Raw genomic sequence first — 144,179 nt, 5'->3', positions numbered from 1 at the left:
AACGGCCATAACACGGAAATGCTCTCCAGAAATGAAACATCGCCGACATGGAAACTCGACGGAAACTCACAGAAAAGGCAACAGAGGGAAAAGCTGCAAACAACTCAACATAGAGAATTGTATTGTTCAGAAACATTTATTCTATTTATCTTTATGCGTTCTAGATATATTTTCGGAAATATAAACTATATTGAATGTGTGTGTGTGAATGATCCCAAGGGTTCTCGCGGAAGATCAGCGATGGGTGCTTCGATCATAAGCATCCAGCATTTATAGCTGAGCGAGGACCCAATCCGGTCAATTTGTCCTGTAATTACGTGATTATTATTTATTCTTTTTTGATTACTTTGTTGTGCGTTTTTTCTCTTATTCCAAATTGTGTTGTAGTGGTAATAAGATTAAATGCTACTTTATTTTGTTTTATATTATTTTTTACGCATTATAAGCAAACGAGCAAGCGGCCACCTAAATCCGCCGAAATGGCGAAGCGACCGCTGTCCACAGATATCCTCGATTGCTGATTCATTAACTTAGGCAACTTATTTTAGGCATAAACTCATTTCCAGATGGGTGGATCATAAAAAACATCTTCAACGGTTTGAGACTTTAATTCGTAACGGAGAGGAATGGTTTAAAATCGTTTTATTGCTCATTAAGTTTTAAAATCTTCTGAATTTTGCGATTGACCATTAACTAATCTGCTGCAAAATGACAAGGATAATTAAAAAAGAGAATCACTTAAAACTTCTACTAAAGAACTCATAATCATAATGCCAGTGTGACATGTAGTGTCTATAGGTGAAAAATCGCTACGGATAATAACATAAGTATTGAAGTGTAAGAATTAATCGATAGTGATTAGTAACATTACGACAATTTCGGGGTGATTTTGAGGACTATCCCCCGACCTGGCGGTGGCATGTCGTGACGTCATTGTTGGCACTCCGTTGCTCGGCAGCCATTGATTGTGGGGTGGCAACCCTTCGACAAGTTGCAACCTGAGTTATGTAAAGTCCAATATAGTTCGTCTTTGGATTACAATTTTAATTTTATGACCTTACTTGACGATTAATAAATTTCTCGATAGATTTAAAGTAAGCTTAGGGCCTGTCCCACCGCTGGCGTGATTTTTAAGCTATTTGAGTCTCTATCAGCCAGTGGCAAGACAGGCCAATAGTCTTCTATTCTATCTTTACTATTACGAGTATTATAAAAAAGATTTGGATTTTTGTATGTATTGAAATAACTCAAAAACTACTGCTAACAAAAAAATTCTTCACCATTATAAAGCTACGTTATCTCTGACTAACATAGGCTTTTTTTGAATTCCAGGTAGACGAAGTCGCGAGCAACAGCTAGTAAATATCATATAAGCAAACTTTGTCAACGAAAACAATAAAATTGTAGCTACAATTTTCCAATCTGTTAACCCTCATACAATTAAATTTGTACCCTTAATATCTATGTTTTTAAAGATATTGTTCTTACATCAAACCAATAAAAGAACAGAAACAGAAGTAGAATAATAAACTAGAAGTATCACAGCAACCACAATTGAATCCAGAGGCAGAGCCACACTACTATATAAAATGGGAGCACAAATTATTTCCTCCCAATCGGGCCACAAAACAGTTAATGGCCAACCCCCGATTTAATGCTCTGTCCGCTTCCAGAACTCGACAACGTTTTAGTACCGCACTGTACTTACATTACAAAAAACAATTCTACTACTGTTACTTGCATTTATTACCAATATTTTATGAAAAAAACTTTTTTACTTTATTAGTATATAGCCTTTCTTACTTCTTAAAGCGATAATTAGGATGTTTGTAGCCGCTAAACGGTTTTCGATAAAATTTGGCACAAAAAATAGTCTGAAAGAACACATAGGCTATTTATTTTTCTGTTTTAAATTGCACGAGTACGGAGTCGAGAGCGAAAGCTAGTCTTTAAGTAAAGAAAAGGACAGGGAACATATTCATTTAAACGTATTCATTTATTTATTTTAAATACAATATCGTCTTCTTTTTTCTTCATAAAGCCAGTAAAAGGCTGTTTTGTAATCCCTAATCACTGCCAACTAGATTGTTAACCTGCATTGAATATAAATCGTAAAACAAATGGTAAACAATAAAATAGTACAAGCAATTAATTAGGGCTGGCACAAGGCAGATATTACAAAACCGAGTGCGTACCGATATGTCGTCGCGTGCGTCAGTAAATCTCCCATCCGGCCCGCGCCCAGTCCACAAACACGGACAAACCGCACGCCCGGCAATTATCATTAAATCACACAACACAAATACATACATTCAATTATCTATACAGTTAATAAAATTGGAGTGTCTATATGTTTGTGAAATTTTGTTCACGACGTATTTGAATTGCTAATCTGATCCGTTTTTAGATTTTTTTGGATTACTCCCAACCGTCACCCCTCTCTGTCCCCATGTAAGAATAAAAAGTTTCATCCGTCCCACTTTTAAGGCCCACCATCACCAATAAAGTGACAGATCGAACCGTTATGAAAAAAAATAAGCTCCAATTGTCCCCTCGACGCAAAAGGTAGGACGGATGAATCTTTTTATTTTCATCTGTCTCCACGTGGGGACAGAGCGGGGCGACGGTTGGGAATAATCCATTTTTTTCTATCTTAGTCTGAGTTATCTCCGAATCAATTGAGCCGATTTTGATGGGACTTTGTCTACATAGTAGCTGACGAAGCGGGGCATGTTATAAGCTAGTTCTAACATGAATAAATTTAATTATAAACATTATAAAACATATACTTATGTTCCTTCGTACATTAGTATGAGCAATAAATTATGGACATTGGATTCATTATTATTTCTAAAAAAAAACAAAAGTCAACATCGATGACACTGAAAGAAAGAAAGAAATAAATATTAGTTTAGTTAAGTTCAAAGTCAACCTTTATTCAAGTAATTTAAATGAACAATGATTTTCCGATTTCATTGCAAAGTAGTAGTTGAGTTAAGAAAGCCTGAAACGTGCTACTAATCTAGAATTACCTCAGCTATACCTAGTCTTAATCTAGCAAGCGTTATCTTAGTTCTTCATTGCACGCGGACTGTTGGCTTACTGTGAAATATCGGTACAAGTTGGCTTTAATATGTTTGCTACAAATTGGCTTAAAATGTATCATTCGGTACAACTTGGCTTACATCATTCGGTAGCTTAGATATAACTCAGTTTACTCCTGAGATACCAGCGTAGATAAATTGCACAGAATTAAGTTAAAATCTTAACATTTCGGACAACACAAGTAAGAAATCAGTTATTCTAAGTACAGACATTAATATGTGGCAAATTTCGAAACTTGGATGAATTAATTCTATTAATTTATCCAAGTTGATCCATCCATTCTATTCCGCTTGTAAACACCCATTTGTCTCCGTTTCTACTGCTAAAATATTGTTATAAAACATATTGATATCTACGTATTTCTATGGATAAAAATGAAACGTGTTTCTGCTGGTTATGTATGGACAATGGAATAAGTGTTCTAAATAATGATGTGGTTGTCTTTTCATTTTTTTAATTTTAATGTCCACCTCGTTTTAGTAAGTAGAGCAACATTCAAATGCATTTATTTAACAATTTAAAATGTATATGAATAAACAACGATTTTATTAGTGTATAATTTGTGCTCGTTCTCGTACAAAATAATCAGGTATGTGAAACAAAACCAGGTCTAGATAAGGTTACAAGCTAAGCTACGTTACACCGTGAAGATAAACCGCTTTGCACCGACCACCTGCATTTGCATCGATAAAACTTTTACGGTTTAATCGAATGGGAAATAGAATTCTATTAAAACACTAGTTGCTAGTGTTATACCAATTTGACAATTATCAAAAGATGTTAAGGAAAAGAAACAAACAGGAATTTTTAATAGAACAATTATAAATTTCGTGAAAAAAATACCGTAAGTACTTTAAAAGTAACAATTTTGTTAAGAACGCAGCCATAAAATGTTTTAAATGGAACGCTGCCATTTTTAAAAGCAATACCATTATTTAGTCTGCGGAAAAAAGCGCGGGAAGTCTATTTGCTACCAAAAGGCATCAAAGTTGGCCGAAATTCAAATCAATACTTTAAAACGATGAATTTTTACCACAAAACATTTGGCACGTGTTTACATTTCAATTTTACTATCGTATCGAGTTGGGAACGGCAAATTAAAATGTTTTATTTAAATAATTCACGCACACCTACAACTGTTTGTTTGAAGACCGAAAAAAATACCATATAATAGCCGGTTTATTTGCTTATTTGAGTATTTGCGCTGATAAAATATTATTGAAATGAAGCATTTTTTTCTTTTAACAATACTCAAATATTGTAAAAATGGCGACGTATTTAATACTGTACATTTATTAAAAATAACACACTTTTTTAAAATGAGTTAAATCGTTCCAATTGCAATCTTGGAACTCTATCATCTGTTTCCAAATTCAATAATAGCGTGCCTCAAAACTAAACCATCGCACAACTGTTTCGTCTCACTTTGATAGTATGAGCTTATATGGAAATGGGCACACTATTCGATTTTTAATTGTGCAACTAAACAGTTGAATGGGCTACAAAATAATCGACGATCGCACAATAGTTGTCCGTAGTTTAATCAAAGGTGTGCCGCCCTAAGAATTATACAGGCAATTATTCTTTAGTCCTCAATTGTTTTGACAGAAAAAAGACGTTAATTTACACTCTTTAATTTTAAAATAATTGTAAAAGGAACCACACAAAGTAATAAACGTTGTCCCTTTGAGTTGCATTTTATCCGGTGCGGCTAGGGGGAGGGAAGTCGGTCAGTGCAATTAGCGAGTATTATGATGTCCCGGTTTATTGCTTTAGTGCATGTACTCCATTATACACCGCCGCTGATTACTGGTTTCATTGCGAGCAAATATTTACAAAATAAACGGATGAATGGATTCAATTCTATGGATTATTCAGTTGTTGAAGCTTTTTCATTAATATAATCGGAATTAATTGTAAGAGAATTTCTATTTGAATAAATAACATTTTTTACAATTACTTTAAAGTAACCTTAAACACCAATACAGTGTCAAAGCTGTCAAGGTCATATCTTGTAATACTTCTTTCCCTTTAATTGCCTAAAGGTAAAAATTTTCAATAGATGGCTCTGATATTCATCATGTTTTGATACTTTGGCCAAACAAATTCGATAGATGGCTCTGACATTACGTTTTCATACTATGAGACATTAGTAATGTTACGAGAAAGTAGAATTAAAAAAGTTACTATATCACTAGCTATTGCCCGCGACTTCGTCCACGCAATATTAACATAAAAAAGTAGCCTATAAAATGCCCGTCTATGTCTGCTACCCTTCAGTCAAAGTTCGGTCAAAATCGGCTCAGCCATTTCGGAGATTGCCCGGAACAAACGCGGCTTGCGGACAGACAAACACACAGACAGACAAGAATTTTTAAATGCAATTTTCGTTATCAGCAACGCAAATTTACCATCTTCCCGGAATCTGGAATTATTCTTTGAATATTACAAACAGACTCTCCAATTTTATTATATGTATAGATTACCGTATTGGAAACGCAATCTCGTAGCCGCGACCACTGATAAGCAAGTCGTTGTATCGCAAACAATTCAACGGAACAAGCAACCTGCCTCTCTGAACATTTGTAGAGCAGAAATATTTCGGAACAATAGAATATTCTCTTTCAATATAAAATAATTCCTTATTGAATTTCTTTAGCAATTCATAACTTGAAATATAAGAAAAAAGTAAGAAGAGAAACATTGTATGACCCTTTATATCTCTGGCATTTACACAACGCAATGAAAAGAAAAATCAGCCATATTATTTTACTCCTTACTAATATTATAAATACAAACATTTAGATGGATGTCTGTTAGAACTTATCTCCAGAAAAAAAATTGACACCGACGCTGAGCATAGTCTGAACGACAACATTGGCTACTTCTAAAGTTTTTTTTTTAATTTCGCGCGGAGTCACGGTAATGGCGCGCATGTGGTCATCAAACGTCTTATATTTTTACTGATGTAAGTGTAGTATATTTCAAATTAAACATAGATAAGTGACAATCAATCAGGAAGTCCACTAGAGCGGAAGAGGTCACCAATCAAACTCGGTCAAGATTAAACCAGTCATCAATTCCTCTAAAATCAATTAAAACACGACCTAAATTCCTCATAGTATTAGGTTCAAAATCTAAATGTAGGTCATACGCACCGCTGACATGAGTTTAACGCCGAGTGTGCATTAAAACCTAAGTGCTTGCAATGCATTTCCATTTAAATTGTACATGACAATTAAGCTGAATTTATACCGGCTCTATTTTAAATGTAAGTGGCCTGGGAACTAGGAACGTCCAATAAACCTAGATTTGAAACAGCACTACATTAGATCTGTAGCGGCCAGTATCATACTAATTAAACTATTAAAATCACTACGCGTAATCTATGACACACCTTACACAAAACAATATTTAACCTTCCTACTATTACACGAAAGAATTAAAAAAAACACGAGTTATCAAACTGGCACAAAACAAGAACTGAAAAAAAATGGTTTATTTTTTTAATTAATAGACAAAAAACTTCCATTTCCAAACATCGTAAATAATTAATGAGAAAAAAAACGAAACCGTATTTCAAACTGGCACAAAATAATAGCGTTTCGATATAAAAAAAGGAAATGTCAAAAAAGGGCAAATACTACGAATATTTCCTAATATCTTTCCATAACTGGCTAATGAGAAACCGGAAAAGCTTTGATGATTTGGCGTATCACGCTGTCTGTGATTTCATAAAAATTGATCTATAACATTATGAAATAACATTTGATTCGATTTATTTTCCAACCCACTCAAGACTAGTTATATATTTATTTCGATTCGGGTCCCAAAAAGATTTTCTTGTGATAGCATGACTTAGTTAAATTGTTTTTCTATACGCATCAATTCTACTGATTGTCACATGATATGTGCGCCACTTGTAAATATTAAAATAGTAAAATACAATGCTTGTTGAGTTGAAATTTATTTTAAAAAAGGTTAAAGTAGACGCCTTAAATATCTGGGGAGCATTTATGCTTACAAAAGACCAGCGCCCAAGATGTGGCAACCCGATATGCCCTTCGCCGAGAGAAAGGCGGACGCCACATAAGGCTCTTTGAGATCCACGGTAACGCTCATATTTTTTATTTTATAATGCATTTTAGTCCAAGATCCGGTTGATATCTGAACAAGTCTTCAAGTTGTTCTATAAATTATACGACATCAAATAATATAGTTCAAGCAAATTCATATAATAAGGGAATCCAATTCGTTATTTAAAATATCTTATTTTAAATTTATTTGGCTCTATCACTGAGATCGTTCACTAAAAACCGGATATTTATGCTCGAACACCTTGAACTTTAAAGAAACAGAATATAGTATCTATCAGCTCGTTATGTAAAATATAAAGGTTATCGTACTTTACCAAGGAGTTCACTGGTTTTTTAAATCGAATATATCTTCTACAGCTACCAATACACTCTATTAAGAATATCCTAGCTTTCACCCGCTACTTCGTCCGCGTGGGAATAAAAAAAACTGAGTAGCCTATGAGTTCTTAAAGACTATCCTCTAAGTCTATGCCAAATTTTATAAAAATCTGTTCAGCAGTTTAGGCTACAAACTCTAACAAACATCTATCTAAACTTTCGCATTTATAATATTAGTATGTGTTAGGTTAGAACGTTCAAAGATGCTAGTAAAATCCTTTTTTCTTAATTATATCTGTATCTTTATATACCTAACACCAAATAAACGGTAAATAACCTTCTTTGATATTAAAGAAATCAGTATTATAATTAAATTCAGTGTCCAAGATAATTAATGATATTGCGTTGATATACGACGTTTCTAGAACACAGCTGCATCTAATGTCTTGTTAATCATGTCAAATTACCCAATTATGTCATAATAGATAATTATTATTCAATAATAATGTAATAAATCCTAATAATAATGAAGATAACCAAAATATTGTCTATTTTTAGACCAAAATTGTGCCACTTCTAAAGTTTGTAATCTTTTTCTAACCTATTTGATATGTATATTTTTTTTCGTAGCGAGGCCTGAGTCAAATTGCCACAAAAGACACGTCTGGTTATACATAACACGATTTTGTACACTTTTAACTATATAAATGAGGATTTAAAATAACGTAATAAGTATAATTTCTGCAAGAAAATGTTTTCGTTTTAGTAAATACAGATTTAATTTCTGTAAATGAGCTAAAAAGCTGAAAATGTTAATGAACGTTTCCACAATATTACTAAAGTAATAAAACCTGCGAAACCACTATTAAATAATAAAACTAGAGTCTAATGACCGGCAACTTAAAGATAAAAGAACGTTTCATTACGAGTAATTTAAAATTAAGTAAGATCTAGGAGTGAGGCTCACAAATCGGCATCTCGGCCAACAAGAATTACCGGTCCGCCATCTTACTACAACCACAATGCTCTATAAAAAATACAAGAGCTCCTATCGAGGTCATCGACCTCACTGTGGTTTGAAGCACAGTTTAACGGCGATGGGTTTATTGTAGACTAGCTTTCGCCTGTGGCTTCTTTCCTAACTTTATAACACTACTAGCCTTCGACTTCTTCCACGCGCAATTAAAGCTTGATTAGTAGCCTATATGTGATTCCAGGTTAATTTCTTTCTCAATGCTATATTTCATTGAGAGCGCTATGTTTATGCTGCAAAATCTTACAAATATTCATCCATCCATTCATCCATGTAAACTTAAATGTTATTAAGATATTTAATAAGTATGATGTATTAAACGACACAACCCTTAGTATTCAATTAAGATTTTGTAATGAAGTAAACTAAATATTTAAAATTTATAAAGAAAGGGTTTTGAGGTTATGTTATCTCGACGCGTTACCGGCCGTTTGAAACGTAATTTTTTAGACTCTATACCAACTAGAATTACTATTGTCATTTGCAAATTGTTTTGGCAATGAGACACATAGGGAATACAAAAAAGCAATGCATATTTGACCAACTTATACGTGGGAATACGTTTCTAACCTAAAATGATGCAACATCCTTGAGGATATGTAAACAATGAACTATTTACATACCAATTTGTACATAATACATTTATGTACCGTTATTATCATAATTTCATCGAATGAAGTCACGACAAGACTTTAAACGAAACAGGCGGGTTCTTTAAGCCTGAAGGTGAATTATGGGTAAGGAAAATGCTTAGGACATATGAAATACATCATCTCAATGTTGTTGGTACCTTTGTCTTGTCCATACATATAATATAGATTCAGTCGTCTTTAGAAAGGGGACACAATTTGACTAAACTGTCTCACTACTGGTGTGCGATTGTCGATTGTTTCGCTGCCAATTCAAATGCTTATCACAACTAAAAATCGAGTAATGTGCGCACCTCCATATAAGGTCATAGGAATCAAAGCGAGACTACAGTTGTGCGACAGTTTAGTCAAAGGAATGCGCGTGATCTTAGTGTTATAAAAGAGCCATCGGTTCAAGAAACTTGTACATTAGAGCTACACTTAGATTTTAAGTGACCATCTAAAAGGAGTTTAAGTAAGTGTTCCTTTTTTAAGCAAAATACAAGTAGATATCACTAGACCTAGTACTAGGACATGTTCTTATAGGATGCCTTTCATACAGGGTGTTACGATTCTTTGTTCGACGTCACCACAACGCGGGCGGAGTAACAAAACATAGTGCACTCGACTGCCCCAGTTTCCTGTCAGCTACCGTTACACAGCCCGCTATGTGCTGAACCATAAAACTGTAGGGCACTTACATCGGTGAAACATTGTACATACTTGTTACAATACGTAATGATACAAACAAAATTGATAAATCCCATAACACGCTATGCTGAAATTACATTTAGGCTACAGAAATAAATTGAAAATGTCGTAAATGTACCGTCAGCTTCATAAATACGTACACATTTATAAAACTTAAAAAATTTAGGACATAAGTCAGAAAAATATTTCTGAACGTATTCGTTAATCTTACTAATATTATAAATGCGAAAGTTTAGATAGATGGATGAATGGAAGGATGTTTGTTAGAGTTTGTAGCCTAAACGGCTGAACAGATTTAAATGAAATTTGGCATAGACGTAAAGATGTAAGGAACACATAGGCTACTCACTTTTATTTTTTTTATTCCACGCGGATGGAGTCGCGGGTGAAGGCTATTTGACATTTATAATTGACAGTATATGGATAGATAAGTGCATACATAGTTTTGAGTCCCAACACGTACACAATATGTATTCTAAAAAAGTCGGTTACTGGTACACGCCAAATTACTTTTTATTATTTTTAGGTCATTTGAGCAACTCATTGGTTCATAATTTTTGTATTGCCAAAATTTCCGTTGTTTGCTCTCATTGAAAGGATTTTTTTTTCTGTAAGTGCAGCATCGAGAAGGTTCCTGACTGTACATGAGTATTCTATTCTAGCCTTACTTTAGGCGTCAGTCGGTAGTAAGTGGAAAAATTCTTAAACTTGTTCCCTCCGATACTGCGAACTGTAATAGATTAGCACAACAAAAACACCGGTTAGCGAAAAACTTCGGCCACTTTATTTCTCTTTTCAAATCCGAGTTTCTACAGCAAAAACTGTTAGAAGATGTTGAGGTTTTTATGTTGTTAATTAAGATTTCTTGTATTTTTTAAACGAAGGTGAGTTGTGGTTAATAGAAATTTAAATAAAAATAATATTTTCTTGTGCAAAACCAACGGACAGAATATAATTTACTTTAGAAACACATCTATACTGATAATATAAAGAGGAAGATTTTGTATTTTTGTATGTATTGAAATAACTCAAAAATTAATGGGTCGATTTCAAAAATTCATTCACCATTAAAAACCTACGTTATCAGCGAGTAATATAGGCTACATTTTTATGTTTTTTTTTTTAATATCACGCGTGCGAAGTCCCTAACAGTCATCAATATGAAAAGAATAGTGAAATTGAGATATGAATATAACGAAATTTTAATTTTTATTAAATGTTATTCGAAGTCGAACATCAATAATATTGAATTGACCTTTTTAATATTTTAAGAGGTAATGTAATCAGCCAGGGCGACGTAATGCCGACCCAATTGTGATCGTACATCACTCTTGACTCTACGTGATTGACATCTACGAGTATTGACTATAATAACTGGTTCTTACCAATGACGTAATTTGATAGACATACTAAACGATTTTAATAACAAATGCATTTTTTTTATCTATTCTAACCAAAGCCTAAAAAAGACAATACTTTAGTAACGACAGGAATTGATCCCATGATTAGATTTGTAGCCTTAAATTAAGCTATTGGCGCTTTTGTTAACTATGAATTGAAGCATAAGAGCACACCTTTGAACAACTATCGCACAACCGTTGTACGATTGTCGATTGTTTCACAGCCAATTCAACTGTTTATTTACATAACTAAAGATCGAGTGTTCGCACCTCCATATAAGCTGATTGGAATCAGACCGACGAAACGGTTGTGCGATAGTTTAGTTTCAGTGCTCACGCTCTTACCATAGATAATAAAAATTTACGCATTTAATGTTTTTATTTTGTTTTGTACAACTGTAACATCTAAAACTTAAACTACTTTTCTTACGTAACAGAAGTCAAAAGGGAAAAAGTCAAAGAATTCACTAAGAACATAACCATTCAAGTTAAAAACTCTTGCAAGTGTTGAGTTAAAATTGCCCCTAAAATTAGCCTTTCACGGCCCCAAGACGTTCTGTTGAGTTCGTCTTTATAGCTGTTTCACAAGTCATTAATGCCCTGTTTGTTTTACTTTCTTGAAACTGAGAGGGTCTATTATTCTTCCGAAATGCCGGCATCCGTCTGTGCCTAATCTTGATTGTTTAGGCGCCGACTCCCCCCTACCTGTCTAGTTTTTTTTTGTTTAATTTTAACACGAATAAAGCCAATGGAATGCCAGTTTTTAATTTTCGAATTAATTTTAAAGCAGCGATAAAGTTGTTACTTGTATTACAAATTGTATTAGGCATATAAGAAATCTGCACATAATTTGTTTTCGTTATAAACTAGAGGAGATATAGGTCCAGAAGACCTTGTGTCAATTTTTGGAATAAAACATCTTAGAGAAAAGTATGTATAATGTAAAATCCCTTTTCCACTGGAGATTCTACCCGATTGAAAAGCGGTCTTAGCATCAGAGCGACCGGGATTTATGGCAAGAATAAATAAATGTTAAACGTGCGGCTGAAGCTAAATATTGGTGAAATCCTTTTAAAATCAATTGACAATTCACATCACATAAAGCTAGATAAAAGCGTTACTCCACTGACGAAAAACTTGTATCAAAACATTATTTTTTCTTCGTTTCTTCATCGAGAATGAATGAGATGAGAATATGTTTTCATACAAGTTTAATAACAGTGACAACACGAGGTAAAATCGTTGTTCTGTAATTCTTTGTTCGTAACTTTCACTCGAAATCACAATCGCTTTTTACATAGCGTTTGTTATGCGTAGTTTTTGTTGTAAGAGCACGTAACTTAGTAATAGTACTTTTGAGTTATGTCTAAGTATGAACGAAATAAGAGAAACAGTTTTTTTGTCAATTTCGTTACTAACGGTCTTTGATGATTACGAACACTTTGTCAAAATAACTACCAATACATTTTGTTACATTATTTTACCTTACAATAAATAAAAAAACATCGAATCATTCGAATTTGAATGACCTTCTGTGTCGTTAACATTGTAACTTTAACATAAATAACTTTTGCTGGATAAGACTACGTTTTAGCCATCCAGCCTTAAATATCTCTATAATCATAGAAGGCTATAGAACCCAACTTTAGTCCCCTTTCCTTCCCTCCCTTTTTCTTATAAGAAAAGGATGGGAAGAAAATGTGGATTTTACGGTGGAGGAGACGTATAGGAAAGCAAAATAATAAAGCAAACTATATTTCAACAAGCGTACTAACGTAACAATAAAATTGAATCTGTAATCCGTTGGTATAAAACGCGGAATGCTCCGCCATTTGCAATCTCGCGCTGCTAAGAAATGGTGCTCTGAAAAAGATTCACGAGGTTTTGGCGCCAACAGCCGCCTGATTGTATAATCATCCGAGGTATTCCCACAAGTTCCTGTCATGTATTTATTACAACACGAAATACATTTGGTAAATTATTTTGCAACAAAAGCAGCGGTTTTTGCGTTCATTTGAATATCTTGGGTGATATTTGTTCTTACTTCCTTGGGTGGAGGTTTAAAATTTACAGTTCTTGACACAGAACCCCGAGAATGTAATAAAACGTACAAGAGACTTGATTTAAAAGAAAACTGTAATATAAAATATTTTGTTTAGTAGATGTTAGGTCTTCAAATAATTTTGTATGTAGATCTCACATTACGAGTATAATGTACAAAAAATGTTCAATAAATGTGATACAATTTTGCTTATAAAAGGCAATAATTTGTGGGAAAGAATTTATTGTTATAAAAAGGATATTTAAATTCCTATAACGTCTCACAATTCGTTTTAACCTCAAAGAGTTCGTTCCACAGCGATATTATCTTGGGTTATACTTTCAATATACGTGATCTTGGCCGCCTATGACACCGTGAGGGCGGGATATTCTTCTTTAGAAACGCCCAGCCGTCACTCGATTAATATAACATCAATAGTATTGTTATAACTCTCTTTGTTATATTAATCAGATATTGATAATAAAAATAGTTAAATCTGAAATAAGCTTCTCCTTTTTTTTTTTACTAAAACTTCATCACGCAATCAAATCGTTCTATCGCAAATAATGAGATAATTTTAAAACGACAATAAAAAGATATATTAAAAACGAAATTATTTACATACATTCACAAATAAACCAAGCTAGATTAAGTAAACTTCAAAAGAGGAACATTAAATGTCGGATATCTCAAACTTGAGAAGTAAAGTGAATCGTTCAGAATCCCGAGAATGCAAATGCGGTTCCGTACAATAAAAGAGCACTCGAAAAAGTTCCCGGCTTCGAAAACTTGCGCGATAAGCTCTGGCTTGACGCGACCATGTCCACCTAAATGTCTTATTTAATTCTTTTTACTTAAATAAGAACGAAATAAATACCAGACGACAGAAATCACACAGATAAAAAATGTGAGAATTTTTTTTTTCAACGACGAGTTTATTTTAAGTTGTTTTCCGTGGGATACAGTCGAAATAAAATACGCGAATCAACAAATAAGATCCCGAGTAAAAAAACTGTAGTGTATTATTTCTTATTCTATGACAATTAAATTATCTGTCTTGATATTAAAAAAAAACTACCTTTGATAGTGTGAAAATATATAGCCTAATGCGTGTCGTAATTGTAGGGCTTTTTATTGAACAAAAAATTATTCAATAATATGCTATAACTGCTGACATACTACGCCACGAAGTAGTGTGTGTTAACGCTTTATTATATTCTTCATTCGAATTATTTTGAAGTTTGCAACATTATCTACTTTTCATCGAGGTTATTGGCGAGATATGATAAGAGATAAGTCCTTATGCGTGTTTAAAACGCGTTGATAAAACATATTTGTAATTTTAACTATTAGTTAGATTTTTATTTCAAAGGTTTTATATTGAATTATAATTAACATTTGATACTCGTAAAAAACTAATATAAATGTTCTAGAAGTATTATTTTAAAGACATAAAATGATACTAAACTTATAGTTAATAGTAACATTTTTAGTATGCTTCTAATTTTAAATTTCACAGTAAAGAATTTAAAATCATATTTCCTTTCAAACGTTACGTTTATTTCATAAAATGTAACCGTTCGTAAATATAGTGTAGTCGGCAGTGGGAGTACAAAAGTGAATCTGTCCATGCGACACGACAGTAAAATATGCATGTCGCAATTCATTTGTTAGACTCGACTTGTTCGATTGAAATTCAAGCGCCATTTTGGATTATTCGAGAACATTTTACGTAAATTCATTGATGGTACCTTTGCTAAATCAACTGTAATAGCCTAATACAAGCCGTTACTAGTCGTATTTATTTAAATTTATAATTATATATTTCTATTTATTTATTGTTAAACTAGCTTTCGCCCGCGACTTCGTACGTGTGGGATAAAAATAAAAAAAAGTGTGTAGCCTATGTGTCCTTCCAGACTACCCTCTACGTCTATGCCAAATTTCATCAAGATCCGTTCAGCCGTTTAGGCTACAAACTTTAACAAACATCCATCCATCTAAACTTTCGCATTTATAATATTAAGTAAGAAGTAAGATTAATAATCCTCTGGCTCCAATTACTTTAATTACCGACATTTTTTTAAAATCTTAACACGAAGTTTTATACATGTATTATACATTTATTTATTATTTAAATGTCCATTATTTAAATTTATCCTTTCGCAGTCAGACAAGAAGTATCTGAAATACCTACTATGAAGTACAAGACAAATTTTCTTTGTAAAATAATGCAAGGATTGTAAGAAATCCTTATTCAAGGAATAATCTCGGACTTATTCCGGACATTTCGTCGACTTGCAATTGCCACGTTCCACGGAATGATATCGTGGAATACCCTTTCGCAGGACAGGCACGGACGGGGGTTGAGAGGGGGTGAATTACGATAATATACAATTGAGATTTACTTTATATCTGAAAATGTTACAAATTATTTTACTTGAAGCAAAGCGATCATTGGAATGTGACTTTAGTTCGACTATTAATAAGACTAAAATAAAGTATTGTTTCTAATTGCTAAATTTGCTTTAAAATGGCTTTATTCTAATAAAATATTAATAGTCAATCTTACCTTAACATTATAAATGCAATACAGATGGATGGATGTTTGTTAGGGTTTGTAGCCTAAACTGCTGAACGGATCTCGATAAAATTTAGCATAGATATAGAGGGTAGTCCGGAAGAACACATAGGCTACTTAATTTTGTTTTTTTTTTTTTAATTTCACGAGGACAGAGTCGCGGAGAAAACTAATCTATACTATTATAATAAAGCGTAAACACACACTTCTTTGTTGCCTAAGATGTCAGCAATTACAGCATATTTGTGAATAATTCTTTTTTTTAATAAAAAGTCCTACAATTACGTCACGGTTTAGGCTATATATTTTCACGCAATTAAACGTAGGGGGTAAATATTTTGGATATAAACCCTAATGTGGGAAAGAGACCATAAGTTGCTGGCAACATCAAGGAAGCAAGATTGTCGAGGATTGTCATGTCATGTCATTTTGACATTTGCTATTGATATTTGACAAACGTAAACAATAAAATAAAATTTTCATATTTTCATGCGGATGAAGCCGCACGGAAACAGCTAGTAATTCTATACAAATCAATAACCAAGTAACAAACAATGTAATCAACAGTTACACTAAAAAGATAATAAACCAAGCTAAAGAACGATTTCTATTTGAAAAACTTCCATAATTAATCAAAACTTCAAGCTTATTAACAAAGATTAAACAATTAATATTAATCTAGAGAGACCGTTAGTTAGGGCAGCTGTGTAGTCTCCTAAGATCTAAAGATCATTAGCTTTCACGAGATCTGACTACATAATGACGTCTGCAGTCTGCCTTATCATAGAGTATACAGACTGCATGTATTATGCTACTAATTTAAGAAGATAAGGATGTCGTTAGCAGAGTTTATGCATAACAGAAAATCCACTTTTGGTAGGTAATCAAGAAATGCGCCGCTGAAATACTTCTTAAAAGTCATTCTTCTATTTGTCAAAGACTTAGATGACAGATGATTATACCTTTTAATATATCTATTTACTGAAATAATGAAAGAAAAGTAAAATCAACTCAATTTACAGTAAAAAATAATTATTTTAACAGATATTTAGTAAGTTTTATATTTTCGTGGACATAATGAGTCGTATACATTACGTTTTGTGAAATATATTTACTGAATAAAATTTGTAACAAGGTTCATGAGGGCAATTAATTAGCAAGCATGTTAGTGTATGGCAGTGTTATATTATGACGTAAATGAGGTAAGAGAGGTAAAGAAAATACGGGGAAACTGTTCTAAAGCGAATACAATATTAAAATACTTATTATATTTTTAAAAGCTATTATAAATTGTACTTGAATTTTTGCCAAGTATTAGTATAAAATTAATGTATTTCTAATCGATTTAAAATCGATTGATACATAAGATTCTTGCCATCACTAAATTTACCACTCTTTAATTATCTGTTTGCTTAAAACTGAAACTGTCACATGAAGACGAAATCTCAGTTTTTTTAGTTTAAGAAAAACGCATTACAACCAAAACACTTGAAACATTCATGTAACGAAAAGCATACCAGAGTGTGTAATGTGTACACAAGTACACAAGTACACATTACACACTCCGGTACACACGCTTGAATTTAAATACTATTCGACCACTTAGCGGAGGTGTTTCACGAAAGAGCAGTTAACAAAGCTGTGGAACGTTTAAGAAAACAAAAGGTAAGCGCGGAGCGAGACCTCGCGTTAGGAATTCTATACACGGACATCCAGCAGTCGGCGACTAAATCTAGATCTGACCCATCGTGACACATTAAAACTCCTTGGCAAAACAGACTAAATACATTACCTACAGTCACTCCAACGAATTCTCCAGTAAGAAATACTGCAAGTGCAGGTTAAAGATGTCGCTGTCAACTACTTGAAGCTCCGTGTACAGCTGCCCTTAGTGAAACGTTTATTTTAATGAGCGTTCAGAACGCAGCGTTTCGCAAACTGTGCAAGAGCCCCTGACACGGTTCAACGTCTTACGTTGCAATTCATAAAATTTTATAATGCAAGTAAAATTTAACTATAAAAATTACATCTTCTGTCTAGACTAGATCATACTGTTGTTTTCATTTTCAGTATTAATTTTTACTATGAAGATTTTAATCAAAATGATGGAGAACCACTTAACAGATGACAGTCAAATAACAAAGTTTTCTATTCATTGATAAATTGTAGATAATAATAAACAATTTACAGCCGAATTGAGAACCTACTTTTTACATAAAATAAAATATATTTAAAACTGCATAAAACAGGAATATTTATTCATTTAGTAATAAATCGCATATTAGTTCCTTAAACGAAATTAAAGACAGCATATAAATAATATTATACATAAACATACGTAAGTATTACAATAGAGTACATATCGCAATGAGAGCATTCCAACAGTACAGGGGAACAGTGGCCTATTTCTAAGACATTGTGCGCGAAGAAAGAAAACTCGCTCATTTTTGTTGCTCGGAAACCGACACTGTGTGGGTTTAAACAGCTTTTGTCTTATATCTCATCAAAACACAAAGAATAGCCTTTGATATATGGCGAGTGTAATAGATATTAATTTTATCAAAATGTTACTAATTTTCGATAAAAATTTACACATTTTACCTACTTTGTAAGGGCCCGAGGTTCCGTGGCCATTGCGCGCCGATCTTTTTGATTTAACTTTATTCTTTAGACATTACATACATTTCGGACGTCTTAGTTTTTTCTACTTAGTTCTATATTTCGTTCAGGTAAGTGTTTCATGTTTTCTTCTAAACATACGGTGGTCCTTCGAGCCGGGCCTAAAGAGAAAAGTAGTCTACCTCCTACAAAAGCTAAGTTATGTAATGAACATTCCACTCAGGTGTCTGAACTGACTTTGTAATTCGAACGAAAAATAAAAAGTAAAAAAAAAACTTAATTAAAACTAAGAGACCCCACGCAAAAGTCATTATCATAAAGGTTCATTAACACTTGAAAACTAATTAGGCACGAGCTAGCGCTTTGGATTCAGTCTAGTTTTCTAGTTAATAATGCCCTAAGAATAGTTCCATTGGTCTTTTTAGTAAAAATATAGTTAACTATTATTAGAGATGATTTTATTTGTATTAACTTAAACACTCAGAGCTACTGATCCGAATGGCGTGATTTTCCAATACGTAAAATGACATTGACAGCTGTCAAATAGGGCAGTCTATGCCGATGTTCTAGCGTTGTCCGATTTTCTTAACAGTAAACAGAAAATAATAATCTTACTAATATTATAAATGTGAAAGTTTAGATGGATGGATGTTTGTTAGAGTTTGTACCCTAAACTGCTGAGCGGATTTCGATGAAATTTGGCATACATGTAGAGGATAGTCTGCAAGGACACATACTCACTTTTGTTTTTGTTTTATTGCACGCGGAAGGAGTCGGGGGCGAAAGCTACCTATAAAAGACGCGACATTTTCTTGTTTGTTAATATATGAATAAACATTAACCTTTAAATAATAAAACTTGCGTATAAAAATCGGCACCTTTCCGTAAACTTTCAAAGCCTACAAACCCTCAGTGAATACATTAATATAAACGAAATTTAACGAGCTTTTAAATTATTAATCTTTAGTAAACAAAACGTTTACCATAAAATAAGTCTGTTGAACAGTACTTTGGGTATTTTAAAATTATAACCAGCGTACCTTTCAAATACCTTATAAAATGTTGTACACCTTTAGTATATTTAAGACGAAAACAAGTTACTTGTTTAACTTGATTTTGTCAAGTCAGCCATATAAGTAATATAAACGACTAATTTATAAAAACACACAGATATTAAAAAGGACGATTATATGGATTTTATCATTTAATTAAATTTGCATTTTAGTGACAGCTATCGGCGAAATCATTATTTCTTGACACTGGCTCAATCCGCTGAGGGAGAGCCATAAACAAGAAATAGAATAGAATATAAATCATTATTTATTATCTACATATTTTGTACTGAGCGTATTCTGAATTAACTTCAAGTCTATTATTAAATAATAGTTATAATTTAAAAAAAAAAAAAACAAATATCTATGTCGCAAATTATATAGGTGTCAGGGGTAGCAAACCTTATGGTTATATTAATACGAAACGCAGTGAATGTGTCAATATCCAAGCTAAATATTTATAAAGGACACAACATATACGTAATAAAAACCAAAAACCCTGTGGGCAATGTGGCGCAGGCCATCTACAGCATCGATTTACCCTGGCTCCATGATTGAAATTCTGTTGACAGGCCCCGGCGTGTCGTTGAATGTGCCCAAAATGTTTGCGACCCCTGATTTCATATTCAAATTTCAAAATTTCGTTCGTTCAACGCTTTGCGATTGACTCATTAGATGCCTTGTTTTGTCGGGTTCAAAATTCAAATATAACTTTGTTATAGATTATTTAAAACTAGCTTTCTTCCGCGACTCCGTCTGCGTGGAATTAAAACAAACAAAAGTGAGTAGCCTATGTGTTCTTCCAGACTATCCTCTACATCTATACCAAATTTCATCGAAATCCGTTCAACCTTAGGCTACAAACTCTAACAAACATTCATCCATTTAAACTTTCGCATTTATAATATTAAGTATAGTATGAAGTATGATAAGATATATTTATTTTACTATTATCGTGTAAATCTTAAGACAAAGATATCTGGGAGAAAAATGAATTTATTTACATTTAGCTGTATACAAATTTCTTTCAAATGGTTACACAATTGCGAAGTTACAATAATACTCGTATAAGTTACTAAATAAAAAATCTATATTACATCAAATGACACAAAGTATAAAGCGTGATTATTTACGATTTGCCAAATCGTTCATTCATTTACAAAAAACAAACTTTCCCAATAAATACCTGTTCAAGTAACATTTCTTAATTAAATTTCCGCTTGACTTTTCATACATAAAAGGAAACTCCAAGCAACGCACAATAAGATTTTATAATTCAGTTAGTAGCAACTTTATCCAATACAATTAACGATGTTTAATTCATTGGAAACGATTTCCAACTACGAGTTATCTCTTTGTCTCAAGTTTATTAGGGATTGAAGTTTGAGTGCCAGTCGTGCTTGGGATATCTATATCTATAACTATGTTACTTGGGATATCGATAACTATGTTAAATATGCTCACGTATTTTACATAGAGTAGTTAGTGAACAGATGTGCAAATTTAAATTTAGCATCCGAACAATGGCGTCGAAAAAAAGGCGTGTTCAACATTGTACATATATATCCATACCATCAGTAAGTCACGTATAAAAATTAAAATCATATTTTTTAAATTATCAAACTTCATACTAATATTTTAAATGCGAAAGTTTAGATGGATGGATGGAAGTATTAGATTTCGTAGCCTAGACAGCTGAACGGATTTCGATGGAATTTGATATGTAGAGGATAGTCTGGAAGAACACATATGCTACTTTTGTTTTTTAAATTCCACAAGGACAGTCGCGGGCGAAAGCTAGTATCAAATCAGTTAAACCTTCAACTAATCAAAGTTTAAAGCGTCAACTATTCGTTTGTACAAAACTTTTAATTGAAACTATTGAGTGAATATTCACTGAATATATAATTCACGAAAGACATAAAAGGACCACAACCATTTGAAGATAATGGTGATGCCCCAAAATTATCCCTCCTAAACCCTTTTAATTTTAAATGCGACCCACCCGAGTACTTTACAAATAGAATTTCGAATTGGTTCATTGTGGTCACGAAAGTCATCCTAATATCAAAGATACACGCAAACATTCATTAAATATATACTAACACTAGCTTGCGCCCACTACGTACGCGTGGAACTAAAAAAACTAAGTAGCCTGTGTTCTTCCAGACTGCTCTACATCTATGCCAAATTTCATCGTGATCCGTTCAGCCGTTTATGCTACAAACTCTAATAAACAAACATCCATTTACCTAAACTTTCGCATTTATAATATTAGTATGATTTTCCCGCCACTTTCTAACAGTTATTAACAATGTTTTTATTCTCAAAATAAAACAAAAACTAATCAACTAGATAACAAAAGTAAAACAGCTTTCTACAACAAAAAACGAATTCATTGAAGCGTATTTTCTCTGCGTGCGGTCATTAGAAACTTATCAAATTCGGTCAACAATAAAAAAATATCTACAGTGAAAATAACTCGAACCTTAATCTACCAAATTACATCGCGTCAAGACAAAAAACTTCCTTCAATTCACTATTTTCAACTCTAACACAAACCATAAACAAAACTGTTTTTAATAGTAGACAAGATCGTATTTTTTAAATACATAACATTTTTTTTATAATTATATTTTATACTAGCTTTTGTCCGCGACTCCATACGCGAGATATTTTAAAAACATAATAAAGAAATGAAAAATATAGCCTATGTTACAGATGAATTACCTTTCTTACAGTGAAAGAATTTTTAAAATTGGCCCCGTAGTTTTTAAGCTTATTCATTACTATGTAACAAACGATTTTTTTTCTCTTTATAACACTAGTATAGACAAGGGTAAAACATAAACTGTCAATTAAATAGATAACACACGTATTAAGACGAACATAAATAAAACTAAGTCATAAAGGTCTTTAACCTGCTTGTAACGGAACGAACCGTTATTTCCCGTACAATCAATATGGCGGCGTAAAAAGTTTCGCGCGCAAAGATTACACGAACATCCTTGGTATTACCAACCCATTATCAGTTACATCTACTGTTAAGTTTTTGTGTACAATATACATTATACGGTCACGTAATACTACATAAAGGTAGTAATTTTAAAAGGCCTCACGAAAATTAGCTACGCTTACTATGAACAAGTAATAATAATTCGCAAAATGTAAATCTATACTATTAGAATAAGGCGTAAACACACATTTTTTTTTTGCCTAAGATGTCATCAATTACAGCATATTTTTTAATATATTCTTTAATAAAAAGCCCTACACTTACGTCTCGCTTTAGGCTATATAATTTCATGCCATCAAACTTAGGTGGTAAAGATTTTGGATAAAAACCCTAATGTGGGAAAGAGACCATAAGTTACTGCCAACACCAAAGAAGCACGGTTGCCATCGTCATGTCATTTTACATTTGCAATTGATAACTTGTCACATGTAAACAATAAAGTAAAATTTTCACAATTTCTGTACCTGCTGTGTTTAGTCTTGCAATATATTTTTAAATATTCTTAAAGATAGTTCTTGAATTATTCAAATTTTCATGAGACAATATTGTAGGTATTATTTTCTTACTCGAATAGTCGATGACAAAACAGGACATAGTGAGTGTAGCCGTTTTTATACCATACTCAACTTACTAATACATAAATGCGAAAGTTTAAATGGAAGGATGTGTGTTAGTGTGTAGCCTAAACGGCTGAACGGATTGCGATGAAATTTGGTACAGATGTAGAAGATAGTCTGGAAGAACACACAAGTTACTCAGTATTGATTTTTTTAAAACCACGCGGACGGAGTCGCGTGCGAAAACTAGTTTAGTTACATATGTACTTCGTTTTTTAATTGCGAAATTTACATAAATATTTACTAAAATGTATGTTAATTACAAATATAGAGCAGAGATCAATATCAGGGCCATTCATGCATTTTACACACTCCGGAAACAATAGTTAAAAAACTGTAAAGTTCTCTATTGTTGATTTTTCATTGAAAAGTGAAAATAGCGAATGTTACTCTATATTTTTTTAAGCTAACGTTCATTCGAATTTCAAACGAATACTGAAAAAAACATTCATTGAAAATCGGATTTGATTTTCACTAAAAGTATAGGAATATTAAATGAAATTCTAAAAATTAAGAACTGCACGAATTTAGAAGTACGCGAATGCGAAAAATTAATTATGTGCTCGTTCAAAAAAAAATACAATTTTTATTAGAAAAATAGTTTTTGGTTACCTTTTAATATGAAATAGATATTAATTACTTTAGAAACGAAATAAAGAGAGAGAGAGAAGATAAAATATTATTTAGGGTTTCTTCCAATACTCCACTTATGATATTTTTATATTTTGTTTTTACGTTTATTCTTTAACTCCCTAGGACCCGTAAGCTACGATACTTGTCTCAAGACAATAGACACAAAGAAGTCGGTCAAAAATACTCATAACTAATAGAGGCTTGTCTATTAGTTTCATATAAACAAGCGTGATTCAACCATATTGTTAGAACATTGTTTGTATTCGACTCATTTGGATGCGGTTTAATTTGCAAACATGCGTTCTCTTCGTGTCAACTAGATTGGCAGATGTTTTCCTATTTGTAAATATTATATCTATTGTAATTATGGCAATGATTTCATTTGTTACTAAGCTTCAGGATTGTATGAAACCCAGAGAAAATGACTATCGATTAATGATATCGATATTGGAATCGATAACATGCGTATAGGATTAAATAAAGAGCACTTGAATTATCTAATGCTATTGTTAGTTCCATACTTCCTTTTCAGACTTCTCACTAGGTTTAGCAAATCAACTGTTTGTGTAGATGGCAGCAATTACTCTTTAGCTTATTACCATTTTGCTGGACCTTTGGCTATACTATCACAAACTTGTGCGACTGTCGATTGTTTCGCAGCCCAATCAACAGTTAAGTTGCACAACTAAAGAGTAGTGTGCACAACTGCATATAACCTCCTAGGAATCAAAACGAGACTAAACAGTTGTGCGATAGTTTAGTTTTAGTTGCACGCTCTAATTGTTAAAGAATTGATTACCAAGGGTCTATAAATGGTAATTATGGTATGCAAGTTAGGAGAGAATTATTTTATATCATCACATCATCATCACCAGCTCACTATACGTCCCCACCGAGGGGCTCGGAGCCTACCCTATTACGGGGTGACTAGGCCATAGTCAACCACGCTGGCCAAGTGCGGGTTGGTTGACTTCACACATATCTTTGAATTTCTTCGCCGATATGTGCAGGTTGCATCACGATGTTTTCCTTCACCGTAAGAACGTCGGATAAATTATGTACATATGAAAATTCGAAAAATCGAAAATCACATTGGTACATGGCGGGATTCGAACCCAAGACCTGTAGATTACAAGTCAAGTGTTCAAACCACTGAGCCACCGACGCTCACTCATTATTTTATATGACAATCAGAATTATGTGGTGGAGTATACTAATACGAGTACAAGTAAGCCTAGGAATATGGAAGTATTGAGTGAAAGGTATTGAATATAAGGGAGTGACAACTAAAAGGTCGTATGATAGATCAAGATAACGAAAATCTGATGAGTAGCCCTCACTTAATAAAGTGTAAAGACTAGATAATGATTGAATATAGAAAACAGGCAATATAATAGTTGAGACCTATTCATCATCATCATCAACTTGCCCTTATCCCTTATGGAGGGTCGGCACAGTATGTGCTGCTCTTCCATACATCTCTATCAGACGTCATATCTGAATCCACTCCTTTCTTAAGCATATCCTCTTTCACATAATCCATCCATGCTTTATTCGGTTTTCCTCTTCCTTTGTAGAGATACCTATAGTTGAGACCTGCTGTATTCATTATTTATTTCAATACATTAGTAAGCCCGCGGTGATATGGAAGTTTGTTACAAACGAAACTTATTTAATTTGAGGCCCTTGTGAACTCAATTCGTTCGGAAAATTGCGCCCCCAAGTAGGGGGTGGGGGTGAAAATAATTTAAGTTTCAACGTTTCGTCAACGACACTTCCCTGTCAGAAATGTTGACAGAAGTTTTGCCTTTAACGTCCTCAAAGTTCCTTCGGAGAGCTCTGGGTTTTTTAATCGTTAAATTCGCCGAATTCGTCAACAATTAACAGACTCTGGAAAGGATATCCGACGTTATTTAAATTTGAGAGAACGTTTCAGGGACAAATTTAATTAAATGATATTTTAAGAGTAAATTAGTAAATCGAATTTGTACTCAAAATAAATTCCAGTGATTGCTATGGATTTAAAATTATTACTTGATTAAGATAAAATACATTTTGTTTCTTCTCGTCTTTAATCGTATAACTTTTTAATATCAGTTTTTTATTCGTATCATAAAGATATTATAAACTTTAGACCATAACATTTTGAAAGATCAAAGAATTTAGATAAATACATACTTAAAACTTGATTATTTTAACTTTTTTTAAAACGATTAAATTGTAGACTACATTTTGGTTCCAATATTAAACCTCTATCGTGTACAAGCGTCGACGTATCGAAAATTAATCCGCTAAATGGACGACATATATTATATGCAGAGTGCGAGACCAAAATGAATTAACAGAATATTCAATTACGTATAAGCCGGAATATCAAACGCTCCCCAATTCAAGTTATCGATAACCAAATGCAATAATTTCCATAATACTGTGATATATTTTACAAAATATATTTGCTGCATTCAAAACACTATGCCATAATCAACATTAAAATATGGAATAAAAAAATAAAAACGAGTAGCCTTTGTGTACTTTCAGAGTATCCTTTTTTTATTTTTTTTATTTATTTTTACAGGGGGCTTTGTCGCGAAACGACGTTAACGCCCCATAAGTCTAACTCTCAAAACCTCAGTTGTCCAACTGTTTTCTCAATCAAATGTCGGCCAACTTAAACACCATCCCGGCCTCGTCCGTAGACGGGTAAGCCAGGATAGTGTTATCCTAAACATCTATACCTTTCATCGAACGATATCAAAATCCGTTCAGTCGTTTAGGCTACGAACTCTTAACAAACATCCATCCATCTAAACTTTCGCACTTATAATATTAGTATGATTTGTTCAAAAACATAATTAACGTATCCAAAGAAAAAAATTAACTGTTTACAAACAATTCGTTATCATAATCATATGCCACTGTAATTCACATGTACATCCATTATAGATATAAAATAACATCATAGCGTAACAGGAAATATGCATCATCACAGATTATAAATAAATATTACGATAATAGTCTCCAATTGTAAAGTATAGAACAAAGGAACGAACGTGTTTAAAGAACTAAAAGTGCTGGCCAAAAAGTTTTAAATAAAAAAGAAATCAAACCTCAACATCCGGCAGATGACATAAAACATTCCCGAACGCGAGAACAATTCGCTCTCAATCCAAGACTTAAGTTCGACTCACTGAATTAAAATGAAAAGAGTAGGTGGTACGTATTTCCTCCATTAGCGACGAATGACGTCATAACTCTAGACTGCGATAGAATGGAATCTAAAAAGAAGACAATCAACGTGTCGTTGACAGATGATTCAAAATGGCGGCCATTGCCACTGTGGTAACGGAAGATAAGATTATTTTGAGGTTATACTTTAACAAACCTTGAATCGAGGTTGAAACTCTGTGGGTGGTTAATTCTTAATTTAACGTGTATTGATGCTTACCGTATTTCCTTTCAATGGCACATTCGATACAGGTTTTTTGTAGGTTAATAGCTGTAATTACCTGAAAAACAAGATAAAGTAAATGAGTGCACGATACATTTTTATATTACTTATTGGATAATTAATGAAATTATTATTTTTTAAATAACGCACAATTTCTAATATGTGTCAAAGAAAATCCCATACTAAAATAAATCACTTTCTAAATATAGTTGATACACTTAATTCACTTTGAATTCGTATCCACGAATATTAGATCCGCCTACAATAACTCGTGTAGCCTAATTAACCCAAAAAAATTAAATGTTCGTGGAAAAATTAAGACATTTCTGTTAATTCGGCATTGCATTACGTTCCACTAAGCAAGTTTCATCTAAACACTAATAACTGTAACATTTAAAATTAACAATTTAAAACCATTAAGAGTGTCGAAACAATTATCTACAATAAAACAAAAATACAGAAAAAAAACAACTTCGATATGTTCATATAAACAACTAGCTGATGCTCGAGACTTAAACTAAATTAAAAATAAAATAAAAACTACGGCTTATTTTACTCACAGATAAATTATTTGTAACGGTGAAAGAATTTTTAAAATCGTCCCAATAGTTTTTGAGTTATTTCAAAACATACAAAAATACAAATCTTTCCTCTTTATAATACTTATATATATAAACAATAAATTAATGTAACTACTTTTTTAACAGGTTCTATGCTTCTAAAGTTCATTTTCAGCTGCATTGATAAATTAATAATCAGCTCTCGCCACAAGCGTCTTTGAAAGCGAACGGCATAATTTGAGAAGACCTCTTTCCAGCCAGTTTATTTTATTACAAACTTTAATTAAAACTATCAATAAATAATGGTAATTCTATCATAGTCTTTATAAATTAATAACATAGAGTAAATATTTTCAGACAGACCTTTTTCCACTTGTATAGTCACGACCCATATTGTTTATGTAGATTAATCAGAGAACCTTGTAATTAAAATTCACAAAGTTTTCACAGCATTGAAATATATCCAATAATTAACCTCATTTTGTACCATAATTATCTTCTGAAATGTCACTGAAGATTACATTTCAGGGTGCTGTGAAATTAATTGTTTAAATATGTCGAAGTTTCGTTGAAAGTTCGTTTTTATGCTTTCTTTATTTTTGACAATAATCTTGACAACATTATAAATAACCAATAAAATGTAGTTTTAGTAATATGTACTTACTTATACTTTATTTATATGTACTTAGCATTTTAAATTTTCAGCTGTTTGCTGTGTTTAATTCTTAGAAACGACGCACTTTTGACTAAACAAACGCACAACTGTTTCACGATTGTCTACTGTTTCGCAGCCAATTCAACTGTTTAGTTGCAAACCTAAAAATCGAGTAGTGTCCGCATCATATAAGCTCATAGGAATCAAAGCGCGACTAAACAGTTAGACGATAGTTTATTGTGCAACGCTTAGTTAATGAAATACTTCTTTAATGCATTTTTCATTACGTTGTCTTAAAACATTTATTCCCGCAGTGTGTCATCACCAGCTCACTATACGTCCCCACCGAGGGGCTCGGAGCCTACCCTAATATGGGGTGACTAGGCCTTAGTCAACCACGCTGGCCAAGTGCGGGTTGGTTGACTTCACACATATCTTTGAATTTCTTCGCCGATATGTAAAGGTTGCATCACGATGTTTTCCTTCACCGTAAGAACGTCGGGTAAATTATGTATATATGAAAATTCTAAAAATCGAAAATCACATTGGTACATGGCGGGATTCGAACCCAAGACCTGTAGATTACAAGTCAAGTGTTCAAACCACTGAGCCACCGACTCTCCTCCCGCAGTGTATTAGACGTCAATAGACGAGACGGCATTTTTGAATCCAATTATATTTCTGAAAATCCGTCGAGACATCAAAAACAGACGATTAAGCTTCAAATCCGAGTGCTTTAGTTTTTATATTTCTCCCAATAGGGTAACCATGATTTATACCAGAACAATCTACATTTCAACTTTTTTTTATTTATATGACAAATTATAACACGCAATAAAAAATTAATACAACATCAATACAGTAAGAGTATTAAACTGTTCTTAGCACAATAATACTTGAGTCTGAACTGTATCTTGGTATTTACATGCAAGGTATTTATTTTTAGTCTTCCAATTAGTCTAAGAAAACTAATATTGTCCTTAAAAAAATAGGACTTTTACAAAACGCCTACTAAAGAGATTGATTGGAACGATTTTGCTTATTTTTATATCTCTTTGTGGTTAGTAGAAAAAGCAAGGTACTACAGCAGTTAAACAGGTCACCCTAGTCCTAACAGCAACTCCGTGGAGATCTTTTATTCATGATAATTAATTGCTTGGCGCTTAATTAAATTGAGGAGACGTCACGTCACTAACTCCAAGACAGACTTTAATGTAAACACAGTCTTTTTTCAAATTTCAACGCGTCAACGACATTTTTTTGTGCTTTCGATCTTTGTTGTGGTTCAATTTGTTACAGTAATTTACATAATTTTATATTCGCAAAAAGATCTTAGTAATATTATTAATGCGAATTTAAAAGGATAGATGGAGATGTGGTATCGTAACTCCAAAAAGGCTTAACACACCTGAATGATCTGTCTATGCATTTGCAATGCAAACTTTAATTTTTTTTATTACGGTTTGGCGAAGTCGTTTACAAAAGTTAGTATTACATAAACATTATCACATTCGAAATTCGAAAAAAAACTAAACATGAAAGCGTCCTTTTGTTGAAAAAGGTAAATTAATTCGAGGGCTTAAATAACAATATAGAAGACACTAAAAACGAATCAAAATTAATTTCCTAAGAAACGAGTATTTCGTGGCTTTGTGTATGGCAACACCAAATTAATGAAGCAACAATCCGCTGTAATAAAATGTAATCCTATACCTTATTAGGCAACGGGATGGTGACAATAAATCTGCACGCCAGTGTTGGGATGAGTAAAGATTAAACCACGGCGGAGGTTAGGATGTCGTCAAATTAAGCTGTGTTGCCATATTTGTTGCGTTAGGGTGCCTTAATAGGCGGTAAAGTTTTGCGGAGCCCGACTTACCTCGCAAATGAGGCCGCGAGGAAGTTAATGTCGACATGTAGAAATCATCTTTACGTATTACATTCTTAATCTTATTTACGTTAAATAACAGCGCCTTATAAAACTTAAACAGACCTTTTTTGACAAGACCATGGTTATTGAATTATTTCTACGCGTAAACTTGCGAAATACGATTTAGACTATATAAAAGAGTATTTATGCTGAAAGCAGTGTTGATACATGTTATTATTTGTTGTTAATATTTGTTAAATATGCAACCACGTTAATGCCAATAACATCAATCAGAAACACGTGAATAACTAGTCTAACTAAATTTTTTACAATAAAAGAGTTACATTACGTCTTTTTTATAAAATCAAAGGTCTAAAAATCTCGTATTCACAGCGTTTTAATTACGCTTTACTGTATTTACATAACTAAATATTTCTAGCATTAAAATTAACTAGAGCTAACAAAATACACGCTTTACCAACAATGGAAGACCTAGAAAAACAAACTAGACCGTAACCAGTTGGGTTAATTGTTTAGAGAAGTGTAGTTAGTTGGATTATAAAAATGTTTATTTTAAAAACATTTTCAATAAAAAAACATATCCTGTTATTTCCTTTATTTAGAAGTATTGGTTATAATAATAATAAACATTACATATTTAATTATACATTTTAAAACAAATCTGATGGAGGGAAAAAATGTTACAAGCAAAAACCACGAAAAAATATATTCATACATACATATATTATAACGTGTTAGTCATCTATACTGTATATTGTAACCTTGATTGTACACATTTGGCATTTACTTTTGACATATGGCACATATTCTCACAAAATCAGCAAATTATATCTAGTTAAGTGTTACCACAATTAAGCAATCAAAATGTCTAATTAACCTACACACACCTGATGGTGTTTGTTGTGTGTTGCACACCTTATTGAAACAAGGATTTTCTTTTTTCGTTTACAAACTTTAATATATTATAATCCTCGAATTAAATTAATAGTTAATCTCGTAAACGGGCCGCGAAGCGTGAATTTCATTATTATCGCATTAAAAATGCAAACCTAAAATTCCCAGCTCTTTGTCTAATTAAAACGGATATTTGCACCGACTTTCGTTCCACGTTGCAAAGGGATCCTTTGTGAGTGCTCCGCTATGAAATAGGTACGTCTACTAGAAAATTATCGTAATACCGCTAATGTAATTAGTGCCAGTGATGCCGCTGGGCTCAGTAACCCCTGGTTGAGTAAGATCCAACGACATATAGAAACATTTAGTGGAATGTATAAATATTTGAGTTATTTATAACATAAAGGAGACCTTGGAAATTATTGTAATCGAAACAAACATCGGTATACTCTTTAGTACACTCTTTAATATTAAATTCTTTAATTTTGTAACCTAAATATATCGCACAATGTATTTAGCAAATGTCATCAGCCCATACGTCTCCACTAAGAGGTAGAAGCCTTCCTTAAGTTGATAATTAAATTTTAGATCTTATTTATATTTCTTAGCTGATACAGATAGAATAAAATTATCAACTGTCTCGTGTAAGAAACTCTTAATTATTTTATTTCAAAAGAAAACCACAAACAAAAAGAGCGACTCATTTTTCCATAAAGGTTATATTCAAAAAGAGTAACACTAAAAGCCGTGAATTCCATCCGCTAACGAACACATCCCTAGAGACCGTCGCCTGCATTCCACTCCGGGTTTCAACCCGGGACTGTTCATTTAAATTACAACTAAAAATTTTGCCTAAAACCAGACGCTGCGTGAAACATTGGGCCAGCCCTAATATTGTTTTCTTTACTGGCGGCTCCATTCATCATAGACGCGCTAGTGCACAATATAGGGTTGCCACATGAGATTTAAAAAATATTTTAAAAAGTTAAAGCAATTTTACTTGATATGTCTGTGACTGTCGATGACTCATGACCTGTTGCCTCTCAAGTTTTTAATAGCGTCAGAAAGAGATAGTTATATACTTACTAAAATTAAACTAAACTAATTTAAGTAAGATATTCTACAGACGTATTTTAATAACGTTAAATTTCACATAACTCATCTGGTGATTTACAAATAACCTAAATTAATACAACCCTAAAAGTCACACGTACGTGCTGGCAGCTTCCCAAAAAACCTAAAACATTGGCCGCGTTGATAACAAAGAGCTTTTAAAAAACAACCAGAGAGCCTACTCTCAGTAGAATTTGGCTGAAACTGACGCCAAGTTACGCTTTTAAATACTGAACAAAATATGACGGGATTTTATACGTAAGCAACGCATCTTATAGAACTGCTGCACTCAATAGCGATCACTCACTTAAGGAATCCCTCAGTGCAGATAATACACTAACACATACTTTATATTTAAAAAAATATATAAAAACTACTATTTTTACCCAATCATTTATTTATTTTCGGTTAGCGCCAACCCTACGCTCTATCCAGAATGGATGGAGTCCGTCCTGTCACTAATTACTTTAAACCCGGCTACACCATTCGTCTTGCACCTCCACTATAACTGTTATCACTATTTTGTTGCGAAATAAACAAACTTTAAAGTAGAATATAGTTCCAGAACTTTCAAACATTTCATATTGAATTACGTTCTTGTACAAAAACCCGCACAAAAACAATTACCAAGTATGTGAGCACACAAAATAGTACAGAAAATTCTTTACCAAAAAATGTATTTTTAATCTACAAAAACGTCCCAAAAATCATATTAATCCATACGTAAAACTAACATCGGCAGAATTCAATAAAGGCACGAAACGAAGTCAATTATTTCAATCAGTAAGCAGAAAGCCAACGCGCGACGTGCGGAGAGGCTTTAGAAAATATGCTCGAATAACCACAGACGGACAGACTGCCAATCAAGCTTATATTAAGATGTTTTAGTCCTCCAATCGATTTTTTCGAAACGACGCGTCGTACTTTAGGAATAATTTCTATGATTTTGTGGAAAATAATCTTTTAATAACAATTTTTGAGCAAAAACCACTGTCACTGTAGGTTTTGAAATAGCAATGCTCGTTTATAAACACGCTAGCTTTAGCCCGCGACGTCTGCACGGAATTTACAAAAAAAAACTTAGTAATTGGTTAATGTTCTTCCAGACTGTGTTACATCTGTGACAAAGGGAGATCCGTTAAATCGTTTAAGAAATACAGTAATCATCTAAACAAACTAGCAAAATAGCAATGAATTGGATATTTTTTCGATAATGAAAATTAGGCAAGAAAGCTGAGCGTTTATCAAGACAATATTGTAAGGGCCTGTCGTACCACTGGCTGATAGATGATCAGATAGTTTAAAAATGACGTAACTGTCAGATAAGGCAACAAAATCTCTTCCATCACATATTCTACACGTTCGATTGTTATCAGACAATTTACAATTTGGTGGAACAGGCCCTTATTTAAAATCATTAACAAAATGATGTTAACATATTCAGCAAATTCCACTGAAACATATTTTAATTTAGTTAATTCTACTTTAATTAATGAAGCAACAGTTGATAATTAACAACTTACTGTTAATTTAGTTACAGCAAGCTTGAAAATCTCGACAGTCGAAAGACAAATCTCATTATGCCGATTTCGCAGAATAAAGGCCACCTTTAATTTCTAGACGAATTTCCAACTTACGTGATTGTATAATTTAATTTGAATTTTACGTACAATATTAAAACAGTGGTAGAGCCCGCGTTAACATCTTCGCACGAATTGGCCGTACAGAAAACAGGCGTGAAGTGGAAGCAATTCCGCGTTTGGTGTGATGAGTGTGGTGCCGGAGGCCTAATTTTAGTCCGTTCACTTGCCACCCTTTTCTTAAGAGGAAAGGATGGGAAGGAAAAGTGGATTTGACGGTGGAGTAGACGCATAAGAAGGGGAAATGTCATCTTTATGTGCGTCTCCTCCTCCGTCAATTATGGGCAGCGGTCGCTTTCCATTTCGGTGGATTCAGGTGGCCGCTTGCTAGTTTGCCACCTTATGTTATAAAAAAAAGTATAAGGCTGTAACTAATTGGAAACTGATTTATAAAATATTTTTGATTAATTATAACTCTGATAGGATCTTGTTTTTCCGTTCATTTAATTGGAATTGTAAGCCATCTTGCGAAACATAATTACTGGATTTAAAAACAATCTAACCTGAGCCTTGAATATTATTCTTGTTTTAGGAAAGATTGGTTGAAATCCGGGGAGATTATAATTAGAATTTCCGTATTAACCCAACTGGGACAGAAAAAGCTGTTCTGCAATTTCAACAATACTTTCAATTTTATTCCGCTATTAGCTTTCGCTCGTGACTTCGTCCGCGTGGAATTAAAAAAACAAAAGTGAGTAGCTTATGTGTTCTTCCAAACTATCCTCTACATTTATACCAAATTTCTTCGAAATCCATTCAGCCGTTTGGACTAAAAACTCTACCAAACATCCATCCATCCATCTAAATATCTCGCATTTATATTAGTACTAGCTTTCTCCCGCGACTCCGTCCGCGTCGAATTTAAAAAGAAAAGTGAGTAGCCTATATGTTTTCTAGACTATTCTCTATATCTATGCCAAATTTTATCAAGATTCGTTCAGCAGTTTAGACTACAAATTCTAACAAACATCCATCCATCTAAACTTTCGCATTTATATTACTATGAAGTAGGATGTAATTTGTAGCAGGAACCTTTACTAACTTCCGATTAAGTTCTCGGATGAACCGCGTTAATCTTGTACTAATTAAAATGATGTAACACTGTATATTGGCGGGAAAAAAACGCGCGAAAACAGTTCATTGACATAACAATAGATTTTCCCACGAACGCAGACTTGTCTCATAGAAAGCGATTGTTTAAATGTTTGCGTGTTGTAGATGTTCCGCCTACTACTGACAGTAATTACTTATGTAATATTAAGTTATACGACAGACAGACATGAAACCTTCGTAAACTATACTATTGGTTAGATCCTTTGTTACAGAACATTAAAAATTTTGAAGAAAGTTACAATGGTAAGTTAATGCGACCTAAATGTGTTTCTGTTGTGTTGTGTTGTGCCGTGTTTTGTCAGAGCGTTTAAATAGCAGATTATAAATTTTTACGATTAAAATTACGTTTATTTTATAGATGAACAAATTCCGTTACCATGTAAATGAATTCCGCGCGGTTTCAAACATCAAGCAAATGTTTGTCCGCGAATATTTCTAGAACTGTTAAAACTTCACCATCCGTTTAAAACGTGTTCGCAATGTTTCTAACAACCTTCCGGCAGCGGTTAAACCAGTGGTTAATTAAAATTTTGTAAAATATTATCTGTAGAAAAGTTTTTTTTTTGTTTTAGGAGATTTTAAATTTAAATTGTTACACCATTGCTATATACCATACAGATGTAATGGTTCATGTTTCCTAATATAATCTTACTAGCTGTTTCCGTGCGACTTCATCCGCGTAAAATTATGAAAATTTATTATGTTTATATGTGTCAAATTATCAATTGCAAATGTCAAAATGACATGACATGATGACGAACCATGGCAACCTTGATGTTGGCAGCAACTTATGGTCTCTTTCCCACATTAGGGTTTTTTGTGCTTTAGATTATTTATGTATAGGTAATATCTATGGTTATCCTTTACAAGTATTCGAAATATTACAATAAATGGCATACTTATTTATTTATTTTGCAAAAAAAATATTTTTACCAAACATTTGATCGAGGTTTTGAAAGTACAGTCGATATAAAAAGTCTATTTCTGTTCAATAAATCAGTATTTTTTTACAAACATTATAAAAGCAAACCAACATTATTTACTTAATTCACCATATCACTTTTAAACTTCACACATTAACCATAGATAGTAAATTCGGTAATTTATGCGAACAGAAACGAAATAACCCAGTTAAACTTTACGGTTCGGCGGTCTGTGGCAGTTTTACTTTTTTTAATATGCCACTTGAAACGGGTCTTTGCAATCACGCAACCTGTTGCAAACACAAGTGGTCAGGGTTCCGTATTAAGTAACTTAAGATTTTCCGAGTGACTGTAGTTTGAAATTTGATTGGCAAAATTAAGGAATCAACAATAAGAGTAAGAGTACATCTTATATCTAGTAAGTATTCTCTACTTGAGAGTATTCATCAAAATAACCAATGAAACTGCTAAATTTTGCTGTCCGCTTTAGACCGAGACTTCAACGGCATTTATTACGTTCCGTTTTTCAAATTATTGTATGAAAAATAATTGTTGTCTAAAATTCCATCATGGGTGTTCAAATTAAAAGCATAAACCACTAAAGAAACACGACTGTCTTTATCATCATCATATTTTTATGATATTAATAAAACAGAAGCATCGTTAAAAGTTTTTACGGTCAATAAAATCTACACTATTTTAAAACAGAAAGTTATTTCCATGTAATAAGAATAAACTTCAATAAAGATACGAGTACATACAGAAATAGTTAAAATCAATACTTTGTCTGGACATTTGAGTAGTAGTTATAACTATTCATAAAATTAGTCTATGCTTTCTCAATTTATTGTTAAAAACCTTACATTTCTATTATTCTTGTCACGCTATGCCCACATAACCTAAATAATAAAAGATACCTCCGAAGTTACGCGCTTGAATCTTTCCAACGACTTTAATAGCATCGTAACATTATACATATTATATACTCGTCAGACGCTATAAACTATCCTATCCTATAGGGTGTCCAGCATTTTTTTCTGTTTAAGACATTTACGGAAGAAAAAAATCTTTGCTTGGTTACAGAATTAATAAGTTACTACGATTTTTCGCTTTATAATAATTTAAACGATAGGAAAAAATTTTAACGTGTTTTTTTTTAAATACCTTTCATCTGCGAGATAAGGGGTCGTGGACTTTAACATTTATAAACGAATATTTCTAAATAATAACAAAATACTTTAAGGTTTTATTTTATGCGACTTTAAGGTAGAACAAATCAGTTTACATAAAATTTAAAACGTGGTATCCCCAGCCTAGAAACAAGGATTCTAAATAAAACTGGTCCAAACCGGTCGGGGGCACGCGGCCATAGACTCGTTCGTAGTATCCTAGCACATTCGGAAAATGCGGCGTCGAGGGCCTTTTGAAAGTAAATTATACTTCATATTGAAAGAAAACAAAAGTAAAGCGACTATACAATTTAATTTTTTTTTCTTTTTTATCTGTTACATCCTCTAAAATGTATATGAGTACGATAAGTTGCCTTTGTCTTTTGTTCCATATTTGAAATGTTTCTTACAACTGTCAAAGTTTTAGATTAAATTCAAATTAAAAACATGTTTGTGCTAATAAAAATCTCCGATTCCTTTTAACTATTCCGTATCAAGAATTAACGTATTCCAACGTAACCGACGCAGTGCAATAAAAAGTAACACAGAAACGTTTGAAAACGTATTGAAAACAAACCTCGAAAGCAATTCAAGTAGAAACACTGTTTGATTCACACACTGAAGATTCACTTTGATGTAAAAGTCAAAGACTTGATAGATGTAATTAAATAATCTATAAATAAAGTGGTTCATCAATTCTAATGAAACAAATACACAGACTTATTAATATTGTAAATGCAAAAGTTTAGATGGATGTATGTTTGTTAAAGTTTGTAGCCTAAACTGCTGAACGGATTTTGATGATATTTAGCATAGACGCAGAGGATAATCTGGAAGAACACATATTTAGGCTAATTTTCACACTTCACACACATCACTTTTGTTTTTTTTTTCCTAATTCCACGCGTACGGAGTCGCGGGCAAAAGCTAGTTACACATATCTAGCAGAAAGGAAAAGTTTTAGTAGATTGTAAAATTTGGCTTAAGTCTGCTCCGCAATAATTTAAACTGCTTTAGCCGATTTGAAGCTGTCTATATAAGGTATCACGTCATCAAAACCAGTATAATATTAGGTACACTGAAAAACGCTAGAACCTTGTCAACGATTTTTGGGATCGTCAAATTAATACGATATTAGAAACAAAAGATTATTTTCAGATGGGTATATACCCTAAAGTGAAATGTCAAAAGATATTTTTTCTTGCACCTTCTATTTATCTTTTATCAAGTACCCGCTTTAATTTAAGTTAAAGTTATTGATTAAAATTTTATGTTTGAAAAATATTAAGTAAAAAGAATTATCAAATTGGAAATAAAAAAACGTATTTAAAATCTTTACCCGGTGACTCAGCTTCTCAAGCAAACAGTTTTGTCTACGGAATGTTAAGTTAAATAATAATTTAAAAGTCATAACACCTCTTCGAAAAGAACAAAAAAATCTTTAAACGTAACTTAAGCTAAAAAAAAAATCATAAAAATAAGTTCAGTTTTAACATAGATTTTGTAAAATAAAAAAAATGTAAAGTAATAACTTAATATTACTTAAAAAGACAGTAGTGAAAATTCGCCATTATAACAAAAGATTCATGTTGGTTCTAATACGAATATTATAATAAACACACAAGTTATAGATAAACGAATATATGATAATTTGATAACAAAAGAGTTTGTATCAAACATACCTGGATTTGATTATAGAGTTTCGAAAGTAGATAGTGAGTCACTACTTGTTTGTCGCACTTAAATGTACACAAAAGTTTATTTTGAACTTAATATAATAGTGTTATATGGTTGAACGCGGTAAGCACTCGCCCACGCCACACCTCGTACACTTTCAAAACCGGTTCCAACTGTTCAACGTAAAAGTAGTCTCGAGCCGAGAGCAACAGCGAAACATACTCCCTCTCTGAGCGCTGCAGTTGAACTGAGGCGGTGTGAAAAAAACCGGTATCGTGTTGCCAGATAACTTTACACTTACTCCACAGTTAAAATACACGGACGCATACAAAAAACAATATTAATAAAAAAGAAAAAATATAAAATATCGAGTAAGCTGATGTAAACTTAATTAAATATTATCTTTGTAACTGGTTATTACTTCTTTCTATGTTTGTTTAAGCAATTTTATTTTAACTCTTCTATAAGAGTATTGTTTAGTAAATATTTTGTAAATTTAGATATTAAAAAATTTTCAATTGGTTTAAACTTAAAGGAAATTCAAAATAATTTTGCCTGAAATGTTGGTGTTTTTGAAATGTAGCAACACAGTCAAGCAACTTTCATTGTGGTTTCGTCAATCTTCGGCTAACTTCGGAATTGTTCATGAGTTGCGCTTCAGTTTACAAGTTTAAATTTAACGTACTATGTAGAAAATAAAAGTGGAAATTAACTTTTGATTATAATTCCAATGAAAACCTATGAATTTTTGGTAAACCAACAAAATAGTTCCTAACAATAAAAATCACATAAATGGGGCTGTGTAGTGTTGTTTTACATTTAAGTTTCAACTAAGTACAGTTTTACATTTCTTTAACATTGATTTTTTATCTCTTTATTTATTTAATTTCATATATTAAGTTGTTCATTTACGGATTAACCTCGTAAGTTGAAAACAAGTTTAATCTCTTTTTAACTTTAAATCCTTTGCTACTTATGAAGCTTTATTTTTCACAACTTCTGGTTGCGGGAGATAATCACAGAATTAGTCTTGGGTAGTACACGTACGATGTACTAAAAAATAATGTTACTCGGCACTGTACTAAAAGTAACGTTACCGAACGGCTTCTGTTAATCGGACATTTAGTACTTTTAGTACACTACACGATATCGGTGTTCGCCTTTTTGTCAGATTGAAGCATCCACCTTCGATAATGAGAATCAAAAGTGGATAAAATTATTCATAACTAAATTTATTTTCGCTAATAACATATGTTTGACCCTGCTTAAAATTTGATGTGAAGTAATATATAACCCTCGTTATATTCTATTCATGTATTGTGTTTTCACAAATCTGAAGTACTAAAGGTACTAAAAGTGTGTACTAGTACGTTTTCCCAATTGTACTAGTACGGTGCGCACTTGCAGATGTCCGATTAAGCCCAAGACTACACAGAATGGTTTTATAGGATTTTACGCTCAAAATATTAGAAACATTGTCGCTAGCCGATGCTTTGCGGGAGCAGGCCGATATCCATTGGGGGTTAGTAGTGAAAATACTTTTTTATTATGTATTCCATGATTAGGAAGCATACAACGATATACTAGTACTTAATAAATTACGGTATTTTGCTTATTATAATCGTAATCATAATCTCCGATGTTTTAGTAAAGGTAGCACTTATGTATAAATCGACTTTGACCGAACGATACACAAAAGAGGCCAGCAAAGAAAGTAGTGCATCGGCCGCCTTTCATTCCTCGCTAATTGTGGACAAACAATGCAGGATTGTTTCTTGAATTTCTAATAAATTACGACTTTCCCATACAATTGAATATTCAATGTATCATTTGTAAGAAATTATGGCAACACCAACATTGTACCTTTGTACATGTTATGTACAACCTATCGAAATACTAACTTTAATTAACTAGGTAACTTACTAATGCTGGGTTGCTGAAGTTTCCATTTATTTTATCTCTAGCTGTTGCTCACGACTTCGTCTACGTGAAATATAAATATATAGCCTATGTTACTCAGAGGTACCGTAGCTTTCTAATGGTGAAAGAATTTTTGATATCGGCCCATGGTTTTTGAGTTTTTGATTTCAACACATACAGAAATACAAATCTTTCCTCTTTATAATATTAGTATAGAAGTATACATTAGTATAGATATAGATTACCTAATAATTCATTAGTGTTAGGTTTAAACTAAATTGCAAAAGAGTAAAACTCAAGTTACGTAGTTTGGAAACGCATTTAAAGAACTGGGATATTAGCCATAAGCAGGTCGTCTATGTCTCAATTTATAAGAAAAGTAAAAGGTTTTTTTTAAAAAAAAAGGGTTATTTTATTGTTACCTGACTGATTGGAGCTAGAAAACAGAGCAAGATGAACTAACTTTAGCGAGTGAGATGTTGTTTGATTTGTATTCTTTCACGAAAAATAAGTACGGAATTTTTGATTCCCCTCATTTCTTTTAGAAAAATTATTGTTAGTTGTATTACGATTGACACGCTCCCCTGTGGCAGATCATCCCTAAGGGTTTACAGGCACGTGTCTAGGGCACAAGATAAGGGGCGCGTCCTCGAGAAGCTAAAATGCCGACCTGTCCTGTACCATGAAAAAAGAACCTTTTGGTCGTCAAAGGGGCGTCGTCTTTATCTACAGGCTAATAAACTGGTAATAATGAACCAATTATTATTATGTAAGAGCTTTTATTATTATTTTTAAGACCGTTCACAGATAATTTTACTGCGTATTACGTTTATGAACATCTTCCAAAAGTCTTGAACATCATCTCTAATGATAATTTAAAATATGGTAACCCCATGCGTGTTTTTTAATCTATGTTTAACAATGACGTTTATTGACATGGCCGGAAAAAACCCGCGAAAATCTCAACTACTTCGTGCGAACGTAATAAAATGAAAGGAAAATGTGCAACGGTTAAGTGCTTTGTTCCCATCATTGTGAAGAGCACGAATAGAAGCGAAACGCCATTAACGAAAGTACTCGATTATGTCTTGCACTTGCAATCCGTAACCATTCATGAGGAGGATTTACAATCGATGCAAGAACAATAACTGTGTGAAATATTAGAAGAATTACTTATTATATCCCTTGAAACATACAGCATTGCTTATGAAGATGTAACTAACTATATTTAGCTTGAATTGCGCAGTCATATTGCGTTGACTGCTGGTAACTCTGATACTGATTAGGACTACCGACACAATGGCTATGGAATCTCAACTTGGTTACTGAATTAAAATTGCGAGAACTCTACACTAAGGGCCACATTAACTAGTCATTAAGTTTTAGCATATTTCCTAGCTACCGTAAGAAATGTACGTTACTTTACTATGATATTTGTACAACTAAGCAAACACGTGAGCGGGGCCCGTGGCAACTAAATAAAGTTCTTTCAACTCCGCCCTGCACTAAATTGTTTTTCTTCGTAAGTTTTGCAATAATATAGGTATGCTAGTGGCCTAGATATTGAAGAATGTTTGTTGACGGTAATCTATATCTAGTTATACTTTTATACTAATACTAGCTGTTTCTCGCGACTTCTCCTGCATTAAATTAAAAAAGAAGTAGTAAAAATATACCCTATGTTCTCAGTGGTAACATAGCTTTTTAATGGTTCAAAAATTTTTTGAAATCGGTCCAGTAGTTTTTAAGTTATTCCAATACATATAAAAATACAAATCTTTCCTCTTTACAATATAAGTATAGATTATAAAGAGAAAAGATTTGGTTTTTTGTATGTATTGAAATAACTCAAAAAGGTAAATTATCTGTCAGTAACAGATTATATTTTTATCGCGGGCGAAGCCGCGAGCAACACTTAGTAGGTAATAATGACGTAGTTACATTACCATTTATTTTATGTTTATTTTATTGCAATAAGGATTTTTAGAGCACTAGGGGATATAATAGAGAAGAGTTCTAGGCCTTTAAGCCATTTTTAGGTTATTTTTTAATACTTTAGTCAAATAAATTAAAAATAAAACACTTAGCTCTCTGCAACACAATTCTTGAATAATAAAGAGAAACTTTCACCTGCCTTGAAGTGATTGACGTATGGTAAAAGCAATAAACTGAAGCGATATATTAGTTGTTACCGATTATTCGATAAATGTAACGTTTGAGGTTTAAAATTCTATGAGAATTCCTGGGTAAGTTACCCAGGAATTCTCAAAGAAAATTATTTTAACAGTGTACTTTATCTGGCCAGAATCAATGTTTTTAATTTATGACAGCGTAACAAAAACACTATGAATCGGTTTTTTATATTTTATCTAGGGTCAACCCTGCAGCGGGTCGCTTAATACTCGAACAGTGCCCTTTAAGGAATTCATCTTTTTCTTCTTCGACTTTAGTTAATAATATTTATGTATACCTAATATAACTATGGCCAATTTTTTTTTAAATTTAAACCGCCTCTAATCTTGTACCACATCAGAAAATAAATTGTTCACTGCATTGTTATGCGATTATTCTAAACTCTAGGGTACGCAGACTTTCAGTTATACTAAACGCTAGTTTGAATTCTGAGTCATGTCCATAATAAATTCTATTACGTACGCAATTTTAATATAAAGCAGCTTTATTTTACTGGCTTAATAAGACGCGCAAACTTGAATGCAAGTCAAATAATGTTGAATTTGTGATTTGAATACAAAAACTATTCTTAGGAGATCTGTATTGGCCAATCTCTAAATATTTTTCCAAGTTTTAGGGAGCTGGCAGGACAAGCTTTAGTTTTACATTTTTTACCATCACCAGCTCACTATACGTCCCCACCGAGGGAGCTGCATAGTCAAGCTGGCCAAATGCGGGTTGGTTGACTTCACACACATCTTTGAATTTCTTCGCTGCTATATGCAGGTTGCATCACGTTTTCGTTTCGTAAAAAAAAAATAATTAAGCGTATTACGAAAAAATTAAAACATCACTTCATTAAACTGGGCCTACGTGATTCTGTTATATCGAAATAGTTCAATGTAATTTTTTACCTGTTCTTTGGTAAAAACTAACATCATTGTCCAATCACGTGCGACCCAAAATATCTTCACAATTTCGTTTACCCCGTGCTGTGATCAGATACGAGGTATTTTTTGTTCCCTAACTGTGATAGTGGGCAAGGTTTTTCCTGTTTTATTGCGGGATGAATTTTATATAATGAATATTCAAAACAGATTTCGGGACGTGATCTTTATTTTCATGTACTTAAAATGAAAAGCTTTAAAAATTTCTTTCAAATTAAACTTGACAGTTTTGCAACGTGAGATCTTTTTATACAAATTATTATGTAGACATACATATGTATAGTTATTCAATAATGTGGTAAGCTACGCAATAGAAGACCAGTCACACGACATTATCATGGTATTGAACGGATATGACTGCTAATGGAAATTAACCATGCTTCCTGTCATTCGCGTAATATTCTCATGAAATGTACTGCAATAATGCATTGAAAATTCAGTTCATAATTTCTTGTACAAGATTATACCTAACGCGATACGCTTTGCTACTGACCATGGTATGCACTGCGCTATGCAAAATCGTGTGTTAAAAAGTATAAAGTTTTTAATAAAAGTTTACGTTATTGAGTTTAGTGTATTAATAAACAAGGATATAAGCAAAAACATTTTCATATTCAGTATTCCTCACGTAATAAAATGCTAACCCATATTCATTCTACTTTTTTAATGTAATCGTTATAATTTTATATTCTTGATTGTATTATGTAGTTAAAGAATAGTATTAGCATTGAGAAAAATATCATCCAATTTTAAAAGTCATTATTTAAAAAGATTTTAAAATGGCATTTCAAGTTTGTAAACGATTTTAAAAAAATTAGCTTGCAACATTCAACAGCCAAAATTGAAAGTTGTCAATGTCACTGTCACCTGTATTTAAGGTACATTTTGATTAAAAACTATCAACAATCCAGTTTAATTAAATAAAATTTTAACCAATCAGAATAACATTTAGTTCTATCTACATTACAGTGCATTTATTACATTGGTTTAACGCAAATGAATGGAATGCGTGGAAGTTTTATATTTAAAATGTTGTTAAAAACGTAGTGAAATGATTATGTTTTGTGAATTCTAAGTGTCGTCTAATTACTTTTTCTAGTTTGAAACGTAAAGGATAGAATGTGTTAGTAGAAAGTGAAACATATAATTATTTGAGATAAAATCGCTACACAATACAGCCTTTCTAAGAGTAATGTTGTAAATTGCGTAGGTAAGTTTCACAAACAAATACTAAGATTAATTAAAATGTAAATTTTTGGAACATTTCCATGATTCTTATTTGAAAATATTTAAAGTGGTTCTAAAAAAAGTGGCAGTGAATTTATATCGCTTTTCTTAGATGTTACATTACTTGGTAATAAACCTGGGAACCTCCGCTTTTAATGTAGCAAAATGAAATTATCAATTTCCAGAAAACAATGGATAAAGCTAACACTGCATCATTGCGCAGCATGGCTCCTCACTGGAGCCTTGCTGGAGATAAGCAGCTTCTCAACATCTTACAAGATATTCATCAGGTAAAATAGATTTACTGAAACTAAATAAAACCTGACACACAAAAGGGTATGTAAATATGATCTCATAAATAGTGGTTTGTATTTATGTCAACTTCTTTGCGAACTCCTGGACCTATACAGTTTAACTGATTTGCAAAGAGTATTGTCATTCAATTTCTATTTTTTTTCTTAAAGAGAGATGTAAATATGAATACTCGTAAAACCTTAGTGCAAGAGAATATAAACAAGAAGAGAGTAAGTTCAAGTGATGTGTAATAGAGATGTATGGAAGATTATCTGCTGTGAAGACTAGGTAAAAGGACAAGTCGAGGATTGTCATAGTATTTCTGTCTGTCATTGTTAAATGTTATATAATTTATTAACTGAGTTACAATTTGCAGAAAATAATGTCTCGATGTCAAGAAACAAATACAAAATTGGAGGAAATGACGAATGCACTTGATGGCGCTAATATTGATCTACAGAATGTCAACAACAAGTAAATATTTTCATTTTACCAAATACATTTAACATTTATTATGTATTTTAGAAGAAAAACATAATGTTTTTATTACAACATTCTATCAATAAGGAATTTGTGTGTTTTTAATGTATAGTTATTAATATTAATTCTTAACTAAATAGTAATATTATTAATTATTAGTTATAATTGGACAGGTTTATGGCCCTGAGCAATAGTCAGTTTATTGAAAGTAGAGTTTACGAAGATGAAATAATTGTTACTAATGAGGATATCAAAAGTAAGGTGAGAAATATCTTTTAAATACTACGTACAAACACTATTAATATGTATAAACGAGCTGTTGCCCGCAAATTTTGTTAGCGTGGAATTAAAAAAAATCGTCTATGACATTCCTGCGTGCATCTACATTTTACCAGCTACCTTCCAATTAAAATCCCGTCCAAATGGGTCCATCCGTTCCAGACATAGTGGTCTGGTCATTTTGACAGTGCGAAATACAAAAAAGTAGCCTATAATATGCCCGACCATGTCAGCTACCCTTCAGTAAAAAGCGGGTAGAAATCGGCCCAGCTGTTTTGGAGATTACAGAACAAACGCGGCTTGCGACCAGACAGGCAGAAAAAAAAAATTTAATTCGATTTACGTTATCATCAACGCAAATGTATCTTCTCGAAATCTGAAATTTTTCCTTTGATATTACAAACAGACACTCCAATTTTATTATATGTATAGATAATATAACTATGAAACTGTCTTCATTTTAAAACTGCCATTTTATGAAACAACAGCATCTGTATACCTTTAATATCTTCTAGATGTTACAATATAAATGCCTGATTGTTTTATAGCCGCAAACTACAAAGGACCCAGAGTCGGAAATGTCAAACTTAAAACAAAGTCTAAAGACATTGGAGTCAATGCACAAGTGTGTCAGAATACTGAACAGTGAGAGTGATTCTGACACAGATGATGATGATGGAAGGTATGTGATACAAGAATATTACTGTACTTATATTGTAAATGCAAAGTTTGTATAGATGTTTGTTAGAGTTTGAAACCTAAACTGCAGAATGGATCTCAATGAAATTTGGCATACATAATGCAGTCTGGAAGAATGCATAGGTTACTTTCTTTTGTTTTTGTTTTTAGTGAGGTGAAAATTAATTATAATAATTGCTTGTGGAGGGTAAATTTAACAGTGGTAGAGCCCGCTTTAACATCTTCGCACAAATGGGTGTAATAACCGGTGTAATAACACAACAGACAGAAAACAGGCGTGAAGTGGAAGCAATGCCGCGTTTCGTCTGATGAATGTGTTGCCATAGGCCTAATTTTAGTCCCTTTCCCTTTCCACCCTTTTCTTAAGAGGAAAGGATGGGTAGGAATAGTAGATTTGACGGTGGAGGACACGCATAGGAAGGGGAAATGTCCTCTTTATGTGCGTCTCCTCCGTCAATTAAGGGTAGGCAACGCAACTGCAATTGCGGATGCTCATGGGCAGCGGTCGCTTACTTAATATTATAAAAAAAATGAGTACACAGTTAGCTATAGCCTGGTCAATCTTTAGTGTAGGCTCAAAGGCCCTTAGCGGAGTTATATGGAACTGATTGTTAACCTCTTTTCAGAATGGTATTCAAACCAAAGGATTTATATTTGCATAGACCTTTGCCTCATATCATAGGATCTGAGGCGTGGAAGAGAAAATGGCATGCTGGTAAGTCAGTTTATGACTACCTACATAATCAATTTATTGTAAGATTCTATGAAATTAAGTATCTGTCCCACCTAAGTGGTGGGACAGATCCTTAATCTATAAAACGGTATTAAAAACCATGTAATAATATAATATTATGAAGAAGGAATATTTGTAAATTTGTATATATTGAAATTACTCAAAAACTACTGAGCCGATTTCATGAATTCTTTCACCATTAAAAAGTTACGTTTTTTATTATTTTTTTAATTTCACGCGGGCACGAATTCACGAGCAACAATTATTATTACACATAATAAATTTAGCATTTGCCCCCTCGACACTCGAGGATATTTATTTCCAACCCATCTAAAAGTGTACGTTGATTTTCTAACAAATAGGCTGAAAACTTGTCCCATCTGTGGTAAATTTATGGCGCGTTGCTAGTCTTCATTCTAAGTTACAAACAAAGAATGTAAGATTGTTTCTTATTCTACAGGTCTGATAGCAGAAGACAGTGACAGCGATAGTTCCACATCTAAAGCGTGCGAGGCTCAGCCAGACCAGTACTCGCAGTCGGAATCTGATTCCGATGTACCAACAGACAGACTGAATATACCACAGAGAACGGTAATATAGAGAATATAGCTAAATGTACCCTTTATAGAGTATTTTGGCTAAATTACTCAGTGCTTGACCAAATTACTAGCCTAAAATGAACTGCGCATAACATAATTTACTATAACTAAACGTAATTTTTTAATTTTGAACACGAGGTTTTCTTTAACATATATAAGGGTCCATTCACATAGACCGAGTCCGAGATTTTTTTAATTTGTTATGCCTAAAAACCTTACAATTTTTTTAATTCTACGTGTTATAACATACTAGCTGTTCCCTTGCGGCTTCATTCGCATGAAATTATAAATTTATTGTTTAAATGTGTCAAATTATCAATTGCTAATGTCAAAATGACATGACATGATGACAAACCATAGCAACCTTGCTTCCTAGATGTTGGCAGCAACTAATGGTCTCTTTCCCACATTAGGCTTTATATCAAAAATGTTTACCCCCTAAGTTTAATGGCGTGAAAACATAGCCTAAAGCGTGACGTAAGTGTAGGGCCTTTTATTAAAAGAAGAATTTTTTATTTTTATTAAAAGAGATCTTAGGGAACAAAGAAGTGTGTGTTTACGCTTTATTATAATAGTATAGATTTAGATAATTTTAATGATCATTCCTTATAGATATCATCAAGTAGTAGTATGGTGGAGTCAGAGCGCAGCGGCCCGCCGCCAGTCAGTCAAGCGAACATCGCGGCTGAGTTAGCAAGAAAATTAGGGGGAAACTTACCTGAGGTACACATAACATATATCTTACTAATATTTAATAATTGCTTGCGCACACGATTCCATTTTTTTTATAACATAAGATGGCAAACGATCAAGCGGTCACCTGAATCCGCCAAAATGGCGAAGCGACCGCTGCCCATAGACACCCGCAATTGCAGATGCGTTGCCTACCCTTATCCGACAGAGGAGACGCACATAAAGAGTATATCTCCCCTTCCTGTGTATCTCCTCCTCCGTCAAATCCACTTCCTCTTCCCATCCTCTCCTTATAAGAAAATGAGTGGTAAAGAGAAAGGGATTTAAATTAGGCCTCCGGCACCACACTCATCAGACGAAACACGGAATTGCTTGCATTTGACGCCTGTCTTCTGTGTGGTCGTGGAATTACTGGGGGCGTGCCGGTCCTGCAGTGCTAAGATGTTAAAGCGGGCACTACCACTGTTAAAAAATCCTATGTGTTTTACCAGACTGTATTCTACATCTATGACAAATTTTATCAAAATTCGTTTAGCTGTTTAGACTATAAAATCTAACAAACATCTATCCATCTAAACTTTCGCATTTATAATATTAAGATGTGAAAGTATGGATGGATAGTTGGTTGAAGGTATATCCGGAACGGCTTTGCAAATTTTGATTAAATTTGGCACATTTATAGAGCATAGTCTGGAATAACACATAGATTAATTGTTTTTAGATCCGCGCGTACGAAGACATGGGTAAAAACTAGTTATATATTTATTCTTTACTTAAGTAGATTAAGTAAATAGAACTGTAGGTAGGCTATTGTAATATAATAAAACCATGTATTTTCAGATCCCAGTGAGAACGATGGAACCGGAATTAATAAAACCACAGCCAATTCCAGCTCACGTTTATAAACCACAAAAACCTCCAACTTGTAAGTAATATCCCTAATCTTGCGTTTATATTTAAAATTAAATGCTTTATTAAAATAGTCACATAGACTAGTTTTTATTTATAGATCGATTAAAATATCTGTGAATTAGTGGCGCTAGTATCGTCAATGCAGTCACCTGGTTGGTTAACGCTATTTTGATCCGTTGAAATTTAAAAGTAACGGTTATTACCAATTTTCGTTAATTATTAAAGAAGGTGACCAGGCTGTAGATAATTTTTCTTTTTAAATCGTTCAAGTCAAATCTTTTAAACATGTTTCTTTTTCCATAATTATGGAAAAAAAAAAGAAAAAAATTTATATATTTTTAGACAACTTATTTAATTGATACTGTCTCTTTAAACTCAGAGCAACACTTTTCCGGACTTAGCATGCGCGCCAATATCCATCCTTCTAGTGACATTGACAGCTGTCAGCTAGGGACGTGACGTTTATGACGATAATCTAGAGTTGCGCCAACTCTACAGCACGGTACTAATTTGTTCTTAACAATATGCATATAAAACAATAGAAAAAAAAGGAACTCATTAATGTAATAAGGATTAGGCAACAAAAAAAAAAGAATAAAAGATATAAACTGCGCAAAAAGAGTACGACCAAGAGTCCGTTGATGTTGAATAAAAAAAAACATATTTATTTGTTTTTTTTCCCCAGCTACAATATTCTTCGACGAACCTCCTCCTCTGGATGATACTTACCAATCAGATGGAGATGATTCCAACGATGAAGATGACATATTTGCGGAGTTACACCAAAATAAACCAACTGTCGGTACAAGTAAAGATCAAAGTCAATTAAACGAAGATTTATTTGGTGACCTAAACAATTCTAGTAGTAAAGATGATGATTTATTTAACACTGAACAAGAAACTATTAAACAGAATGTGGAGGAACCTGAACGTGTTAAAGATAAGGTAATTTATACCTTATTTTGTGCAACATAAGGTCTGGAATGTCAAACATAATTCTTATTTCCTTTTACAGAAACCAATCGGCGGAATCTCAGTTTTTGGATCTCTTAAAGGTACCGAAAGTATTGGAGCTTCGATTTTACAACGTAACCGAAAAACTTATAGTTCAGATGAAAGCGATGAAGAAATGTTCAAAAATAATCAAAAACCCACACAAGTTAAACATACTGAAAATGTACCATCAGAAAAGCCAGAAACAGCAATAAAGAAATCGAAAAATGAGATACAAGATGTAATACAGAAACCAGAGACTAACGAAAAGAAACCTGAAAGAGACATCTTGGAAGATATATTCAGTAAAAATAAGCCTAGTCAAATTAAAAACATAACGACAAAAACAAAAAAAGAAACAATACCAAAAGAAAATAAAGACCTTTTTAGTGACAACCTTTTCGATGATATTGATGATATTTTTTCAGACAATATTAAAGTACCTATTAAAGAAGCTGATAAAAATCTAAAATCAATATTTGACGATGATGATGATCTATTTGCTAATGTAACAGTTGCCAGTGAAACAACAAATGCATCTAAAAACACTAGTTATGAAGCAAAACAATTATTTGATAGTGACAATGATGATTTGTTTTCTGATATTCCTATAAAATCTAATATCGAACCTTCTATAAGTAAAGTTACAATAAATAATGCAATTAAAGATAAGAAAAACGTTACAAGTATTTTTGGTGATGATAGCGATGATGATATATTTTCTAAAGTTCAAAAAGACGTAGTTAATAATAAACAAACCATACAAACAAATAGTATAGAAAACAAAGAATTACTATTAAGTGAAGATGATGATAATAATAATCTATTTTCTCCCACATTACTTACAAATAAAAAAGATACACCGCCTATTTATAATCTGCCAGAAAATAAATCTTCAGAAAAAGTAGAAGCTGGTGAAATTAAAAATAATACAGCCCATAACAATCTTGCCAGTAATCATAATGTATTCCTGACTCCCCAATCTACACAACAAACAACAGAACAAAGTCCAGCGTTATTTGATGATGACGAAATTAATGATTTGTTCAAGAACAACCAGAAAAAAGAAAACAATGTTTTAGATAGAGAATCCAATACAACCAATGAAATTAAAGAAAACAAAGACATCTTAGAGGAATTAGATGATACCATTATACCTGAAGTTATTGATATAAGTGAAGATATTAAAGTAGATAATATATATTCTCAGTGTCAAGAAGTAATAGATCCCCCAGAAATAGATAATGATCCCCCGTCTAAGAATGATCTAGAAAGTTATGCAAAGGACTCTGCAAGTGTAAAGGTCGAAAGTGATAGTGATTTATTCGCTACTAAAATGGAAAATACACCTCTGCCGTCATTACCAACACGACAGTCTCCCGAATCTGATGTTTTCAACGATATGTTCACCGATGTGCCTCCAGAATTCGAAAAACCGAAAGAACCTAAAAAGAGTAAAAACATCAACGCGCTATTTGACGATGATTCCGACGACGAGGCGTTATTTTTCAAAAAAGATGATGTGATTTCCGATGAAAAACCTGACGTAAATTCCTTGATTAAAGATGATAATTTATTTAGGATATTTAGTGATGAACCTCCAGCTATCGATATAGATTTTCCACCAGAACCTAGAAATGAAATCAATGAACCAGAGTTATTCAAACAACTTGAATCTGAAATTCCTGTTTTATGCAACCAACAAACAACAATAGACGATGAATTAGAAACAAGTGCTTACAAAGATAAAGTAATTGATGTAGAAGTGAATGACGATATTGACAGTCCTAGAAAATCTATTGGAAAACTTAAACCTATGAGTTTTAATATCAATGTCAATACGTTATTACCAGGTGCTTCGCCAAAGAAGTCAAAACCTATCGAAGAAACTGACGGATCAGTGGTATCTGTTCCAGATGGTGACAAACAAACTGACATAGATGAACCAACACTTGTAAAATCCGTCAGTTTTGAAGGTGACGCGGATTCAGAGCTTCTTAACAATAAACTTTCTAAAGAACGAGCTAAAATTCAAGTAAAAAGACGACCATCAACTAGAAGAGCTAGACGTGAGGCGGTTAAGAAATCTGGAATCGATTTCGGTAGTACAGATTCAACGGACAACTCTAGTTCAATAGATAGTCCAAAAAGTACAACTAAAACAGTCGATATATCAAATAAAACTATTGAAAAAAGTACAGAAAGAGATGTTAAATCTAAAATTGTATATATTTTAAACGACGAAGACATTTTTACCAACGTCAAGACGGACAAAGTCCCTGATATTGCAAGTACTCAAAATTCTAATGAAATTTTCAAACAACCGGTTAATAATACTGCAGTTCTTGATAATGATGATATATTTAAACAAATACAGTCTTCCAAAATAGAAACTACTTCAAATGCATCCTTAACTAAAGAGAACAGACAACATAACATTGAAAAAGAAACTGTTAATTCTTCCGTAAAAACAGATAACTTCCAAAAAACAAAAAATAAAGCGTCAATATTTGATGATATGAGTGATGAGGAAAGTGAGTTATTTTGCAATAAAAAACCAGTTGTTACGAATACTAAAAATATATTCGGATCTGATAGTGATGAAGAGCTTTTTGGGAACAATAGTAAGAAACCTGTAGAGTCTGTAGTAAAGAAAACGAATATTAAAGTGGAAGTAAAAAAGTCGCTTTTTGATGACGACAGCGGAGATGATCTCTTTGGCGGCGGAAAAAGTACAGGTAAAATTTAATTTATTTTTAGACACTGACAAAAAAGTCAATTGAAATATTTTTAAATGTAAATTACCTAAGACTTTTTAAGATAATTATTGATTTAATTATTACTATATTCGTAAATATTTCAAATCTATCTTTCGCCCGCGAGTCCGTCCTCGTGGTATTAAAAAAAAAACAAAAGTGAGTAGCCTATGTGTTCTTCCAGACTTTGTTCTATGTCTATACCAAATTTCATTGAAATCCGTACAGTCGTTAGGCTACAAACTCTATCAAACATCCATCCATGTAAAATAATTAAATTAAAAAAAAATACTGAAACCGATAAATATATATGATTTTCAGGACCAAGTTTATCAAAAAAACCTAAAGAAGTCAAATCAACGAAAACAGAAACTGTAGTTAAAGATCCTTTATCAATGCTTTCTGATGATTAATTAATTTTAAAAGAATTACTAGAACAAAATAAATAGCAAACTTAAACTAGCCGCCGACTCGTCCGGAGATTTCATTTCCATTTGTTGTATGAAACATGTTAACTTAGGTTATATTTACTACTTAAGCGAATTAATGCAGGCATGTTGTAGTGCCAAGAATTATAAAAAAAATAAGTTAAAACGTCTATTGTTGAAATTTATCTATTTTTAAGAAATAAAAGCATCTATTATAAACTTAAGTGCAATTGTCAATCATTCCAATATAACAATGAGATTTATAAATATATTTTATATAAAAAAGAATATTTTATTGTAAATAAATGCTAAGGCGCTTGTTGATTCTAAACAGTATGGGGCAAATTGGCTTTAATCTTTTATAATAGATTTAAATTACATTTTATTATAAACAATAAACAAAAACAATTCTAAAATTTATTGCTTGCAAATTTTTTAAGGATCTCAACTTTCTTATTTTAACACTGAACTGTCAAAAAAATAAACTAAATGCGGTCAATTTATTTACTAAACTAGTATTCTCTTTATTTTTAACTATTTACGGCTTCTTCAGACTTTTTCATACATCAATATATGTACTTGTTATATAATGAAATATATGAAACGACTGCAGACTTCGGATATAACATATTAAACATAAAAAAGTACAATGATAGACAATAAATGCTATTCTTATGCAATCAATTTTTAAATTTAACAATTCCTACTTTTATGATAAGAGTATTATTAATTTCTTACCAACCAATATTTAATCTGTACATGTGTGTTATAAAGATTGTTCCAGAAACTGTAAAGCCAGTTACACACCTTTAGTTTTAACTGTATAGTACAGTACACATGTACGATTTAACTACACATAATACTGAAGGTGTGTAGTGGAGTTTAATAAAATGTTATAATTTAAGGTTAGTTTCCACTGATGTCGAGTTTTTCAATGATAATGATATTTTTGTATAAATTCAATAAGTGGAAACAAACGAATAAAATGCAAGGTTTTTAGTAATATTTTTTGGTCAATTTACAAGAATGCGCGTTTTTTCCAGTCTTAGACGCTTTCAAAGTGAACCAAATTTCTGTACAATTATTTATCATGTCGTAATTCAAATGTTTTTTATTTATACCCATATCTATTTTCCAATTCCCCAACTCATGAACTGCGATACTGTTATTGTTTTATTATGTGATTGTTATTAACAGAATTTACTACGTAAAGTGCCTGTATTTATATTATAATGCTGTATGGTTTTGTTGATAATAAACGATGCTTATTGCTCCATGATTGTTTCTTTTAATCTCCTTTTTATTAAAATCATCCAACATACAAGTATAAAGATTGGCAAGTTGTGCCAAGCTACATAGTTACATAGGTCTCTAACTACGTAACGTCAGACTAAATGCTGTGATCTAACTCCGTGACGTTTAGCAAAGTAGGGATGTTGACCGATTTGGCGTCAACGAAATGAAACAGTTGATTTGCTTCTTTCCTCTTGTTGATTTTGTTGAAGTTGACATGAAAACTCTTTTATGAAAAAAGAAGAAAAAACATATACATTGACACTTGTAAAGTGACGTGAAAAAATTAATTAAGAAAAAATGTAATATGTCATAAATATCTGTCGTGAAGTATAATATAATTAAATAAACTGTGTTATATATCTCTGCTTTCAATATTTTAATTATATTAGATTTTAACAACTAGTTAATCATACATAAAAAAAAGTTTAATTAAAACTGGAATTCAAAAATATATTATTTCAGTACAGATCGTAATCCTGAGGATTATACATTAAATTGTTTATACATTAACTTGTTTCATATGATACGTTGGCCTCCTATTACAAATAAATAAATAATAAAAGTGATATCCAAAACAGATTGCGTAAGAATAAGTCGATCGAATTTTCTAATTCGTTAAATTCATTGTTGATTAAAAAAACTCACCGGTTGAAGGGTGTTCCACTGTGAATTCAACTAGTTCATAGAATCAACGCTTCGAGGCCCATCTCTAAACGTCAGTTGATTTTCGAAAAACCATACGTTGTCGCGAGTTTTTCGTTTATAAATTTTTAATTTCGTATCATACCTAGTGGGTTAATTTTAAACGTTATAGAATAACTAATAAAATGAAAACTAACAACAAAAAGAAAACTAAGAAACAAAAATCCAAGAAAAGGCCCATTGAAAAGAATAAAAAAGAACGTATTCTTGTCATAGCACAGGAATTCAAATTCGCTAAATTTCTCTCGTCTAACGAGAAGAAAACACGAGATCGTGTATTGAAAGCGCTAAAAAAATGGATACTTAATTGCTTCGAGAAAGGATACGGTATGTAAATAATTCATACTTTGTGTTGATGCAGAAAACATGTGGGGTTGTCAAACATAACCTCTAAAACAAAACTTGGGGAACTGTCACAAAACCTCATTGTAATCTAAACTTGCGTTAAATATTATTTATGTGTTTAAAATTTAAATAAGAGACAAGGCATAACCTAAAACTATTGTATAAAAACGGCAACTCAAACAATAACACTTTATAAATTGCAGATTTCAAAGAGGATGACTTCTTCAGAGTGTGGAAGGGCTTGTTCTATGCTGTATGGATGTCGGACAAGCCGTTAATACAGGTAAAGCCCACATTTATCTCAAAGCATTGCCCAAGGTGAAAAAACTAAAAAAAAACAAAAGTAATTGTCAAAGTAACAGAAAAGTAACTAATAAAGTTATTATTGATTTGATAATCGTAATAATCAGCGCTATTTTAATCCCTGCTGGATTATATGCCTCCCCCGTAATCACAAAACATTTGTTTGATTTTGAAAAGAATAAGATATGTTTTCAACATAATATAACACATCAAAAATTAACATGTGGTATATTTATTTTACAGGAAGAACTATGCGACAATATAGCCGGGATATTAGATCTGTTCCCGCCAGAACAGATAAAGAATGCGCTGCTCATGACCAAGGCTGGCTTCAAAATGTTAGCCACTGGATGGTATGGAATTGACCAACATAGAATTGATAAATTTATGATGGTAAGATTTAAAAAAGTTACAATTTCTCTCATTTGATTTGGCATATTCAGAATAAGTGTGCTCTTCAGTTAATGTACACTTGGAGAAACCGGCAGTGTTCCACCTTAAGCTACAAATTAGTTTACAAGCCTTAGTTTACAAAAACCCTTAAAAATCAATACAATACAGATTTTAAATATGTCTGTATGAATAAAAGTCAGTCAGGCAAAGTTAGTTTCATTTTATTATAACACCTTTGTTTGCACCACCTGCTGCTATTTAATTAGTTATTAGTAGGAAAAGGTGGAATTTACGTTACCAAAAAAAAAATTAATTTTTCCTGTAATGGGACACAGCGAGTTTCTTCAACTGTACCTTATGTACCATGCTTATATTATAAATGCTTAGATATCTGTTTTTCAATGGATCTTGCTGAAATTTGACACAGATATACAACATAGTCTGGTAGACTGTATGTACAAATTATATTGGGGGCTATGAAAGGCAATGTGCCGATGACAAGCCACTGAAACATTTATTTAAACCTGAGACATATTTTAAAAAATATTTTATAATTCCAGCTGGTGCGTAGATATTTGCGTGGCAGTTTACGCTGCCTTCTACGTTGCAACTGGAGCATAGATAGTTGCAATTTGTACAGTGAAATGTTATCTGCAGATGATGGTATTTAATTTGATAAAACTCATTAATCTTTCTTTTGGTAGCGAGTGTATTTTGTTTTATAATTATGTTTGTTACAGGTTTATTAGCGATTCAAACACCATCATATGCTCGGAATGCGTTATCTATTATACTGCACTTCACCGATTGTTTCCTCGAAGAATTGGCTAAAGTAATTGTCTTTTAATCTTAATCCTGAAAGCTGCTTGCTTATATCATATAGATCAACAGCAATATCAAAGGTTTGCTTGGGTTCTTCGGAGAGCTGTGTTGGCTGGAGTAATCCATGTCCTGTTCTCACGCAAAATACACGCTAGAGGTGGAATTGCGGAAACCGTTGCCCCCTTTTTTTTAATAATATAAGGTGGCAAACGAAGAAGTGGCCACCTGAATCTACCAAAATGGAAAGTGACCACTGCCCATAAACATCCACAACTGTAGATGCGTTACCTACCCTTAATTGACGGAGTAGGAGACGCACATAAAGAGGACATTTCCCCTTCCTATTACTATGTCATATAGTAACATTATTGTATTTGTAGGTATCACAAGGTAAGATCCCCGATGAGAGTTTAGTATGCTTGCTGCGGCCGTACTTCCGGCTGGTGTGCGCCGGCGAGGCGGCGGCGGCGAACGCTGCGCGTGCCCTCCTCACCGCCTTACTGCGACAGTCGGACCTCGGCCTGCAGTACTCGGCGAAGGAACAAGCTTGGCAACAGGTATGTAACCTGCTCCCTTTTTCTTTTTAATCTTTGACATGATTTAAAAAAAATATATGTGTATGGGTTTTTTGTGCCATAAAAACAACTGAACTAGCTATCGCTCGCGACTCCGTCTGCGTGGTATACAAAAAAACTAAAGTAAGTAGCCTATGTATTTTTCGAGACTATGCTCTACATCTGTGCCAAATTTCATCCAAATACGTTTAGCCGTTTATGCTACAAACTCTAACAAACATCCATCCATCCAAACTTTCACATTTATAATATTAGTAAGATATGTATGTTATATGAAATGATTGTAATGGTTAATGATTTCCCTTTCTCTATTTTATTTTTATTTTATCTTGTGGCTGTTTTAATTGTACTTTTAATTTGCATTAGGGTATGTTACTAAGTTTGTTTATGTATAACATGGTTTATGGTATTATGGTTAAATATAAATTTGTTTTGTCAATAGATGGGTTGTCCGGCAGGCGGGCCGGATGCGTTGGAGATGGTGATCGATGAAGATGATGAGGATAATGATGAAAATGACGATGATGATAAATCTGAAAAGTAAGACATACATTATTATTTTAAAATATTAGGACTACCATTATACGGTGAAAACGTACCAACACAGTTCAGTGTTAAAATTGTATTTCCATTGACACACCTGTACCCATCCACAATTCGTTGCCTACCTTTAAACGAAAGAAGAGACGCACATAAAGACGATATTTCCCCTTCCTATGCGTCTCCTCTGCAGTCAAATCCAATTATCCTCCCCATCCTTTCCTTATAAGAGGGTGGTAAGAGAAAACGACTTTAATTGAGCCTCCGGCACCACACTCGTCAGACGAAACGCGGAATTGCTCCCACTTTACGCCTGTCTTCTGTGTGGTCGTGTTATTTCACCGGGCAAACCGGCCCATTCGTGCGAAGATAATAAAGCAGGCTCTACCACTGTATAAACTATGTAACTACTTATTATCTTTAATATGTCATACTGTCTAGAATAGTGAAATGACCACTACCATATTTGTATCTATAATTTTTATACACATATCAGTTTATTGGCCTTTTTCGTGTATACTCATCTTGAAAACGCCATTTTGACAATAAGGGAGTGACAGCTATACCGGTGAATGTAGATTTTTTATAATTTCAAAATTCCATATCGGCAAAAAAATAGCTTATATAGTTTTGTTTTATTTTCATAATCGGTAATTTGTATTTACTGTTAACTTTAAAAACGGGCGCCTGCTAGCGGACTGAGGTATTGACTTAACAAATATTATATTCCAGAGCCCCAGTGTTGGACCCTCGCGCGGGCAAAGTGGACGTGGAGCTGCCGCTGCTGGGAGTGCCGGGCGCGCTGCTGGCGGCGGAGCTGCGCCGGCTGGCCGACACCCTCTGCCGTACATCTAAAGCATATAAAAGAGCTAAAACATGCATAGAACGGTAAATGTACAATCACGGAAATACGCCGTGTAGAACTCATAGAAAAATGCAATCCGTTTTAAAAAATAATTTAGAATTAAATTGCAAACAATATAAAAAGAAATGTCACTAGTCACTTCTTCGAATTAATTAAAACGCTGCGACCTTTTGGTTGTTCAATGTCTCAATGTGCACAAAATGTTGAAATTACTAGCTTTTAAGGTGGAACACAGACATATTCCCCAACAGTACTTTAAAACTATGTTAAAAATTATTAAAGAACGTTTTCTGTCAATTTATTTAGATTTTGTATGACGAATCATACTAAGCGACTCCTTTAACAACCCAAAACTAAAAACAACATTTAAGTATGTCTTTATGATGAACTATACTTAGGGCCTGTCCCATCACTCACTGATAATGGCTCAGATAGCTTAAAATAACGTCACTGTCAGATAAGGGAACAAAAAGCAATATTTCCATCATCTTACACATTAGATTGTTATCAGACAATTGACAATTTGATGGGACAGGCCCTTAAACTCCAAATTCTTGGAATGTTAACTTCTGTAGTTTGTCCTCTACGAGAATAAATGATTAATGATTAGTATTCATTATTCTTTGTATATTTCAAGTTTCGAGCAACTAAGCAACAATGTGTACCCGCTGCGAATCAAAGACACGGATTTTATGGAGGATGTGGAGGATGCTGCGCTGCCTGAACTCTCGGAGGCAGCTGAGCAATTAAAAGACTTGGAGAAAAGACTTGTCACCTCCGCTGATGAACTGGCACTACGAGGTAAGGAGTAAATATAGAAAAAAATCTTTCGTTTAACATTTTTTAGTTATAATTTCGAATAAAGATTTTTAACGTCCTTTATTTATTTTTATTTATTTATTCACTAAATAAATGAAATAATTATTTCATTTTATCAAACATTCACAAGAACACCCACATGTTGAATAAACATAAAAAACGTACATAATATGTTACAAATGTTACAGATACATACTGACTTTTAAGACATCAAATTCACTATATTTATAATCCAAAAGTTTATACAATTTATTGACTACTAAATTTTTATTTTTATCTTATTATATACAAAATACCTTCTTTTAGTATGAACAGTACATTTTTTATGTTGAATTATTTCATTAATGTGTTACTTTCCTTTTCAGGTTTGAGTCGTAAACATCGAAAACGTCTCTTAGCAAAAAGTCGCGCTGGACTGAGTATAGTCGAGGATGTAAAATCAGTCGAAGAGCCAGTGGAGGCTACTGTAAGTTGTATTCAACAATAATAAAATATGTCTGTATTAAATTTATTCTCGAATTTTTCATGTTAAACACGAGCTGTTTGCAATTAAGAAATACTAAAAAAAGCATAGCCTATTGATCTTTGATAACGTATCTTTTTAATGGTGAAATATTTTTTCAAATCAGCCCAATTCTTTTTGATTTATAGCAAATCTATCCTCTTTATTATATTAGTAAAGATGTAAAATAACTGACTAATGGAAGTTTTTTGTTATTCTTATGTTTTAAAAACATAACATTTACAGAATGGAGATTGGAATATAGAAGAAACAAAGTCCGATTATAAAGAAAAGAAAGAAAATAACACATTAAATAAAAAACCTGCAAATAAAAAGAGGCCAAACAAGAAGCGAAAACTGGAAGAGCAAAAAGTAGAAAATGTCAAGAAAACGAAAATTGACAAAAAAGAACAACAAGCACAAAAGCCATCTGATACGAAAAAGGGGGTAATAAAACTTAATGGAGCTGTCAAAGAGAAACAAAAACTAAGAAGAGATAATAAGAAAATAGAACCTAATAAAGAGAAAAGTAAAGACAAGACGCAAGTAGCTGTAGTAAAGAAAAAAGATAATTTAATTAATAAGGAAAATAGTAAAAATGCAAAAACAACAGACAAAAAAGACAAGAAAAATACAGAAACGCAAAAAGTAATAGAAAAGCCTCCATCGAAACCTACAAAAGCAACATTAGTAGTAAACAAAGTAAAAAACAACAAAACTAAAATATCACCGAAAGGTGCAAAATCAATCAACGCGAAACTATCATTAAATACTCCGAAGAAAGTTAAATTTGTTTTAAAAAATAACGGAGCCCAAGCACCTGTGGATTATTACAAAAGTGTAAGACAGAGTCCGAACATACCTTTTGACAGCAGCAAGCAGCCGACAAAAACTAACCTCAAACCTTCAACACCGTCACCCATCAATCCATTCTTTAAAAAGAAATTAAGATTAACAAAAGTATGAAATTAAGATGACATGAAAGTGGAACATGACAGTTATTGCTCAAATAAAAGCTGTTGGACCAATTGTCTTATGGGAAAACCCAAATGGATTTTGGCTGAATGGTCTAACGGGAAACAAAGTATAGTTGACTGTCAAATTGCGTCAGTTTTCACGGCAGAAGCATTATGAAAGAAAAAATAACCAATTTAACTTTTTTGTCCAATTGTAGACAATGTCAATAATATTTGAACAATGTGGTTCCTAGTTATTTCATTTTTAATGTTCTAAGCTTTTAGTCCGAGATTTGTTTTAGCTAAAATATTTCAAATAAATATGAAATGTAAATGTTTGCTAATACTATTAAAAATACCAAACTAAGAAATTAGTTGAATTTAAATTATTAATATGGTAGTTTTGCTAGATTAGAATAATCAAGTATTTTATATTATCATTGAGTTAATGTATTTTCATCGAAATATTTTTATTAAGCTTCCATCCAAAGGCAGTGTAACAATGCAATTTGTAATGTTCATGTTCTAATGCTTCTGAAGTAAGTTCTATTGAGATAGAATAACATTTAAATGTAGCAAATAATGTTTGTTTTCCTGTCACATTACGTGTTATTACAGTTTTAGCTGAATTGTTATAAAGTTAAAGTTTTGTAATAAATCTAAATAATTACTCAGTGTTTTATTTCACTCAAATCTTGTGTCCGGTTCTCATATTACTATTGTTACGTCAATCAATTGTGCGGTCAATCAGCTCTTCAGTAAACACAATATGTCTCGTACATTATATAGGTAACAGACATTTTTAAATTATTGTTCCCTTAATCTGTGACTCAAAACCTATTCTGAAATATTTATTTCTTAATAATATAAAGAAATCATGAATTTAAGGGCTAAAAAATATGAAAATGCTTTATAGTTCCAGAGTTTTAAATTTTTTTTTGGGGACTGCCTCCCGTGGTAGATGAAAACAAATAACTTTAAAGAATACAGAACACATCAAAAATAGTTAAAAAGCAAACAATACGGATACGGATATTGTAAATATTTAGTCTATGGGTTAGATAGATGGCGATAGCTGTTTTGTTAACAAATATTCCATGACTGGCCCCTCTTTTTCTACGTATTGTACTCTGTGGTGGAATTTGAAACGCCGGCACGTTTGTTATTGTTTGAAATGAAATTTACATATTTCTAGAACCTTCAAAATATTGTAATAAGCACCATCTGAAGTTGAGTAGTTAAGTTCTACCTGATGTTCATTTAGTGTAAGTTAGTACGAGAAAAATGTGTGTCAGCAACCGATAACGTTAGTTTTTTTTTGTGATTTTGGGTATCGGACACCAGGTAGCGCTAGTGTGATGTGAAAAATGTTTCTAATGAAGTGTCAAATACGCTTCCTCTATACATTACCTTAATCTCTGAAAGGTAAAGATAAATAAAACGACCATTTTATAACCGTGTATATAATGTATGGTACTATGCATCCATTCGCTTCAGCGCTATATTTACAACTACTATGTTACAGGTGGTCTTTCCTTACATTTAGATCTCAGGAACAAAATCTGACCATAAAATCTTTTACTATATAATCCCCACATTAATAAATTCATGACTTGTCGCTAACATTCTATAACACAATTGCAATGTAAAAAAATAAACTAATTTCAAGAGTCTATGGTCATTTTAATTCCGGTGTGGCAACACTACTTCAAAAAAATGTAGAACGACCACAATTTATTATGCAATTTACAAGATTTTACATCGTGCGCACGATTCCGCGAACAATTCTATCACATGTCATTATTTACAACTTCGTTTGTAGCAAATATACAAGACAGCAATGTATTTACTACAACGCAAACGGCTCTGTAAATATTCTATGCTTGACATTAGGCCCGTAAAGGAAAATTTACATTTATCGTCTACAGCAACTTGCTCGAGTAACCTCGCTCAGTCGTGGCCCGAATTCTAACCTCTAACAAACAACATACATATAAATTCATTTCTCTTAAGCGTATAAATGAAGGTATTAGAGTAATTTTTGTTTGAACAACACTATTATTGCTAGAACAATCTCCACTAAAAAGATTTACCAATATTCTTTTACTTAAAAGTTATGATATGAGATCTAAAATATTTTGTGCATTTAACACGTGGAAACAATAATTTAAAAATATCTTTAATAAGACTGGAATTCGCTTTGAAAAAATATTTTTATATATTTTAAGGTTTGTGATGTTGACTTGTGATGCAAAAAATAATCGGTCAATATTCTCGTATAATGCAGATTGTCCTAGAACCTAGTAACACATATCTACTCTACACATTGCATGCTATAATATATATATATATATACTTATTTTCTCAACAATATATCTCTTTCACTCTAACACAACGTAAGACACACATCAAATGAAAAGAGTTACAACTACAGATTTTAAAATAAGAGACATAACTCTTTCCGTCAAATGGGTCATCTTTTTTACAATGCGACGGGATCACAATAATTATGGCCACGGATAATCTTCAAACTAATACTTTATTGTATAACCATAGACTATAAATGAATTCAACGACAATCTTGTAACTGGGTTTTAATTGTGATACTCATTACTCATGCTGTCTCTGTTTTTCTATAGAGTATGAGCGAGATGACTATATATGTCACTGCACTCGATATCACGTGACGCGAGTTGAGATTTCCATCTCTGTCACACTTCTGGTTCCCTTATACTTTTATTTTATTGTAAAACACAAAGATATGTAATCACACATTACATTGTACAATTCATTAATTTAGACATTTTCTACTGAATAACAAATTCATTAACATTCGACTCTAAAATTAAATCTACTTATATTACATTGCCATTTTTTATTGTAAAGTGTTAAACACATTTTATATAGGAATACTAACATTATTCAAGTAGGACTTCCCGGCAATGATATTTACTGCGACATATTCCAGTTCTATCCTCCATTCGCACGGGCGCTTTTTTAACGCGCGCTAAAAAAACGTTAAGAACTAAGGCATTTTCATGTACATTCATATGGCAGCGATTTTAAAACGCTACGGTTTTTCATCGTGTAGTATTGCATTTTAAGCACTGGATGAACGAAATTTGAGTGATTTTAAAGCGTTCGTCGCTCGAGAACCAATGCCGAGTTTTAACGCGGCGTTAAAAAAGCGCTCGTGCGAATTCGTTATTAGCATTCATTTAATAAACCATGTCACTATTTTAGGCCTTTCTTTCCAATAAAAGTAATATAAATAATTTAATGGAAGAATCATTTGTACGTTTCTTTTTATCTACTAGCAACAATCGATATAAATCATTTTGGATGTTTTAAATTAAAACCTTTTTACATCAAGTATTTACAATTAATTTACCAAACAATACTAAATAAATTGTAAATACTCGAACAGCCTTACAAATAAGTGCGGTATAAAGTTGAACTTAGGAAACTAAGTACAATCAAATATTAGTACAAATTTTGCTTATACTCAGTTTATTCCTAAGTTTAACTTCATACCGCGTTTATTTGTAAAGCTGGAAGAGTTTATAAAAATGTTACATCAAATCTATTGTCGATCTAGGTCAAAGTATATAAGGAACAATTTATTTGTAAATATTTTAAGCTCTAACGCATTGTATTATGGCACCTAAACAAACTAATATATCAATGCAAAAATATATAAAATATGGTTTCCATACATTACCCATACATATGTACAATAAATGCTAAAAATGAGCTTATTTACTCCATATTATATACTATATCTATATGGTATAGTCCGACAAATACATTTGGCCCGGTGAGATGCGCTGCTGTATTCATAGTGACATAAATGACAAACTATGACTAGGATTTTATGACGTCGGCAGGGGTAGGGCGACGTCATATAGTTTGTTACCCACCAGATCAAATATATCGGACTAAATTTAGTTTTTATTAACTATTGGCACTGCACAGATAATCTACAAGGAAAATACTTTACTCAGAGCCGATAACTAACCCTTATTTACTACTGGACAAAATATTTATATATTGTGTTTATTCAATGTGAGTTATATAGGACATATTTTCATCTCTTTCTTTCAAAAAGAATGAAAGTGACAGAAACACGTTTCGAAACAAGTTTTGACAATGGAAACGTAGATATGCAAGCTAACTGGACGACGTTAGAAGAAACTACTAAATACTTTTATATGGAAGATGTACAATTTTAAGCACAACAGTCAAGTTAAAAATTTAGAAGTAAAATAGTTAACATAATTATGGAATGTTTGTACATTTCCCAACTTAAAACCTATATACTACCCATGCGTGAACTTACAGAGATTTTATTTCAAATCTGACGTCATCAAACTGGGTGTCATGTTTTTGTACACGAGTAGTATATATGTCACCGACAGATTATGAATTTTGTCAGACAATATAATAACTAGGCTCGACTTACACATTTCTGTTGACAATTAAAATGTTGCCTACACCTGCACAATTTCAACTGTACAGTCAAACTTAATTTTACAATTTTGTTTCTAGCCAGATACTGAAATGGCGAAATTCAAATTCTGGCGGTGACATACGTTATAGTTAAATTCTACCACTGTCCGTTATAAAATTCATAGTCACATAACAAAAGGAAGACGCAACTATTGCAGAAAAATACTTACTAAATTGTCAAATCTTAAAACATCTAATTGTAGATACATTTAAACCTCGTTTTCACTAAGCCATCAAAACGCTAGTGAAAATGAGGTTTACACCTTCAATATAAAGTTTACTTTGTACACGAACAGTTCATCTGTGATGTCTTGACATAATAAAAAATTAACTATAATTTACAAGAAATAGAGAGATGTTACATTAAAAACTATTTTGTCAGGGTTTTTTTTAAATTAATATAAACTTCAAAAGATATCAAAAAGAATATTTTTATAATTCAGCATTTAATATAACGTATTGCTAGACACGAAGACACTTGTTTTATATAGCCTGACCGTAAATACAAATTTTTCAGTGTTGCCATTTATTTATTTTTTTATTCTAAAATAACGCATACATTTTGGTTCAGGCCATACATTTTGTATTTAATTTTTTCTTCAATATAATTTTTAAACGGTTTTATTCAACATTGAAAGCCTATTAAAAAGCAACATTTTTTAATGAAGTTTGATGTAGATATGAGATATTTACAAGTAAAACCAGAGACAATAATTTATACGCAATGATATTTTAGTTGATTTTAAACCATAGTGATTAGTGGCTTTACTCTGAAATGGAAATTACGTTGTCTTTTATACGTAAAAGTACATGTAAAGAATTATGTTAAAAGTGAACAAACAAGAGCAAAAACTAGAGATTTTCTATATATTCAGATAAAAATTCAAAGTGTTAAAAACATAATAAATAACTGTTCAGTAATTATTTGCATATAGTTAAAAGTTTAAGATTTCTACACTGGTAAAAGAAGACATAAAAAGAGGGCGAATTAATCACGATTTAGTTTGATTTCAAAGTCCAAAAACCTTGTATGTCTATACAAATATGTTACTAGCTTTAACCCGCGACTTACGTTCGCATGGAATTAAGAAAAACAAAAGTAAACAGCCAATGTGTTTTTCCAGACTGTGTTCTGCATCTATGCCAAATTTCATCAAGATCCGATCAGCTGTTAAGGCTACAAACTCTAACAAACATCCATCCATTCATCCATCCATCTAATCTTTCGCATTTATAATATTAGTAAGATAAATATGTCACTGGTTTTACTTTTAAATACCTCACATTTAAAGTATAGATTTATTCAAGTTCTATTAATTTACACATTTGTAGCAAAGCACGCTGCCAGCAATGGAAGTCAACTCTTTGTGATGACAATCGCTCCCAGCCCCGTATAGAAGCTAAAAGCTACAAATACATTATTCTTATGAAAAGCACAAGAGTAACTGATATTTGTACACATCCTTTAGAACAATGTATTTATAAATATTTAGATACATTCCGATCCCCTGTGACATTTTATTCCATCTCTATTGTATTCCGACCACTAACACAATGTCAACCGAACCTAATTATTGCTCAAAAACTACCATCGATTACCTCACTTTGATATTTTCGCATAACACTAAACACATAATTTACACCTTGACTAATTTGCACAAACTTGGTTGCACCATGTTTTTGTACGATAAGATTGTCCGAAGAGTTTGTTTAAGAGCCACTGTATTAACACTTTATGCCACATTGATAGTTGTCTAGAGGGTGGCTGGCAGCGGGGGGTCGCGAGGTGGGCGCGGGGGGCGCGGCGGTCGCGGCGGGCGCGGGGGGCGGGGCGCGCGGGGCTCGGGGCGCGGCCCGGGGCGGTGCTAGGTGCGCGGCGCAACTGCGGCTGGTGGAGGCTTCGGAGGCAGACGTGGCGCCAAACTGAAAATTAAAATAAATTAATCATGATAAGTGTTATGAACTTTAAATTCAATAGAAATGACATATTATAACAAATCTATAGACAATTTTGCCTTTAAACAGACTTTGCATCATCAATTTAAGCTCTGACGGCCGAATACTGATGATGAGTGCGGTACACCGGTAGAGGTAGACGTAGAGATGGATGGATTGCGTGAAAGGTGACATGCTTAAAAAGGGAGTGATGACTGAGATGACGTATGGTATGGGGTAGGATAAGGAGGAAGATGATGATTCAGGTGTACGTGGTGTACTCACGAGGCGGAGTGGTGTCGGCGCTGCAGCAGCGCGGAGTGGGCGGGGCGCAGCAGCTCGGGGGCGGGGGCGGGGCGCGGCGGCAGCGGGGGCGGGGTGGCGCTGGCCGGCCCCACTGCCCCCGACGGTGACCCGCTGCAGCTCGCGTTGCCAGAATCGCCCCATGACGTCTGTTAAGATACATTTATATTAGTACTAGTAGTCACGATTTTTTTTTATATAATAAAACGGGGCAAACGAGCAGCGAGAACACCGAGGTCGTCAACGACGCCCATGGACATCCGCAATACCAGAGGAACTACAGATGCGTTGCCGGCCTTAAAACGGATACTTTATAGGGAACTTTATAAAAATTGGTTTTTAAAAAATAAAAATGTATAATATTACTGTATACAACAAATATCTTCACGCCAAAGTACGGTCACAATAGGTCTTGCCGTTTCCGAGATTACCCGGAACACAAACGCATTTAAAAAATTACATTTTCTTTACAAGCAACGCAATGTTCGCAAAATGTGATTTTTTCACAATATTACATAGACATTCCAATTTTATTTTGAGATTACAACCGCACTTAAGCAATAATAATAAGCCACTGAATTAAACTTCAAGTAGAAAAGAGTTAACATATGACAAAAAGTGACATTTCCCTGAGAAAAGTTTGAAAATTTAGTATATGAGTAAGTACCTGGTGTAGCGGTGTGGGCGGTGCCGCGGAGTCCCTTCTTCTGCGCGGCGGCAGCGGGGGCGGCAGGGGCGGGGACACGCCGCAACCCTCCGTCGCTACAAGTTAAGTTAACTTACAGTTTAAGTTAATATCTAAAAATTGCTTTATGCTCTCGCTTCAATAAAAGAACTCATATTTGAGGGTCGTTTATTTTATTTTATTATATTATCAAATGTAATTAAATAACTTACAATGATGTGATGCAGAAGGAGACACAGCCGAGGGAAAGTTGAATGCCGCAGCCCTGTGAACATTTAGTTTACAAGCATTTCAATAAAATATAAAAAAAAAATATCAGTCTTACTAATATTATAAATGTGATAGTTTAGAATTTAGAGCAAAGCTTGAAAAAGCACATAGGCTATTTTTTTTTTAATTCCACATGACCGAAGTCGGGGCGAAAGCCATTAATATTATAATTACGAATGTATGAATGGATATGTTTACGTATCTCCAAAACAGCTGAAATTTTGCAGATGTAGATGTCTGGATGAACGCATAGGGTATTTACTACGGCTTTTCTTAAATTTCGCAATATTAGCGTGGAATAGCTAGTAAATTGTACATTATAAGTTATTTGATACCTGTGTTCTATGTTATTGCACTGTGGTAGAGGGCTGATTGGGGGCGCGGGCGCGGGGGAACGCTTCGGAGACATTGCTGGCGTTCTGAAAAAAAAAAAAAGCAAATCATTACTAAAACCAGCCAAAAACAACAAGAATTAGGAAACATTTATATTTATTTAAATGTTAAATTTGTCATTACAATGTTTCTAAGCTGATGGAGGAATTAATTTATTTCTAACCAAAAATACGAATATTCAATATCTTTTTAATTACACAGAAAACAGAACTTACTGCGTTGAAAAATACAAACGAAAAGACCAGATATTTAAACTATAGACATTATCGAAATCGATAAAAAGAGGATTGGATTACTTATGAATGTTAGTGTAATATAATACAATATAATCAGAACATATGTCAGTGTATCAATTAACGATTTTTATAAAAAAAATAACATCATTATCCCATGTTGTATACATTTAAACACCACCCATCCAAATAGAAAGAGACCAGATTTGAATCCTGGTAATCCTCTCGTTCTTCCAAAATTGATAAATCTACATATCGCCATTTTAGGCGATATTGACTTATATTCAAAATCAACGAATTTTTAATATGAAATAAATAATGTATGCAGAATTATAGTAATTTTAATCTAGTACTGGTCGAAAATCTTTCAATTGAAATTATTTTCAGGATGTGCTGTTACGTTTTTTTTTTCTAAAAATGAAAATTTTAAATGGCTCTCCTGAACATTTAACCTAATGGCGCTTAAAACAAATAGCCTTTCACCCATTGATATTATGTTTATCAATTCTTTGCTAGTTCAGTATAATTACCTGAAGAGATCATGAAGTTTGGGACTGGGTAGAGGTCTGTCTGGAGGCTCTGGGGGCAGCTCGCTCAACGCTGGAATACATTCAAATATTAATAAAAACTATAATTTGTTAACGCCTCACTTAGAGTAGAGGCACTAACTCAAAAACTACTGGGACAATTTTATAAATTCACAATTAAAGAACTACTTTATCAGCGAGTATCATAGACAATGTTAATTTCACACGGAAGTCGTGAGCAACAGCTAGTAAACAATAAATAAAATAAATAGTGTTAATATGTAAAATTACCGTTGTGTGAGGGTGGTAGGGGCGGTGCGGGTGGTGCTGGCGGGGAGGGCGGCGAGGGTGGGGAAGCGGGGCGACGCGGCGGCGGGGGCGGCCGCTCGCCCTCCGCCCCGCCCCCACCGCGCGGCAGCAGCGGCGGCACACGCTCCTACACAAACAAGTCATCAACATCATCATCACCATCACCAGCTCACTATACGTCCCCACTGAGGGTCTCGGAGCCTACCCTAAATAAGGTTGACTAGGCCATAGTCAACCACACTAGCCCACTGCGGGTTGACTTCACACATATCTTTGAATTTCTTAGCCAATAAAAAACCAATAAAGTTAGCCAATAAAGTTGCTCGAGTCATCGGATTCCGCAGCCGGTGGTGCTCTATTTTTTATATAACGTATTTTATTTTATTTTTATATTCTTGTAAAATGTATTATATAGAGAATAAGATATTACAAAAAATAATAGACGAGACAGTGAATATAATTTTTTCACCGGTACTTTCTCTGAACAGTACTGTTTCAGTTTATAAGTTTAGTACCACCTCATGACATGTAATAAAACATTATACAAAATTATAACAAGCTCCATCTTTTGTTATAAAATAAAATATATTAATTCATTACACTTATTGGCAATATAAAAATAATAATATGTGATTTTGCTTTGTAATAGCTATCTATTAGCGTTAGTGATGTTATGTTAAAATGTTTTAAGTTAAATTTCTACGTCTCGTCTATATATTTCAATCTCTTTGTGTAGAACATAGTGTATTAAGTTTTTCTATTGTACACAGGCGTAGTGGTATAAAGCTAATATAGTAGAACCTCGATAAGTTAAAGTCCAAGGGAAATACAAAATACTAAGTTATACAGATTTTAAGTTATCAAGGGTGTATGTTGTAGAGGTTTTGGGTTCTGATAGGAAGGGAACATATTATTTTTTGAAGTTAAAAAGGTTTTACTGTATAATTAGTATATTGCAGTGACCTGTGGCAGGTGTTCTTGCCGCTTGCTGAGGGGCTCCGCACCGCGCGAGTAGAACACATCCGCGTCCACGATGGCACTGCGCGGAGACAGCGCCGGCGTGCGGCGACTCAACGTCGAACAGTTACTGCTGTAAAATAAATTTAATTATTACACAAAAGTTAATATTATCAAGCTAAGAATATTATCTAACTAATTTAAAATTGTATTTTTCTGGATATATTATTGTAGCAATCTTACTTCTTACTAATTAAAATTGCGAGATTTGATACATGTTAATACGTATTTGCAAAACGGATCTACAAATCTCGCTGAAATTTATATATAAGAGCCTGGAAGAACATCAACTTGCCCGTGTCCCTACGGAGGGTCGGCACATATGCTGCTTCCATACATCCCTATTAGCCGTCATATCTATTTATTTATTTTTATATGAAACGGGCGGCAAACGAACGACGGGAACATAGAGGTGGTCAACGAGGCCCATAGACACCCGCAACACCAGAGGAACTACAGGCCATTTATAAAATTTAATTTCCTATTCAAGTTCTTTTAGAACATAGTCCGTCTTAGAACATAGTCTGGACAGGATATGTTCTGGAAGAACAGTTTACTACTACCTCTAGTTAGGTTTTAAATTCCTCGCAGAATAAACGCGGGTGTTAACTAAAGTTATCAATTAACTTACCGGTCATGTCTTGGGGAATGATTGTCTCGAGGCGAAGGCGGCTCATCGCGTCCACTGCTTCTGTACATTTATTAAAAATTAATAAGAAAAATTCAGTACGAGGCGCGACGCGACCGCGAAACAACCCTAGTAACACTCGCCCAGAAGGTGGACCCTCGAAGGGTCCGAAACTGGTCGGTGCCGTCACAGAAAAAATAAACGTGAGTAAGTTCCTTAAAATAATCATACTAATAATATAAATGCGAAAGTTTAGATAGATTTGGTATGGATGCAGAGGATAGTCTGGATGAACACATGGGCTATTCACTTTTGTTTTTTTTTTTTAATTTCACGCGAATGGAGTTGCGGGCGAAAGCTAGTTATATAAACTATCTCTCGAAAGTTTAAATAATTAAAAAAATCACATTAAAAATCGCCGATTTGAAAACATTTAACTTACCGTGCATTTAAAACAACAGTAGATTTACTCTTATCGAACAACGCGAGGCCTTTATCGAAGAGACTTAGCTGTCCCAGCTGGCCTAGGGAACTGCTGGAGCCGCGCTCCAACCGCGGACTGGTGAGAGAACCTCGGTCATCATTGCGACTTCCTGATAAAAAAGATACTAAATTAATCTGTCACTTATATGTTAATACCGCTCTCGAAGTCCTTAATGACTAATCAGGTCTCCCCTTAGTAAAAAATTATCAATAAGTTATAATTCGAAAATGGAACCAGCTTTTTTCTGGTTTTAAGAATTTTTTGTTTATTAAATTATCAATGCATGGAAGCATTTTTGCCAAAACTCCTCAACGAATATCTATGAAATATTACACAGATGTAGAAGAAAGTCTGGAAGAACACATACTCAGTGTTTATAATACCGCGCGGCCGTACTCGCGGGCAAAAGCAAGTATTTCAATATATTAAATATATGTAAAGATTCAATATATACCTCTATCTTCATGGTGCAGCTGTAAAGATGCGACAGAAGCGCCATCCCATGTACTGCCGCTCGTCGGAGACAACTGCGAGACACCTGTACGTACACACATAGTTAATTATATTGTACACTCAGCATGCATATATATACTTTTTAGGCCTTCTGTTTCAAAAATATTTATGCACATTCCTGTATGTACATTATGTATGTATATTCCTGCATAATTATCTTTAAAAGCAAAAAGTTATAAAACTTTATAAACTATTTAAGCTGCTGACTGTACCATAAGAATCCTTACACGCTTTATTAAAAGAACTATAATATATTTGTTTAAAAAATATTAAACAAAAAAATGTATGTGAGACAGGCGAGAGATGTATTAGAACCCAATCAAATAAGTCTATTGTCTCTGTCTACCCTTGCGTTGCATATGGGACGTATGTTTTGCATTTAATAATAATACTGACTAACGAAGAGCTTCGAACGTCTTAAGAAGCTCTCGCTAGACTTAAGGGCCCGATTCAAAAGGCGGTTATTTTAGAAACCGCACGCATAGCGAGAAGGTTCCTATCTCTGTAGCCCTGACCACTGGTTGCTTGAGTCATCGGATTCCGCAGCCGGTGGTGGCTTTATACAAATCTTGTAAAATGTATTATATGTTATACTAGCTGTTCCCGTACGACTTCATCCGCATGAAATTATGAAAATTTTATTTTATTGTTTACATATGTCAAATTATCAATTACAAATGTCAACATGACATGACATGATGACAACCTTGCTTCCTTGATGTTGGCAGCAACTTATGGTCTCTTTCCCACATTAGGGTTTTTATCCAAAATATTTACCACCTAAGTTTAATGGCGTTAAAATAAATAGCCTAAAGCATGACGTAAGTGTAGGGCTTTTTATTAAAGAAAGAATTATTAAAAATATGCTGTAATTATATATGTTTACGCTTTATTATAATAGTAAAGAAATAAAAATATATGGAATACTGACTAAGATTATCATCAGCACTGGAGGCGCTGGAGGCGGAGTGGTGCGTGGAGTCGTGCGAGCGTCGCGACAGCTTCACCGGCTTCAGAGATAACTCGGGATATTTTCTTGGCTATAAGGAAAATAACATTAAATACTAAGTTAGTCATAAGGTTTTTGCCATTTTTATTAGTATAACTCCTAGCGTAATGTTAAATAATCAATTTGTATAAATTACATGGCTTTAAATGCAGATAAATTATTGAAATTCAACTGGAATTCGAACATAAATATTCTACTAATATTATAAATGCGAAACTTTAGATGGATAGATGTTTGTTAGAGTTTGTAGCCTATACGGCTGAACGGATTTCGATACAATTTGACATAGACGTAGAGGATAGTCTGGAAGAACACATAGACTACTTGCATTTGTTTTTTTTTTAATTCCGGACTGAGTCGCGGGCGAAAGCTAGTATTGATATAAATGTACATATACTTACAAATTTAGGCATCTGTTTGACAGGTGGTCGAGGTTCGATCTCCAAACTTTTAGCGTAGAGATAATTCGTTACTTCATTATCGTCCATAGCTGGGAATGGCTCTAAAGATTCTAGAAACGCCTGCAAAATTTACGACACAACTAAATTAATTATTTTTTTCTATTCAATAAACTTTTTTAAACACACTGAAGGCCTTTTTTGTCACAAATGGCAATGGCATTTTAAACTATCAAAGTAAATTATTTTAAATATAAACTTACTCTAGTTTTAGGCTCTATTGTGAGACAATAAGGTTGATTTTGGTACTGTTGAATCTCTCCCGTTATTTCCGCTACTTTACGTCGCTTTGAGAAGTTAATTAGTTCAGAGTTTGGAAGGAAATCTGCAAATAAAAAAATGGTTGGATAGAAATAATTCAATAAAAAGACAATATCGATTCAGTTATAAATATTGCTTACCAAGATTTCCTTCCTCTATATGCAGTATATTAGTGAGATACATGCCAAAGAAGGGCACGCAGGGCGGGTTTATGCTGCGCAGGCGCTCCTGATATCTTCGGAAGTGGTCAGAATTCAGTTCGCGGAACTCTTCTAGTGCTCGGATCAGTCGCAGTGGCACCATCTAGCGGAACAATTATAAAAAAAAGCTTAATAACCAACCATAATCGAGTTCGTTACTTTTGTCACATTACACAATGTTTACTAAACTGTATTTATTTCTTTGTTCTTCATCTTTTTTAAAGAAAAGAAAAAGTATCGCCAGGATATTAAAGACGAAAAAAAACTTCAGAGTGAATTTTCTTATGCCTTTTTTTTTCTAAACAAAACTAATACTAAGGATACGTGTAAACGCATAACTAATACGATTCCCAACAACTATTAACAACAGCGCCATCTGTCGAAGAGACATTTTATTTTATCAGCGCCATCTATCGTCAGACGCGTTTTATTATATCTACCTGAAAAGTGGCTCGTAGTCGATGCACGGAGGCGCTCCCGCAGGCCGCGGCGACAGCCAGCACGCCGTTAAAGTTGTTCAGGTCTCGCAGCGCCACCGCCAGCTCGAGGAACCGGCAAACCACCGCCGCGCGCTCCTCCAGATTCTCACTCTCTACTATCCATTTCTCCATCCATCTTGTAAACTGGGAATATATATGTATTTAGACACTTTTTCCACTACGTCGGATAATCTTATATAAATCATTAAATAATATTTGCAAACGGCAAGGAAAGGAGTTTTAAGTCTATTATTGTTTAAAAGTAACTTGTAATTTAAACGGTACTTACATTAGTTGTGTGTTTTATTATCCTAAGAAGGTTAGGGCTGGTTTTATCCTTGTCTTTTTTAGTCCACACCGCGCCTACGAGCTCTGATGGTTTGACCTGTAACATAAAATAGTTTTAACCATTTGTGAACTCAACTCAGAAATACTAGAGCAAGCACTTCTTGGTATGCTGCTGTAGTGTACATTTAATAAAATAAGCCTAAAAAGTGTGTATTCAAGTAATCATTAACAGTGCATTACCAACCTGTCTATACAACTGGAACTCTAGCAGTGTTAACTGTCGTGCCAGTTCCAATGGGTGCAGCACGAGCGGGTGCCACGCGTGCTTCTCGGGCTCCGCCACGTGCCGTAACACCGCAGGCGGAGCCTTATCGAACACGTGGGACACGCCCCCACCTAGCTCCAACTCGGAGTTCTGACCACTCTGTTAAAAGAAGAATGAATGGAAAATGATTACATAGTAACTACGAATTCTTGCATTTCAAAAACTCTTTCATAATTTAAAAGCTACGTTATCAGTAAGTTACAGAAGCTATATTTTTTAATTTCACGCAGGCGAAGTCGCGAGCATCAGCTAGCTAGCTAATTCAAATTTGTTAACAGTGAAAGAGTCAGTTTTAAAAATTACTGTTTCTTAATTTCAGATACCATGGGTACGTAGTCAGTAGAATGGTCGACCACGTGCACACATACCTTTCTCTGCACAGTTTTGAGCACGCTCTGTACCCATTTCCTCATAGGCTTGCCGTCCACCGACTCCAGGAAGTCTCGCAGCCGCTCCAGAAGTGTCGGTTCACGCTCAAAGTCATAGAAATGCTGATCCACCCAGTGACGCAGCACGTTGATTACCCTGGACACAAAGAGAGAAAATAAATATTCCATCACGAACATTCTCGTTTATCCACAGTATTTTAACTTTAATATAGTTCAAATTTAACTTATCTGTAAATTGCAATAACAATAGTAGTCGGAAAACATATTTAGATTTTTAGAATCCATCTCAATATCGCAGGTTGATTTCAACAGAAATAAAAAGGCAGTTAAATCTGGGAACTATTTGGTTCAAATAAATACATGTTTTTCATACACACCTAAACTTGACTGGCTGTTGAAACTCTTTCCTATATCTCTTCCAGTCCTCTCGCGCCGTGTTCTTGCTCAGTTTCTCAGCGTCGCTGCTCGCTGTACTCTCCACACAATCTATTTAAAAAAAAATTAAAAAGCTATAATATACTGGCAATTTTTTTTTAAATATAGTACATCAAAGAATAACAAGATCTTTTTTTAATTTTACATGCAATATCAAGGTTAATAATTATTGTGTATGATTTAAACAACACAAGACAACATAAAATCTATATTACTAAATACGTTACCAATTTCAATATCCAATATAGATGTGTTTGGGCTAATATCTTTCTTCAAAGGCTTGGTCCTTACGACTAGCGTGCGCAAAAATGAACATTAATATAAACTTCTATCAAAATTAAAAAGCGTTTAGATTATTATTGTCAGAATTCTAGTAAATAACAATCTAAGGATAAACTTGGATTTTTTTTGTATAAGATGGCAAAAAAGCAACCAGCCACCTGAATCCGCCAAAGTGGCGAAGCGACCGCTGCCCATAGATATTCGCAATTGCAGATGCTTTGCCTACCCTTATCCGACGGAGGAGACGCATATAAAGAGGATATTTCCCCTTCCTATGCATCTCCTCTACCGTCAAATCCACTTCTCCTTCCCATCCTCTCCTTATAAGAAAAGGGTGGTAGAGAGAAAGGGACTTAAATTAGGCTAACACTTAGAATTGAAAATTCGCTTGCGTTTAGTCAACTTATAGAGAAAAGTATGTTCTTCCTCTAATTTCATTTTCGAAATATACTAATCAAATAATTTAAAGAAATCTTCACTAGTTCTGCTTTAGTCTTTTTTTTATCTTCAATTTATACAGTAGTATCGACAAATTATGGAAGTTCAAGGTAATCTGCGCGTGCGTATCATATGATGTTCGGAGCATACAAGATATCTGAATAGTACTATACATACCTATTCTAGGTGCATCATAAACTTCACTAGGCTCAGGTATCTTGAAGCGTTCTATTAATAAATCCAGCAGTTCACTTGGCGAACAGAAGGACCGGTACGTAGTTAGGAATGTTCGTACAAGGTTCAAATCCGCGTATATATGATACGTTAATCTTTCAACTAATTTTAGTAGTGTGGCTCCCTGGAAACGACAATATTCATAAACACACAATTTTAATGTCAAATTTAAATAATTAATCAATATGCACCCACAAACTTTTACTATAATTTAGTCTTTAATTAGGTAGGTAAGTCATTCATTCCCTTTGTCCCGATACAAAAGTAGAAATGGTCTTAAAGTCATGTGATAATTTTAATTAGTACCAAACTTTGAGGATAGATCTATTTGGCAATTTTTTATGCAAATCATGGGCATAAGAGCCAGCCGTAAAACCAAAAAATAAACACCGCCCAAATATGACTTATCAAGGACCCATTTCTCGATTGCCTTGTAATATAAAAACAAACCTTTATAAGTGGAACAGGCGATGTGTTAGGCGATGCGCGCTCTTCTAATACAATGTTGTCAGGCGAGTCTGGAACTGCGAACCGGTACAAGTGGACAGGCGGCAGTTTTAATGGATGCCGCCTTTCCAGATCTAATAGAATGCTGTAACAAAAACGTAACATTTCTTCTAGAATCTTCTTAAAACAAATCACAACTACTAAACTTTTGGTCTAATCACTATAAAAAAAGGAATACTAAGTGAGACACAAACCTGTCTAAACTTCTGTCCAACATTGGTTTAGTATTTAACATAACGAGATCACACATCCAGTTGCGTTTCTCTGCGCAGGAGGCGGCCGCGAGCAGCACCGGTGGGCCCACGCGCGGGCACAGCTCCACCATGTGCCGGCCCTCTGGACAAACAAAATTTGTTATAACGCCATCTATCGGAGAAGACATCTACAAGCTGTTTTACCGACATATTAACTGTTTTACCGACACATTCCCGAACTGTTTTATCGACAAATCCACAGAATGAGCAGTTGTCAACTTCTATATATTAAGGAGATGAAATATTTACCATCTGTATCAGGTCTATCAACCAATTCCAGTTTGCGAACATGCAATTTTTCTTTAAGCTTCAGTTGCTGGCCGCTGCTGCCTCCAACTGTTATACTGCTACTGTTGACTGCCACCTAAAATGAAAAATAATTAATACATTTAGAGCCTGTCCCACCACTGGCTGATAGAGGCTCAGATAGCTTAAAACTGACGTCACAGTCAGATTAGGTAACAAAAGCCAATATTTCCATCACATATTTTACACGTTGGATTGTTATCAGACAATTTATAATTTGGTAGGACTAACACTTAGTTCTGTATTTAAACTTAAAAAAATAAAAATCTAAGACAGAAAATAGTTAGAATGCTTCTACAGTACTTACCAGGCTTGTACTAGGTTTGCATAATAAAAGTAACCCATCAAAAAGGTACGCTCTGCGCTCTGCTATCCTCTTGCCGGGTCCAATTTTGGAAAGTGTATCCTCTGAAATTGAAAATTTACTTCCATAAGTTAATTTTTAAAAATAACTAGGTTTCTATTGGATGAAGGGACGTCGTAAAAAGATTTGAAAACTGCCCTAAAAGAGTATTATGTTACTTACCTCTAATAAACTCATTGCACCACTGTCCCACATCCCGGTTGTCCCAGTTATCCACTAGCCGCGCCAGTTCGTTGCATTTATCTATCGCCTGCTGTCGTCTCGTTCTCGCAGCCGTGCGTAGTGTTGCCTCCCTAAAGTATCAATTAGTTTATTTTACACAGGGATTTAAAGATCTGAATAGAAAAAATATATTATATAAACCATAACTAACTTACATCTTAGGTCCATTCCCCAGCGCTTTCATCAACAATTTCTTTATAGGATGCAGATTGCATTCAACCTGTAACAATACAAAGAAATTAAAATGTTTCATAATTCCATAGACAATGAAAATATATATAGAGGGGGCAAGTTGACACAACGCTGTATAGTTTATTTTATAAATAAAAGATGGAGCTTATTATAATTATATAAAATATTTCATCACATGACCATACAAGGACACGAGATGGCACTAAACTTGACAACTATAGTACCTTTCAGAGAAAGTACCGGTGAGACAATTTTGTTCAATGCCCAGTCTATATATTTTTAAAATCTACTAAAAGTATACAACATACTTGTTTAAAACTCTCCCTATCTTCAGATGCGGGTGCTATTTGCAGCAACGCTAGCACATAGTTGTGATAGAGGAATACATGTGCGACTGGGGCTAGCAGTAACTTCGGCAAATAGTATTTCACTGCTAACCGGAAACCGTGACCAGCTGTGTCTAATCTCTCTGATAACTGAAAAAAGAATAAACATTATATATGCTGTAAGGAACCGAAAAAGACAAACGTATTAGCGATATAGAAAACTAGTTGTTGCTCGCGACTTCGCCTGCATGAAATTAAAAATAATAAACAAAACATAGTCTATGTTACTCACAGATAAATTACCTTTATAACGTTGAAAGGTTTACTAAAACCGGCAGAGTAGTTTTTGAGTTATTTCAATACATACAAAAATACAAATATTTCCTCTTTATAATATTAGTGTAGATTAAACAATTACTGTTGGAATCCTTAGTCTATTTGTCTATTTGTCTGTCTATATGTACTCACCACTGGATCATCGACAATATTCTGCAGCGCCTCGCGCGACTCTTTCCGTGTCACAATGTTCGCGTACCGAACATACGCTCGGAACTCTTCAACTTCAGCTAATTCTGACAAACAATAATATACATTGTAACACATTCAATGTCACTAACACAGTAAAACCTCGAATGGCAGTCAACATGTTAAGATAGATCCTGTTGCATAAGGGTAATCTTTAAAATGTTTATTATTCAATCTTTAAATTATAAATAATATGAATTAAAAATCCAAGAGAGATATTAAATCATACTCATAGTAATCACAGTAATATTTTAAATCGTAGTAATCGTAGTCGTAGTAATATTATAAATGCGAAAGTTTAGATGGATGGATGTTTGTTAGAGTTTGTAGCCTAAACGACTGAATGGATTTCGATGAAATTTGGTATGGATGTAGAGGATAGTCTGGAAGAACACATAGGCTACTTACTTTTGTTTTTTTTTTTAAATTCCACGCGGACGGAGTCGCGGGCGATAGCTAGTAATTTTTAATTAATCTTGAAACAATTATAAATGTTTATATTAGTAAGTTAAGGATGCCACAATTAAGATACTACAAAATAAGCAACTATTTACCTTCAAAACAACTACCAATATATGGTGTGGGTGAATCTTGCGACATTTCCATAGCATCTTCGAGGTTACCCAGCAACGTCACTGTTAGCTCGTAAATGTCCACTATATTGCCAAATATTAAAGATATCGCCTGTAACAATTATTTATTTAATAAAATAACTACTGAATCGAATATAATTTCACAAAAAACGCATTTGAAATTTGCAGAAAACAACACTAAACTACAAATATAACTAGATTTATGTATATAGGTTAATTATAAGGTAAGACAAGAGGAAAATTATAATTTAATTGTTAATTGGCATAGTGATTTATTTGTACACACTTCATAATAATCTATTCTATTATAATAAAGCGTAAACACACACTTCTTTGTTGTCTAAGATGTCAGCAATTACAGCATATTTTTGAATAACTCTTTCTTTAATAAAAAGTTCTACACTCACGTTACGCTTTAGGCTATATATTTTCACGCCATTAAACTAAGGGGCTAAATATTTTGGATCTCACCTTAACGTGAGAAAAAGACCATAAGTTTCTGCCAACATCAAAGAAACAAAATTGCCATGCTTTATCATCATGTCAATCTATCATTTTGTCATTTGCAATTGAATTTGAAAAATGTAAACAATAAAATAAAATCTTCATAATTTCATGCAGAAGGACAAAGAAATATATACAACAGATTTCGCTTTGCAAAAAAAATGTTAGAGCTTATGAATATATTGTTCTTAAATTAACCCAACACTCGGTATTAAATTTGGCACATCAGTCCCAAGATTAACATTCTTTCAGATGTGCCAACTGAAGCTGTATATCCCTTACCCGACTATCTCTTTCAAGAATCTTCTCCAATTCATCTTTAAACACTCGTATAATGAGATGCAGATCTCTGAGGAAGTTCCTCTCATCAGCGAGGAGGTCTCGCACCAGTTCGCCGTATGTCAGCGAGCCTCGTCTGCCGCGCCGCTCCCCCGCCGCGCCTGCCGCGAGCAGCTCCGGCTCTTGGTAGAACATATCCATTAGGACCTGGAGGAAAAAACCAGTTTTACTTATGTATACTTATAATAAAGCGTAAATACACACTACTTTGTTACGTAGGATGGCAGCAATAACAGTATATCTTATTAATATTATAAATGCGAGAGTTACGATGGGTGAATGGATGTTTGTTAGCGTTTGTAGCCTAAACGGCTGAATGGATCTCCATGAAATTTGGCACAGGTTTAGAGCATAGTCTAGTAGAACACATAGGCCACTTTTCATCCAGGGAATAGTTACGATTCCCGTGGGATTCATTAATTTAGTTTTTTATTGGTTACTGGGACATTCTGCAACAGTTCAACAGATTTTATTGAAATTTGGCACAGATATAAAACAATGTCTGGAGTACACATAGGATAAGGTTCATCCCCGAGAAATGTCCGATTCCTGAGGGATACGTACTTTTTTGTTATTTACATAGTTTGTACGTTTCCTAATGCCACGCGGGCGAAGTCGCGGGCAACAGCTAGTTTTTGAATAATTATTTCCTAAAAATCCCTACACTTAAGACTATATACACTCAGTTCTGACAGTTTTAACTGAATAGAATCTTTATAGTGGATTTCACATAACAATTAAATGGACTTACTTGAAATAAAATAGAGAAATAATAAATAAATTAAACTCACTTTATCCGCACACATAGCTGTCTTTATATCACTGCACGATATTGTCTGGTAGCCAGATTTCTGTGAGATTTTCTTAACAAAAGTACCGGCCAATTTTAATATATCTCCACTCACATACTCCAGAACTGCAGTCATAAATACTGACACTGATGTATCAATTTTGTATAGAAGCACCTCCTGTGTGAAGAAAATTTAGAATTAAAGGCATTCAACATATCTACAGACTGGACATATATTTCAACATAGTGGTAAACTTTGGATTTGTTCCCTTTTCTATTTAACTTATAGTTTTTGTCTTATTTGAAAATTAAACAAACAGATATAAAAGGATAATATTTAAAACTAATTTTAACATTCAATGACATTAAAATATTTGTAAGTAAATGTTCTAATATCCATTCTATATTGGATTTGTAAGGCTATGCCTTGTAAGTATGCATTTTGTTTATATTTGTATTTTTGTATGTATTGAACAACTGAATAACTACTGGATTGATTTCAAAATTCCTTGCACCATCAAAAAGCTATGTCATCACTGAATAACATAGGCTATATATTTTCTTTTTTTTTAAATCCATGAGGACGAAGTCACAAGCTACAGCTAGGTTATATCATCCATATTGCTTTTAAGAATAATATTTAAAATTCAACTATTATAACAACTAAATTCCATTTATTTTCAATACCTTCTGCAACAATTGGTGCAACTTGTCAAGGGGCAGGAGCAGTCTCCGGCGACGATTTGATGCTGCCTCACGAGCGTCAGACAATGCCCATTTGTCCAAAGGAGTCGGAAATGATCTAGCAACTCGCTCTTCAACATCCTTGGAAATTAAACAAATCATTAAAATATTAAGTGTCATTACAATTGTATTACATTTAACTGCATTACATAGAAGACAGATACACATAACATGTTAAGAAAACAAGGTAAGAAATCTACTTTATTATCATTTGAATTTTACATAATCCAAAATAACTTATCTTTATTCCTAGAGGCATTTATAGAATTTAAAATAGTGTTCATTGGGTCCTCTTTGCCTGTAATTAAATAATTTAAGACATACAGGTCTGTCTTATAAACATTTTGCTTGGTTATTTAGTACTCTACCTGGACTGTGAGTGGTGAAGGGACCGCACATAGCATCGCCAGCAAACGTAAGCAGAGTGACTCCACATATTCTAGTGCAGTTTCCTCTGCTGTTAATGTTGGATGCACTGACTCCAAGACCTTAATGAATATAAAATAAAATTTAATGATAATACCTACCTTCCAAAATTCATACATTGAAATTTCTAGATACATTGACCTTCATAAAACTAAATAATAGACTAAAATCTAAGTTTTTTAAAACATAATGTTATGTTTTCATTCATAATCTTTCAAAGTATAACAACTTTTGGTTACAACCAATTATAATAAAAGTTAGTCCTGTCATTTTTTCCACATTAAGGCTTTAGGTTATACATTAATATATTATACAGCAAAAACCTGAAATTCTTGTAACGATGACAATACAACAGTTGATTGTAAAGTCTAATAACATTTTCCCTTCGTCAAGATATCAGTAAACAAAGACAATCCTTCGATTCTAAACTGGTGAATGTTCAAAATATTCAGTAAATAAAATATGTATTTATATTAACAATATGAATTAAAGACCAATCATAACAAATTGAATAATTTTTATTACATCAGAACTGTAAAAGTTAGAGTCTCAAGTCCGCATAGTCCGCGGTGAGATAACTACAAAATTGACATATTGTACACAAACCTTGCGTAGAGAGTTGACGAACAGCCCTCGCCATTTCTCTGCATTATCCGGATCCTGGAAGTCGTAGCCACGACTCTCCTCCACTGTCGGCAGCATTTTGACCCCCAGCCCTGCCCCCGAATCATGTAAACATTTGATATCACACCAACTTTACATAAATCACCATTGCGCCTTTTTAGGAAACCTACAGCTTCCTAGTTTTTAACTATCACTTTTAATGCAAATTAATACTATTGTGGGAAGGTTTCTAAATTAATGATAAATGTTTGTTACAATTAAAACACAATAGAATAAAACATATTCTCAAGCTCATTTGATCGGCGAAACGACGCCATTTTCAATTTATTTACTATGTGTTTGTTCCCTATAACATCAGCAAAGTTTGAGTTAGCAAAATCATTGGTAATTCTATTGGTTACTCTTACGGATGACGTAATCTCGCAAGCTTCCATTGGTGAATAGAGTTACGTTGACATTGCGTCGTAAAAACTTGGTTCTCGTCAACAAAAGATTATTTCAAGAAGTCTCCATCTCTTCCAGGTTATTCTTGCTTTTAAAGTCAATAAGTATGTTAAACAATTTTTGTTTAAAAACATTTATATTTATTTTGAAAGAAATATTTTCAGGTGAAAAATAACCAAAAACTTTGACCTCAGAACACATATGATTTTGACATTGTCACTGTCATTGACATTGTCAGATTGACAATCATCTATTTTTGTTGAGTTGTTTATTCTTGGGTATATTTTTATTCGCATATTGAATTGATTACATTCTGTTTGTGTGATTTAAAGATAGGACGACTTTAGTTGTAAATATTTTGTACCCCGTATTAACTTTTAAGTCGGTGTTGGTACAAACTGATTCAAGTTTGCGGACTAAATGATAAATTTGCAATGTTTTTGTTTATACTAAGCTTTCTACTTGTATTCAGAAATTGTGAAGCGCAGAATAATGCGGGGTTTGATAATGTGACTCATAGAAACTTTATTTATAATACGTAAGTCTCATATACTTTATCGTATACATTTTTTTAGTTAGTATTAAATGTATAATCAAATAAATTATTATATTAATTTGTAGTCAAGGCTAAGTAATTAAACAAAGGTGTGTTTTGAAAGTATTATCTAAGTATAAATATTTTTAAGAAACTGATATCAAAACATCTTTTATCTGAATTAATTGGAAATACCAATAGTAATCATTATATTGCCTTTGTTATAGGTATGAATATGATAGAATAGTAAGTGTAACAGTGAATGAGACTACAACACAGATACTAGACTTTTCCGAGGTAAGTATAGTTGATTACAATCCAATATATTTATTCCCTTTGCCTCATAGTCATAAATGCATATCATATTATAAAATCTTTCACCACATCGCCACATACCAAATATATATAAGGCAGTGGTCACATATTGATTAATTATTAAAAAAGTGTAAATTGCATAGTCAACTAATTTTTTTTAGGACTCTAATAAAAACATAGTTGAGTATGCAATTTTGTCTCTTTCTTTTTTATTCTTCCTTTTAGGACACAAATAAATGGCGTGCATACCCCAGTCGTGTCCATGCAGCATTAAATGACACTCTGGATGGGGAATACCCTGTCTTTATAACAGCTACACAGCAGAAAGGTATAATTGCATTTACACCACGGTCATTTCCATCCAAGATCTAGCTAGGCAGAGATGTCGGAAATCCATTTAGCATGATTTAATTGTCATATGTATACAAAGTCATTGGTTCTATAGTAATACTAGCTTTCGCCCACGACTCCGTCCGTGTGGAATTAAAAAAAAAAACAAAAGTGAGTAGCCTATGGGTTCTACCATCTACATCTATACCAAATTTCATCAAGATCCGTTTCGCCGTTTAGGCTACAAACTCTACCAAACATCTATCCATCCATCCAAACTTTCACATTTATAATATTAGTATGATTATGAAGCATTGGTTTATTCATCTTATTAAAAAAATTATATGTGTACAGGAGTTTCATCATGGGAACTACCTCTAGTGGTGGCAACATCTAATGCTGTGCTGCAGTTCGATGATATGGCAAGGACTTTATGCCCACATGATGCTGGTTCTAGTGAGTTATTAATTAATATTAAAAAAATCTAATGATTTAATTTATGCTGTTATGTATATCACAGTTTGTTACATGGGACAAGGAATCCCCTTTTTTAGCCTTTGGCATAAGTTTGGCAAATCAATTATATATATTTTTATTCTGTAACTATTACTTACCTCTTATTTTCTGTATGTTATTTATGTACTAAAAATAATGATTTGTTATACAAATTAGTGTGTACTTTTTCAATGTATGTCTTTTACTGAAATTAAACTTTTGTTGATTATAAAATTATGATAGAACTAGCTTTCGCCCGCGACTCCGTCCGTGTGGAATTAGCATATACAAAAGTGAGTAGCCTATGTGTTCTTCCAGACTTTCCTCTACGTATGTACCAAATTTAATCGAGATTCGTTCAGCCGTTTAGGATACAAACTGTAACAAACATCCGTCCATCGATCCATCCATCCATCTAAACTTTCGCATTAAAATATAAGTAAGATAATCTTATGGAAAGTGTTAATATTATTGGGTCTGTTTTATCAACAGATATAACGACAGAAAATCGTCCGATGATACAAATAACTACAGCGAACCCTCGCAACACGTCTGTGAACATCAAACTGCGACGAGTGAATGATTTTTATGTTGAACTAGACAAGGTATGAAACATGTTACCATAGACTAACACTAACTATCGGAACACCATGATGCCCGGTTCACACTCGGACAGAACAGTTGGACAGTTGCACCAGCCAGTTATAGATTGTATAAACTCAGTAGTCCCATTTAGTATTCGCATTATGCTAGTTGAAAATCCAGTTATTAAGCTCAAATAACGAACTGTACTGGCCAGATGTGAACCGTGTATTACAATAACATATAGCCATATCTTTCATTCCAGTGGGGAAAATGGAAATAAGATTTTTTTTAAATCATGTTTTGGATTTTTTATTACAGGAGGTGCCATTAAATGTGACACCAAGTACTCCTAAATATTATTATTTCTCATTTGACAAGGATCCTTTGAATGCAACACATATCGACAAATCCATCTTACCAAGGTAAATCATAATTTATATTTTTTCATACTATTATGTCAAAGTTTGGATAAAAACAGCTTAATGGATCTCGATGAAATTTGTCATAGATGTAAGAAACTGTCTGGAAAAAAAACACATAACCTACTTATTTAGGTTTTTTTTTATTTCCGCACGGACAGAGTCGCGGGCAAAGCTAGTATTATATATATATTTGTACAATAGGTTTAACTATACGATACCGAAGAGCGTAATGTTGATGATTGAATCTGACGACACAGTATGTGCTGTGGTCTCCATACAAAATAACTCGGTAAGTACTTGATTTTTGTTTTGAGATTCCATTGTTATAATACATGTATTCTACCATTCTTTGAACAGTTTCGACACATGTTTCGTTCGTAAAAACACGCGGATGTACAACTACAATATGCATATTAGCTGTTGATTTGTTTTAGTGTTTTTGTTATGTAGATACCTGTGTTTAATACTTGTTTGTAAGGCCACGCTAAAAAGAGAGCAGGAATGGCCTGCGCCCTATCTGCATTATTTGAGCTTGCCACCTTTTGCCACTTTTTTATTTATTTCTACTAGCTCTAAGTTTGTTGTATATTGGATTTCATATGTAGTTTTGTGTGGCAATAAATGTCCTATTTATTTAAAGATATGCGAATAGTTGAACCATTCACAAATTTATTTTTACTATATTACTGAAGCGAATTTTAAACTTTTTCATTCAAGTGTCCAGTATTCGACAATGAAAAGGACATGCTGTATCAAGGATATCATTTGACTATGATGACTAAAGGAGGCATTATAATCACTGTGAGTTATACTATCTTACTAATATAAATTCGAAAGTTTAGATGGATGGATGTTTGTTGGAGTTTGTAACCTTAGCGGCTGAACGGATCTCGATGAAATTTTGCATAGATGTAGAACATAGTCTGGAAGAACACGTGGGCTACTTACTTTTTTTTTTAAATCAACGCCGACGTAGTCGTGGACGAAAGGAGTAAAATGGCAACCCTGAAAACAAACATAATTTTTTTTTTTCTGAACAACATGCAATGAGACAAATAAGTAAGATTTTTTGCCAAAAAGTTTTATTGTTTTCAAGGCGCTTTAGTGTTGTGAAAAATATTTTATACTGTTTTTAATATATTGCAGATATGTTATATTTCTATCTATACCAATATAAAGAGTAAAGATTTGTAGTTTTGGATTTTCGTATGTATTGAAAGAACTCAAAAACTAGTGGACCGATTTAAAAAAATCATTAACCATTAAAAAGCTACGTTATCTATATTTCAAGAGGGGACGTCGCGAGCAACAGCTAGTTAGTTTTAATGTTAATTTTTCCAGCAATCAATGTTTCCTGTGGGTTTCTACATAGTGTTTATAGTAAAGGAGAATAATGCAGAATGTACTGGTATCAGTACTGATACTTCTAGCTTGCAAGATTGGATTGTTGACGGCCGGGTGAAGAATTTTAGGTAAATCTACTAAAGTGGTATATTTTTGTATGGCAACATTTTACTGGTAATTTACCTTAGTTTGGTTTTCTAGTTTTTTTTCTTTGTATTTCACTTTATAAACTGATACGAAAAAAGTGTTATAAATTAAATTTTGTATGTTCATGGAATAATTCAATTAAAATGAGAAAATATTGATATGTCACTGGCTGATAATGTAATTTTGAAAATGTTTATTTTTAAATTGATGATAATAAACATGTTTGTACTTTAGTTTGTGATAACAGTATTATAAACATTAAAAATGTTATATTATATTATCATTAAGAGCGGGCGCACACCTTCGACTAAACAATCGCACAACTATACGATTGTCGATTGATTGGCAGCCAATTCAACTGTACAACTAAAAATCGATTAGTGTGCGCGTCTCCGTTGTTAATAGGAATCAAAGCGAGACTAAAAAGTTGTGCGATAGTTTAGTTTACGCGCGTTTACTATTGTATTTGAATCTATCTGTTTATTTCAGATTCCGCGTAGTGCCGGCGTTGACATACACAGAGTATATATCAGGCGTGTTAGCAGCGTTTGCGTTAGTGCTCATTGTTGCCATATTCGCTCCCCTTTTGACTCTGTTAAGGTGTAATTTCACTGGTGAGATAATTTAGTTATCATTTTTTAATTCTTTTTGACGCTTGTATTAGATACTAGCTGTCCCTGTGCGGCTTCATCCGCATGAAATTATAATAAAATATTTTTTGTTTACTTTTTAAATGTCAAAATTCAAATACACAAATGACTACCATGGCAACCTTGCTTCTTTCATGTTGGCAGCTTGTAGTTTATGATCCCTTTCCCACATGAAGGTTTTTCTCCAATTTATTTACCCCCTAAGTTTAATAGCGTGAAAATATATAGTCTAAAGCATGTAAGTGTAGGGCTTTTTATTAAAGAAAGAATTCAAAAATATGCTGCGATTGCTGACATTTTACGCCACAAAGTGTTTACGCTTTATTATATTAGTATAGATTCTGTTGTAATTAGTTGTTTGTATGAATAAAAATGTTTCTTTCAGAAGAAATAACGGTTGTGGAGGAGGAACCTGGTCCGTCGTCTTCAGGGAACGCTGCGTCCAGTGAGACACAACCTATAGTGCACACTGATGATTCTGGTACACAAAATTAAACAATAAATAAAAACTTCTAATGACTTCTGTACGTCATATTTTATTACGGATTTTCTCAATGACTCATAATCTTACTTATAATATAAACTAGCTTTCGCCCACGACTCCGTCCGCATGGAATTAAAGAAGTGTGTAGCCTATGTCTTCTTCCAGACTATCCTCTACGTCTATACAAAATTCCATCGAAATCTGTTTACACTAGAAACTCTAACAAACATCCGTATGTAGACCACATAGAATACTCCTTGTGTTTATTTTAATTCTATTCGGGGGGAGTCGCGGGCGAAAACTATCAGTGTCATATTTCCGTATGTGTATGAAGACTCAGAAGTGGACTTGGAAGCAGAGAAGGAGCCTTTGCCCCAGGAGATAGCGCTCAGTCGCCCGCTGACGCTGGCGGGGCTGAGCAGGGCGAAGCCCGGCGCGCATAGCAGGCGCTCTGACAGGTAATAACGCAATTTTACTAGATTTTTCAATTGACAGGCAAGAGGGTAAGTAATTTTGTATGTCCTAACCAAAGAGATTCAAATATATAGAGTAGACATAGTTGACACTTCATTTAAATCTTTTTTTTTAATAAAAGTTACCTCAAAACTACTTGTATTTATATTGCCAGTATATGTTATTATTTTGTAACATTATTTAGTTTTATTTATAATAAAAGATGACGTTTATTATAATTTAGTAAAATGTTTTATTACAATACAAGGACACGTGGTGGCAATAAATTTAACAACTTAGTATCTTTTAGAGGAAGGACCGGTGAAAAAATTTCGACACTCTCGTCTAGATATTATTTGAATGTCTTTAGACTACAAGAAAACTTTTCTCAGGTACTTTTGGAGTGCGTTAACCGTGGCTGTGGTTTACGCTTTGCCAGTGGTTCAATTATTGTCCACTTATCAACGTGTGAGTATTTATTTTACAGTTTTAAAGCAATAATTTTATAGATTACAATTACAGTTTACTTCCTACTAATATAAATGCGAAAATTGGATATTTGGTTGGATGTTTGTTGGAAGGTGTCACTTAACAGCTGAATAACTATAAATGGCATAGAGCATATTATGGAAGAATGGCATAGGCAGTTTAACCATATTTTTAATTCCACCCGAAGAAAGTTACGTGCGATAGCTAGTCTATACTAATATAAAGAGGAAAAATTTGTATTTTTGTATGTATTGAGACAACTCAAAAACTGCTTGGCCGATTTTTTCATTCATCATTAAAAAGATACGTTATCCGTCAGTAACATGGGTTTTTTAATTTTTTTTTTATCACGCGGACGAAGTCGTAGTCTATATTTTGGAAATATTAGACTTTTAAAGTTGCCATATATTTCAGATGGTGTTCCAAACAGGTAACCAGGATCTATGTTATTACAACTTCCTTTGCGCGCACCCGCTGGGCTTCCTCTCGGACTTCAACCACGTGTACAGCAACGTGGGCTACGTGATGCTCGGCCTCGTCTTCATGGGGCAGACCTGGTGGCGACAGATCAGACAAACACAGCATCCTAAGGTATAAGGTTTTGTACATTCTGTGACTAACAAAAGTATGGTCAATTTGCCCATATACTTACGGTGGGTCACACTGCTCCTACTTCTATACATTTTTTTATATTATGAGGTGGCAAACGAGCAAGCGGCCACCTGAATCCGACAAAATGGCGAAGCGACCGCTGCCCATAGACATTCTCAATAGCGGATGCGTTGCCTTCGGGGGAGTAGACGCACATAAAGAAGATGTGTCCCCTTCCTATGCGTTTCCTCTGCCGTCAAATCCACGTTCCCTTCCCAACCTACTCTTATGATAAAAAGGGTGGGAAGGAAAAGGGACTAAAGTTGGACCTCCGGCACCACACTCATCAGACGAAACCCGAAGTTGCTCCACTTGACGCCTGTTTTCTGTGTGGTCGTGGTATTGCACCGGGCGAGCCGACCCATTCGTGCGAAGATGTTAAAGCGGGCTCTACCACTGTTAATACATTTATATCAGTAGTCATCGGAATCCAAACCCTTAAATATCCTCTTTCAGACAATCCATTCATACATTCTTCGGTCTTCCGCAAAGATATTAAAAATAAATAGATAAAGCATACTAGACACTTCACTTGAAAGTTTTCACATATTCTTACTAGTGCTACCTGTCCGGATTTATTGAGAAGAGTCTGCGTGTCAAATTTGACATTTAAATTACTGTACAAAGAAGTTACCGGTAAAAAAATGTTCCCTGTGTCTAGTCTATGTATTTCTTAAATGTCTTTGGTTTTCCGCTACCTTTGTCGCCATCCATATTCAATCTTACCGCGCAAGAGTAGATTTTAAACATTTGTTGGATGAGTATGTTTGTATTAAGCATGTTAAAGGGTTGAGTATCTTACGAGAGGTTATTTTTTGAATACCGATAAATAATGTTGATAGTCGAGGAAATTAATTTCCCACCCTTTCTAAATCACATTGTTTTTATAGTATTTTTTTATTGTGTTTTGAATTAATTTGGTTCAAAAGCTTCAATCTACAGGATCTCGGCATACCTCAACACCACGGTTTGTTCTACTCTATGGGTTTGGCGCTGACTATGGAAGGTCTACTCTCAGCGTGTTACCATCTCTGCCCTAATAAGATGAACTTCCAATTTGGTAAATTAATCTTTATAATTTGAGTACTATTTATATGAATACTAGCTTTCGCCCGCGACTCCGTCCGCGTGGAATTAAAAAAAAGCAAAAGTGAGTAGCCTATGTGTTCTTCCAGACTATCCTCCACATCCTTACCAAATTTCATCGAAATCCTTTCAGCCGTTAAGTCTACAAACTCTAACAAACATCCATCCATCCATCCATCTATCTAAACTTTCGCATTTATAATATTAGTATGATATATAAACTATTTCTACCTGTGCGGCTACATCCGCTTGTAATTATCAAAACTTTATTCTATTGTTTATATTTGTGGAAGAAGTGTGTTTTACGTTTTGTTACATTCGTATAGTATAACTGTAAATCAATATATTTGCAACACTTATTTATTTATAGTAAACTTCCCCTATTACGCGTATTCCATACCTCATATAACGCGGAAATTACCCCCCTATAAGTCTATAACACGAATATACTCGACAATTTTTAATAGAAGAAACCCTCTGCAACGCATTTTATAGCTCTTCCGAAATGTGTTATACAGGGGGTTCCTAATACGAATTCATATAACGCGTAACGGAACCATCAACCGTTTTATAAGGAGGGTTAATGTAATCTGTTTTGATGTGTTGACTGTAGACTCGTCGTTCATGTACGTGATAGCGGTGCTTGTGATGGTGAAGTTGTACCAGAACAGACACCCCGATGTGAACGCGAGCGCGCACTCTACCTTCATGCTGATTGCTGTTGCTATGTTTATCGGTAAGATAATTTTATTTATTGGCGTATTCCTCATATAGAAATAATATATCGTTTCTGTTTGTTGTGGTAATTTTTTTGTCATAATGTGATCGAAATGCCGATCAATCAAAGAAGGTAAAGTCGCGGATATCCGCGGTGTTCCACTTCATGTAAAATTGCCTTGTTCATTGCAACGGGAGAAACACTGCCTATTTCTACAAATAACTAATTAGATAATAGTAAGTGCAAACGAAGGGATAATATAAAAATAAACTAGCGGTGTCCCACTAACAGACATTTTTCGTTCAGATACATTTATAAGTAGCGTTGTATTGGTTTTTGTTCCGCATCTCATTTCAAAATGTTCCAACGATTGTAGCTTTTTAGGTGGAACACCGCCAGTTTTCCCGATTGTACATAGTTCTTAGTTCAAAAAAAATTATCGTTGTTTTGTGTATGTTGGGATGATTTGAGTTTTATCTTATTACAATTAAAATGTGGTCATTTTTTTCTTTTAGGTTACTTTGGTATAACATATCCGAGCGTAGCTTTTTGGATTGTATTCACAATTTTACATCTCTACGTGTGCTTCGTACTTACTATGAAGATATATTACGTCGGTCGTTTCAGAATGGGTAAGTATTGCAACAAAAATAATCCCTCAAGGATGTTACTTTTATAATATAGACCCAACGCTTTATAATTGTGCACTTTTAAAAATAAACATAATGAAAATTCAGTAAACGACTACCTAACTTCGATATTCAACATTTGACATAATATCAGTTGCATTGCCTTTAATCGGATAGGACGCCCAGAAATATAATAATTATTTTTGATTTGTGTTCCTTTCTCCACCAAATCCACTGGAAGGGCCATCCTTTTCTTATAAGAAAAATACCCCTTTTTTTGCAACGCCTTAAGCCGGGGTTGCGGGCACGCTTTTGCTTACGTCCGCGGCCCCGGCTTGCGTCTGCTGCCATTAGCAGCACCCTCAATGGGGGGAAGTCCGTCCCTAAGAAATACACATAGAACTACTAAACGCAATCGTTATCTCTATCCAATTAAATTGAGATAACAGTATATTACTAAGTTTATTCAATAAAGACTATGTGTGCTATTAATTGGCATACAGAGTGTGTGATGTTGAAACGCGCGTGGGTGTCGCTGCGCACGCGCGGGCGGCGCGCGCTGCGGCCCGCCCACACTGCGCGCGCGCTGCTGCTAGCCGTCGCCAACCTCGCTAACTGGGCGCTCGCCGCCTACGGGTAACGACTACGATAAATATATACTCATACTAATACACTAATCTATATTCTATATTTCTATATTCAAATTACGTGTTTATTATTTATTCATTTTTAATTACTTTGTTGTGTGTGTTTTTTTGCTCTTATTCCAAAGTGTGTTGTAGTGGTGATAAGATTAAGTGTTATTTTATTTTTTATTTTATTCTATATATGTCTATATCTATACTTAATATTATAAAGGGGAAAATTTTGTATTTTGTATAACTCAAAAACTACTGGGCCGATTTCTAAAATTCTTTCATAAGAAAGGTAATTTATCTGTGATTCGCTATATTTTTTTAATTCACGCGGACGAAGTCGCGAACAGCTAGTACTAACTACAATAAGCACTTATTCTATAAGGTGAAATTTACTAATGCTACATGAATTTTTAATTAAACTAGTTATAGCCCGCGACATCGTCTGCGCGTAATTAGAAAATTAGTTGCCTATGTGGTCTTCAGCGAAATCCATTCTAATAATGCGTAGCTACAAACATCTATACACCTATGTACATTTTTGAGTAACGTATTAATAATATTTTTAAATAAATGTTTAGAATCTTCGAGTAGAATCGAGTTAAAAACAGAGCAGTTTTCTATAGATATAATTTTTCGTAAGTTTTATATAAACCATCAGAATCATTATTCCGCACTATTAAGCTTTTGTAGTATTTTCTGTACATCTTTCGAACACCCTGTACATACTCAGTGTCCCCGCAGTATGTACTCGCACAACAAGGACTTGGCGCGACACTTGCTGGCTATCTTAATGGGTAACGCGATCCTGTACATGCTGAGTTACGTGCTAATGAAGTTGGTACACCGAGAGCGTATCCCCGCCTATGTGTGGGTGCAGCTCGCGCTAGCGCACGCAGCCTGGGTTCTCGCGCTCCTGCTGTTCCTTGATTCGCGCACCAAGTGGTCGGTAAGTACAGGGGTGTTAAACTATCTAACGATATTTCAGATAAAATTGTGTACGAAGGGTCTTAGTGTAGACAGAGTTCTAAATTCCCTCTATGTAATAAATACTAATACACAGTTTTTACATATCTTACCATGATTACTAAGTCTTTTTCATGTAAAACTAAATGTATTATAGCATCCCAAAGCTACTTGGAAAATACCTCAGACGTTAGATGTATGTATGATTAGCTTTCGCCTGCGATTCGGTCCGCGTGGAATTTAAAAAAAGTGAGTAGCCTATATGTTTCTCCAGACTATTCTCTACATCTATACCAAATTTCATCGAAATCCCTTCAGCCGTTTAGGCTACACTCTAACAAACAAACATCCATCTAAACTTTCGCATTTATAATATTAGTATGATAGTATGATTTCTATATTATATCTTAGGAAACACCAGCTCAATCACGTCAACATAACGCGGCGTGTACGGCGCTGCGACTTCTAGACACACACGATCTTTGGCACCTCGCGTCAGCAGCAGCCATGTTTCTTTCCTTCAACGCATTGTTGGCTATCGACGACCCTCTAGTTAATACACCCCGACATCTTATACCCGTATTCTAAAGTTTTAAGTATTTTATTATATTCGCTAATCTTTGATAACCTTAAGGATTTTTTTATGGAATTTATCATCGTAGAATTCCACTGCTATACCTGTTTGTCAAAGAGTAAAGTTTCTGTTTATGTCAAAGAGTATGCAACGATATAATCCGGATGAGTTTACTTGAGTCTTCACTGGAATGCGATCTTCTCGATTCCAGTGCTGGGTTTGTGCTCGATACAGGATGCTCGATGGATATATTTGTTTGGATACTACATGACTAATTATAATCAAAAAATTTTATTTTGCACACCGTTGAAAATGACGTAATCGTTACAGTTTCATGTTACCTGGTACGGTTTATATGTATCACAGCAGTGGAATACTACGGTTAAATATGATTGAATTGCCAAACTTATATAAAGCTGTAGCTTAAACCATAGTTGTCTTGTATTACCACAAAAATATCATAAATATGAAGCTATTTTATCAATATCTAATGAGTAATTAAATTGCACAGCGTGTTCACATACGAGTTTTTCATATACTAAATAACTTTATAATGATAAGTAGTGCAATTACATTAAAGGCCGGTCCAACCACTGGCTTATAGAGGCTCAGATAGTTTAATGACGTCACTGTCAGATAAGGGAACAAAATCGGATGTTTCCATCACATATTTTACACGTTGGATTGTTATCAGACAATTTACAATTTGGTAGGACAGGCCCTAAAAATGTTAATTTCATTCGGAGAATCTCAACTACATATTTGTAAGCATATTGAGAACGCACACACCTTTGACTAAACTAACGCACGTGTGCGATTGTCGATCTTTTCGCAGCCAATTCAACTGTTTAGTTGTACAACTAAAAATCGAGTAGTGTGCGCGCCTCCATGTAAACTCATAGGAATCAAAGCGAGACTAAGTAGTTCTGCGATAGTTTAGTCAAAATAGTGTGCCCGCTCTTAAATGCATTTTGCTACGTTTTTTTTGTAAAAAAAAATATTTGGTTTCCGCTTTCGCACTTTCGTTTTTGAAAATAGAACTTTTTAATTGTGCAAAATTATCTAAACTGTATTAGTTATGTAAACTACCAACTGTTTTAACATTTTTATTATGTAGTTTTTTAAAATCATGCACTACAAAGCTCCTGTTACCAAATATTAAATTAAAAATTGTGTTAAAATATTATATAAGTGCAAACTGCTGTGATATAAATTGCTTGACTTTTGTATAGATTTTAAGAATAAAATATATAAATGAGTTTTTAAAAAATGACATACAACTTCATCCTTCTTTCTGTGTGAAAACCATTAATTATTTAAATATATTTTTCCTCAATTTTAATTGTAATAATCATGCGTTTTGAAGCACTTTTTTCAAGTTTCTCTGCAATTTATTTTCTCATAACCTATAAGAAAACTTTCGTCGTTTATTTAACGTACTATGTCATTTTAATATTTTGTCTCTATGCAACAAAATCAATCTATATCGATTGACCGACATTGTAATGTGTACTTTGTTACCAGGTTACTTGAATGACGTCATAGCGCCCAGAACTAGGTTATACTCGCATCTAGGTCGCTTTAGAACACAAGTAAGGAAATAATCTATCCTGATAGGTGCTACAATGCGTTTTCATTGACTACATACTTGTAAATATTATCATCTCTGTTTATTCAAAGGGAACGAAAAGGATGACGATAGCGACAAGTTACGTGCTGTTAGAATTCATCGCTGATTTTAACTCTGGGTTTTTTTACGTTGTGCCTACCTGATAATAGGCCCTGTAGGATTTTTCTAATAAGGTCGATTCTATTCGACCCAATTGAAATAAAATAACTCTCCTATTGACTTAAAACATGTTTATCTTGTTATTCTAATACTAGCTTTCGCCCGCGACTTCGTCCGCGTGGAATTAAAGAAAAAAAGTGAGTAGCCTATGTGTTCTTCCAGACTATCGTCTACATTTGTAGCAAATTTCACCGAAATCCGTTCAGCCGTTTAGGCTTCAAACTCTAACAGACATCCATCTAAACTTTCACATTTATTATATTAGTTAGATTGCAGTTTAACTGTAGTTTACTATTTTTTAAATAGATCGTTGATATCAAAATCTTGCGACGTTAATATTTAAGTCAGATATACTTTAGCTGATTGTAAGTCTTTATTTATTTCATTCATTGTATTTAATATATTAAATAAGTAAATATAATTTTGTATTACGAACATTGTTTTATTTTTAACTCTAATATGATTTTTTTATCAATGTTATTAGACTCATGAATTCACTAGCCGTTGTCTATTTTATTTTTAATATTGTACTGTATAGCATTTTAGCCGTTTTGATAATTTAAGAAAGAAGTTACTTAAATCTAAGACGAGGTTAGCCAAAACCAAGGAAATTCCTGCTATAAACACTTATCTACCTACATCGGTTCAAAAAATGATTAGGAATCTGTTAGATGTGAAATAGAAATATTTAAAAGAAATAAATTTTGACCAGAAACCTAAAAGAATAACTAAAAGTGGTCTATATTTTTTTGTGTTAAATATGTCTATTTTCAACATTGTCTTGTCGAAACAGTCAGTGCGCTTAAACAACACTAACCCAGTTCGATACACCGCGACCTAGATTACAGTTCTATGTACCACATATTGAATGACCTAGGAGTAGCTGGCAGGGACAGTCGATGCCCCAGTGGCCCAGTTCATTGAATTTCATACTGCGCATGTGCCTCGAGAAACTGAATGGTTGCTTCAACTTTCAGAGCTTAATGGTCATCCGGGATACCGGCGGTAACTACAATAACGATTTCATCGTATATCGGCAGTGCATTGCAGAATGAAACGACAGTGTGGATGAGAAACTTGTGCCTAGTCCTAGTCCAGCATTTGATGCATTTGTTATGATGCGAATATATTTTTCAATGTGATTAAATAAGTACAAAACATACGTTAATTTGAAAGGTTTTCATTCATTTAACTTTTTATTAGAAGCAACTTTCAAAGGCATACTTTACCCTTTTATTACAAATATATAAAAAATTACATTAAATTGTTAATTTGTAAACGGAGCTCACGTTGATTAAACTAGCAACACTGTTGTTTTACCCAAAGAAAAATGGCCGATGCACCTAACGTCAAAACCTCAATAGAGAATATTTACTCAAATAACGATTAACACATTTATTTTTGTTTAGAACGTGTAAAGCATTGTTTAAGTGGCTGTGTAGTGTTAGTGTTAAAGCATCAGTTAATATTAAAGAAGCCGAAGTAATTCGTGTTTACTCGAGTACTGGACGGAATTGATCTGTTGATTTTTATGCACAGTAAGTATTTTCTTGCTATTTCCTGCATACCTTTACATTAGTCATTTTTATTTTATATAATTAGCATTGTTTTATAACTCAAGAACTTTTAGGTGTATAATATAATCTTCGTTTTATAAACTATAGTTGTTTTTTTATATATTTTGTAATCGACAAAGTCTATTCCAGAATCAATACGTTTGCCTAGTAATTCGTAATCAATCGTAGTAGATGTAATAGTAAACTTATTGCTAAGAATTTCGACTTACACTACCGAATTTAGAAAATGCAATTCAATAATCATAAATAGTCTATAGATATGACTAACAAATCGATACCTTAAACATTGTATCATTTTTCATTCATTTACTACAACAAGTGTTGATAAAACGTATTACACGAATAATTTTATATACAACGCTATATAAAACAATGTTCAAAATATATTTTTTTTACTATCTTTTTACATTTTCAATGTTATTATTTTTCATTTACAACTTTATTAAAAAATAAGATGCAATGTGAATGTATGTTAGTCATACATATGAAGGTCTCTGACACAGAATACCAAAAGAATATTTAGATTATGATTAAGCCTCATTATTGTCATGTACAAAGGTACCAAATAATTACTCATTTTGTTGAGTTGAGTTACTCAATTGCTCGCTTCTTTTGGTAGAAGTTTATGAGATAATCTTAAATTTTTAAGACAATAAACTTAAACTTATAAAATAAGATTCAACTAAATTTAGGATAAACAATTGCAAAGTAATATTTAATATAAATAAGTAGTCAAAGATTAACAGCCTTACATATAAAAGTGGTATAAAGTTAAAATTAGGAATAAACTGAGTATAAACAAAATTTGTTCCAATACTAAGTTTATTCCTAAATTTAAATTTACTCTTTTCTATATTTCATATATACCCATTTCATTATCCCTCTTGCACTCATTTCGTATATAGTTATAAGACAAAGAATACAATCAATGTTAGTAACATTTTTGCAATATTGCATTAACATTATAATGACTTGAGCAATATTAACAAGGAATAGTTTTTTACGAAATAAATTCATATATCATTGGTGAGTCAGATATATGCCAATGATATGCTTTGATGATATGATAAGTAATTAATAAAAATGTGTAATTGACTTTGGAAATTCTTAGACATGCCTATGTCAACTAAAATTGATGACCTAAGACTTACGGTTTGCATGAAAGAAGTAAATTGGCTCCTTGATCAGCCAAATTTGTATGCATAGTAGGATTTGTATACACTTGTGGCTTGTTGGCTACCATAGTTATGGTAGATCATATTGACTGAGCTGCAAATTTCGTCATTGAGTCACTCAATGGTTCATGACTGTATGAGCTGACCTGAATCTTTTAAGAGCTGATTTAAACATGTATAAATATTATTGATAGAGGTATATGGAAGAGTATTTACGTGAAGGAAAATCACGAGTATCTAGGCAGAGTCAAGGCGCAGTGCTAGTTGAAGGTTCGCAAACATTATAGTAACCTTGCACTCGAGGATGTTTTTATATTTATTTCAATTTAATGATGTTAAACAGAGCAGTTATCGCGTCTTCCGATATATGTAGGTGCCTTGACCTCTACGTGACGAAAACGACGACGGATGTTGTGTAGTGTGACTTTATCCAGGTGAAGCGTAGGTGACGATGATAATAAAAAATCTGGATGTGACTATGACGTCGTATTCTACAAAGTAATACTAACAGAAATACTAAAATTAGATTCAACTGAAGCTAGGACTGATTCATGGGCTTTCTGACATTTTAATACGATTTTACCTGACTCATTGTTATAAGTGCATTTAGTAAATTATAAGCCGATTTCGCGACCGATATGAAAGGGCACCTCAAAGTTTGCGAGATTATTTCGTCACATTGTTATTTCACATTGTTATTGTATGACATAAGACCATACTTATCGTAGTGAGTTTGCAATTCTCTCGTAGATATTTAGTACGTTTTACAGCGATACGCTCTTTAATATATTTTTTGTTTGTCGACGTCAATGCCAATGATTACCGTCTACTGATTTCTGTGTCGTGTTCAGATGTGAGGGGCGTGTGGGTGCGCGGCGGGTGCGGGGGGGCATGTGGGGCGCGGCGGCGGGCTGGTGGTGCGGCGCGCTGGCGGCCGCGCTGCTGCTGCTGCTGGTCGCGCTGCGCTGCCGCCGCCCAGGGCACAAGCAGAGCCACCTCGCGTGGCCGCACCGCCCGCTGCAAGTGCATCAGGTGCGTTCATGTCACACACCTCGATGTTACTTGCACTCTTCACTTGCACTTGTTGCGCAAATCTAAGGTAAAATATTTACTTTAAATTAGTTTAAACTATACATTTATACTTCAAACGGACAATATCTATAAAGAAACAAACACACTGTTAAGTAATTCTACATTTCATACTGAGTAGAATTAGATATGTTAAATTTTGATATTTTGATCTTCAGGTGCACATTGTAAGCAGTGGCAAAGCGTATGTGTCGCACTTGACGATCCCGGAGCCCCGCTGCGCGCACACTGAGCTGGCCGGAGCGCCACCCGACCCCGTGGTCACGGTCCCCTCGGACCCCCCGCCGTCTACACCTCGCACCGACCCGCCACAAATCGTCATAGTTAAAAATTTTAATCAAAACACTATAGCTCACGAAGCTGCAAGCTCTGAGTCTCGACCTCCGCCCTTACCCCGTCTATCGGCCCCCGAGCATTGGCTCCATAAACGCCCCTTTGACTACAAATATCCCTGCATACCCCGACCTCTCACTCAACTAGTCAATACCGATCTTGGGGCAGACCTGTCCCGAGAATCGAGAGCTAAGAAATATAGCGCTACAAGGTCTCCGTCTTTGGAGAAAGACGATAAATCGCCACTTGTTAGCGCTGGGACCCATGTTGAAGTATTTGGTTTCGACGATTCCTCAGTTTCTAAGATGAGTGATTCGGGTGATGTACCTTCAGACATGTCGCCTAGCAATTTAAGAAGATTCCGATCGGTAAGCACTCGTCTGAATATGTGCAGTGTGACTGAAACACCCCATGTCGATGGGATTGAGAGAGTGGAAATGCAAAATTCACCAAGGGTTATAGAATGCAGTTCGGCAAAAGATAAATCTTCTGCATCAAAATTTGACTTCTCTCCGAAATTATTAGCTGATACCATAAGTTCTCCAAGATTTTTTACTCCACCAGAGATGACGTCACCTGCCTTTTTCGCTGAGCCGTCTCCGAAGTCTGTATACTATGATACTGTAAGGTCACCAAAATTCTTTCCCGAAACTCCTCGCGACGCTGAGGTGCCGCAATCACCGAGAACGTTGAGCGATCACATTAATAGAACTAACGGTCTATGCGATAAACCAGGTTCTCCAAAATTCCTAACCCCTAGACCTAGCCCCAAAGTACACAGTTATAATAAGGAAAATTACTTTACTTTCGAGCAAGGAGCTTTAGAAGAAGGAGCGGCGAGAGCATCGCCTCGTCCGAAAAGATACGGTGGAAGATATTCCATTGAAAGGGAAAGATTCACTCCTCCAGCTGATAAAGAGGTGAAAAAATACAAACGACACAATAGTTGCGATACTAATATTAAAAATAACGAAGAAATAATGCCAAAGTATGAGAAAAAGGAAACCAACTCAAAATTGGAAGTTGTTGAAACCGACGTAGTAGATTGCTGTGCCAAAATCGATTCAATGCAAATTGAAATTAAGCCCGAAATCGAAAAGACAAACGAACTGATGCCTGTCGAATCGAGTTCAGCGCAGGCTAGACGACAACGACTAAAATCTATCTCCTTGGATTCTGACAATGCAAAAATTATAGAACAAAATTTAGGTTTACCCATAGCTAAACAAATGAAGGATCAAATGAACGAGGCGTATAAGAACCAAGAGACTAGTACATCGTGTGAAAATATGGAAAGACATAGTACAAAAAATTCTGGTGAAAGGCCAGCTTTTAAATTTGATGTGGAACAAAAAACTAAGCCAGTCGAACAAGAGGAGCCTAAGTCCCCCGATGTTATTCAGAGAAAAACTTTACGACAAAGTTCAGATACTCAGTCCTTTTTGGATATGCCTCGTTTTTCCCCCAAAGAATTTGAAATTACTGTAACGTCAGAGGAAGGATCGACAGTACCAGCTGAGACTCAAACAAAACGCAAAGGTAAAAACTTACGAAACCTGACAATAGATTTGTCCATACGAGATACCGATTTAGAAAAAGAGTTACTGGAATTTGAAAAATTGTACACCGACGCCGCAGAGAAGAAAGTTAAAACGCCTACTCTGAAAGTAAAGGCGACGTCTTTAGACTCATCCGAGTCTGTGAATTTATCTTTACCGCAAAAGAAGGCGCTGGATGTGCCACAAAATTCAATATCTGTACCGAATACTCCTAAACGACAGTTAAAACGAATACTCGCTCAAAGAAGTGTGAAACACGACGGTTCTGGGGGCAAGATGGGGTATAATTCTTTGCAATCGAATGCTGAACAGAGACGGCTTTATATGAAAGGTCAAGACAGTGGAATTTTCTTAAGAGATAATCATGCCAGTCTTATGTTATACCAAGCGGGACCTTCCCGAGTGGGTTCACGGACTATGGGCTCATTTGAAGAAAATACTATGGATTTTGTAGAAAATGCGCCAGAGATTAATATATCAGGAGCTGAGAGCCGGCCAGGGATATATGTAGACTCCGGCCAAACTCTTGGTTCAAATCTTCTAAACTATAAACAGAATTTAAGTGTGTCAAGTACCAATTTGAAAACTTTACCGGAAGGCGTTCCCTCTGACGACTTCGAACCGAGCATTGGAGATGAAAAGTTAATTAAAAAACTTCATAGGAGGAATTCGAATCAAAGTTTAATGCTGAGCACACACAGCTTGCAGAGTTCCAATTGCTCACTGAGCAGCGCTGGTGCCTCCGCTCATAACTTAGGAACTGTTCGTACGAGTTTCTCCAATTTCAGTTTAAATTCAGATAGCAGACAGAAGATATTATCGATAGATCGAAGAGATTCTAATACATCTCTTGTGAACGCCGAACATTCGAGTATTACACCAACAACGCGCGTCATTTGCTCGTCAAATACGAATCTCTCTGGTGAGGTATCGAAGAATTGTCTATTGCAAAGACGTGGCTCCAACAACAGCCTAACGCTAAACATATGCACGACCAACAACCTCAGCAGGCATTCCAGCAATAGCTCTTTAAATAAAGAAGTAAAACTCGGACAGAAGAAAGGACTCTTAGAAAGAAGAAGTTCCAACACATCTTTGACGCTTAACATCAACACCTCTAATCCACAATTATCGAGTAATCGAGGTCTCAGTATTTCAAATTACAATCTAAATGGATCTACATGCAACCTCAGTAGGTACAACAGCAATCACAGTATCGACAATGCTCCGACGGAACCTCGCAAAGGTATCTTGGAAAGACGAAGCTCTAATACTTCGCTCACTCTGAACATTCAACCACAAGAACCACGGGACATAGAAATAGACGAAACACTAATAGATGGCAATCTGAAAGATCTTCCACATAGGGACAGGCATAGAAAATCTTTGAGTACAGAAAATTTGATTCCGAAATCATACAAAAATCGATTGAAATTACGCACATCCGACAAAGGTGTTGGCTTCGGTTCACACGACAACCTGTGGTCGACATCGTACACATCTGATCAAGAATACACACAGAATCTTACATTCGTATGTGGCGATCAGGAAAATGAAATCATATATGCTTTCGGTCGTCAAGAAGATCCTAATTATCAACAAGGTTTCGTCAAAAATATAACAACCAAGCCTCTAAGTCCTCAAACTACGTCGGAAGATTTTAGATTATATTTGGCTAATATGCAGCATTTACAGAACGCTTCTAGTGTATTGACCCGTCAGCAGCTGAAAGATTTGAATGATGTATTTCAGAACGGGTACTCTAAGGTCAAATGCCACAGTGCCGGCGAGGGTCAGCATTGCTGTACTGGTCGCGTAGACTGCGACATTGCGAAGGACAACCCTCAGATGGTTTTACCAGAACCGGTCGCGACTCAACCTTGTTCTGAGTATCAGAAGATGTTGTTGAGGAATTTGCATCAAGAATTTTGGGATATGCCAACGAATTTTCAAGAAAAACCCATTGTTTCCGGATCACATCCAAAGAATAGATACAAAACCATTCTACCCAATGAACATTCTAGATTTATTCTGCACGCTGATCCCGGTACCCTCGGGGAGGGTTACATCAATGCCAATTATATTAAGGTACAGTTTAAACTTTTATTATTTAGATATATTTTTAACACTTTATAAATTTCATCATCGTCTTCCTTCTTATCCTACTAACGCATTATCATCACAGCAGGTTTTTGTCCTCCGCATAACTCATATGTCATCTCAGTCATCAGTCCCTTCTTGATTATGTCTTATTTCAAACAATCACTTGACACTTTATAAAGTTAAAATCGTTTTCATGTCCAATGTTAACGATGTTTTTAATCATTTCCATTTTGTTCATTTTCCAGGGGCATGAGTATACCAAAAACAGCTACATCGCAACACAGGGACCTCTACAGAACACCATTTACGATTTTTGGATGATGATCCGCCAGAACATTACAGATTTCCTCAGCCAAAAACCAGATATATCTCCCGATGTCGCTATTCAGAAGATTGTAATGCTGACAAACTTCATAGAGAACAATAGACAGAAATGTGAAAAATATTTCCCATTGGAATTGAACGAGGAATTAACGATAACAAGCCCAGAGTTGACTGATACGAGTTTTTTCAGCGAAACGGAACCTACGAAGAGGAGTTTTGTTATTAAAAACAGCGGTCTAGTGAAAAAGGCCGGTTATACTATTCGAAAGTTAACGGTTAAATATTTGGATTCTAAAAGTGTAGAGTGTGTCAGTGATTTAACTGTGTACCATTACTGGTTCCACAATTGGGCGGACCATAAGTGCCCCAAGGATGTGAATGCGTTATTAAATCTAAGCTTAGACGTATTAAAAGACCAAATGTATACTTTTAGTGAAAGTGATAACGAGAAAGACGAACAGTGCCACTGCAATGATAGCCCGAAGCCGGATTCTAAGTTTGTGTTTCCTCCGCTAGAGGCCGCGAGTGTACCTTGTCCAGTTACTGTAAAAGTTTCGTCTCCCCTCGATCTTAATATGGAGAATAACTCCCCGCCTACAATAGTACATTGTTCTGCTGGTATCGGTCGTACTGGTTGCCTTATTGCTATTCTAAATGGTATAAAGCAATTGACGAACGAACAGAAAGTCGATGTGTTAGGTATAGTTTGCAATATGAGGTTGAATAGAGGCGGCATGGTACAGAACTCTGAACAATATGAGCTCATTCATAAAGTCTTGTGTCTGTTCGAGCAGGCGTGTTTACCAAGCTTATAGCTAGAATATATCTGTTAGATATTACGAAACTGAGTAACAGTTGATTACTATTTAATTTATAATGTTATCTATAATTTCGGATTATTCCCGACCGTCACCCCGCTCTGTCCCCACTTGAGAATAACATTTTTCATCCGTCCCACCTTTTAGTCCAACTATTACCATTAAGGTGACGGAACGGTTATGGAACGGTCCCTTCGCCGCAAAACGGGACGGATGACACTTTTTATTCTCATCTGTCTCCACGTGGGGATAGAGCGGGGTGACAGTTGGGAATAATCCATAATTTATTCGTGGAATAATATGTATATTTGTTAGATACATTTTTGAGTATTTCCTATATAAAAGTTTAATACTATTAATTTATGAATTATCGACAAATGGTAGGTTAAGGGAATGTTTATGATGATCCATTTATTTGTATAAGTTCCATTCTCGATAGATTTATGAAGATTGATAGAATATATTTACAAATGGATGATTAAGTTTGATTGAGACTCCCGTTAGTTCCTAGGTGGTCATCTGTATCAAATCTATTTTAAACAAGTTTTTTAGATAAATTTGGAAAACTTTATACAATATCAAAAATTTAGATTGGTAATATTTTATACTTCATTATCAAAAATATAGTATGCTACTAATATCTGGGACCCTAGCACGGAAATTTGCGAAAATTATTCGTAACGTAGACAAAATGTATTAAATTAGTGTAGCGCCCCCATCGGACGTAAATTTTAAACAAATTTTGTCGATTACTGTACGGATACTTTCTCGGGAATTTTCGTGCTAGGCTTCTGATACCAGATTCAAATAAATTCTGTGATAAATTACAAAGCGCGAGATATTCTAAATTTTCTGATGTATCCTAAAAAAATTAAATTAAGCTCACTTTTATTTTCTTCCCTCATTGTTAGTTCATATTTTTTGTAAATATTTTCTATTGATTTTTAAATGCATCTAAATATTGTATTGTCTTTATAGTAAATAATTTATTTGCCTTTGTGGTACATACCTTTATTCTGAAAACATATATTAAAAACCTACTTTTGTAAGCCATATAAAATAGATTTGTCTGTGGAAATGCTAGGCGTGAAAAGAAAAATTTAATCTTTCCTTATAGATTTATATAAGGTTTCTATTCATAATAAATCACATATAATCACTAAATACAATAAAAACAAGACAATTCACGTGGCATTTATGATGTCATTATACATTTATAAAGGTGTTAATATATTGTTTCGCGTATTGTAGCCGTTAAATCTTTATGACGCAAAGAAAAGTTAGTGACGTCCATATTATCGATAACTAATAGTCGACAATTTACACATGAAATATTAATTTGTGTGTGCGTTGAATATAAGACAGTACAACTCTTTAAAATCTTTCAAAACTGATTATTAAATTGTATTAACTCTTGCTATCATCTTCACGTCATTATACAACCCACTAAAGGGCTAGAAGTCTACCTGGAAGCCAGTGTTGGTTGACTTAACATGTCTGAATTTCTGCGCGATGTGTGCAATTATCTGTGTTAATTTAAATTAATTTACTAACCGAACCTTTCAAAATTATTTGCGGTCAAATTATTAATAACCATTAACTTTCGATATAGTATCGATAATATTGCTTCGCCACGTCCCTAAAGATTTGTTTACTATACCATCACCGCACTACCGTAATCGTCATGCGGTTGATAATTCGCGAATAAATACTAATCGAAAACAATTTCGTCTTTTGTTACTTATTTAGATGTTTAATTAGAGAAGTTTGCACGCTTTTACCTGACTGAGAAGGGTAGGTAGCGTAGTAGGTTTGATTTTTCTTATGTAGGTACAGTTGGGAAAACTGGCGGTGTCCCACCTCGAAAGTTACAATCGTTTGAAAATTTAGCAACGCGACGAGGAACAGAAACCAATATAACGCAGCTTAGAAATGTACGAAAAATTACACACTGCTACCTAATTTTGTAGAAAGAGGCGAAATTTTTCTTTTTGCATTGAACTAGGCAATTTTCTATGGAACATCAAGGATTTCCGCGAATGAACGTATGTAACTTTGTGAAGATCTAGTTTGCTTCTAGCTTGTGAAGACACCGATAGCCAAGTGCAGTGTCATTTGAATCATTGTCACCGGAGGGTCACAGGGAAAATAATATTGGTACACACCACGAAAAGTAGACTTGTTTAAACTCCATATATTACTCGCCATAACATTTGTTTTAAAGTCAGAGTTTCTTTAGTTAATTAAATGAGTTCTTTGTTTTTAAATCCAACCTAACATATGCTACTTTATATTCATAAAAGTCTGGCGGGGTTTTTGTTTTTTTCTAATCAATTTATTTAAAAATATTTACAAGTGGTATAAAATTGCCCGGACAAAATTAAATGTCGGTGGAACCATTAGACAGATTTTGATATTATTTTTTTAATTGAATGGTTAAGATCGTATCGGTGAAACTCGACATTTGTTATATTTCATTTTGTTATTGACGTATCAGTGTTTCTATCGTTAGTTTTCAGAATTTAAATTCAATGACGTATGGTTATATATTAAAAAAATGTGTTTTAAGTAAAATTATACCTTCTGGTTTTGCTGTATTTTTTGGAATTCTCATAACAACATTATTTAAATTTATGCTAATAAATTTCGCCTTGGTGTTTTAAACGCTACAGAAACGGACAAAAGTTAAGCGAACTTGTGGGTTTTGCCGTATTGATGATTTCTGAAGCTTACCTATAATCTCAAAGGTTTTTCCGGATGTGATACTAGATGTATTCCGCGGTTACAGTCATTCGTCTTTTGTTAAAGAATGAGGTAAAAATGACGATAATATAAAATTATTTAAAAATACTAAAAAGGTGAACTTTAACACTTATTGTTTTCTTGACATTGTTTTTTATTAAGTGGAAGTTTTGAACTAAAAAAAATGTGTATGCAACCTTGTTTTATGTTTTTAATATTGGAGTACAATAACTAACCTCATTGACCTATAATAAAAAATAGGTGTATCCTATGTAGGCACAAAAATTATTTACTTTAAAAACAGATACAAGGATGTTATTTTTACAGTGCCGGATTATCTATATAGCAAGAGTAGCAAATGCTACAGGTCCGCTAATGTGGGGTCCCGCGCTCCGCCTGTCTGACCGTAACGAAAATATTAATTTAGATAGGTTAGGAAACGCAAAGTTGACTATGCTTTCCTTCCTCTTGAAAATATAAAACTCGACTTCGTCAATTTAAAGCGTAAAAGTAAGTTTTGTTTTATTTAAACCTTTGAGAACCTAGAGCAACCATCCTTGGTTGGACACCCCTTGACTGAATTTACTTCATGCCCCGCGCTGGCTTAATTCGGCACTGTATTTAAAAATGGAACATTCTCGAAAAATAAGTCTTATTTTTATTAATTGTAACGTGTTATGAAAGTATGTGGATTTTAACCTTTATCCTCTCTAAATGTGGTAAATTGTGTGATATGTTTATATTGACTTAATTAGTTAAGAAAGTTTTCCGACTCTTAAATTATGTTTAACGACTGGATATCTGTGTGTTGCCATAACGGAAAAATATGATTTGGGAATAAAACACGTTCACTGGCAACTCTCACTATAGTCAGTGTTGCCAAATATATTCTTGTATTTTTATTTTGGTAGTTTCATAGATTATAAATTATAGTAAATTATTTTATGGTCTGTAATATACTCTTTTTTCTGGAATGTAAACTACGCGATTTAAGAAACAGGCGTATTCTGAATCAAAATGGGCATTCAATAATGAAATTTATGTTGAGCTGTTCGCACAAGTTAGGTTTTTTGTACATTTTTTTTATTTTTGGGGATTTTAAGTTATCCAGTGTAGTTAAGGTATATAAAGTTATTTATTTATAAATAGTAAATAGTCCTGTTTGTTATTCTGATCAAAGCCCTATGAAGACGATGTTAAATATTTATTTAATAGGCCGACTGATTTTCAAAGTACTATAATACCAGTTCGTAACAGTTAATTGTAAAAGTACATCGCATTGTCTGATTTACAGCTTTGATTTGAGTATTTTAACTTACAAATTATTGTAAAAAATGTGTGTCTAATTATTGTTTTTTCTTTATTATCTACTCGATAAAATATATGTTTATAGTACAATCTTTTGTTTTTTTATTATTTTTTTTTGCGATTATTGAGTTTGCTTTCATAGTTACGGAATGCCTTATGCATAACCGACAGAAAGGTTATGAGATGGGGCATCCTGTGCTTACGCTATTTCTCACGTAGTAGGCCTACCAAATCTCACGTGAAAAGACAAGCCTCTAGTCCCGACAAAATAGACATTTTTAATCTTAAACCAAAGTTTTAGTAAAATAAAAATATATATATTCCTTTCCTTTTTAAATCAAATTATATTTAGGAATGTAATTGAATGTTAATATGTATGGTTTATATATTACTGTGTTAAAAATGAAAATATCGTGAGAAATTTTAATTCTAAAATCTAGATATAGTCCAAAGAACACCAAAACTGTTATAATTATGGCTTATGATATTTAATAAGTAATAAAACGAAGACGACTTAAAATTTCGCATAACGTAAAGATAATTAAATAAGAAATATCATTCTTTAGAATATAAAGCTTCATAAAACGCATTTTAGATTTCTTAGACGTCGTTTGGCAAGGTCACCGTTCTCATCTGAAAGTATGATGCGTTTAGATATGACCGCGCACTGACTACGTGGCATTTGCTCGTTGGAGGATTTTATGTATAATTGTGAACAATCATACATCAGCCCATTAGAAGGATCTAATAAGCTATGGGTGACGCATTTCGATGATCTAGGCTAGTTCTAGGAGGGGTAGCTACCATCAAAATGGACTTATTCGGAAGAGCTGCCCCTTGCGACGCAAATGACTTATCTTTTTAAACTTCCAACTGACAAACACGATTGAAGCGAGCACTTCAAACCTCCAAAGATTTCTAACTGCACATCATAGTTTGCGATGGTGTTTTTAAGGTCAGAAATTCAAAACCATTCAAGTGAAATATTTTGAACTCTATCGATGCCATAACGACTTCATGTATTAAAGTAAATTTGCTTAGCGAAATGGTCAACAATCACCATCTGATAGTGTCATTGATGGTTTATGATGGGGTTAATTGAATTTTAGAACTAATATTGCATTACTATAAAAAAAAACTTTTCGAACCACTCGTCTGGGAAGCTATGAAGTATTAAATAACGCATATTCTTACCAATATGGTTGTATAAACATCGTATTATAAAACGTAAATGGTATTATTATTAACAAAATTTTTAGATGACTCATAACGTCTATTTTGTAATTAACAGGATATATACTTACTGTCTTATATCAAACTTATGTTTAAGGAAAATAATTATGTTGTTTATTAACGTGATATACGATTCATGTAATACTTACATCATTTTGTAACAAAGATAAGAAAAAAACATTTTCAGTTGTCATTGAATAGGTATAGGTATATATCTGCATGGTCATTGATGTATATTCGTAAATAATAAATTAATTCGTAAATCGTGTTAAATATATTATGTATTTCTATTCCTTTGTATATCTGTATGTTCTAATTAAAAATAATAAAAAAATATTCGACAGTGTGAAATATGCCTTGAACTTTTTTTATATTATGAAATGGCAAACGAGCAAGCGGCCACCTGAATCCGCCAAAATGGCGAAGCGACCGCTACCCTTAGATATTCGCAATAGCGGATGCGTTGCCTAACCTTAATCGACGGGGAGAAGACGCACATAAAGATGTTTCCTCTTCCTATGCCTCTCCACCGCCGTCAAATCCACGTTCCCTTCCTAACCTATTCTTATGAGAAACAGGGTGGGAAGTAAAAGGAACTAAAGTTGGGCCTCCGGTACCACACTCATCATACGAAACGCGGAATTGCTCCCACTTCACGCCTGTCTTCTGTGTGGTCGTGGTATTTCACCGGGCAACCGGCCCATTTGTGCGAAGATAGTAAAGCGGGCTCTACCACTGTTATTACTACCAATTTTATCAACCCTTATTTCTGCCTTTACAATCTTACTGATAATTATAGAATATACCTATATTTAAAATTAAGAAACCCACACATATCCTGTTCCATAAATTTAGTGTTGCCGCAACAGGTGTACAATATTCACACTTCGTATTTGTTGACTAAACAAAATCCTAACTCTATGGTACTGGCTGAATACGAATCGAATCACTTTCTTCAAAACTTATTCAATCAGTTAGACTACAAGACAACAAGAGGTTAAAAAGGTTAATAAATTCCGCGCGAAAAACATAACCCTCTTCCAAAGACGTAACCATAGATAATCGGAAAATGTAGCTTACATTGAAGCCCTCCTGTCAGTCGGGTAAAAATAGCGTACACCAGCTTTCACCTGCATCTCAGTCCCCGTGAAATTAAAAAAATACAAAAGTAAGTAGCCTTTTTGTTCTTTATTTCATCAAGATCCGTTCAGCAGTTTAGTCTACAAACTCTAACAAAATCCATCCATCTTTCTAAACTTTACAATTTATAATATTAGTAAAATTGTATTTGTAAAACTCAGCGATTCGGCTCTAGATACTCTGCTTATGTAGACATCGTACGCAAAATATTTTTCATATTATACTATTCAGATGAGTTTGATCATAATATTAATGTCTCTATTGTGTTCCGTTCACTATATCAACATTTTTGAGTATCCCAGACTTATTACCGTTATTGTTTTTTGCTTCAATTGTTTCAACATTATATTTTATGTCTCTGTAGTTTTTAATTATGTTTTTAAAGAAATACGATCGTGAAATGCATAAAGAGATTTAAAAAAAAAACTTTTTTTTTTGATTATGAATTATCGTTGAATTTCGACCAAAGAGTAATCACCAGTTAGATATACATGATTAGATGTTATGGTTCGAAATAACTGGTTAAATTAGGATAGTCAACGGTTTACCTTGTTTAGTACCCACGCTACAAGTTACCATACACGCGCAAAACTGACGTCAAAAGAAGCCGGGGCCTGTTTTGCCAAATATATGACAGGTAGTTATAATTTATATCGTCAATATAATTTATAGTATTAAACATATCATGCACAAATAAAATGTTTTTATAACGTTCGTAAAAAACCAGAATAACCACCACTATTAGATTGTTTGAGATCCTGATATTTCGACAAAGGTTCACACACCAAGGTTAGATCATAGCGCATTGTGAGTTTCTTATAAATATTAAATTAATAAAGAACTACGAAAACTTGAAACTATAGATTACTGGCTTTCGCCCGCGACTCCGTCTGCGTAGAATTGAAAAAAATAAAAGTGTAGCCGATGTGTTCTTCCAGATTATCATCTACATCTATACCAAATTTCATCGAAATTCGTTCAGCCGTGTAGGCTACAAACTCTAACAAACATCTATCTATCCATCCATCCATCTAAACTTTCGCATTTATAATATTAGTATGATATGATTTTGCGGTCGAAGGTTCGAATTCCGCCATTCGATTATTGTCGTGAATCCTAGCACAAGCCTCATGCTTAGTTGGAGTGGTCAAAGGAGATATTAGTAAATCAACAAAAATCTTGACACGCAGTTATGTTGTTCGCTTGTCCAAATACATGTTTTTGCCACTGTCTATACAAAACAGATTTCTAGCCAAAACTAATACCGCAGCATTTATCTGCGTGGCCATTTGGCATGATTGATAGTTATATCATAGGCAAGTTCGAGGAATCCAGTTTAAATGTGATTTTTAACTAATTATTGCCGCAGCAGTATCGTCCAACCAGTTTTGGACGACGTCGAAACAAACGTGACCAGGCATCACGTGCACAAAAGATATACTTATCTAATTATCGCGGTATACGCATCTAAAACGTGTTTATTTTTTTGAGGTTATATGATAGACGATTTTATGACGACAATCGGTTGAGCTAACTGCATATAAAGTAGGAATCATAAGGTGATGATGAAGAAAAAATGTAGAAATATCAAATATCACTCTAAGGGTGAGTTGCACCATATCGCCGGTTACCATTAAAGTTAAAATTATTTGTAACGGTAATATTTGGAATAACCTTAAAATTTACTAAGGGTGAGTTACATTAACTAACTATAAACCTTAACCAGCACATTCACGATGGTTACGTCTACGGATGTTCATGATATTCGCTACACCAGTTTTGCGCTGGTCAAAATGACGTCATATATGACACTAATCATAACCGCCCGATTTTGGGCGGTTATAATTAGCGTTACGGTTAGTGTCAGTTCGGTAGTGTCAACTGTCACAAGCTCTTATCTTCAAAAGTACAAATAATGAAAAAAGTAATGGAAAAAGAAAATCTCTACTATTATCCTATACGTAATCCAGAAGAATAAAGTCTTGCGTGCTCGGGAATAATGGATTTCCAAGATGGAACTCGTAATTTGGCCAATCATTCAGTTTGGACAAATTTCGAGTGTCTAAGGCCATAGCAACAGCGCTTGTCCCTTTTCTCTTATTTAAAAAAATGTCCTCCATAAAAGGACAATTTATAATATGCATTGAGAGGACAATTTATAATATGGCAAATAAATAAGATGCATTTATATTTGTATAATTTTATTGTTTCATTTTTGCTACATATTTGAGTAGTAAAGTAAATACAGTTTCAATAATGGCCCAAACTAGTTTATTTTCACAAGAGTTTGCCATTTTCTCCATCTCCGTGGGCAAAAAGTTTATGTCACTATAAAATACCATGCGTATGATACATAAATATATACGGCGAAACATGAATTTCCAAACATTTTAATTTACGTAAATGTCATTCTTGACACCAACTTGACACTTTAGTGGCATTCAGGTTTAAATGTTTCCATTGTAAAAACGAAAAACACATAAAACCTCTGTGAGAATATGTTTTTGCACTTGTAACCCTATTAACTATAACTATAACTTTTACGATAACCGGCGATTTGATGCAACTCACCCTAAATAAGTTAGATTAGTTTGACAATTCACTTTAAATTTAGTAGGGATGGTGTATAATCAGTTATGAATCTTATCGATTTTCGATTTTTATTTTTATAGAAGTTGGAATCGATAGATTCATAGTTATAACTTATGAATAAAAAAACAACACTGTTTTCTCAAATTAATCGTGACCATTACAAAAATTGAGAGTAAATAAATGTTTATTACTATTACAGCCGTACGTAATCGAATTGGATTTCGCTATTATTTCTGTGATCGCTAAATTCTCTACACTATAATCAGTACTAGAATTGTCCTCTAAATTAGTAAATAAGAAGATAAATAACTTTAGTTGAGTTCGATAATTATTTAAACCGCATATCGATAATTCGTAATTGTTCGCTATGCGTGTTTGTTTAGTCAATACAATACCTGTCTATTAAGTACGGCATTTACCTTCGTACAAATTGAATTCGATACTTCATATGCGTCATTTATCAAACTAATCTATCTTATTTAGACAAACTATAACTATAGTTTATATCATAGCATTTTGAAACTAAAAAGAAACCCGTATGATATTCATCTCTTTAAATGTGAGGTCGTGCTATAATGGTTCATAAGCGACCTCTACCGGCCCCATTAGCACCTAGTGTTAAGTCATTGACACATGTGCGCGACAAATACACGTAATAATTACACTAATATGTTCTTACCTTTACTAGCCTTCGCTTTAAGAACGGGCGCAAATCTTTGACTAAACTAATACAAAACTGTTGTGCGATTGTCGATTGTTTCGCAGCCGATTCAACTGTTTAGTTGCACAACCAAAAATCGAGTAGTGTAACCTCCATATAAGCACATAGGAATCGAAGCGCGAATAGTTATGCGATAATTTAGTTTTAGGTGTGCTCACGTTCTAAGTCTAGCGATCAACATTTATATAGTTAGTTAAATTGATTTTGGAACAAAATAGTCAAAAATAATCCATATCTACGCAGGCTTTGTACTAACAGTGGTAGAGCCCGCTTTAACATCTTCGCACGAATGGGTCGGCTCGCCCGGTATTATACCACTCTTTTCGTCTGATGAGTGTGGTGCCGGAGGACTAATTTTAGTCCCTTTCCCTTTCCACCCTTTTCGTCAGAGGAAAGTATGGGAAGGAAACGTGGATTTGACGGTGGAGGAGACGGATAGGAAGGGGAAATGTCCCCTTTACGTGCGTCTCCTCCACCATTAATTAAGAGTAGGTAACGCATCTGAGATTGCGGATGTTTATGGGCAGCGGTCGCTTTCCATCGGTGGATTCTGGTGGTCGCTTGCTCGTTTGCCACCTTATATTATAAAAAAAAATAAACCATTACTAAGACTGTTACCATACGTCCATAAGGGGTGACTAGGCCATAGTCTACCACGCTGGCTCACAGTGGGTTGGTTTATTTCACATATATCTTTAAATTTAGGAAAATTTAAAGAAAATATATTTGGTCAATTATTTAAATAACTACGATTTTCTTTGTTTATGTAATAAAGTTTTCTTACGTATACACTCTCAAGGATATATTCCCTATAAATTTTCTTCATATGACACGGTGTCATTAACATTGTAAACAACAATTTACAAAAAGTTTTGTTTACAGCATTGCTCGTTTGACACGACCCTGAAGTAAAAAATTCTATGATTTCTATAAACGTTTAAAAAAACATAACTAACCTATAAATTAAAAAAAATAATCTTTTAAAAATAACATCAACAATTTTTTACAGATAATAATGGAATACATTTAAATTATGGGTTGAAGAAAAAATAAAAGTTTGATTGACTTTGTATGTGGCTTGTATTTTTGTGAACATTTTCCTGTTATTTCCAATGAGTGACAAGTAAATGTTGCGAAACATAGTAAGGCAGGACACGGTCAAATTAATTTTATTGATCGAATTAATATACTAGCTGTGTCCGTGCGGCTTTATTCGCATGAAATTATAAAAACTGTATTTTATTGTTTACATTTGTCAAATTCTCAATTGCAAATGTCAAAATTACCGTTACCATACTAACCTTGCTTTCATATGCATTTTTGATAGTGGAGCCTGCTTAACATCTTCGCACTGCAGGGCCGGCTCGCCCGGTGTAATACCACGACCACACAGAAAACTGGCTTGAAGTGGAAGCAATTCCGCGTTTCGTCTGATGAGTGTGGTGCCAGAGGCCTAATTTTAGTCCCTTTTCCTTTCCACCCTTTTCTTAAGAGGAAAGTGGATTTGACGGTGGAGGAAACGCATGTGAAGGGGAAATGTCCTCTTTATGTGCGTCTCCTCCTCCGTCAATTAAGGGTAGGCAACGCATCTGCGATTGCGGATGTTTATGGGCAGCGATCGCTTTCAAAAATGTTACACCGTTATAAAGATAGTTTAACTATAACATAATTTCATGCGGACAAAGTCGCGAGCACCAGCTTGTTTATGATAAATAAAAAGTTTTCTCTGTCATACTTATACATAAGAATGTTAATACGTTAGAAACATGTCTCTCTGAAACCTGAAATTTCAGGATCGTATGAACGTTTAATTTGCCACATAAAGTATAACTATATGTGTATAAAGCATAAAAATTATAGTAATTCCGATTAGTATGAGTAATCTAATATTCATATATTCTGTTTTCTAGTGAGAAACATTAAATTAATATGACTAATGTAGCCATAGAAAATAATAATATACACAGACGCAACGTTGCAGCGCTTCAAATTCGATAAATACTTTTTAATAATTTTCTGTTGAATCCAAGTGTACACAACAGAGTTCTATACATGTAAATTACGCATATTAGGATCCACATCTAAAATTAATAAGTAATAGATAATAATTTGAATTAATTTTGTGGTTAAAAACATTTACAACTGTATCCGCGTTTGGGTATCATTGCCATAACTTTAGGCCTGCGTAGGTAAAGTGCGTCATCTAACAAGTTCGCGTTGTTATGTTTTTTAAATTTATCTGAACATCGAATCTGTGACATACGAATGTGAACCGATGATATAGGCGAGGAAGGCTCTACAAGGGACAGTTTAGTTGTGGATTTCGCAATCATCGGACGTGCCTTAACCCACATTAGCTTATCCACGATATCGCAATATCAGTTAAAATTATTACAATAACAACGATCAGAAAAAAGTGATTTTTTAAATTTTTATTGGTATGTACTTTATTTTTCTTTTATTTGTTTTTAAAAATTAAAAAATTAATTTACATAATTATTTAGAATAAACAAACACGAAAGTATAATCTGGACATTCCCTTAATTTTTCCAATTTATTCATTAGGGACATAAAATAAAAAAAAAAAAACTAAAAGTCCAGTAAAATATTACGTTTACAAGACGCCAGCTTCATAGTGGTTAAATATACGATTTAGACATCTAACGGTCGTAGGTTCGAAGTTCGAATCTCGCTATCAGCATGAACCATAATAAGCACACGCGGATTTTATTTCGAAAAGTTAGTAATATTGAAACAAATGTTAGTTACTAATTTTATTTTAATTACTCATCTGTTATTATTACATCGAAAATTATATTTTTTAATATGCTACCGATAAATATACAGTAATCGTTAACTAGTATTTGATATTATTTTGTTTTTAAAACAAAAGAGTATTTTTGAAATTCCTAACCTTAAAAGCAGATTAATTTTATAAAGAGAATTGTTAATCAACAGAGGGATCACATTTATTTTAACTACATAATATAAGGTATTAACATAGTTTGATAAGAAAAAAGACAATTTCCTAAAGCGAACGACCTAAAAGATAAATTTTGGAGCCATTTATCGTATCCGCATTTTGCACTTACTAATATATTGTGCATATATGTTGGTACATTACATACTATGATTTTCGGAATTCCTTAGTGTTAATATTTTACACAAACCCTGTTTGGACCTAATCAAATATGTTTATACAGTTCCCATGCTTGTAAATCTCGGAACCAAAACAACACAATATTTCTATATAGATTTTAATCGACTTTAAACCCTGTTTTTGAATGTGTTACGTTAAATATGGGAACACTTAGCAACTAATGAGAATATAAAAAAAAAATAAAACCGCCAGTTAGAAACTTTAAAAAACTATTTAGTAGTTAATAAAATTTTGTAGTTAATTTCGAGATTTAAAACAACTTACTGGAGCATCGAAGGCTTTAGTTTATTTAACTAGCGCTTAGCGTGATATTTTTGTACCCAACATTCAGAATCTTTTTATCATACTTATTCAATTAAGGTTTTCTTTGTGAAAATCAAAGAACTCTGTATGAGACTCTACTTTCCTAATATCGAAGTTAGTTATTTCAGTTTTTACAGTCAGAATGAAAGAGATGTCAATATATTTTCGGACAAATCTATCATCAGTGATAACAATTATGTTGTTCCATATTCTTTTAAAGTGATATTGAACGTTAAAACATTGTAAATTAATAAAAAAAGATTGGGTGAATGTCCTGCAAGTAGTTAAATAATAAATAAATAGTATGAATGAATACAATTTTATAACTAGGTCGAGGTTGTAAGAGAAATAAACAATGTATTTAAAAAATAAAAGCTTTGGTAAACAAAACAACATCTACAAAAACAAAATGGCGCGCTCACAGTTGTCAACTTTACCTTTTTCTCTATACCACAATCTTGATACAAACTTTTTAAATATTAGACATACTAGCTTTCGCCTGCGACTCCGTCCGCGTGGAATTTAGAAAAAAAACAAAAGTAGCCTATGTGTTCTTCCAGAATATTATCTTCATCTGTACTAAATTTCATCAAAATCTATTCAGCCGTTGGCTACAAACTCAAACAAACATCCATACATACTATTTATCTAGACTTTTGCATTTATAACATTAGTAAGATAATATTGTTTTACTTTGTTATATCGACAATTGGACAGTTCTACAAGTCAATCAGTACAATACAGAACTAAACTAATTAGTTATTTCTTAAAGATTACGACCTGCAACTAAGGTATCTTTAAAATAATATTTACTTTAAACACAAGGCCGTAATGAAAAGTAAATTGCATAATTTTTACTCTACTTTTAAAAAATGGATTAAGCAACCGCTTATAGTATGTGTCGATAGTAAGGTTGTGCTTTAATTAGCGGTTATTTGACCTTCATTAAGTCACAACATAACATTTTATGTAATATTCTGTAAACAAACAAATAGGTTATTCTGGCTTTCTATATAGTGCATTAAAATTCGTTACGTAGTTTAAATATCTAAGCATACACTGGGACAGAAACAGTGGGTAATAACTTTGTTTTCTACCATATGCTAATATTAGTTACAAGCAGTTTCTTGCGATTTGGCGTGAAATTAAAGAAAAAAACAAGAAAAAATATAGCCCATGTTGCTCGCAGATAAATTACCTTTCTAACGGTGAAAGATTTTTTTAAATCGGCCCATCCCCTTTGCCGGCGTCTGCTTACTTTTTTCTTTTTAATTGCAATTTACATATGGTAACTTTGATACATTTTTTAAACAAGGAAGTTTTACAAGTACACGTACTTAAGATTTACATTACTAGTAACTAGTTTATTTCCTATGAGGCCCTCTTAATAATTCGCTAACAGTTATGTTAATTTTATAAGGTCGCCCGTCACCCACATTAAATTTCCGAGGTCAAAATATAAAAATCATACAATTAAAACGCATTAACCTAAAATTATACTAATTGACATACTTTTATGTAAAATTTATTATTGAACTTCGCAATTTTAATTAAAAAAGTATCTAATCCCTTTACAACACAACATATTTGAAATAACAAAAAACATGACACAAAATAATTAACTTTAGATGGATGCATGTTTATTAGAGTTTTCCTCATAAACGACTGTATAGTTTGGAATCAACACTTTTTTATAAATTCTACGCAGACAGAGTCGCGGGCAACAACTAGATTGAAATAATTTTGCATATAAACAACTTCCGACTTTATAAGTTAACATAAAAAATATATAAATCGATTATGTTGTAATTACATAAGTTAATATAATAGTCAAGGTGAGCCCTTAATGTTCCGATTCGCCATGGAATCTATGATTAGATTAAAAAAAACTAAAAAAATAACAAAATCGTATAAAACGTAACTATGTATTTCCTGAAGGATACAATATCCAATCACTGATATATCTATAGATGTAAGCAAGCTCTCTCAGGCTGGTGAATTCTGTCTATGGTTTTTGGCATCTTTAAGGTTATTTACCAATTTAGTTTTAATTGATATGCCCATAATGTTATCTATGATTATCTGTATAGCGAAAAAAACTACGCAGCGTGTAACTGTTATTATATTTTGCACTATATTATGGGGAACTAAATATAGCGAAAACTATATGTGTTGGCATTTTTTAAAACATAAACTTGGGGTCGAAATTCCAACGTGCGTGTCATCCCTTTAAATTACGCGATCTGCGCATCTTTTAGCGGGAAATTGCGAACCGCCATGTTTGAATGGCATTGTACATTAAGTTAATCAAGTTTATTGAGGTTATGTGCATGGTCATCATATTGTTAGTTAATGGATTGTTATATCTAACACAATATTACATTAAAAGTCACGTACGATATTACGATAACTTACTTGATTTGTAGGTTATTGTTAATCTAACCAATAATTTATTATTTGCAACATTAATATACAGCAAAAGTAAATGATTTAAACAAGAATCATAACTGGTGACTATGATACGTTGATTATCTTCTAATTTTCTGATTAAGAGCTTGCGCATGAAACTAAACTATCGCACAACTGTTTATTCTCGTTTTGATTACACACTACTCGATTTTTAGTTGTGCAACTAAACAGTGGAATTGGCTGCGAAACAATAGACAATCGCAAAACACATAATGCGATAATTTAAATAAAGGTGTCCACTCTAAATATCTGTAACTATAAATCGTTTAATTTTTTTTAAGAGATATTCATGAACTCATCCACTTGCCCTTATCCCTTATGGAGGGTCGGCACAGTATGTGCTGCTCTCCATACATCTCTATCAGCCGTCATATCTGAATCCACTCCTTTCTTAAGCATATCTTTCTTCACACAATCCATCCATACTTTCTTCGGTCTTCCTCTTCCTTTGTAGCCATCCACATTCAATCTCAACACTTTAAGAGATATTCATAAAGGACTAAAAAAATTTAACTGCTTTCGGGGAAAAAAAAACAAGTATTGTATGTATGTAACTTTATTTCCCGCCCCCGCCCCGGCTTATCATCTATCCTTCAAGGTTTTTATTTAAACTACAAGTGAATAATGATTAAAGTGAATAAACTACTAATTCAAAATGTAAAATAAAGATAATTTATTTTATAATAACTGCCTGTCTAGATCTAACAGTTAATCAATTTGTACTAAGCAATCATGTACAGTCTAAAAAGGGCGTAGTGTTACGTGCGTGCTAATAATGCCTTAGCCTTAATAACATTCCTAAGGCAATAGACCTCGATTGTTACAACAATACGAGGACAAGATAATATTATACTATAATTAAGGAATTCATGGCTTAAAAAGCAGGAACTCGAAACTTCAAGTCCGCTATACGACCACACAGGATACAACCCATATGTTTTAGTTACGTAGTGTGACATTTTGTTAGTGGAGAAACAATGCAGTGATTTTAACACCACAGTAGAAAGTGACAGTTAACCTAATTTATTTTTTTGTGTAGCTAATTAGTTTGTTTTAAGGATAATGCAATACGCAATTGAAAAGCTTACGTTTTGTTGATTTTAACGTAACGTTGCATTCATATTTATTCTATGTAATTAGTTAACGAGTAATATGTACAAGATGAGTGTGGGACACGCCTTTTCGGTCAACGATCCCATTTTGTTAAATAAGTATAGGTATATATGTTATCTATGTTTATACTATTATAAAGGGGTAAAATTTGTATTTTTGTATGTATTGAAATAACTCAAAAACTACTTTACAGATTTTAAAAATTCTTTCACCGTTATTTTTCTACCGGTAATTTGTCTGTGATTAACATAGGCTGTATATTTTTTTATCACTCGGGCGAAGTCGCGAGCGAAAGCTAGTAATCATCATCACCAGCTCACTATACGTCCCCACCGAGGGGCTCGGAGCCTACCCTAATACGGGGTGACTAGGCCATAGTCAACCACGCTGGCCCATTGCGGGTTGGTTGACTTCACACATATCTTTGAATTTCTTCGCCGATATGTGCAGGTTGCATCACGATGTTTTCCTTCACCGTAAGAACGTCGGGTAAATTATGTACATATGAAAATTCGAATAATCGAAAATCACATTGGTACACGGCGGGATGCGAACCCAAGACCTGTAGATTACAAGTCAAGTGCTTAAACCACTGAGCCACCGACGCTCCCAACAAGCTAGTAATGAAGGTAAATAATTAATTGCTTGTACGCTAAGAAATACTGTTAACGTAGATTTTTTTTGTAGTGTTACAATACGTACTAATGTCGCTTATGAAGTTGCGAGATTTATTTTTAAAAAACGCCTTATATCTATTATTGTCTATGATTACTTCGTTAAATGTTTAAACTCCTAAAGAGTGTAAGACGGAATATTCCAATATTCTTGTTTGTCTTTTTTGCGATGTATTTTTAAGAACATTCATAACAACTATCTTAGACGGTGTATGAACTTTTCAAATTGTCGCGATATATTTGCCAAGCTATTATCTATCTTATTACAATACGTTAGGTAATAATCTTTACATTACATTTATTACTGTAACGTCCGCGTCTTCGTCGGTTATTGACGGAGCAATGTTTGCTGTTCGCTTAGCGGCCCTCCATTGCCAACTCGACTTGTTTGTCTTCGCTAAGTGCACACTGAGTGCTACGTTTATACAGTTAATGTACTATTTGTTACGACTCCGTGACTTTTTGTTTTATTTTTTGTTAATAATCGACAGGATTTGCTTAGTCTTACTAATATTATAAATGCCAAAGTTTAGATGGATGGATGTTTGTTAGAGATTGTAGCCTAAACGGCTGAAGGGATCTCGATGAATATATAGCATAGATGTAGAGGATAGTCTGGAAGAACACATAGGCTACTTGCTTTTGTTTTTTTTTAATTCCGCGTGGACGGTGTCGCGGGCGAAAGCTAGTTAATAGTAATTTTAAGAGACAAAACAGTTTTTTTAAATACGATTGGCATCCATCACTATTGAAGTTACAAACCCAAACAATAAATTAGAGTTCAATGCTAATACATCTTATACTTTACTCGTTTTCCTTGTAAATTTTCTTTCGTAATAATCGTTAAATGAATCACGTATCGGACGTGACCGACGAGATCGTCGCACTGACGTACCGCCTTGAATAATGTTTACTTTTTAATAAAAGTATGTATTTAAATTTGGTTATTCGGAGTTATTCTTACTGACAGTCAAATTTTACTCAATGTTTTTCCGCGGGATAGCTAAAATAATTCGAACGCATTTTGATATATCAAAGACAAAAAAAATCCTCTTCTATATATGTAATACAATTGAAGTGTCTGTAATATCAAAAGAAAAATTCCAGATTTCGGGAAGATGTATTTGCGTCTCTGATAACGAAAATTGCATTTAATTTTTTTGTTTGTCTGTCTACAAGACGCGTTTGTCTGGGTAATGTCCGAAAGGGTTGGGCCGATAACGACCGGACTTTCTCTAAAGGGAGGCTGACATAAGCGAGCATATAGCCTTTTTTATCTTTACATTGCATAGAGAAGTCTCGAGCAAAACCTAGTTTAATTATAAAACATAAGCACTTAATGCTTTTCTAAGAAATTAGTCTGTAATCGAAAATAGGAAGAGGAAGGCGTGTAGTGCAAAAATATGAAAAATGATATTTGTACGCGAATTAAAACAGAATCCGCGAAATATAAACAAATGATAATGGTATGTTTTTTTTTAACGTTCAATCTGTCATACAAGCGACGATATTAGCATGGTCGTGCAATCGAGCAATAGCGAATTATCTATACTGACGTACAAAAGAGGTTGAATATGAAATTTTAGTACTGGTTAATAACAATTTAAAAAATGCCAAACGAAACTAAAAAAAACAGACTAACTAAATACACAATCGGCTACAGAAGTTTTTCAAATTGATCCTTCCACTGTTTTATAGAATATTAAAAAGTTCATTTTTTTATATGTTTTTATAGAGCGCCAGTTACTTAATCTAATAAACTAAAAAAGGCAATTAAATAGTTAGTAAAAATTACAATATTCTCTAAAATGTTTATTATTACAAACGTAAATATTGTTTTTATAGATGCGTATTATGGTGTTATTATTAAGACGAACCCGGTCTGCGATCACACAGTTTTTGCGATCATAAATAGATTTTGGCACCTTTTGTACTATGCAATGTTTTAACCTTCAATGCGTTAGAGAAATACATTTTAAAATTGTGTAGATAGTTTGAATAGTTACATTATGTAAACAATGTTTTAGGGAGTTTTGTAATCATTTTTTTAAAACAGTTAAAACATTAATGTAACAAGTATCATGTGGTAATTATTTTTTTCGGTGTGTAAAAAAAATTGTGTAAAAACTAAATATGTTTGAGAAGGTTCACGAACGTTTGTTGGCCTTATTTCTATTGTAAAGGTACGTACCATTGGAAAAAAAACAAACTGTAGCATATTTATTTACGAGTTTCTCACAAAAATATTTTAACAAATTTACTGAGACTTTGTTTAGTTTTTTTTTATATGGATTTTTTTTATTTTTTTATTTGCATTTTTGTCCGTTATTTTAATATTTTAATGTAACTAATTTTTTTATTGTTTTGCAACATTTTGCAAGTAATTTAAATAATTAAAAAGAACAATAAACTTTTTATCAATGGTACCTTTTGTTATGAATTTGTTTCGTAAAACTCGTAAAAATGACTTCATAAAACGAGCCTTATCGTTATCTGATACCACCCTCTGATGATTTTGCCTTTTATTTTATATTTGCTTTTTTCTGTCTTTTTTATACGTAATGCAGCGAATTGAAATAAATTCGTAGCGTAAAACTCTCGTAACGAAACAAATTTCCTTCATAAGTTCTACAAACATGGTCAAATTAACTATTCTTTGTTGACCTAAAGTGGGAACTGCTTTTTTTGTCACCGGGCGAGCCGGTCCATTCGTGCGAAGATGGCGGTTTCCACTGTTAGAATATTATTGAAATTCGTAGTTTTATTATACGGCAGTGTCTTGTTTTTTATTTTTTTAACTAACATGGCGTTGTTCTTTTACAGATATTACGTATTGAAAATGGTTGCCCGGCCGCTGTCACCAGTGGGCGCTGTGATACCGCGGTTCTTTGCCGGACGTCATGTTCTTATTACGGGGGCTACGGGATTTATGGGCAAGGTAACTTACTGATAAATTTACATTTTTCACATCATTAGTCATTACTTTAAATAAAAAAAATGAAATTCTTGGGCGTCGCTAACTAGAACAGGTTTTATAAAGTATTTTTTTTGTATAGAGTATCTAATTAAATAAAAAATCAATAGTATAAACGATATTATCTGTAAAGAGCTTTTAAGATCAAAAGGAACCATGGTATGGACATAAACGAAGAGATGAGCACAAAAGTAAACTGATTGTATTGGCTACAAAGAAATGTGAAAGCCGAAGTATGTAAGGATGGATGGATATAAGATATTGTCTATGCGATTTCTATGAAAACCTGTTACATTAAACCTACTTTAACATTTGATATTTAGAAAAGTAGCAAAATATTAACTGTTAAGATGATGTGCGTAACGGAATTCGTTCGTCGCACGTGACTATGGCAAAATAACTAGTTGAGAACACGTGATTTTTTACTTCTAAACTTACCAACGGCATAACGAACTTTTAAGTCAACTGGTTTAATACATAAATACTGGTTGAATATAGTTTTTTTTTTAATATAGATGGACCAAAAAACCGAAAAAACATACTGGTTATAAAAAGGTTTTAGTATCAAGGACCTCATTTGTTTCAAATGAGTTCACTTGTTTATCGCTTACATAAGAATCCATACAACGTTTTAGTTATATCAATGTTTCATTTTTATTTACTTTGATAACATATTTCAAATGCGTAAATTATTTTCAATTTCGAAAAGTTTATCTATACTTCTTTACTATTATAGTAAAGCGTATACACACACTTCTTTGTTGCCAAAGATGTCAGCAATTACAGCATATTTTTTAATAATTCTTTTTTAATAAAAAGCCCTACACTTAAGTCACGCTTTAGGTTTTATTTTTACGCCATTAATCTTAGGAGGTAAATAATTTGGATAAAACTCTTAATGTGGGAAAGAGACCATAAGTTGCTGCCATCATCAAGGAAGCAAGGTTGCCATGGTTTGTCATCATGTCATGTCATTTTGACATTTGTAATTGAATTTGATGCGAATGAAGTCGCACGGGAACAGCTAGTTCTCACTAAATGGCTAATAATTTCGAATTCAAATACCTAAATAACAATAAATCGTTTATTCAGGCTCGCTTAACCGGTCCGTCCGTAACATATGAGATCTTTTGAACATTGCATTAAAATGTGGATTTAAACTAAGAGATTGGGCATTGTGCGGAATCAAGTGACGATCATTTCATTCTGGAATTAGATACCTACTGGCTTTTGTTAACAAAAATACGATTTGTAAACATTTCCACGATGACGCAATCGCTTTCCACATTAAGATTTTTTTTTCATTTACATTTATTTAAAAGGAAATAATAAGCCAACTCTATTTATTATATTATATACTATAATAAAACTAATATTACACAAGGTCAATAAGTTAATTTACAGTTAATATATACAGTTCCGGTTTACCGCCTTTCAAAATGTTAGTAAAGTTACGTTGTGTATTCAAGAACTTATTGTTTACTTCATTTCATAATTTAAAGTCTTTTATAGTTGTTTTAACTTATCATAACCTCAAACTATAATCCTCATAACTGTAATAGAAGCTCTGTTCTGACAGTTTCAACTGAACACGACGAACTGTGGTAGAGCCCGCTTTAACATCTCCGCACTGTAGGGCCGGCTCGCCCGATGTAATGCCACAACCACACAGAAAACAGGCGTGAAGTGGAAGCAATTCTGCGTTCCCTCTGACGAGTGTGGTGCTGGAGGCCTACTTTTAGTCCCATTCCCTAATATAAGGCAAAACTTTACACAAGCCTACGACGGTTGAACTGTTCAGTTGCTAATGTCAAAACTCATATGTTGATAGTGTTTGAATAATAAAATATTTATTAATTGTTTTAGGTTCTGATAGAAAGGCTATTAGCGACTTGTCCTGATATAGGCTGCTTATATCTTTTGCTCAGACCCAAGAAGGAGATAGCACCGGAAAAGCGTTTGCAACAGCTGAAACAGTCTCAGGTTAGTGGAATTATTAAATTATAGGTTATGTTGAATGACTTTTTAAGTACCTAATTAATTATTCAAACCGTAATTACTTGTTATTATATTGCTATTTCTATGCTTCAGCGATCACATTAACATCTATGCTATTTCTAAAAGAATATTCGATTACGATTCATTTTTGAATTCAATAGTAATTATTCTTTATATAATCTTATGTTTTATTGCTTAGGTATTTGACGTGATACGTCAAACTAATCCTGCACAACTGGATAAGCTGCGAGTGCTGCCGGGGGACGTTTCGGAACCCGGACTCGGGTTGCCACAATCTGCTCTTCATATTCTAAAAGAGGTATTATTATTATTTATTTAAGAGTTTGCATTGCCTATATTTTGTTATTACAATAAAGAAAAATTGTTTACATGTTTAATTAGATTTTATCGTCGAAACTCATTTTTGTTAACTTAACAACTATTAACTCACTTTTAGAATAACAAAAAAAAAACTAAATAAACGTGGCTTTCCTGTGAAATAATAACAAAATAAGAAATTAAAACGAATAAAAGTTAGCTACATTTTATTTTTTTATTACCAGGTGTCGATAGTGTACCATTCTGCTGCAACTCTCAGATTCGACGAGCCCCTGCCGATGGCTGTGCGGCAAAATGTTCTGTCAGCGATGCGCATGATGGAGCTCTGTGACCAGCTGCCAAATATTGAGGTAATTTTTGTTTTATTAAATGGCAACACCTGTTGCAAATGTCTATGGGCAGGGATCGCTATTTTGACAAAATTAAATGGCTGTGTACTCTTTTTGCACTAAAAATGTGCAATTCATCGCATATGATCGCATAACAATGTCATGAACATCGAAATTACATGAAATTAAAACGCAAATATGCTTTACACTTTAAAGCAATATCATAAAACAACAAACTCAGTAAAAAAATGTACTTGACCATAAAAAAGTTCATATCGCGTGTTATGTGATGATAAGTCAAATATTGAATTAATTTTTGCCGCTCTAAAGTAGCTCTTTATATGGTGTTTACTTTAATCGCTTACCTAAAAAAAACTGCTTCATTGTAAAGATAAAATCTTGAATGCTGTTAACTATATTAAGTATACGAAGTTTTTTTTTATATTTTTTTAAACGTAGTTCATTAAAGTTGATTCTTTTCTTCTTAGCTTGTTTTTTATGTCGAATAAAATATCCCGCCTACCGTGTTTAATTTCAATAAATAAAATAAGAATTTAATTGATTTTAAAAATTATGTTTTAATACAATTTTATAGCATTTTTTGCTCTTACTAACTATTAGTGGTGGGACCGAGCTTGTGCAGTTAAACTGCTGTCATATAGATTGAACTTTTTAATTAATTCCAGGCGTTCATGCACGTGTCGACCGCTTACAGCAACTCGGAGAAGTCGCGCGTTGAAGAGAAGGTTTACGATCCGCCCGCGCAGCTGCACCATCTGCTGTCATTGCTGGACGTTGTACCTCAGCCTATACTGTCCACTATTACATCAAAGTAAGTTTGTTGCCCCTTAGATTCAGAACATAGTTAACTCGGAAGTAGATTTGGCACGTACCTAACAAGTATTCTATACTACCCCATGTGCCAACTCAAGCAGTACATCTCATATCATTTTTTTACTGTAATAAAATAATCTACATCTTAAAAAAAAGCAAGAATGTAAACCACCTTAATAATTTTTTTTTTTATTTTAGGTACATATCTCCTAAGACCAACACGTATACCTTCACCAAAGCGATGGCGGAGGAAGCAGTCAGGCTGCACGGCACACAGCGGTATCCCACAGCGATATTCCGCCCTTCTATAGGTAACAATCACATTCCAATAATTAAAAATATAATTTATTTGTCTATTGCTATTCAAAAGTTCGTTGTGTAATTTTTTGTTACGTTTTTCCAGTGGTATCCTCACTCCAACACCCCTTCCCCGGATGGATAGAGAACCTGAACGGCCCTAGCGGCATCATAGCCGCTGCGGGGAAAGGACTTCTGCACGTGTTCACAGTGAAGGAATCCGCTCGCGCTGACATGTTGCCCGTAGACATCGCCATAGACACGCTCATCGCCGCCACCTGGGAGACAGCCATAGACAAGTACGTTATAGTTTTAGAAGAAAAAATAACGTTGACTGGAATACTGGCCGATCAGAAAAAAATATCTCCAATATATGCCACTTTAAACGACAACAAGACCAAAAAAAGATATTTATTAAATGACTTGTCGCTCGTCTTTTGTCTTTCTCTATTGCTTCTTCATGCCTTTTAGTCTTCTTTTTAATTTTCTACTTCATTTTCGTCCGCGGGTAAATAGAAATTGTAATAAATATAATCTATGTTTCGCAATGATAACGTGGAATGGTGAATGAACTTATGAAATCGGCCTAGTAGTTTCAGACTTATTTCAATTCATATGAAAATACAGATTCCACCATTTTGCAGTGTATTTCTAAACAAGTACGCATTTATTCCACAGATCAAAAGACGTCCGAGTGTACAACTGCAGCACACAAGAGAACCCAACAACGTGGGGACATTTTGAAGTCTCTATTCGGAATTACATTCGCGAATACCCATTGAATAGTGTTGTTTGGTATCCATCCGGCACTGGAGTAGAGAATAGGTACTTATTTTATCACTTCAAATGGTAAATTACAGTAAATTTCTATATGGTACATGGTATTAATAAAAAAAACAATTTCAGATACGCGCAGAAGATATTGGAATTTTCCCTACAGACATTGCCGCTGCATGCCGCCGAGTACATACTGCGTAGTGTCGGAATGAAGCCACAGTAAGTTTTAACCCATTACTTTAAGTAATAAATCAAACTGATTTTATTCACTCTTAAAAAACAATTAGATATATTAAGATTAGCTATTACTCGTAACTTCGTCCGCGTGTGATTTTAAAATATAAAAATACAGCCTATGTTATTCACAGATAACGTAGCTTTTTAACGGTGAAAGAATTTTTGAAATCGGCCCAGTAGTTTTGAAGTTATTTCAATACATGCAAAAATCCAATTTTTTCCTCTTTATTATGTTAGATTACGATTTACATTTCTACTTTCAGAATGAACCTCATCACAGCATCTCAGAAGATGAGCGCAATGAATGGTGTCCTCGGCTTCTTCGCCCTCAACGAATGGGATTTCGAAACGCACAATGTACAGAAACTTCGCTCTCGTTTGTCAGTAGAGGATCGAGCTATTTACAACTTGGATCCTAATACTATCAAGTTAGTATACTAAACGAATTTAATATCAAATTGTAATTTTTGACCAGTGACTATATTTTACAAGCTTAATTTAAACTATTCCTTCACTATTTTCGTTACATGACAGAGAAGAAAGATACAACATAAGGAGTAACAAAGAGAGAGAAAAGACATTCTGTTTCGTTCTCTTGGTCTGGCAAACTAAATGTTTTCTATTTTTACTGCCCATATATTTTAGTTATTTATTTTATTTACTTACAGTTGGGAAGATCTCTACAGAAACTTCGTTAAAGGCACGAGGCGATACCTTCTGAAAGAAAAGGACCAAGATATAGAGAAGGCAAAGCGGCATATGCAGAAGTAAGTTTCTGATATTTTCACTGTCACTAACATATTTTTTGTTAAAAAGTACTAATTACTTTGCTTTATGGTCCTTTTACATTATTAAGTTACTAGCTTTCGCCCGCGACTCTGTCCGCGTAGCATTAAAAAAAACAAAAGCAAATACCCTATGTGTTCTTCCAGACTATCCTCTACATTTATACCAAATTTCAACGAAATCCATTCAACAATTAAGGCCACAAACTCTAACAAAAATCCATCCATTCATCTAAACTTTCGCATTTATAATATTACTAGCTTTCGCCCGCGTCTCCGTCCGCGTGGAATTTAAAAAAAAATAACAAAGTATGTGTTCTTCCAGACAACGTTCTACATCTATTCCAAATTTTATCCCGTTCAGTTGTCTAGGCTACAAACTCTAATAAACAACCATCCATTTCGCATTTATAATATTAATAGGATATATTAGTTCTAACTCGTATTCTCGTTTTTCAGAATGTATTACCTCCACAAAGGTGCAATAATGTTCACGATACTGCTGGTGTTCAGACTGCTGCTGCAGAACCGATACATGCGGGATCTGGTTTACGGCATTCTGAGGCTACTTATGTACATCGTCAGTACAACATATTCACGAGTTACAGCACAAGTATAGCTTAATTATACGTAAAAATAGATTTATAACCTTCAAAAAACTTTTATACGATTTTAGTTTAAAAACATATCGCGGGAAGCGTTTTTTTTTTCTTATTTATTTCTCTCAGTTACTTGTTTAGGCAGCATTTTACGAAGTCAAAAATAATGAATGTTGACTTTTGAACAGTTTTCGCAACTATGGACAAAATGACTTTTTAATTTAAATATTATTGTGATAGTTATTAAGTATAGATCCTTATTATTCATATTTGTATGTCTGTTTGTACTGTTTCTATTTTTCATAGCAGGTAAAAACGTGAATTATACACAGCCTCTCTAAAAAAGCTCAATTTATTACGAAAGGTCTATTAGTGTTTAAGTAGTATATATTGTATTATCTGTGGTGTAAATATATACTGTTTAAGAGAAGTGATAATATTGGTATGTTAGGATTAAGAACACTATTTATATAAGTTTGTTATAAACTTAAGCTTCTTCATTTAGAGCTTTTTGTTATTCTTCTATTCTACTTCAGTCTACCTTTTTTCTGCCATTGGGTTTTTTATGTGATTTTAAGCTATATTGACAATATTTTGTGGTAACGCTAACACTTAGCACATACGTATCGTAGGATAGATAGAGTATTTATTTTCTTAATGTATTCAAACACTGCATCCTATTATTGTAAATTATGGAGGAGGGATGTTAGCTTGGTGTTGGCTTCGTGTTATTATTTTTTATATTAAATTTAGGATTATATCAAAAATCATGGTAATTAAGTTATAATTGTACACTCAAATTAAAATAATTTTCAGTATTTTAGTTAATTAAGCATAAAAGTGTTACGAAGATTTCAAAAAAAAATTAATTACATTTATTGGGAAATATAACAAGTACTGTTTCAACTTTGAGTTGGATATTTTTATGTAAATGTACCAATAAAAATTATTAACTTTTAACACGTTTAATTTTTTTACCTTTCATATTAATTAATTAACGAAACGCCTGCAAAAACTACAGTACAAAACAAAATAGTGCCTAGTAATTAAATTAATGTTTAACAATTAAACTTATAATTGAGTAAAGTTACTAAAACTAGATAAGAAATTCGATTATTCGAAATATAATATCGGTTCTCAAAAACATTTGTGGCTAAAAAGCTGTGTGCTAAACCACGAATATTTCCTACTTTTTATTTTCATAAATGTCAATGTCACATCACATTCTTGAAATGTCAAATGGTTAATGTCAAAAATCAAAATCCCTCTCGGGAGGATGTGAATAGCTCTCGAAAAAGAACGGTTTAATTTACTTAAAATGTTTGATAAAGTTTTCCAACGCGCGTTAAAGTTTCGCCTGAAGAAGACATATCCAACGAACATATATGATCTAACGCGCGGGGCGGCCATCGCTGTCCGGCGTCCGTATAGTGATGAAGTTCGACGCGCTCAAGCTCAAAGTGTAGCGGCGCCGGGTCCAACGATATTCGACAAAATAATATCGAAAGAAATCAAAGCTGATATAATTTATGAGGATGACCTTTGCCTTGCATTCAACGATATCAGCCCCCAAGCACCGGTACATTTCCTAGTTATACCGAAGCGGCGAATTGCTCGACTCCAAGATGCCGTCGATAATGATAAAGAGGTTTGTATTCGCTTTCCTTCATATATTATACAGTGTAAAAATTAGCAACATTTCATTACCTTTATTAAATAATCCAAGTGTTTAATAAATTAGCAAACTAAATAAACTTAATCATTCCCAAGGTACTATTTGAATCCTATTGTATGTAAATTTACAGACAATAGGATTGATATATGAATGTATTGTCTATAGTACAACTAAAAAATTTGCAGTAGCTTGTATAAAAATTATAGTCATGCCAGTACAATGGATCTAAATGTTTTCTTAAATTAGCATCTACAGAAACCATAATTTATTAGTTATTTTTTTTTTTAATTTTTACTGTAATATTTATTCTCATTTGGCAATTAATGTTATTGTAAAAAATTGTCTATATTTGGTAGTTTATAAAAATAGATGTTCCTAGAAATAAAAGATTTACTGAAGGCATCTTTGTTCACAGGTATAGAAATTTGCTTTTAATATTTCAGTCGGTAATCACTATATTCATATAGAATAAAACAAAATTATGATTTTCATTGATTTCATTCACATGAAATAAAAAAAAACTTAGTAAGTAGCCTGATGTTTTCTTAGACTATGTAATAAATAGATCTGGAATCTATGTCAAATTACATTGATATCCGTAAAGCCATTTTAAAGATATAATAACAAACATTCATCCAAACTTTGTGACATGAAATATTGTGAAGGCTATAACAAAATAATTATAATTTATAATTATAATGTGCAAGTAGATATTTTAAATGTAAGAAACATTGTTAATTATTCCTTATCACAAAAGAATGTTATACAAACAATGCTGTTATCAGTTGCAAGCTTAATTTTATCATTGTGTAATCTATGATAACTTGGTTGTGACGAATTGCAGGCATCTCGGATAATGAGCCACGGAAACTAATTTGTCAAATATGTTTATTATTTTTATGAATAATTCTATTACTTTCTTTTCCTTATAATGAATACTTAGAAATGTTTCATTTTACTTTTTAGTAATATTATAATGTATAGATTTCATAGTACATTCTGCTAGTATAGGCTGGTGTTGTTTTTTTATGGCCAAAGTGGTGACAGCTAGGCTTATAAATGATCACATTACTATATCTTGTGTAAAACATATTCAGACATACATACTAACTTAGCTATTTTATTTATACACTAAAGGTTAATAAATTTATTAATTACCGCAAATATTTATAAAAAGCTTATTAATGGTTTAATCATGAATGAACAAAAAAAGTATTTTACAGATTAACAAATGTTAGATTTCTTTTTTCGTATGACATTACTCTTAAAATCGTAAATAAAAATACATTGATAGTTATGAAAATATTAACAATATCTTGATTACAATTTTCTAACACTTGACAATGTTTAACACTAGCTTACGCCCGCGACTACATCCGCGTGGAATTATGAAACAAAAACAAAAGTAGCCTATGTGTTCTTCCAGACTATTCTCTACATCTATGCCAAATTTCGTCGCAATCCGTTCAGTAGTTTACTACAAGCTCTGACAAACATCCTTCCATCCACCTAAACTTTCGCATTTATAATAATAGTATGATTTGTAAGCGGCGTGTGATAACGTGCAATTATGTCGCTGTAGGTGTGACTCAGCGGTCAGGAATGCTGACCGAACTGATAGCCGGCCCCTGCAGGTACACTCGACGCGAAAAGTGTTTAAGTTTATTGTTGAATATTTTGCCTAACAATTTTCTAACATTAGCTAGATAATTACGAACTTGACATATTGTGGTTAAAATTAAGGATTGCTGTTGCCCGCGACTTCGTCCGTGTGGTATAAGAAAACAGACGAACTAAGAAAATAAAGACTGCTCTCGATCTGTGCCGAATTTTATGGAGATCCGTTTAACCGTTTAGGCTACAAACTCTAACAAACATCCATCCATCCATCTAAACTTTTGTATTTATAATTGTCAAAAAATTATATCCTATAACAATAAAATAATTTTGCATCTATTAAATTTACAATTGACTGTACTTGATACTTTGATTTTTCGCTATTTTTATATCTTAACAACTATACAATAAAGTTCATTTTGCAATAACCATTGTCTTGGTATGCCATTGAACACGTTTGTATTAGTTGAATAACATCGCGCCATCTGACGTAGATTGTTTCTGCGTAAACAGTTTGTAATGAAAACGTCACAGATGTTTGATGATTTTGTTGATAATGTATTTTATTTAAATAGCTTTTGTTAATATTTTCGTCTGCGCGGAATTAGAAAATCTAGTAAATATACTAACGGGGAAATGTTTTATGAAATAGGTATAATATTAGAGTTTATCTATACTAATATAATAAAGAGGAAAGATTTGTATTTTTAGATTTTTTTATGTATTGAAATAACTCAAAAACTACTGGACCGATTCGAAAAAATCTTTCAACGTTAGAAAGGTAATTTATTTTTCTTATTATTTTTAATTTCACGCAGACGAAGTCGCGAGCCACAGTTTGTTGGTTATAAAAACACATATATTTTCTCTGTATAATACCCCTGTATTATAAACTTTAAGAATATACAATGCACTTTAACGACCTTCGGAAGGCGAAAAATTAAGATTTTTGACATCTTGGGTCAACTAAGTTGTGGCCTTTGTCTTTTTTTAATCTTGTACATCTAAGCACATGCTTAAACTATAATAATAAAATGTTGTAAAGTAAGCAATCATTAAGAACTTTTTTTTTCACAGATCTTAGGACATCTGATGTTAGTGGCGAGGTCTCTGGGCGCTGCGAGGGCGCCGGCTGGCTGGCGTCTTGTAGTAAACAACGGCCGCCACGGCGCCCAATCCGTCTACCATCTCCATCTTCACGTCCTGGGTGGACGCCAGATGGGATGGCCACCAGGCTAACTTATAACAGGTTATAGAAGAAATGAGAGGGGCGATATTTGTTTTAAGAACCTCTCAACGCTCAGTGCCTTAGCCTTTTTATATAGTAAAGGGTTCAAGATATAGCTTTGTAAAATGTAGGCGTCCATAAAGCACAAAGTTTTATTGTAATCATTATATTTGACGTTTACTATCAAATGTTGCCAGTGATTTTCATTTTAAATGCAATAACGGTTTTTGTTTCTAACTCTAAAAGCCTTCTCATTTCTTTTCATACCTAATTTGTTCTCAATTGAAAGTTAAGTTACAAATAGGTATTTTTTACATAGAATATCTTCCGCTTTTGTAATTGCTCTTTTTATTACTAATTTCAAAGTAATATATTTAAGATGTTATAAAAATTGTCTTAACATTTCAACATCTATCTTGTCTATGTTAATAGACTTGTCATAGATTAAAAAATGTTGCGCTCAAAAAACGTCAAAGAATGTACTAAAGAAAAAAATGTGTCATAAATTTCGCCATTAAATAGTTGTAGTGGTTAGTTGGTAGTGCAATAATTTGGCCAAATTAATTCTAGAATAGTCTTTTATGTTATTTTCTCTTTACTCTTTGGAATGCCACAGTTTGAAGGTAGTACTTGTGTTTAAACAGAAATTATAATTTTTCTTATTCCAGTCTCACTGCCAAGACATTATTCCTATATTAAATGTTCACTCTAAATATAGCCACTTAAATATACATAAAAAATAATGAATCTCAGATTTACAAATATCTCATACAATACAATCAAATTGATTAAAATAGTCAAAAATCTAGTCAGCCTTTTTGTTTCACAAAAATATTATTGATTTTATTTGTACGCATGTTTGTAATAATTTCTAAAAAAAAGTTTAATTTTGAAATAGAAAACGTTAAATCCCCGTGTGTTGCCATAACTAATATCTGAGACAAAAAATTCAAACCATTTCCTACCAAAAACCCCAACTCAGTATGTTGCTTCTCAAACTGTGGTATTAAAAATTGTCTATGAATTTTATCTTTTACTGTATTCAATTTTAACTTTTAAGAGGTACACACGGTAAAAAGAAAAACGTTTATACCACAGTAACAATAGTTATATAAAAAAAATTAATTTATCAGTTTTTCATCGATAGTATTAATTTATGATTAGAAAATGGTAACACCCAAAAATTGAACTACCAAAATATTTAATAGTTTTTCTTTTTACTGTGATATTAGATTTATAGTAGATTAGTTTCGGGTGGAGGAGGGCTCGCTGCCATCCTCTTGTTTTGCAAGAAACTAAGAGGAGAGGTCGCGGGTCCGTCAACAAATTGTTAAGAATTTAGTAAATTATTAAATTCTGTAACCAAAGGAATAAATATTTTGTTACTCGCAGCTGTGGCTTTTATTTACCTGTTCACACCACATTTCACCTAATTAAAAAGTATAAGATGCTACAAGCTTTTCTACCACATTTTTTGCCTTTTCCTAGCCATTATTTAAACGATAAAATATGATAAGTCGCATATAATAACTAAGTGTAAATAAATCTATACATTTATAGAAAAAAATATTTATTCTTCAGTATCCTGCAACAAAATAAAATCAAAACTTTACTTAAATCGTAATTTTATTTCTAAATATACATATTACAAAAGTATTTACTCTAATGTGATTTACCCGTACCAAATCAACCAAATAGTCGAGGAAAAGCAAAGAAAATCAATTTTAATACTCAACAGATTTTCAGAAAAGGTTTATTTTTAAATGCATATTAAAGGCAAAATACCGGTGGCGATAGGGGGCAGGCGGGGAGCGCGGCGCAGGTAACCGGGGTAGGGGCGTAGGCCACGGGTGAAGGGGCGCAAGGGGGTAAGGCAGCAGCCAACAGGGGGGCGGCAGCAGCTAGCGTCGAAGACAATACTGCAGGTAAAGCCGCTTCTAGCAGAGGCGGTAATGCCGTGGCTAGAGACGCGGAGATAGTGGACGCTAGCAGTGGAGTGATTGCGGTTAGTGCAGCGGTAGGTGCTGGAGCGGCTGGGAGAACGAGCGGTGCGGCTGGGGCAGCTGGGATGATGACTGGGGCAGGCGCCGGAGCCGGCAAGCAGTACGCTGTCGGTAGGCACTGAGAGTTTGCCTGCTGGAGTAATAAAAGCAAATTAATTTAAGATCTAAATTCTCACTTCACTTCCTAACTACATCCACTTGATTGTTCAAGCAATCCCCATATATAGGTTTAGTGTTAAAATATTAGAATAAGGAAGGCAATAAATTATAAGTGAGACTGTCAGGTCAGGCATAAAGTGACTGATAATTATGTACAGAAAAAAATCCCTCTTGAAAGTTTCATTTAAGGTTTTTCAGCATTAAGAATGTAACAAAATATCAGATAAACGTGTATTTTACCTGCAGCAGGGCTACAATGGAACAGATGACGCCTAGTAGCCGCATGGTGAACGTCGGAGGTCAGACGCGACTTTGCGTCGACCTATATTCTAGCACTTATCACACCTCCGTGACACAATTGCATTATTAAAATAGAAACGTGCATTAATCGAGCGTAATTTCTATTACGAGAATAGGTTAAAAGTTAGGTAATTTTTGACAAACATTTAATAGTAATTTATGGTGAAATATTAGAAACATGGTTTACAAAATCATGTCTTACTAATATTATAAATGCGAAAGTTTAGATGGATTTTGAGAGTTTGTAGCCTAAACGGCTGAACGTATTTTGATGAAATTTGGTATAGATGTAGAGGATAGTCTGGAAGAACTTTTGGAACACTTTTTTTTATTCCAAGCGGATGGATTTTCAGGCGAAAGCTAGTGAAATATAAATTGTCCTTTACAAGATTCGGACCAAAGTTATTGCATATAAGAAGGTACTGAAAAAAATCAAACAAATCTGCAAGCACTACCTTTCGAATAAAAAAAAATCGGTCCACTAGCAGCAGAGTTATGCCGTAACACACATAAAAAAACATACAGATGAACTGAGTACCTTCTTTTGGGAAATCGGTCAAAAAAACTTAAACATAATAATAAAACAACAATAAACGGCATCCGTACAATATTTATTAAACAATATTCAATAGATAAATAATGATAATTTGAGATGCTGCGCCCGCTAACTACAGACCGCACTTTCTCTGTTACATACTAACCTATCATGTACAAATTCCATTTCAGATTGCATCGAATATAATCTGTTAAAAAAATCATATACTAAAAAAAATGACTGAAACGTTTTTAAAATACATTTATTGTGATTGCTTCATACGATTTTTTAATCTATGTTTATAAAATCTATACAAAAAAAAATTAACACATCTACTTGCAATTTGCGCTGAAAATATTCTGTTTTTGTTGTATTAGCAATATTTTTATGCATTTCTCGTAAATTTTATTACACTTGTGTTTTAAAGAGAGGGATCCTCTTAGTGCTATTTATCACAAGCACACTTAGTACTTTTTAAACGAAAATCAGAAACATAAAATAATTTATAAACTACGGATTGCATTTATTACCAACGTTGATTTACAAAATATAATTTTAAACATCTCTAAGGCTGCATATGTATGAGATTTCCAATTAAATGGTACGGAGCGAATACATTAATTTAATTTTCGAAAGCAATTTTTTCTTAATAGCGTTAGAAATACGAAAACTGATAAAAACAGCAAGAATTCAGAAAACGAGATATAATTTAAAAAAACCAGCAAACTATAGTAACTTAGAAATGTAGAGAAAATAATTTCATTGTTAAAACATTAATAAAAACTATGACTTTAGGAGGAAGAAACGATCGTTGTTAATCTAAGAGGAATTTCTGTACAAAATTCTAGCTCCGTTGCCATGGTAACCCGAATTCCGTAGATTTTTTAAATAATTATTCATTATTTATATTGTTTTAGCTGTAGCTGCCCCCAGCGGGGGGTGGGGGCGTGTCTCGCGGCGGTGGGCGTGGTTCTACGCGAGATAGGCGTATGTGTCGAGAGTGCCGGGCGCTCGCTCTAAGTACTGCTTGTCTATGAGTGACTCTATGCACTTCTTGATCATGGCGACAGATGGCGCGAACGAGCCCCGCGCCTGCGCCACCACTTCTTGAATTAATTCCGTGTGTCGCAAAACCTGAAGAAAGTATCTTTGTGAGAAGTTACACTCATAAATTAAAGTGTCAATACTAGAAAAGTAAAAAAATATATACAGACGAATGGAGTACCTTATTTTTTGGTAAGTCGGTCAAAAAGTATTAAAAATATAGCCTATGATGCGCACCAATAACAAAACTTTTTAATAGTGAAAGAATTTTTGAAATTGTCCCAATATTTGAGTTATATCAATACATACAAAAATCGAAAAAAACATTTTTTCCCTTTATAACATTAGTATCGATAAAATATTTTATTTTATTTCCCCAAAAACCTATGTGATTGGAAGTTTGACTTTCTTACGCACACAGTTGATTATTATTTGCTTAGACTATCCTTTAGTATAGATTTATGAAAATTTTTACTATGCAAATGTTAAATTTTGAACTTTCTTGAGACATTTAACTAATTATTTTAGGGCATTTTCGGTGATGTCACCAAAGAAATAGACGTGAGTAATAGTTATATGCAAATGTTGTATGTAGCTATTTTTTTTTATTTTTTCAGCAATGTGCTGCAGTGACTGACCTTCCTCTGCTTCATGATGCGCACGAGCGCGGCCTGCAGGTACATCTTGCGGTCGTCCTCGCAGTGCGCCGGCTCCCCGCCGCCGCCGGACCCGCTGCTGCTGCTGCCTCCTGCACACATATATTATTCAAT

General features: G+C 33.6%; 9 protein-coding genes across 10 annotated transcripts in view; 6 read left to right on the top strand and 3 right to left on the bottom strand.

Moving 5' to 3' along the window:
* The first annotated feature begins 44,883 nt into the window (after positions 1 to 44,883).
* LOC106107128 (WASH complex subunit FAM21) lies at positions 44,884 to 55,343 on the top strand. Its single transcript, XM_013287834.1, has 12 exons — positions 44,884 to 45,184; positions 45,387 to 45,491; positions 45,872 to 45,969; positions 46,149 to 46,236; positions 46,803 to 46,936; positions 47,580 to 47,668; positions 48,147 to 48,277; positions 48,898 to 49,008; positions 49,819 to 49,903; positions 50,576 to 50,835; positions 50,906 to 53,621; positions 53,961 to 55,343. The coding sequence occupies exons 2-12, from the start codon at positions 45,393 to 45,395 to the stop codon at positions 54,050 to 54,052; spliced, it is 3,903 nt and encodes a 1,300-aa protein (XP_013143288.1). The 5' UTR covers positions 44,884 to 45,184; positions 45,387 to 45,392; the 3' UTR covers positions 54,053 to 55,343.
* Positions 55,344 to 55,944: 601 nt separating this feature from the next.
* On the top strand, positions 55,945 to 62,855 carry LOC106107129 (ribosomal RNA processing protein 1 homolog). The gene is made up of 11 exons (XM_013287835.1): positions 55,945 to 56,392; positions 56,614 to 56,693; positions 56,957 to 57,106; positions 57,667 to 57,769; positions 57,847 to 57,938; positions 58,309 to 58,485; positions 58,946 to 59,043; positions 59,776 to 59,931; positions 60,546 to 60,709; positions 61,093 to 61,193; positions 61,476 to 62,855. Exons 1-11 carry the CDS (start codon positions 56,191 to 56,193, stop codon positions 62,193 to 62,195), a joined length of 2,043 nt encoding a protein of 680 aa, XP_013143289.1. The 5' UTR covers positions 55,945 to 56,190; the 3' UTR covers positions 62,196 to 62,855.
* A 5,133-nt stretch (positions 62,856 to 67,988) lies between these two features.
* On the bottom strand, positions 67,989 to 85,821 carry LOC106107328 (protein son of sevenless). Its single transcript, XM_013288143.1, has 35 exons — positions 85,488 to 85,821; positions 84,824 to 84,943; positions 84,399 to 84,536; positions 83,713 to 83,889; positions 82,865 to 83,068; positions 82,040 to 82,169; positions 81,429 to 81,532; positions 80,943 to 81,110; positions 80,598 to 80,662; positions 80,383 to 80,513; positions 80,164 to 80,264; positions 79,800 to 79,914; positions 79,491 to 79,632; positions 79,240 to 79,381; positions 78,733 to 78,913; positions 77,778 to 77,886; positions 77,380 to 77,536; positions 76,931 to 77,110; positions 76,688 to 76,783; positions 76,360 to 76,542; positions 75,860 to 76,022; positions 75,662 to 75,783; positions 75,402 to 75,521; positions 74,923 to 75,031; positions 73,933 to 74,016; positions 73,437 to 73,587; positions 72,998 to 73,057; positions 72,313 to 72,439; positions 71,332 to 71,476; positions 71,044 to 71,113; positions 70,223 to 70,306; positions 69,830 to 69,882; positions 69,600 to 69,694; positions 68,915 to 69,081; positions 67,989 to 68,617 (listed from the first exon to the last, which is right to left on the bottom strand). The coding sequence occupies exons 1-35, from the start codon at positions 85,581 to 85,583 to the stop codon at positions 68,560 to 68,562; spliced, it is 4,347 nt and encodes a 1,448-aa protein (XP_013143597.1). The 5' UTR covers positions 85,584 to 85,821; the 3' UTR covers positions 67,989 to 68,559.
* A 382-nt stretch (positions 85,822 to 86,203) lies between these two features.
* LOC106107374 (SID1 transmembrane family member 1-like) lies at positions 86,204 to 97,922 on the top strand. The gene is made up of 20 exons (XM_013288209.1): positions 86,204 to 86,487; positions 86,712 to 86,781; positions 87,025 to 87,127; positions 87,484 to 87,585; positions 88,117 to 88,229; positions 88,528 to 88,631; positions 88,833 to 88,920; positions 89,349 to 89,432; positions 89,973 to 90,103; positions 90,612 to 90,736; positions 91,158 to 91,253; positions 91,591 to 91,714; positions 92,102 to 92,177; positions 92,613 to 92,789; positions 93,792 to 93,909; positions 94,549 to 94,671; positions 95,169 to 95,285; positions 95,786 to 95,918; positions 96,662 to 96,866; positions 97,295 to 97,922. Exons 1-20 carry the CDS (start codon positions 86,384 to 86,386, stop codon positions 97,469 to 97,471), a joined length of 2,370 nt encoding a protein of 789 aa, XP_013143663.1. The 5' UTR covers positions 86,204 to 86,383; the 3' UTR covers positions 97,472 to 97,922.
* A 2,654-nt stretch (positions 97,923 to 100,576) lies between these two features.
* On the top strand, positions 100,577 to 110,384 carry LOC106107147. The gene is made up of 4 exons (XM_013287859.1): positions 100,577 to 100,784; positions 102,850 to 103,030; positions 103,246 to 107,067; positions 107,328 to 110,384. Exons 2-4 carry the CDS (start codon positions 102,890 to 102,892, stop codon positions 108,219 to 108,221), a joined length of 4,857 nt encoding a protein of 1,618 aa, XP_013143313.1. The 5' UTR covers positions 100,577 to 100,784; positions 102,850 to 102,889; the 3' UTR covers positions 108,222 to 110,384.
* A 4,242-nt stretch (positions 110,385 to 114,626) lies between these two features.
* Positions 114,627 to 135,648, top strand: LOC106107009 (fatty acyl-CoA reductase 1-like). Of its 2 annotated transcripts, none has more exons than XM_013287677.1 (13): positions 114,627 to 114,675; positions 128,503 to 128,617; positions 130,520 to 130,636; positions 130,851 to 130,970; positions 131,215 to 131,340; positions 132,006 to 132,151; positions 132,352 to 132,464; positions 132,557 to 132,749; positions 133,129 to 133,275; positions 133,357 to 133,446; positions 133,728 to 133,892; positions 134,133 to 134,231; positions 134,709 to 135,648. In XM_013287677.1, the coding sequence occupies exons 2-13, from the start codon at positions 128,519 to 128,521 to the stop codon at positions 134,866 to 134,868; spliced, it is 1,575 nt and encodes a 524-aa protein (XP_013143131.1). In that variant the 5' UTR covers positions 114,627 to 114,675; positions 128,503 to 128,518; the 3' UTR covers positions 134,869 to 135,648. The 2 variants fall into 2 exon arrangements, with proteins under 2 accessions (XP_013143131.1, XP_013143130.1); XM_013287676.1 differs by lacking the exon at positions 114,627 to 114,675 and adding an exon at positions 127,670 to 127,862.
* A 436-nt stretch (positions 135,649 to 136,084) lies between these two features.
* LOC106107450 (histidine triad nucleotide-binding protein 1-like) lies at positions 136,085 to 140,759 on the top strand. The gene is made up of 2 exons (XM_013288303.1): positions 136,085 to 136,496; positions 139,218 to 140,759. Exons 1-2 carry the CDS (start codon positions 136,167 to 136,169, stop codon positions 139,377 to 139,379), a joined length of 492 nt encoding a protein of 163 aa, XP_013143757.1. The 5' UTR covers positions 136,085 to 136,166; the 3' UTR covers positions 139,380 to 140,759.
* Positions 140,760 to 140,938: 179 nt separating this feature from the next.
* On the bottom strand, positions 140,939 to 141,863 carry LOC106106929 (calphotin-like). The gene is made up of 3 exons (XM_013287588.1): positions 141,771 to 141,863; positions 141,154 to 141,504; positions 140,939 to 140,953 (listed from the first exon to the last, which is right to left on the bottom strand). The coding sequence occupies exons 1-3, from the start codon at positions 141,813 to 141,815 to the stop codon at positions 140,939 to 140,941; spliced, it is 411 nt and encodes a 136-aa protein (XP_013143042.1). The 5' UTR covers positions 141,816 to 141,863.
* A 558-nt stretch (positions 141,864 to 142,421) lies between these two features.
* Positions 142,422 to 144,179, bottom strand: part of LOC106107379 (cullin-2) — an 11,103-nt gene continuing 9,345 nt past the window's right edge. Inside the window, exons 15-16 of the mRNA XM_013288219.1 lie at positions 144,048 to 144,157; positions 142,422 to 143,499 (exon numbers count right to left, since the gene is read on the bottom strand). Coding sequence (XP_013143673.1) covers positions 143,338 to 143,499; positions 144,048 to 144,157 — 272 coding nt within the window. The 3' untranslated portion in view covers positions 142,422 to 143,337. The remainder of the gene's footprint in view (positions 143,500 to 144,047; positions 144,158 to 144,179) is intronic.

This window comes from Papilio polytes, unplaced genomic scaffold (genome assembly GCF_000836215.1).
Source record: "Papilio polytes unplaced genomic scaffold, Ppol_1.0 DF822067.1, whole genome shotgun sequence".
NCBI lineage: Eukaryota > Metazoa > Arthropoda > Insecta > Lepidoptera > Papilionidae > Papilio > Papilio polytes.
This window is presented reverse-complemented; position numbering and strand designations above follow the sequence as displayed.

Bases quoted from the DNA above. Each gene is read 5' to 3' on its own strand.
- LOC106107128 (XM_013287834.1), top strand. From the start codon at position 45,393: ATGGATAAAGCTAACACTGCATCATTGCGCAGCATGGCTCCTCACTGG. The intron at 47,669-48,146 runs GTAAGTCAGTTT...CTTATTCTACAG, and splicing joins GAAGAGAAAATGGCATGCTG to GTCTGATAGCAGAAGACAGT. The intron at 53,622-53,960 runs GTAAAATTTAAT...TATGATTTTCAG, and splicing joins TGGCGGCGGAAAAAGTACAG to GACCAAGTTTATCAAAAAAA.
- LOC106107129 (XM_013287835.1), top strand. From the start codon at position 56,191: ATGAAAACTAACAACAAAAAGAAAACTAAGAAACAAAAATCCAAGAAA. The intron at 57,107-57,666 runs GTAAGATTTAAA...TTATAATTCCAG, and splicing joins GAATTGATAAATTTATGATG to CTGGTGCGTAGATATTTGCG. The intron at 60,710-61,092 runs GTAAGGAGTAAA...TTTCCTTTTCAG, and splicing joins TGATGAACTGGCACTACGAG to GTTTGAGTCGTAAACATCGA.
- LOC106107328 (XM_013288143.1), bottom strand. From the start codon at position 85,583: ATGCTGCCGACAGTGGAGGAGAGTCGTGGCTACGACTTCCAGGATCCG. The intron at 84,537-84,823 runs GTAGAGTACTAA...TTAATTTCCAAG, and splicing joins CTTCACCACTCACAGTCCAG to GATGTTGAAGAGCGAGTTGC. The intron at 81,111-81,428 runs GTGAGTACATAT...TTCTTTTTTCAG, and splicing joins ATATTGTCGATGATCCAGTG to TTATCAGAGAGATTAGACAC.
- LOC106107374 (XM_013288209.1), top strand. From the start codon at position 86,384: ATGTTTTTGTTTATACTAAGCTTTCTACTTGTATTCAGAAATTGTGAA. The intron at 86,488-86,711 runs GTAAGTCTCATA...CCTTTGTTATAG, and splicing joins AGAAACTTTATTTATAATAC to GTATGAATATGATAGAATAG. The intron at 91,254-91,590 runs GTACACAAAATT...ATGTGTATGAAG, and splicing joins AGTGCACACTGATGATTCTG to ACTCAGAAGTGGACTTGGAA.
- LOC106107147 (XM_013287859.1), top strand. From the start codon at position 102,890: ATGTGGGGCGCGGCGGCGGGCTGGTGGTGCGGCGCGCTGGCGGCCGCG. The intron at 103,031-103,245 runs GTGCGTTCATGT...TTTGATCTTCAG, and splicing joins GCCCGCTGCAAGTGCATCAG to GTGCACATTGTAAGCAGTGG. The intron at 107,068-107,327 runs GTACAGTTTAAA...TTCATTTTCCAG, and splicing joins TCAATGCCAATTATATTAAG to GGGCATGAGTATACCAAAAA.
- LOC106107009 (XM_013287677.1), top strand. From the start codon at position 128,519: ATGGTTGCCCGGCCGCTGTCACCAGTGGGCGCTGTGATACCGCGGTTC. The intron at 130,971-131,214 runs GTATTATTATTA...TTTTATTACCAG, and splicing joins CTCTTCATATTCTAAAAGAG to GTGTCGATAGTGTACCATTC. The intron at 133,447-133,727 runs GTAAGTTTTAAC...TTCTACTTTCAG, and splicing joins AGTGTCGGAATGAAGCCACA to AATGAACCTCATCACAGCAT.
- LOC106107450 (XM_013288303.1), top strand. From the start codon at position 136,167: ATGTTTGATAAAGTTTTCCAACGCGCGTTAAAGTTTCGCCTGAAGAAG. The intron at 136,497-139,217 runs GTTTGTATTCGC...TTTTTTTCACAG, and splicing joins CCGTCGATAATGATAAAGAG to ATCTTAGGACATCTGATGTT.
- LOC106106929 (XM_013287588.1), bottom strand. From the start codon at position 141,815: ATGCGGCTACTAGGCGTCATCTGTTCCATTGTAGCCCTGCTGCAG. The intron at 141,505-141,770 runs GTAAAATACACG...TTATTACTCCAG, and splicing joins CCATTGTAGCCCTGCTGCAG to CAGGCAAACTCTCAGTGCCT.